Source organism: Lissotriton vulgaris, chromosome 12, assembly GCF_964263255.1.
Source record: "Lissotriton vulgaris chromosome 12, aLisVul1.2, whole genome shotgun sequence".
Lineage (NCBI taxonomy): Eukaryota > Metazoa > Chordata > Amphibia > Caudata > Salamandridae > Lissotriton > Lissotriton vulgaris.
Window position 1 is genome coordinate 62,206,511 of NC_141700.1, and position 119,623 is coordinate 62,326,133.

Here is a 119,623-nt window from a genome sequence, read left to right on the forward strand (position 1 = left end):
CAATGTGGAATCTGAAATTCTTCTGTGTGCATACTAAGACTGCCATCTACTTTTAATTCAATTGATTGTATTGTTGTGTGCGAAACCACCTCTTCAAACTATACTAGCTTTTCAGCCCGAAACAGTTTGCAATTTTCAGCCCCTATAAAAACCATAAGTCCCAGAATGCAGCACCGGAATTCCTGAAAAGCCAGAACTGGCTCACAGCGTCACACAAGGCAATGGGCCACTTGGCAACAAAGTAAAAAGTTTTTAAAAAGCAAGTTTCAGGTTTGTGATTATCGGCTTATCCGTGGAGTGTTGAATGGCTGGGGATTGCATTTCAGGTGCAGATGTAAACATTTTTAAACCGGTGTGTTTGCATTCGCACTTCTTTGAAACAGCGATGCCCTGTGGGGTGGGGGGACCTGTGCCCGGGCACCACGTGCAATCCCCACCCTTCCTGTGGTAGTGCTGTCAGTCCCCGGCTGCCACAGCAAAAACTGGGCATGCCTGAGTTTAGAAGCTGAAAACAAAGCCTCACTGCTGCTGACGCCTCTGTTCCCATGCAGATGTCAGGCCTTGGTGCGCTTCCATGAGCCCCTTTTGTTGAACTACTGCGGTTCCAGTGCCCCACGGGAACTGGAGCCTGTGCTGGGATGTAGAAATGGGTAACCAGTTGGGCATTGTAGTGCTAGCTTCAAGCGTGAAATTAACTGGGCCATTGTGTAGCTGATATAAGAATGTGTACTGATCTGGCACAAGGTGGACCTGGCAAGCAGTCTGTACTTGCATAAGTCTGTGACAAAGCGAGAAACGGGTACCATGCAGTGGCTGCCTGTGCATGTGAAGGAAGCCTGCACTGCTGCTGAACATGTGGGCCCTGTTCTGTGTGTGTGAGGAAGTGTTCATCAGTGCTATCTCTATTCTGCCTTTTCTCAGTGCATTAAATGGGTAGATAGGGCTGGTATTGAGTACCTGCACTTCTTTAATTTGAAAGGGAGAGTACCTGAACTTTGCTGCACTGCTGTAGGGCATTTAATAGGCGACTACCAGTACTTCTCAGTAGCAAACAGGTACTCTAAATAGTGAGCACCTGCATTTCCATATTTCCATTATAAGCACTGCCTGTTCTGTGTGCATAATGGAAACGTGTACTGTTGCTGCCACCATTAGTTAATGTACTTGTTGCTAAGGAACCCTGCACTGCTCCTTCCTAGGATAAGCATCCTTGTTAGAAAAGCTGGGTAAAATCCTTTTCCAGTTACAATAGCCAAATTGATTGGTTTTGCCAATGCTTATGTCTCTCACACTTGTTCACAAGTGTTCATTGGTTTTAAACAAAAAGACCAAAAAGTAAGCCATACTATAATCGACTGGTTAGCAAGCCACATCTGGAATGATACCCTGATGGCATTTCGATTGTGCCCCTTGCTCCCACAAAGAGTGAAATAACTTCAGAGGTTCAGCACAAGGGTGTGCGAGTAGCGTTGTATATACAACTGTTTAACCCCTTCGAAGCTAATGACGAGCTGGGCTCGTCATGGCGCTTACCTGCCGTGCGCGGATGACAAGGCCAGCTCGTCATGAATAATGGTCCTTTTGGTTTTTCAGCGCAGGACGGGAAAACGCCTAGCAGCCATGTGGTTAAGATAGAAAGATATGTATTTTAGAGCGCCATGTTTGAGTACTGTTATTTTCCATAAAGTGTTTATTTCGGATACAAGAATCCATAAAACACAGTACAACAATAATCAGGTAAAAACAAATAAATTGACATGAGTACATTCAAGATCACATAAAATACCAATCTCATAAAACCTCATCCCACAATAAGAGCAGGGAAAATAAGATAAGAAATAAATGGAGAGATAAAAAGTAAGAAGGGGTGATTTCAAGGGAGAAAGAGCAGCATCTCGAAGTAAATAATGTAGGAAGGTTCACTATTAGGCATCATTGCTTCGGGACTTGACATTGTGCATGCTGGTAATCCAGGCAGCGTACAGATATGTTGTCACCCCAACAACAATTCCCTCTCTCTTGTCTGATCGTAAAGCGCGTGAGCATAATGGCGAAATCGCAAAAGGCTGCACAGTGGTCTCTGCCATTGTTTTCTATTGTAGGCTGGACAAAAATGGCAAAGTGATGCAGAGTTTCTTCCACTGACTTGCATACGGGACACACATTAGAGCTACAATACTGTGTGACCCAGTTTACACAGAAGCTGTTCAATGGCAAGATCATGTACCTCCATTTTAAGAAGTGTTGCTGGGGAATGGGACTTGGGCGAATATCCAAAAAAGATTCATATGCGAGGGAGAGCTTGATGTCTAAAATAATACTCAGTGAGACTACCTGCTTTGAAACCTTTCCGATCCCTCAACCTAAAAAACTCTTTCAGGCGTTCTTTGACCGAGGGACAAGAGACTTGTTTTGTAGTGGCAGGGGTTCCCTAGAGCAAAGGCAAGCCTATCTCGTACAATGTGGCTTTTATATAAGTAAACCAACCAATCCTCTCACAACCTGTACTGTTATTTGTAAATGCCTGTTCCTTCAAATAGTGTATCTTTTTTATGTTTGTAATATTGCTTTTACCTTTAGATATGCCTTTTTTGTTTGTTTTAGAACGTCAGGAGCAACTATCATAACATTATGTTCAGACATCTGGGCTTATTGCTATAAATCAACCAGGCTGGCGAGGAAGAAGCTGAGAAGGAGGAGGGAAAAAGGAGGCCTCGCCTTGCCAGACCTGGAATACTGCGCTTGGGCCTTCCACCTGACCCATTCCAGGATGTTACTAAAGTCCCCACTAGACAACTCGAACGGCCATATGTTCAAAGCTATGCTACTGGGCTCTGATCTTCCACTGGACGGATTCCTATTCAAATTTGGGCATCAGAGATTTTTCAAAAAAGTCAGACTAAAGACACTACATTGTCCCATAAAAGAATGGTCTCAAATCAAATCCAAGGCGGGGATTGCATACTTTTCCAACTATGCACCGATCTGGGACTTCCCAGGGCTCTCACCGCATTACACTCAGACGGTTAAAACAGTTCTACAAGAAGCAGGAATTATACGATGGGGAGAACTAGTAGTAGATGGCTCTTTTATCGAATGGGAAATATTCTCAGACAGGGTAACCTCACCTTTATCTTGGTTTGTTTATAGACCGCTTTCTAGTTGGTTGCGCTCTCAAAATGAATTATAAGATCAAATTTGGAGGAGACAGCTCCTTAGAAAGGAATCTAGTCGAAAAGCCCTATAAAGGTAAGGAGGTTGCCTCTCATTATTGGAGCATCATGGAAGAAAGGGAGGGTGAGTTTAATCTTCCGATAAAGCTATGGGGAGGAGAGGGAGAACCCCAGGCAGAAGTGAAATGGATAGAATCCTTTACACTCCTCTATAAGATTATAAAACCAGCTTGGCTGAAGGCGCAATCAACTATTTACATTACACCGGGCGTATTATTCCCCTAAAAGGCTCTCCAAGTTCCAACCAGGGAAGTGTTGCAGTAAATGTTCTTTGCCAGCTGCCTCAGACCTGCATATGTTCTGGGAATGCCCGAATGTTACCACTTTTTGGCAAGAAGTCAATGTGAAGGGGCGACCCTTACCTCCACGGCGCGGCGACCCAGTGTGGACTCCCTTGCCTTCGGAACCACACATGCCGCAACTCAGCCAACCCAGGCTACTCCTCTCTCTTTCTCCCTACAGTGTGGCGATTCAAGAAGGACCGGAAGTGACCCCACCTGACCCCGGAAGTCATTCCCCAGGTTCCCGACCAGATGATAGAAAAGCCGACAAGCCAGAAGATGCGGGGTTCCCAGCAGTGGACTCGTGGCAGGAGTTAGCAACACGCGAAGAACCAGCAGCGGAGAGCCGAGGAGAAAGGAAGAGCCGAGAGAAGGAAGAGGAGGAAGACGTTTGGTGCGAGGATTGGTGGTGACCTCAGGAGGTGGCTGGAGAGCGGCCGTAACTCGGAAGAGAGTTACGGCGGGGCACGTGAGTACCTTGTCACCTTTCTCTGTGTTTCCCCTTGTAGTTAGTGTAAATATTGTATATAGAGTCACGAGCAGCACTCACTGTAAAAATAAACGCACCCCTGGCACTGTATAGTACTGTACACCTATTTTTCCCTCCCCCCCCCCCCCCCCACCTCCAAGCCACACTCTCTCCCCGTTACCCGTCTTTTACTTCCCTTCTCCACCTGCCCTACCGTACCTCCCTCACGCTCGCTTCAAACCCTCTCACTCCCCGGTGCGGGTGAAAGTATTCCTAGGTCCGTTGTCTTCAGGACTAATCGCTCTGTATTTTTCTCTTATACCTCCGAGGGGCACACCGTTACCTATACCGCGGCAAGACGACCTGAGCCCAGCAGCGGACGTCCTACAGACGACCCCCTTGCCGGATCCTCACCGCAACGACCCCACCTGCATCACCTACCTGGACTCCAACCCTGGCAAATGTACTCTAAAGACCTGGTTTCTGTACTCTCAATAAATTCTCGCTAATCATAGCGCACTTCATCCGGCCTCCGCGCCTGTTATTCCGGCCCGCCCCAACCCCCACTCCACAGTCAAGATATCACTTGAGTCAATCCTAAAAATCTCCATCCCTTTTTCTTGGTCGTTAGTAATATTTGGACTGAGTGATAACATCAAGGGATTAGAAAGAGAGTTCCTATACTATGCCATACTACTAGCAAGAAGACCAATCTGCAAAAACTGGGTTAATATCAATCCACCGATCCATGCAGAGTGGTTGTCCTCACTTTATGTAACATCAAAAGTAGATTTGGCCAGAACATGCAGTCCCCGTACAGTGAGATTTTGGAATTTTCTAATTGAGTGGAGTCGGAACAGCTAGGAGCCCGGGGTTTTTTTTTTGGGGGGGGGGTTTTTCTTCTTCTCCCCGGATCCGATGATTAAGCCTGAGTCTCCATGTCCAACGGGAGGCACCCCAAGCCATAGTAACATTGGACTATCAGCCCATATTGAGCTTGTTTTGGAGGCAGCTCGTGTGGGGTTCTCTTTCCCAGCTTTGACACCAGACCAGCCTTCCAGGAAAATTTGACGGTATATTAACGGCACAGAGGCGACTGGGTCTTGCGGTTGGAATGCCCCTGGATCGATTAAGTGGCTAATGAGGACAAAAAAAATTTTTTTTTAAAGAACTTCCGGCCCATCTCTCTGCTCCCGTTCCCGGCAAAGTTCATCGAGAAGACCGTCAACGAACAACTGACCCGCTACTTCGAGGAGAACAACATCCTGGACCCTTCGCAGTCCGGGCTCTGCAGCAACCACAGCACCGAGACTGCCCTCATCGCCACCACTGATGACATCAAGTCACTGCTGGACAACGGAGAAACGGCGGCCCTCATCCTCCTGGACCTGTCAGCCGTCTTCGATACGGTCTGCCACCACACACTACGAACACGCCTCCACAACGCTGGGATCCAAGAGAAGGCCCTGGACTGGACCACCTCCTTCCTCTCCGACAGGACACAGAGCGTCCGCCTTCCCCCCCTTCCGCTCCGAAGCCACCGAGATCATCTGCGGCATACCCCAGGGCTCATCCCTCAGCCCAACTCCGTTTAACATGTACATGGCACCGCTCGCCCACGTCGCCCATCGGCACGACCTCAACATCCTCTCCGACGCCGATGACACCCAGCTGATACTTTCCCTTACCAAGGACCCCCACACCGCCAAAACCAACCTTCACGAAGGAATGAAGGCTGTTGCTGAATGGATGAGGAACTGCCGATTGAAGCTGAACTCGGACAAGACTGAGGTCCTCATCCTCTGATCCAACCCTTTGGCCTGGGACGACTCCTGGTGGCCGACCGCACTGGGAACCGTTCCAACACCCACCGACCACGCACGTTACCTGGGGGTCTTCCTCGACTCCACCCTCTCCATGACTAAACAGGTCAACGCTGTCTCCTCCTCCTGCTTCAACACCCTCTGCATGCTCCGTCGGATCTACAAGTGGATCCTCACTGAAACGATAAGAACAGTCACCCAGGCCCTTGTCTGCAGTAGGTTGGACTATGGAAACGCCCTCTACGCAGGAGCCTCGGCCAAACTCATGAGACGGCTCCAACGCATCCAGAACGCCTCTGCATGCCTGATCCTCGACATCCCTCGCCGCAGCCACATCACACCCCACCTGAGAGACCTGCACTGGCTCCCCATCAACAAGAGGATAACCTTCAAGCTCCTCACCCACGCACACAAGGCACTCCACATCACCGGACCAACGTACCTCAACAGACGACTCAACTTCTACACCCCCACTCGCCAGCTCTGCTCCGCCGGCCTTGCTACAGTCCCCCGCTTCTGAAGAGCGACCTCAGGCAGCAGATCGTTCTCCCACCTCACCGTAAAGACCTGGAACACCCTCCCCATCCACCTACGGCAGACCCAAGACCTGCTTACCTTCAGGAAACTCCTCAAGCCCTGGCTTTTCGAGCAGTAGCAGCATTCCCCACCTCAGCGCCTTGAGACCCTCACAGGTGAATAGTGCGCTTTACAAATGATATGAATGATTGATTGATTGATTGGTAGTATCTGGTATGGGTAGCTAAAATTATGAAACCATATTTCAGTAAAATATTCAAGTCTATTCCTAACTTCCTGCCTCTATGATAGGCAGAAACCCGTTTTAGGGTACGCAACAGTTTCTAATTCACAGCAATAAAAACAGATCTTAAATAAAATAGGAACGAGGAGAGGACGTTCTGGATATCGGCAACTGTTGATGCATTGTTAAATTTACAATTGATTCACATACCATAGTTATTTATTAACTATCTATTTCTAAAGAATTATGCTGCAAACTCATTAACTTCCAATAAAAAAAAAATCAGATGGATTATCAGACCAAGTTTCCTGAACACAAATATTAGGGAAATGGTTCTAAAGATGATTATTATTATTATGACAACACTTGCAAAGTGCATGGCTACCCGGAGGCATACCAGCGCTAGTAGTATTGCACAAGAACAACAGTTAGGATGGCTTATGGTTAATGCACATTATTCTGTCAGACCCAGGTTTTAAGTAGCTTCCGAAAAGAAAGGTGTTGTGTCACAGAGCGCAGTTGAAAAAGGAGGGTATTCCAAAGCCTGGTGACATTGTATGAAAAGGAATGGCCTCCCTAGCTTTCCTTTTTTATATGGGGCACTACAGCCAAAAATAGATTGGCTGATCATAGCCTTTTTCTAGGGTGATAGAATGAGATAAGGGAGGGGTTGATCTGGGGGCGTTTGCCCCAGATTGCCTTATGGGCTAGGCAAAGGGATTTAAACTTTATTATTTTGATTATTGGTAGCCAGTGTAGGGTATTCAATGCTTGGCGGGCCGATTAGGTTCTGGGAATGTTAAGTATCAGCCGGCCAGCACAATTTTGTGTTATTTGCAGTTTTTTTGTGGTTGTCTTAGGGGCACCTAAATAGAGGGAGTTACTGTAGTCCAGGCGGGAAAGGAGCAAGGCCTGGAACATCAATCTCCTGGCGGTGAAAGGAAGCAAAGGCAGCTTTTTCGTAACATTCTAAGCATGCTGTATCATGTGGCTGCTAATTTCACCACTTGATAGTCAAACTTGAAGAATTCGTCAAGCCACATGCCAAGACTTTTCATCCTTGTATATTAGCAGAAGAGCCAATACATGTTGGCCACACTGGTCTCCACTCTTGAGTATGTGTATTGACCTCGCTACTGAATTATCTGACCAGATCTGCAAGGCTACTGGAGAGAGTTTTGAGTGTTAAAGAGAAACTGCATTTTGGACATCATCCAAAAGAGTGTATTTTACTGAAAGACAAATATAAACATACACTTTGAGCATTTTTTGTTCTCAAAATCTGGACTACTATAAAGAGGCCATATTGCTGCAGATCTCCATAAAGACGGTGCAAGGTTGGTAGGTTTGCTGCAAGATTGACTTGAACTCGGATAAATTAGTGTATCTTGTGAGTAAGGCAAGGATTATCAATTGGTAATCTTGAATGGAGGGAGGGGCATAAATATTATGGCAAGGAAAAGTAGAACTATGAGCAATGAAGATTAACTTGAAAGTATCTGGGATTACCAGCATGGTCCCTATTTTGAGCAATACCAAGCCATAAAAAAACGTTTAACAAACCTCTCCGACCAAATTATGCTGTATCCAAAAAGTAAAGTAACATAAAATGACAATGTTTAAAATTACTTTAAAAATGCCCCTCAATGGAAATCTAGAAGAGCCAGTCTTAACAGAAAATGGGAATTCTGTATCAAGGTATGAGTTGTTTGAAAAGGTCACACCGTAGTACACGCTGAGCCACTGCTGATCTTAAGAGCTCAGTTACAGAGAGCCAAGAAAAATTCCCAAGGCACAATGGGTTAATAGGGCTATCATATGAGCTTGGGATGGTGGGTGTGGCAAACATATATTTCATCAGCACCTGCATGCGTTCATTGCTTGCAAGAGATATTGTATCCAACTGGGGCTTGAAGCCTGTCCATTATTTAACATTTGTTGTCACTCTTATTTGCTGTCTTTTAATTGACTAGCGCATGCTGGCCTCACTTCCTCTTCTTTTGACTGGAGCATGGACCAAGTACTGATAGCTGTCCTTCTGCAGATCGCATTATGATTGAGGTACTACATTTATTTTACAACAAGGCCCGGAGGCCAATATTATGCACTACACCTTTATTACCACTCAGGCAGCAGCAACAAAGAACATAGAATTAGAACCCCGAACACATTCTAGAACTCCTGAACATGCATAAACCCATAGAACCTGCAGCCATCTTCCTCTTTTGTTGCTGCTCAGGCATGAGATAAGTCGTTTTTTTGTTTGGGTTTATTTGTTATTTGTAATTATTATAAATCAATGTTTTTATGAATCATATACATAGGAAGCTTAAGTAGATTAGATAAAGCTTAAGTTGCTTAAATAGTTACCTTATAACGTAACGTTTAAAATGTATTTTAACTTTTATTCAAATTAGGATGTTTAGGAATAAGGTCTTTTGATCGATGTACTGGGGTAATGGGCAGAGTTGTAAACGCTGTAGTAGGAATTTGTTAAGAAATCAAGGTTGTTTATTTTACCGTCTGTCGCTCTTGACGGTTAGATTGCATCGGAGGGTGACGGTTGGTGTTGCGCGTTGGCTCGCGGAATTCAGGCCGTCTGTAAGCGCGGGCTGTGAGCGCGAGCTTTCCCGGCGTTCTGTGCGCCGAATGAGGAGGCGAGCGTGCGCAGTACGGTGTGAAGATAGTTTTTGATCTGGTGGGGCCGCCGTACTTACGTTACGTGCGGCGGCCATTTTGTGAGATTGGGAGATGGCATTAGAGGTCTATTGAGTTTCAGGCCCCCATATTTTGGGATCTGCCTCTTTATCGAAGGCTCTGTTGCCGGTTTGTTTTTTCCTGTCAGTTGTCGGGAGTCGGTGACAGGAGAGGTTAGGTTTAGTTTTTTGGCTGAAAAACGTTAGTGAGTAAGCGAATTATTCACTCTATCAGTGGTTCAGTTTGGTTGTCTGTGGGTCCAGTTTAGCTGGGACTTTTATAAGTTTAAAAGAAAATATATAAATAAATATGGAAGGGTCTGAAGGAAATTTTGAGGAGAGAATGAAGGTGTACATGGAAAAGATGTTTGGCGAGATGGCAGCGTCAATAGACAAAAAGATAGAAAGTACATTAGAGAAAGGTGTACAGAGAAAACAGAGAGTTGGTGATGAGGAGAATTTTTGGACAACAGAGGAGTTAGAGATGGGCATTGGTACTTCTGGCCAAGGAAAGAAGGGTCAAAAAAGGAAAAGTTTGGATGGTAATAAAAAGAGAATTGAACATAAGGTTCAAAGAGAGGATGCTATAAAGGCAAGAAAGAGCGCCAAGAGGGCGCAGAAATTAAAACACACGGTGGTTGCGTGTGATTCGAGCTCAAGTGGAGATGTAGAATTAACTTGCAGCTCAAATTTAGAGGAATCTGATTATGAGGTTCCTCAGAAGAAGAGGAGAGTAAATGAGAAAGAGATTAAATTGGAGGAAAATGAAATTTTTGACCCGCAGGGCGAGGAGATGTTTGATCCTTTGTTGATTCAACATCCACTATCACCCCAATGGACTCCTGTGGAACATGTTGCGAAGTATGTTCGCTATTGGATTAGGAGGGAGATTCCTAAGGAGGTGAGGACACGTATGCGCAGCGAGTGTCCAAGACCATGCCTCGATAGTAAGGTGGCATATACGCCTGAGCTAGATCAGAGGATGCTAGCCTTTATTAACAAGACGGGAAAGGACCCTAGAAGGGGTTTGGAAAAAGGTTTAAAAGGCTGTCAAGACAGATTGTTGGACATTCTTGGCCCTTTGACCAAGATTTTTGATCTATGCGAAGAGGCGCATACCCATAATGTGGGTGTTGACGTGGTAGAGTTACGTCAATGGATTCAAAGAGCTATTTGCCTTTTGGGGAACGCTAATACTTCTCTAAATATAGAGAGAAGGAAGTCGATCCTTTTTAAGGTTGACCCAAAGTTAGTTGATTTGGCTACTAAGGAACCAGGAGAGAATTCAGAGGGATTACTCTTTGGGGACGATTTCGTGAAAGAAATGTCCCGCTATGTTAATACTTTCAGTTCGCTAGAGAAAGCGCAGAAAGATATAAGACGTGTTTTTGGAGTGGCCGGGAGAATGCGGGGTCGCTTTCCCGGCCGTGGCCAAGGGTTGTCGAGAGGCAACTTTGGTAGAGGAAGACCCTTCTATTCTAATTATGGATCAGGCTTCTATGGAGGATCTGGCTTTGGCTCCAGAGGTGGTCAAGGAAACTTTTTCCCCCAGCGACAGAGGGGCAGAGGAAGAGGCATGCGCTCGGAGCGGAGATCTAGAGGGGCCTCAGGTAAGCAGTTTTCAAGACCCTACTTCTATCCGAATAAAGGTGGGCGGCAGACTAGCCCTTTTTGTTTCGAGATGGGAGGAAATAACAAGGGATCCATGGGTTTTGGAAACTGTTGCTGGTTTCAGGATAGATTTTGTAGAAGTTCCTGTCCAAAAGAGGGTCCCGGGAATTTTACGTTTTTCAGGAGAGATGGAAGATTTGGTGTCAAAAGAGATAGATGCTCTCTTGGAGAAAGGGGCTATAGAGGAAGCAAGTGTGGTAAAAGGAGGATTTATAAGCAATATATTTTTGGTGGAGAAGAAGGACAAGAAGATGCGTCCAGTGATAAATCTGAAAGAATTGAACGATTGGGTTGTGTACAATCACTTCAAAATGGAGGGGATCCACATGTTGAGGGATCTTTTAAGGAAGGGAGATTGGCTGACGAGGTTAGATCTAAAGGATGCTTATTTGACGATTCCGATGTGCAGGGATCAAAGGGATTATTTGCAATTCAGATGGAAAGGGAAGTTGTGGAGGTTCAGGAGTCTCCCGTTTGGTCTGACGTCGGCTCCTTGGTGTTTCACGAAGGTAATGCGTCCGGTGGCAGCTTGGCTGAGGTCGAGAGGAATTCGTCTGATTGTGTACTTGGACGATTTTCTGATTTTAGCAGAGGGAAAGGAGCTTGCGAGGGAACAGACAGACTTTGCAATCAGGGTATTGGAGGACTTAGGTTTTGTGGTGAACAGAGAGAAGTCTTGTGTGGTTCCCCAGCAGGAGATTCAGTTTTTAGGTTTTCAGATTCGGACATTGGAATGTGTGTTGAAATTGCCAATGTTGAAGGTAAAGACTATCAAGAAGGAGGTGAAGAGAGTCTTGCAGGCGGATTGGTTTACCTTGAGACAGTTAGCTCGTCTATTGGGTCTGTTGTCTGCATCGATTCAAGCAATATTTCCAGCTCCTCTTCATTACAGAGCCTTGCAGAGATTGAAAGGTTTTCACCTGAGGAAGGGGGCGAGGTATTCACAGAGAGTGTGGTTGAATCAGGAATCCAGAGAGGAGTTGGATTGGTGGTTGATGAATTTAGATGCATGGAATGGCAGGGCAATCTTTGGAGAGGCTCCGGAAGTGGAGATAGAGTCGGATGCGAGTCTTCATGGTTGGGGTGCGAGATGCGGATCGGTGTCGACAGGGGGGAGATGGTCGATGGAGGAGTCTCAGATGCATATAAATTGTCTGGAACTGCTGGCGGGGTCATTTGCAGTGAAAAGTTTCATGAAGAACCGTTTGAAATGTTGTGTTCTTCTAAAGATGGACAATCTGTCAGCAGTGAGGTATGTGAACAAGTTGGGCGGTCCTCGCTCAAGGGGTCTGGCAAATCTGGCGAAGGATTTTTGGAATTTTTGTCTGGAGAAGGAGGTGGTTGTTCAAGCTCAGTATATTCCAGGTCTGAGCAACGTAGAAGCGGATTGGTTTTCAAGGTATATGAGGGATGTAAGCAATTGGAAGTTGAACAGGGAAGTTTTCAAGAGTTTGGAAAGAAAATGGGGTCCGTTTCGGATAGACTTATTTGCGGACAGATTGAATTGTCAGATAGATCGGTTTTTCAGTTGGAAGCCGGATCCGGAGGCGAAAGGGGTAGATGCTTTTCTGCAAGTTTGGAATCCAGGAAGGAATTATGCTTTTCCCCCTTTTTCTCTGATTCAGAGAGTGATAATGAAGGTCAGGAGGGAAAAGGCAGAGTTGTTGTTGATAACCCCTTTTTGGAGGTCCCAAGTGTGGTTTCCAGATGTGATGGAGTTGCTGGTAGAGGATCCGGTGTTGCTTCCGGATCTGGAGGAAATTATTCTGGATCCTTTGGGGAATGTTCACGACTTGGTGGCAAACGGTCAGCTAAGGTTAATGGCTTGGTTGATTTCAGGAGAGTTTGGCAAGTGCATGGATTATCGGAGGAGGCTGAGAGTCTCATCGCTAAGTCTTGGTCTAGAGGGACAACAAAAGTGTATAAGTCGGCTTGGAGAAGATGGGCTGGTTGGTGTTTTGAGAGGGATTTGGATCCCCTATCAGCTTCTGTGGTAGATGTTGTGAATTTTTTGTCCTCTTTGTTTGAGAAAGGCTTGTCTTATAATTCTGTGAATGTTAGTAGGTCCGCTATTTCGGCAGGTCACGTTTTGGTTGATGGCCTTCCTATTGGTCAGCATGCTCTGGTTAGGAGGTTGGTTAAGAGTGTGAGGTTAATTTTACCCCCTAAAGCGAAATATGCTTTTCTTTGGGATGTGTCTTTGGTTCTTAAGGAGTTAGAGAGTTGGGGTGAGAATGAGTTGATGGAGGTTAAGTTTTTGACATGGAAGCTTGCTTGTTTACTGTGCTTGGTCTCTTGTAAGAGGGTTTCGGATATTAGAGCTTTAGAGATTGATTCTAGGTTTTTTCAACCGGAGGGTGTGTGTTTTGAGTTGCGTAAGAGGACGAAGACTATGACAAGGACTGTTTTTTATCCTCAGTTTAATGAGAATAAGAGGTTATGTGTGGTCTGCTGTTTAAAGGAATATGAGAAAAGGACACTTGGTTTGAGACCTTCTGGTTGTTCACAGTTGTTGATTTCTTTGAGGAAGCCTTTTAGGGGTGTCTCGTCTGCTACTCTGGCTAGGTGGGTGAGAGAGGTTATGTTTAAGGCTGGGATTGATATAAGTGTGTTTGGTGCTCATTCAGTGAGGGGTGCTATGGCGAGTAAGGCTTTTATGAGAGGTTTTAGTTTAAGTGGAATTATGAAAGCAGCGGATTGGAGTTGTGAATCCACTTTTAAGAGATTCTATTTTAAACCAGTGGAGAATGTTTTGAATAGTGTTATTGATGAACTTTGAACATGCATAATATTGGCCTCCGGGCCTTGTTGTAAAATGCAGATTTTCAACATTTGGTAATGAGTAGAAAATCATGATTTTAATAAAGGCACGGAGGCTAATATTATCCCTCCGCTTTTACCCTCCCTTGTTTTGATGTTTTTCTTTGATTTGTTTTGTTTTCTGCTTAGGTTAAAGAAAAGAATCTGCTCCTTGAGAAGGTGAAGAGTTGCGGGAGTGTTTTTCCTTTAAGAAGATTCGCTTGGTTCAAGATAAGAGACTTTTTAAGATAATCGCAGCGCTTGGTTCAAGATAAGAGACTTTTTAATATGATCGCAGCGCCCAAAAGAGGAAGATGGCTGCAGGTTCTATGGGTTTATGCATGTTCAGGAGTTCTAGAATGTGTTCGGGGTTCTAATTCTATGTTCTTTGTTGCTGCTGCCTGAGTGGTAATAAAGGTGTAGTGCATAATATTAGCCTCCGTGCCTTTATTAAAATCATGATTTTCTACTCATTACCAAATGTTGAAAATCTGCATTTTCCCTGTCCATGTTGAACCTCTTGCAGCTACATTTGACTATGCCATACACAATTAAAAAGGCCCTTCTCTTCTTTTAAATGGATGTTTGTGACAACAAATGGTATCTGCTTTTGTTATGACAACTGATGTTATCTGCTACCAAATGTATTTTCACAAAGTCATGGACGCAATTGTTTTTTTAAGTAATACTATTTTTTGCCAAATGCCTTTTTTTGTTGCTTTTTCACGCAAGGGGAGAGTGATTTGCTAAGAATCACAGGGGTGTTGTGGCGAAGACCTAACATACATTGGCAAAGCCAATAGAGACCTTTGAGATTATTGTTTCTGCAATTGTCTTTTTTCATGTTGTGCAGCATGACAATTGCTGATTTTGGCTTTATAGCAGTGTGGCTAAAACTAATAATAAAAGTGCATTATCCCGCGCTGCATCATATTGTTTTTGATATAAAAAAGTTTGAGCCACACACTGCAAAGCATCCGCACTGCTGTACAGCATGACTACTAAACTGGCAAAGTTTGATGAGAAAATGTCACTCCTAGGCTAAGATATGGAAATGTTACGAATAGGCAAACTGAATTAGTTGTTAGAACTTTACCTTCAGCATATTACTTTTCACCTATACTTTCCTGATTAAATTGGGCTTGTTTTGGAAGCTCGGGCACTTGATTTGGGCTCCTTTTCACGGGGAGTTGCGCTTGTTTCTTGGGTTCAGACCTGGCAACTTTTTCCACCAGTGGGCGGGCTCCAGCGAGATGCTGACTCTTTGCCGAGTGACAGAGTGTTCTGTGTTGAAACCCGTGCCCCCGGGGCGGCAGTGCGTCTGTCGGAGCGAGCCAGGGCCCGAGGCCAGCGGGAGGCACCGGTGACAGCGAAGAGGACCCGTGCTGGTGAGTAGACGCTTCAGCGAGGCTCTCCGTGGCGGAGTTTTGCGGCAGCGCGACCTGTCAACCGAGAGCCACCCGGCCCGTACCGCATGCGGAAGCTGCGGGTCTCGCGCCTCGGAATGTTGTGGATGGGAGTGTTCTGGGGCGACCGTTGGGATTCGGTCTTTGTCCGCTTTATGCCGCTGACGCCGAGCTGTGTAATAAAACAACTTGTGACCTCGTACCTGGCTTTTTGTATTTGTGCGGGGATTGTTCAAGGGGGTTCGGGCTCCCTCCGGTGCCACATACACTTGACTACGAGTCCTAGTTTGGTCCTTTCCAGCTCGGGGTCTCTCCCCACCTTGTTGCCTTCATGACACCAGTGCGTGGAGGGTATAGGTCGCCTTCCGGCCCGGGCTGCCTGTCAGACTGTCTCCCCTACCCTCACTTCACCTGTCTGCTGCCTACTTATTTTCACAACTATGGGGATTGGCCCCTCCGGCTGCTCCCTCATTCCCTAGGGATTATCTCCTCCTGCAGCCCCCTCTTTCCCATACTATAGTAGGGTGACCAGGCGTCCCGGCTTTTCAACAGCTGTCCCGGCAGATTTAGAGAAATTTAGCTCATGTTCTCAATGTTAAAGAAGGTCCAAAGAAAACGGAGCGAGGTGTATTTGTATGTTTTCCAAAGCAGGGATAGTTAGAAGCTATCATAAGAAAGCATTTTAAAATTTTAATTAACAAGCATGCTACTGGCTCTAAAAATTGCATTTTATTTATGTTTTTACTGCCTCTTCAGAAATTCTTTGAGGTGCGCTGTCATTATGTGCGCTCGGTTGAAGCAATATTTTAGACCTTCTATTTTTTTGTATAATGTGCCTGCTTTTGGCTTTAAAATTCTGGCCATTCGACACTATAGGGATTGTCCTCTCCGGCCCACCCCCCTTTCTTACATTGTAGGTATTGTCCCCTCCTGTGGTCCCCCTCTTTACTACACTGTAGGGCTTGTCCCATCCTGCTGCCTGCTTTGTCTCTAGTGGGAGATGTTTTGGGTGAAGGGACTTTGGTCTGACGCAACTTCTGGGTGTTGCCACTCCCTCAAAGACACTCATTTTGAAGCTGGATCTCCAACGGCAGTGCTTAGTGGCAGGTGTTGCTGAAGCACCCACACCTCTCCCTCCTAGACGTTTAGCTCAATGATATATCTCGCTTATCTAGCTGCGGTGTATGCCGCCGATACAAATTGGCTACAAAGGTTTCTTCAACTATCCAAATTTAAATGGAGCCGTCAGCTCGGAGTGTATTGTATGAAATGCCCTTGACCCTGCGACATAATGCCTCCCATCCAAACAATGGAGACATTAGCTATAGCATTTTGGTCTAACCAACATCACTAGTGTCTTGCTTCATGGCAGGTGTTGGCACTCTAATACAGGTTCTAGAGCCCTCCAACAGTTCTGTACAACCTCGTTCAAGAGGGGCAATCGGAACCCGACAAACTTATATATGCTGCATTTATGCCGACTGAAACGGCTCCTCGCCTACTAACGCTGTCCAAACTGCATCCACCATCCAAACTGTATCTATCCTCTTTCACTAAGCACAGAAGCAGCCTAGCTCGCCGGGCAGTGTGTTTCTCAGCTGCCAGGTTTCACGGAGTTGGTGAAAAACACCAGTGTACTTTTCTTTTTGTCTGACTCAAGTTGTTACATATGTGTGCACATTTCTAGCACCTGGAATCTACTACCATGAATAAAGCGTGTTGGAGGTTCATTAGGTGTTCTGTGTTTATCTTCAGGAAAAGGTATGTGTGCCAGTGCGCCTTTCACTAATTTTCTGCATCCAACGGTGACCACGGCATTGCGTAAAGGCCGGTCATCCCACTTCTGCCACATGAGTTACGGTCTGAATGGTACCGCAACAGGTATATTCATGAATGCACCTTGTGCCCCCCCCCAACCCCCACACGATGTTTTCAAAGTGGAGTTTCTGTAGGGGATGATTGCACAATTCCAAGTTTCATATAGGAAAACAAACAGTTTTTCTTCTGTCTGCATTCCAAGGTGCCATAGTCAGAGTGGTGCAGTTAGACCGCAGATGATAATACCAAGAGTATCCATATTTACAGGGACTGGTATTACCTCACCAAAATAACAGCCTGTTTTAATGAAGGCCTGCGTTTTTGGTGGGAGGCTTGGTTTTACCACACAATTAACTCAGTATGTTGAAACGTGCAGCAGAGGTCTGTGTTATTAACTCTGGTGTAAATCTCCACAAGATCAACTCAGATTGTCACTCCTTTGACGTTGAGTACCGTTGAGTTAAGTAATTACAATGCACGCTGTGTAACAACCAAGAGTCAATGTAATTCGTTTTTTACATGCTGCATACTTAGCCTGAAGAAGTCAAAGTTTTCATTGCTTTCTTTTCACTTTTTCAAACTGGTGCTGTTAAATTTAGGTTATTCGTTGCTTATCCCTTTGTGAACCCAGATACACATTGATCTAACTCAAATTTTTTGACTATAGAACATGTAGTGAGAAGGGTAAAATTATGTCTTGTAACAAAGTTTATAACGTCCCAGAAGTGGGACGGTCTGTACTATTTATCACATGATAGTGTTTTAAAGCGGAATATGCCTGACCCAATTAAATGTACATTTTTCATTTAAATTCATTATAAGTGGCGGAGAACCAAGAAAGAACGTTTGTTGTGGTATATGAGAACCAACAATCAAAATACTGTTCTGCCTGGGTTAACCACGAAGAACCCATATCAAAGACGCTGAGAGCCCATAGAAAGCTATCAGAATTTTTACTTAAGGTATGTCATTTTCCGTTGCTTTGCTTTCTCGCATGTTTTTGTGTCCGATTTTAGATTTATTGCCGATTAGTGTGTTTTGCTTACCTGTGGAAAGGCAGTGTGTCAAGCCTGGACACCATGTTGGTGGAATAGAAGAAGTAGAATCCACAGCAGTTTGCAGGAAATGTACAATGTGTGGCTTTTTGTACTAGGGTGTTATTTCCTATTAAATCCAGGCTAAGAAGTGTATGTGATTTGTGCAGGATTTAATTTAGTAAATTAACGCCATGTGTATCCAGCACTACTTTGTAGAGCTATATCAGACTAGATTTCGTCTGTTTGTTCATGTTTCTAGATTTTTATTGGCTAATTCTGAAGACAAAGTAGCATGTTCAGCGTTTCATTTCTATGACTTGGTATCTGTGTTTTAGTCTAGTCTAGTCTGGATATTTGTATTGCGCAGCATATCACTTCCCGAGGGAGTCTCATTGCGCATGCAGACAGTCCCAGAAAAAAAGGTAGGTCTAGAAAGGGAATTTAACTGAAGAGCCATGTTTTCAGTTTTTTTCGAAAACACATGAGTTCAGTGGTCGTACGTATGTCTAAGGGGAGAGGACTGTGTGCAGAGATAAGTGAAGTTTAAAATACCAGTTTTTAGCTCAGATTGAAGCATTTGGTGTTCTTTGCATCTTGAAATCCCTTTGTATGTTTTTACCATAGTCTCCTCCTCACACAAACGCACACTGAAGCCAATTTCTTTGTAAGCAATTAATATAGAGGCAGGTGGCATTGGCATTTGGGACATAGTGACAGCATCACACGTGCCACTGCAATTTTGATTCCACGACAAGTAAAGAATGGCTGTCTGACAGGAACATGTTTCAGTTGGCAGGATCACCGAGTAATTCAAATTTTCTCCTCTTAGATATGCAGTGATCTTCCAGTCACAGGTTTGAGTCTAGGCAAGCCAACTGAACCCTTCCCATTGAGTACCATCAATCTATAGTCACATCACGTTACTTACAATAATTAGAAATGGCAGCAGTGTGTGGTTTGAAGCGCTTTATAAAAAGGGTTATTTATCCTGTGTCTGTATCACTAAAATGTGTTTAAGACTTTTTATGCTTTTATCGAAGTGTCGGAGTAAACACATACAGAAATTAAGAAATACAGGTAACCTGTTAAATTAAGGTGTCAACATAGAATTTACCATGGCTAGTGTTAAACAGAGCAGATGATATATGTATTTTTCCAAGGCAAGCAAACTCAGGGTGAGCCTGAGCCTCGCCTATGGCTGCTTAGGGCACTGGTGTCTGCCATAGTGAGAGGTGTAAATGCCACAAGAGATGGCTGTGGACTCTGGGTAGAAGCAGTGGAATCGGGCATTATGGTTTCAGATACCTGGTTCGTAATTGAGTCTTAGACGTTAAGTAATTTCATCAGGGAAATATTAAACCAGGTAATCATAAAATTATGGTGGAGGATTAAAGGAGCTGTATCTGCTTAAGGGGCAGATAGTTTATTAAAATGTTGAAATACATTTTTAGCAGATTGGATGGATTGTTGATTCTTAATCTTTTTAACTAGAAACAATGTTTGTTTTTTCCTGCACTGTCTTCTCCAGATACTCGTTATCGTTTGAGTTCCCTTAATCAAGTTAGACACTTGTCCACAAGCAGATATTCAGTAAGCCATTAATTCCCAGTACATAATATATTCTTGTGTTACTTTTTTGTGTGGCTAAAAGAATGCGAGTCCTTTTTGGTTCTGTCATGGTAGATGGCAAATTTGATATCACTTGATGTCCACCTTCCTGTTAACCTTTATCAGACATGTTTCCCAAAGGTATACTTTCATGTGTCTTATGCCAAGACCTGCCAGTGATTTTTATCTTCCTTCGCAGGCTGTCTTTGATAGCATAATTTGTGGAAAGTATTTTCAGAATGATTCATCTATTAATTACGCGGTAAGAAGGCTTCCTAACCATTAACACTTTATCTGCAGAGAAGTCAAGGTGATGGCCAGATTTATGTGCTAGTCCTTTCACCTTTCAGAAGAGTTTCCTGGTTAGCATGGCTTAAAGGAGCACGTTCTCTCCCATTGTAGAGTCTGATTGTACCCAGATACTCTGACCACTCTTGTTAAGTCAGTGAATAAAAGCTGACCGGGTTTAATAATGCTAATGGCCAAGTCACAATGTCACCACAAAACCAGAGTCTCAGAATGGTTCTTATAGTCAGTTTTCGTAGTATGTGTCTTGTGCCCACTGTCATTGTGGCAGTATTGAATGCTGATAAACCTAGAAATGGGGCCCTGAGAAGACCGGAGAATATGTAATCACGATGTTACCTAGTGATTCAACTGTTATTGAACTGCAGAGTCCCAAGTGATTCACCCCCAGCATCTAGGAAGTAAGCATTGCCTTCCCTACTTTCAAATCCATGTTCATGGAGAGTAATAATCATTGACATGGTATGGCTGAAGTGTTGTGGTTTGACATGTTGTTTATGTATATAGAATTTGTGTTGTGTAATAAATATTCGACCATAATTTGCAGTGGTATTATCCCTTTCTAGATGGACGGGAGTGAAGGAGGGTTTCCTCCGGGATTTCATGAGCAGACGCAGCGGAGCAGCGTTTCTTCGATTGGGACCAGATGTAGGTAACCTCTTTCATTGTAGGGATGTAGTATAAGCTTTTGCAAACGTGGAGTAACCCATCGTCACTTGAAAACGAATTGATCTTTCTATAAGAGCATTCAGAGCATGCCACCAAAAAGGTGCGGTTCAATGGTTATTTGGGTGCTATAGCTGGTAGTAAAAGCTGTTGTCCTTAGATTTCCTGTTGGCCCTGCCCAAATAACATTGTGGGCCCAGGTTACAGTGGTCAAAAAGACTGCCGAAGGAACAGAAGGTAAACTGAGATGGAAGTGACATGTTTACTTTCTGTAGTTTCCTCTCTGTGCTGTTCCCCTAGACTACCCGGGAAATCAGATGCTGTTGAAAGGTAAGGGGGTCCACCGTGAAAGTTCACAGAGGAAGAAAAGTGAACGAAGTGTTTTGGCGAATCTAAGTACATATACATTTGCACCATTTCCCAGTACTTTTCCATTTTGTATGTTGGTTTCCTATTTCTTTGTTTTAGTAATTTTTACTCCTTGTGTTTTGCTCATAATCATTTTATTTTAGAAATTATGTACATAAGATCTATGCCGTCACATTTGATACATCCCGAAAGAATGCTGTTCAATACAAATCTGGTACAAACAAAAACAGTAATTTTTGGTAATGGAATATTTGAAAAGTACTAATAAGATGCATGATCTAGATGCATTAATAGACCCAGCCTATAAGTTACACTTCTCTTTGATGAACCACTTCAGTGCAGACAGTAATTTCCTAGGCAAAAATATATTAACTTGGATGTGTAGAGAGTGACTAATCACCCGCAAGGGTATCCAGGCACGGGGTTCATGCTGGGATCAGTTGAAGATCCAGGTCTTGTTCCTATCTGAATTCGGTGAGAGAGGGTGATGTTCAGAGGTGCAAGGAAAAGTCATTCCAGGACTTGGAAAGGAAGGAGAAGGCGCGTCCTCCACTGTTGCTTTGGTGAATGCGGGGAGTGTGAGCGAGGGACTGGGAGGTGGAGCGCAGGAGTCTGGAGGATTGGTACCAGTTCAGGCAGTGGTTGATGTGTGTTGCTCCTTGGTTGTGGAGGGAAGGAATTCAGAAGCGGGTGAGTGGACGACTCTCTTGCTGAGTAGTTTGAATTAAGCCCATTGAATGACTGTTTTTTTCAGAGAGGCAGGCCTTGGGCATACATATAAGGTTCTGATTGATGAGAGGAATGTCATGATAAGGCAATCCTTTGCCTTTCCACGCTAAACGTTTCGGGTTAGTTGCGGGCCTTTAAGAGCGAATATTGTCTAAAGAGGAACCAGTAGAAGGTAGTCAGAGCATGATTGGATTGCTGAAAACCAAAAAATGTTATTGGTGGCATTGTAGTCGTAGGCGGTAAATAAATCTTCTTACAGACTAAGCTGTGGAATTAGTTGTAAGGAGTCGTATAATGCAGTTTCTTTATCCTGATATAGTGATGCTTTCTCTCTATTGCTGCTTACTCTTTGTAGCAAGAGCCATCTACCCTGTAGATCTCGGCATCATTTTCATGCACCGAATTATAATAGCCTCTGACAGTGTACAACTAGCAGATGACAACATGCTGGGGTGTTTCTTTGTGACCTATTGCCATAGATTCATTGTTGGCTGGGACTTTGCATTTTGAGTGTGACACTTTTTCCGACTTAGCCTTTGTCCCTAATTAGCAAGGCCCAGAAAACCGTCCCAGAAAATTGATAAGTGCAGACTCTGTGCCATGTTTTCTTTGGTTTGAGGGAGCGAGAAAGAGATGAAGAATTGGTCCATGCTGGCAATTAAGCTTGTTGCTTGTCGCTCTCTCTTGGCCTTAGACTCGATCTACTGCGTGTAAGTGTGTTTTGATATGTGTCTCAATCATGGCACTTGGGTTTGGATGGTGTAGGAAACGCCAGTGATAGATTTAGATGCAGTCTTAGTAACAGAGTGCCACTGAGGAATGTGATAATTTGAAAAGCCAGTGGATTGTAATAGTAATCTAGGAGAAGTAGCTTTATTGCTCTTAGAATTTAGGCTACTTTTAGTGTATGCATGGACGATGACTGACATTAAACTGTGACGTGGTATGTGTGTCTGACTTGAAGTCTAGAAGTTCATTTGTGTTATGATGAATCTTGGCTGGATGGTACTGCCAGCACATTCAATGTGGCTTTCCTCTGTAAGCATATCTTCCCCTTTCACATTTTATCTCTGCAGCGCTCGATGTCTTGGTGTACCTGATCAACGATGCCGTAGTGCCTCTTACCTTGGACGGTCTGACCTCCATGACTTCCCATGAGGTGCACAGCATTGTGCGCGAAGCCCTTCAGCTTCCAGAGATCGCCCAGGATGTCTTCTCACTCTGGCTGGTGTCCCCATTGCTCGGTAGGCATCCACCCTGTAATCATTCAGACTTCTGTAACTCATTTCGAAGCCTTGAGCAAAATATTCTGTAGCACCAGTCCTTTTGCAATTTTGAAACCTTTCTTCTTTGGTTTTTAAACTAAATGTGTGGCTTGATGTTGTAACGTTTTGGGGTTTATTGATATGCATTCATGTCTTTCTCTTGAAATTTCATTCGTTTTGTGCCAATGTTGCAGAATATTCAGGCATTTTGTTCTTTAATTTCCCATATGCCCTGGATTTTACAATTGTTTTAACAGGTGTCCTACTGTAATGGTGAGAAAAGTAATAATGTACCCCAAAATGTCCAGTACAGAAGCGTCATTCATCATAATTTGCTCTTAACATAGAAACCATTTCTTAAACCTTGTTTCAGTGTTTAACCACTACAACCAGAGACTGTATTAAAGCAAAGTTGAAGTGAGAGAGACAACTTTTTGTTGGTTTCAGTAGTTTAAAGTGAAAGCTCGGAAAAGTCTCATAATCTTTTTCATGGTCAATTTTAATGTGATTATCAGTTAAAGAAATATATTTTAAAGACATTGTCACAGTTCATCTGTTTGTAATATGTCAGTGTAATTTTATTTATATGTTTTGATAGTAAAGAAGCTTGAAGGGTAGAAAATAATGCATCATTTTAACCTCATTTGTATATAGGAGGGTGATGGTCCTGTCTTTAGCTCTGGGCTGATGGTGTAACTCCATCTTTTGACACTGAGGTTGGGTGAAACCTTGAAGGCACCACAAGTCCTTGATCTAAATGTTTTATCTGTGGTGTCCGTTTCGGCTTTATCTTAAAGAAGGCACAACCCATGACTTTTCTGCCATCAAATGTTTGAACAAGGGAAAAGACTTAATTTTTTAACATTGCACCTGAAGAACTTGCGGTCTTCCGAGAGTGTGTGGGTGAGGGGAAGGGAGGAAGGGCCGAGTGGGAAGCTAGCCTTATACGTTGATGGCCGCAAGCACTCAAAATCACCTCTAGGCATTTATTTTGAATGACCCAATGGAGCCAAATAAGTTACGTGCTAGGCTTTATGCTAATGACCGTGGAGGTTATACAGCCCAGCTGATGATTTCTTGCTGGCCACTACAATCCTGCCATGAGCAAAGATCACAGGGTGCAAACTAACTGGTGTACATTATTCACCTACGACTCAAATTTGAATCTCTTGTGAACTTTAATGCCGTCAGAATGCAATGCCTCTGAGGAGTGCATTGATGGGATTGGTGCTGCAGAGAAATATTATTACTACTGTATTAGATAACAAAGCACCCTTAGAAAGATTGTCTCATTATTCGCCCTTGCTTGCTCACGGACACAGACTCTCTCACTTATTTCTTATTTTGATGAAGTGTTCTGCACCTCTGCTGTGCATCCTAGTCCACTTTCCCATAAATGTGACCCGCTTTTAATCATGATGTAAGTGTTTTTGAAATATAACTAGCTCCGAGAGCTGATACAATGACTATACAACTTGCACCTGGTGTCTAGTTCAAGTAGTGTCATGGTAGTTAAAGCATTTCCCAAAGGGTTGTTTCATTCTGTCTTTCTTTTCCAGAGGTCCAGCTAAAACCAAAGCACCAGCCGTACAAAGTTTGCCGACAGTGGCAGGAGCTGCTGTTCCGGTTCACAGAGTGCTCTGAGGAGGACATCACCCAAGGTGGGTAGCAGGGGGAGTGGGTGATGATGGAACTATAGCAGTGAAGCGGCACACAGTATCTTTGTTGTTTGGCTTCTTGTTGGGTAACTTCATTCCTCGTACAGAGGATTACCCTCCACATCCAACTAAAAGGTTTCCGGGGCCCAACTGGCATCAGAGGCAGCAGTGCCTTTTTGAATTTGAGATGCTCTACGAAGAACAGCATGGGTTGTAAGATGTTAAGTTCAGAAAACAGGATGTGATGTGGAATAGAAGAGGAAACATTTAATGAAGGCATCTAGAGGTATAGCTCTCTGTGTTTATTTTCATGATGAATATTTACGGTGTGGGTTTGATATGCAGGAAGATTGACTTTCCGCAGATCATACTTTTGGTCTGTAACTAATCCTAAATGAGAAACCAGGACTATTAGTTTCAACTTTTGCAGTTTAGCAAGCAGAACTCTTTTTTGTTTCAATGTGAAGCTGCCTCTATGGATTTGAGGGTGTGCATTTCATAAAGAGCTCACCTTGCATCGTATGGCAGCTCATGGCCACATGAGGACGTGGTTGGATGGCATTACCGTGGCATTTGAGAGTGTGGCTACTAGACAGTGATTTTCCTTTGCATATGAGAATGCACATGGGAATGTAAGTCCGACCCTAACATGGTCCTACATCTAGGATGTCCATGATGTACCTGGGCATGTGCCCTATACCAGGTATATGATTGGTGTATTTGGCGTATGAGGCGCCCTTACTTCTATATGTGCTTGTTGCAACATAATCGCTCAACTGGAGCAGTATAGAAACCAGCATGACACTGTGCCGTTGTTCAGTGCAGTATGGAACTTGACTTGTCTATGTGGACTTTGAGTACTAGGGCAGTGTAAAAACTGCCATCGTAGTGCATGGTTCACTCATTGAGAAATTGTGGAAACTGTCCTGGTGGTGTGTGCCTTGCATATTGTGGCAATTTGGAAACAGGATGTTAAAAGGTGCTTCACATCCTGGGATAATGTGGAGAATGGCATTACAGTGTGTGCTTGCATATTTTCTTCAGTGTGATAGCTAGCTTTGAAATCTGTTTTGTCTATGTGAAGAAAGCAGAATATGGATTATAAATGTTACTTCTCCTGTTTCACAAATTCTGTATTTCAAGTGCTCTGGCAAGATGGACCCCCGGCATATGGTCTGGCCGGAACCTGTTAGATCAATAACCGGAGTGCAATAAGTGTACCGGCCCTATCATCATAAACAAGAAATCTGGCATCCAGAGCACCTCTATAGCATATTTACCCACCTGAAGCTGACCGGCGTTGTGAGCACTTCTTTATTGAGCAGTGGGTATTTTTGAGCAGCAATGCTGGCACCTTAAGAAGCCCTTATAAATACAGCATCCTGGCATATAATAACATCAGTGATCATTTCTTATTTCTACTATTTTCTGATGGGATTTTATTTTCTGGCGCAGGGATTTCAAATTTCTGTTGACAGTCATAGATATGGTATTGGCCACTATATCTTCTGACAAAGTATTTGAACATTTTAAAGTTCAGTTGGGTTCTCTAGGCATAGTATTTATGATGGGTTTACTTTCTGACCGTGAACACTTTATTTTGATTTGCAGGTATGAATATGTAATGCTTTGGTGTACTATGGTGGGTTCTGAAGTTGCAGGCTATTACATGCATTCCTCTTTACGACTATTTAAAAACGAAGCTGTTTTCCATGTGTTTTTATTTTTCAAGATGAGCCTGCGTTGCAGTTCAGGAGAAATGTGTTTTTCCCCAAAAGGCGAGAACTGCAGGTGAGTCTTGAAGCTGCAGGTGGTAAGCCTTATGGCTATTGCTGGTGAGCCTTGGGGTGATGCGGTTGCTCAGTGATTGTGATGGGATCTATCCCAAGGGGGTTCTGCTCGAGACCAAGTGCAAGCACAGCTTAAGACCAGGAATAAACGGTAGGGCTATGTGTTTGGTTAGCAGTTGCCTTCGAGGTGATTGGTATTGAAGTTGCAATGCATTTATATAACGTGTATGTGAGGCATAGCATTACTTTACTCTGGGAAGCACTCTGCTCTGGAACCCAAGAATGTTTTTTGTTAGTTATTGGGATTAGGCTTGTGCTCTCATGAAGATTATTCGATGCATTTGCTCCACTGTCTTTTTTTGGTGGATTTATGATTCGGCGGAGTCACGAGGGATCATTAGTGGGTGTGAGGTATATAGACTAATTGCTTTGCAGCTTCTGGCTATGCATGGTCTCTCCTTTGGGGACAATGGAATATCATCCGACTTCCACTGACTGCAGCGTGGGAGGGGAATAATTGCAAGTGGATCTTTAGTGAACTAATATTCTTCCCAATGGATCTCGCTCTCACCTTGGCAGGCAGCAGCATTTTCAACAAAGGGCAATAGACGTCCTCTGTCTGGGGCACACCAGTCCTGATGAAGTAAAGTCCTGGGATGTGTGTACCGCGCTGCTAGGCTGGAGGGTGCTCAGTATTAGCGTGTCTTTTGAAGGGTGTTTGGGTTGCAACGTTGACTGTTCTGTCTTGCTAAACAACACAGACTATGAGTCTTTTGCAATAACTTGGCTTACTCCTGACCAGGCTGAGTAGGAGGAATTTAGCAGCTTGAAAGGGGTGTATTCTATCAGAGTTTATGGATGGTCCTTCATCTGTATTCTGCAGCAGTTAAAGCATTAAAGGTTGACTGCTTCGTGTAGAGTCAAATTGCAAGGCAAAATTATTGGCTGAGTGAGAGGGTGTAAGTATGTTAAGAGGGAAGACTGCTAGGATAGCAGGAGCTAGAGGATCCAGATAAGTATTTTACTTCAGTCATTGAGTTTAGCATCAAAGCGAGGGTAAACGTCCCTTTCAGGTAGCTATGACACATAAAAGATTTGGGCTTGGAGGTTAATGTTGCGGGAAGAAGAAGAAATAAATTGGTCGTTGGGATAGTGGTGAGTCCAAATGAGAATAACTCGTATGAAATGGGGGAAACTCGCACTGTCAGAGAAGGGACATCAGAGCCCTATCGAACTTTGGTTAGATTCTGGCCTGACTGTGTCTGAAAAGGGACAGCAGAGCCCAGTGTACAGTCCAGAAACAGAGCTCACAAGGTGCCAGATGTACAACATAACCCAACATTGCACTGTGTTAGAGGGAGAGCTGAACTTCACCCATATGACATAACCGCATAATGATCTGTCCTTTTCCAATCTTTAATGTTTTGCAGATTGAAGACGAGCAAACGTTGAGACTTCTGTACGAGGAAGCCAAATACAATGTACTGGAAGGTCGCTATCCATGCGACATTGAGGACTGTGAAAAGCTGGGAGGCCTGGCATGTAGGTTGGAGCTTGGACCTTTTGATGAGGAGCAGCATACAGTTTCTGCCTTAAGGTAGGTTTCTTGCTCTCCCTTGGTGCAATACATATATGGTGCAAGTGGTCGTGTTGTTGTATTTTGTGTGTTTTTTTTGTTTACTTTATAGGATGGAACTTAAATAGTATCTTTTTGTTTTGTTTATAATTTAGAATATCTCTATATTGTATTACTTAATTTTATTTCTGTTATTTTTTGTAAAGCAAAAGCACAGTCCTTTCTGTTATTTATTTTTATTTAGTTTTATATAGGCAAACTTGACCCGAATCGGGTATCAGAGCGCTTTACATGACCACAGTTGCATTACATGAGGACACATTCATTTTTGTTATTTATAGCTTTTTATCCAAAAACACTAGTGTCAAAAATTTCTTTTTCCCCATTAAATATTATGCAGCAGTTAACGCATGGAACCCACATAAACAAGCATTTGCAATGCAATAGGTCTCGCATTAGGAAAGTTTGAGCTATTGGTATTGTAAATGAAAAATTTTGTATTCATGTGTTGGTTTTAAAAATAGCAAAATAAATAGCTTGGTCATTTACCATGCCAATAGTTTTAACTTTTGCAAATGTGACTCCTATAGCATTTGTAATACAATATGTGTTGTATTTACGTGACTTAGCTGTATTGATATTACACATAACAATGGCATTTATTTATTTTTTAATAATTAACACTTAAATAAATGTTATTGTAATTTATAATAGCAATAGCTTAAACTTTTGTGAAGATTATGTTCAGTGCATTTTATTTTGTCGAAAATCCAAGAACAGAAGTGAAATATTAACATCTTTTTGTGACATTTGTAATAAAGCTTGAAACATTGAGAGAACATATTTGAACCAGTTGTTGTTGAATGGTTGCACAGATTGATGCTGTGGTGGTGCTAAGTGATGTGGTGGGGACGAGTGATGCTGTGACGTTCAGTGATGCTGTGGTAGCGCATAGTGATGTTGTGGTACCCCTGAGTGATGCTGTGGTGGTGCTGAGTGATGCTGTGGTGATGCAATAGATAGATGGAGTGAGTGCGATAGATAGATAGAGGGAGGGCTATAGATAGATAGAGGGAGGGTGATAGAGGGAGGGCGATAGAGTGAGAGCGATAGAGGGGGAGAAGGACAGTGACGGACATAGGAGAGAGAGAGCAGGACAGTGAAGGACAGAGAACAAGACAGCGAGGGACAGATGAGGGAGAAGAATGACAGTGAGGGACAGATGAGGGAGAAGAATGACAGTGAGGGACAGAGGAGAAGGGCAGTGAGGGACAGAACACAGGCAGTGAGGGACAGAGGAGGGAGAAGGACAGTGAGGGGCAGAGAACAAGGACAGCGAGTAACAGAGGAGGGAAAACAAAGACAGGGACAGAGGAGAGAGAAGTAGGTCAGTGAGAGGCAGAGGAGGTTGAAGGACAGTGAAGGGTGAAGGACGGTAGGGACTGAGGAGAGGGACAGTGAGTGACAGAGAAGGAGGAGGACAGTGAGGGACAGAGGATGGAGAACAAGGACAGTGAGTGACCGAGGACAGTGAGCGACAGAGGAGGGAGATGAAGGACAGTGGGGGACAAATCGGGGAAAAGGGAGACAGTGAGGGACAGATGAGGGAGAAGAGAGACAGTGAGGGAGAGAGAAGGACAGTGAAGAATAGAGGAGATGAAGGACAGTGAGGGACAGAGAAGGGAGAAGACCGTGTGAGGCGCACACAAAAAACGTGACACGAGGGAAAACTAACGGGAACACGGTGCAGGGGGTATAGTGCACGAGCTTCTAAATCCCAGGAAGAATTACCGTTAGCCTGTTTGTCATACTTAGAATTAAATGAAAGTGCAGCGACATGCAAGGGAAGTCCTGCCAAAAGGGCTGCTAAAGTACTCCTCCTGTGACTGGTATAACGGTCATACTAACATTGTAGTATTCAATCGCTGTGATTCCTTAAACATGCAGTAGGTGCTGATATTGTAATTCTCATTTATAGCAATAAGAAGAGTACAGTAAAACAAAAAATAGTTTCTACGAAAGTTAAAAGGTGAGGGCGGTGGGGTTCCGCTTGCCCTGAGCGAACCTCCGGTGAAGATGAGGCTGGGTGTCTGCGTGGGGCAGATTCTCAGACACAGACTGACACCGGCTCATTCTCTCGGAGTACCGAAACATCCACGTGGGCGCCCCTCCATAGCGCCAAGAGGCAGCTCTGGTGAACAGCCCCCACAGTATGTCGAGCTCCACAGCACGCCTTTGAAATGCACTCACAAGTGTGGTGCCTAACAAAAAAAATTGTGCTCAGAGTTACGGTGTGAGATACTGATGGAGCAAAGGAAATGCAGACAACGGGAGGGGGGGCAGGAGCATAGTAAACACGACCGGAAGGAGGGCAGGAGCAAAGTAGAAAACTGCAAAAGAAAATACAGCGGGAGAGCTGCGGGAGCAAAGGAACTGCAGACAACGGGAGGGGGCGGGAGCATAGTGAACACGGCCGGAAGGGGGGCAGGAGCAAAGTAAAACAGGAAATTAGGAAACCAAGAGTGCACTTAGGTACACCTGTTGTACACTGCACAGCACTTAAAAGCAAACTAGGACGGATATCTAACAGTAGTTTCCACAGCTCCTTTCTGAAACCTGCAGCTCTGCAGAAATAGTGTGAAATGCTCGTGTTATTCTGCACATAATGAGAAAGGAAAGTGACGCTTTAGGTACAAAAAGAGTCAGGGCTACTCCAAGCAGCATTGAATTGCGGAAGTGAGTTCTACAGCTGGAGACTATAGAAAACAGATTTTTTATCGATGGGTGTCCACTTACGGGTATGGGCGTCTGAATGAAAGCTCGCATTCACGTGCATGGTGGGAATCGACTCTGCTATTAATGAAGCCACCTGCAACTGGCAACAAACCTCACAAAATGTAGCGAGTTGGCACCATGCCTACACAAGAAAGTGCTGACGGATTCGTTTTAAATTTTAAAGTGAAAAGGGTCACTATTTCTTTTTAATTGTAAAAGTTTCAAAAAGACGAAAGGAAATGAGAAAGCGACATCAGGTGGGAAGGAGATTAAAAAACAGCGTAGAGGATCACAGTGGCAGATGCGCTGCGCCGCTGCCTGTTTAAAGACCATTAGAGGCCCCTCATGACATGAGTGTCAAGCCACCACCCTGACACAGTACTGCCTGACAGACTCACAGACCATATGTGCGCCTTACATGGCCTTTCTGGTGGCATCAGACAGGCAGCCAGGAACATTACAGAGAGGTTGGGGACTGGCACCCTTGGGACCCTCTTTTAAGAGTCCCTGCCCCCTATTGATGGTGCCATCCACCAGCAAGCCCCAAAACAGATTTTGCCAACATGGCTCTGTGTGTTTCTATTTTTTAGCCAGCACTTGGAGTTTTTAGAAGCAGACTACACGACCTTGAATACAGATACTGTTGGCTGTCTTAGGATAAGTGAAGTATATTGAAACATTTTTTTTAAATGTAAACAGTTTCTCCCTATTTTGCTTTTATTCAACACCTACAAGGCTTCAGACCTGCCAAGTTCCCCAAGTCCATGGTGATGCGCTGCGTTTATTTCCCCTTGAATTCTGGGACTTGTAGTCTTGTGTATTCCATTATAAAACAGGACTACAAGTTACTGAACGCAAAGGGAAAAAAATGGACTGCTGCAGGACATCACCCAAGGGCCTGGGAAACTTTGCAACTGTGACCTCACATGGGTAGTAAGCATTATATAAGTGCAATTACAGCAGATCTGAATTTGTGAACTCTGACTTCTTTCTTTGGAAGCACTGAGGGCATCAGTTAGGGGAAGAGGATGACTGAGGTCGCCTTTCGACAGCAGAAACTCTCATCTCAGTGCAATGATCAGCCATTGTCTGTCCATTAATGCAAGGATGGTTTGTAAAATGCAATTGTGTCAACAGTTAGTTAGTGGACCGGGATATTGTGGATTTCCAGTGATTCCCACTCCCTGGTAAAGTAAGGAATCAGTAACTTGGTGCTGCTTCTGTTGAGCCGTACCGGCTACCGTAAGCCTGCAACTCCCAGCATGCACCATGCTATTGAACTAGCTGGGTGTATCACGCTTGACTCTTGAGCCCTCGGTGGCTTCCATGAATACCGGTGCAATGGTTTCCATTCTTGAAAGTCTTGAATGTAGCACCTCAGCTCGCCTCTGGGCGCTGTATTCACAGCTCCTCTGAAGCCGCCTCGGCCCCCACCTCCTCCCGCAGCTCCGAGCCCCGAGCCCAGCTGAGGCCTATTTTTAGCCAGCATTGGGAGGGACGTTGATGCATCGCTGCCCCAACCCCTGTCATGGGGTTGCAGTAATTACAGCCTCGCTCCGGGGAGGCTTTGTTGGCAGAGCGGCGGCGGCGGCACGGGGAACATCGAACCAGAGAAAGAAGTAATTGGTGGGTTCCCCCCTGGGCGCCAGCGCCACGCGGGAACAGGTTTCGGAGGCAGAGAGGCCAGTGAAGGTAGGGGGGCGATTCGCTTGGCTGTCAGCACGGTGGGACTTATGACTCATTAGTGGACTGGCCCGGGTATACGGTGACTGAGCGTCTCCTTCAGTAAGTGCCTCAGCTACAGAGGGTGCCATGAAATGAATGGTCATTCATAGGATGGTAGTTAACAAGCGTTCTGTTGGGTGCATCTGAAAAACAAGCGTTCTGTTCGGTGCATCTGAAAAACAAGCGCTCTGTTGGGTGCATCGGAAAAACAAGCATGCCAGCATTCACGAGCAGATGGTCCTGTTTATGACCTGCGGAGCGTGAAGTGGCTGGTGGCAAATGGACTCAAAGCGGCCGGGCGCTTTGATGTTCTTGGCTTGTCTTGCTTGGTGGGAGAGCGGATTTCTGTGCACGCGCATTTCTCACATGAACTGCATGGAATCCGCAGTGTTCAAGAGAGTTTGTTTCCCCTGCTATAGGTTCGAGCTATTAATCCCTGCGGGATATAATAGCTCGACCTAAAAATAAGTGGCACTAATTTTGTATGTTAATATTGTATATTGTGTTCCTTTAAAATCCATCTTTCTTGGCACAATAACTATTTTCCCTAGAATTTGGGATCGAATAATCAAAATGTAATCATCATGTTCCCTGTAGCTTTATTAAATGGATTCCATACATACTAAGAGAAAAGAGAGACCAGGACGAGTGGAGAGAAAATTGAAGACCAAAACCATAGATAATTGTGAAGCTAACATTTTGTATAAGATACCTCTAATAATGCCTACTGATATAAACTTAATGGCAAATGGCGTCTTAAGCAGGACCATGAAATCTTGATAATGTAACATGTCACTAGTTGACTTTCAGAGGAAACGTGAAGGATATGCAGCAGTTTATTAGGAGGCTCTTATGAGTCAGATAGGCTCAACATTGGTTTATCACTTTTAAAACAAGCATTTGCCATTCAATAGGTCTCGCATTAGGAAAGTTTGAGCTATTGGTATTGTAAATGACAAATATTTTTTTATGTGTTGGTTTTGAAAATAGCAAAATGAATAGCTTTGTCATTTACAATGCCAATAGTTATAACTTTCGCAAATGTGACACCTATAGCATTTGTAATGCAATATGTGTTGTATTTACGTGACTTAGATGTATTGATATTATAAATAACAATGGCTTTTAAAAAAAAATAACTGTTGTGAAGATTATGTTCAGTGTATTTTATTGTGACGAAAATCCAAGAACAGAAGTGAAATATTAACATCTTTTTGTGACATTTGTAATAAAGCTTGAAACATTGAGAGAACATATTTGAACCAGTTGTTGTTGAATGGTTGCACAGATTGATGTTGTGGTGGCGACGAGTGATGTTGTGGCGTTCAGTGATGTTGCGGTAGCGCATAGTGATGTGGTGGTGCCCCTGAGTGATGTTGTGGCGCCCCGGAGTGATGTTGTGGCGCCCCGGAGTGATGTTGTGGCGCCCCGGAGTGATGTTGTGGCGCCCCGGAGTGATGTTGTGGCGCCCCGGAGTGATGTTGTGGTGCCCCTGAGTGATGTTGTGGTGCCCCTGAGTGATTGGTGCTGAGTGATGCTGTGAGGATGCGATAGAGTGAGTGTGATAGATACATAGATTGAGGGCGATAGAGTGAGGTTGATAGATAGAGTGAGGTTGATAGATAGAGTGAGGTTGATAGATAGAGTGAGGTTGATAGATAGAGTGAGGTTGATAGATAGTGAGGTTGATAGATAGTGAGGTTGATAGATAGTGAGGTTGATAGATAGTGAGGTTGATAGATAGTGAGGTTGATAGATAGAGTGAGGTTGATAGATAGACTGAGGGCGATTGATAGACTGAGGGCGATTGATAGACTGAGGGCGATTGATAGACTGAGGGCGATTGATAGACTGAGGGCGATTGATAGACTGAGGGCGATTGAGTGAGGGCAATAGATAGACGGTTGTGTGTGTGGGGGGGTTTCTGTGTGTGGGGGGTTGAGTGTGTGTGGGGGGGTTGTGTGTGGGGGGGGGGTGTGGGAAGGTGTGTGTGTGTGTGTGTGTGGGAAGGTGGGGGTGTGTGTGTGTGTGGGGGGGTGGGGGTGTCGGGTGTGTGGCTGTGTGTGTGGCTGTGTGTGTGGTTGTGTGTGGGGGGAGGTGTGGGGTTGTGTGTGTGTGGGATTGTGTGTGTGTGTTTGGGGTTGTGTGTGTGGCTGTGTGTGTGGTTGTGTGTGGGGGGGGGGTGTGGGGTTGTGTGTGTTTGGGGTTGTGTGTGTGTGGGATTGTGTGTGTGTGTTTGGGGTCTGTGTGTGGGGTTGTGTGTGTGTGTGGGGGGATGTGTTTGGGGGGTTGTGTGTGGGGGAGGACGATCAACAGATGAGAGAGGGAGGAGAGATAGAGAGAGAAAAATCCATTTGCTTAGCTATACAATACCATTAGCAAAGCAAATCGCTTTAAGTTAATCAGAAGCGAGAACTATTGCATTTTCAATGCTGGTTTTGTTTGGTCTGCAACCACTATCTGCGAAGTTGGTGGCTGGATGATATTTTTAAGGTCATGCTAAAAATATAATAATATATATGATTGAATAGATGGCTTATGCTGATTGAATATTGTATAGTTGTAGGTACTAGTTTTTAAAACAACCTTTATTAAAAAAACAAGGTTTATTATTGTTATTAATAATATTATTATTATAGTGTTTCTCATTGGAAAACTGAACATGTAACTTGTGTGTTTTTTCTTTACTTAACTTGCATTTTTGTGCAACAATTCACCATTGATCTCCATCGAGATTTCTCATCCCTTTTGTAGACTTGAGTTATTTATTGCATGCATATTTGCCTATTAGTAAGTTCAACATGGTAGTTGCGAAGCCTCTGAGTTGGCAATCCGCTTTTCCCTTTTGCACGTGTGTTATTTTTATGCTTATCTACTTTTAAACTGTTGCCCTGTCAAGCTTGATACGAACAAATGGAAGTATTGGAAAAATGCTGCAGTATACGGCATCCACGATCAAAGCCCAGCGGAGCATGTTACATTTGTATTACTGTTTCAACCTTGAAAGTACTCCTTGTCAAGCGTTCGGTCCTGCCACAACTGAGTGAGGCTGCTTGTCACACCTCACAAAGCATATTGCATTGTGTCAGAAAAGCTGCAGGGAGCAAACATGGGGGGTGCCTTTGCTGCCCTGGCTAGTGACTACGGAATGAGCCCTAACATTTATTATATTCACATTGCGGCCAGAATTCGCTGCTCGTTTTCTGTCAGGGCGCATTGCTTGGAATGGCGCACAATGGTCATGATGAAATGTGTAAAACACCGAGCACCGCAACGTAAAACGTATAATCGAACGACAAACGTGATGCAGAGTAAAGCTGTCGTGCTTCAAGAGTGTGGGGGGGAGGGGGTGGGAGCACATTGTTTTGAAGTCTGTTGCGGGGAGCGGCAGCTTTGAAGTGTTACGGGAGGCGGGATTTTGCCTATTAGTAAGTTCAACATGGTATTTGCAAAGCCTCTGGGTTGGCAGTGCGCTTTTCCCTTTTGCACGTGTTATTTTTATGCTTATCTACTTTTAAACTGTTGCCCTGTCAAGCTTGATACGAACAAATGGAAGTATTGGAAAAATGCTGCAGTATACGGCATTCACGAGAAAGAATAGCTCTTTCTGCCTCTGTCCACAATCAAAGCCCAGCGGAGCATGTTACACTTGTATTACTGTTTCAACCTTGAAAGTACTCCTTGTCAAGCGTTCGGGTCCCGCCACAACTGAGCGAGGCTGCCTGTCACACCTCACAAAGCATATCGCATTGTGTTAGATAAGCTGCAGGGAGCACACATAGGGGGTGCCTTTGCTGCCCTGGCTAGTGACCACGGAATGAGCCCTAACATTTATTATATTCACATTGCGGCCAGAATTTGCTGCTCGTTTTCTGTCAGGGCACATTGGTTGGAATGGCGCACAATGGTCATGATGAAACTTGTGGGGAGGGGGAAGGAGAAATGCGAGTCACGGCCGCCAGGCCGTGCAGTGTGAAGCAGTGGGCGGGGAAGCATATCCCTTTGAAGCTGCTGCCTGCTTGTGGGGACTGGGAGGAAGGGTGACGAGACACAGGCCCTGCAGTGAATAATTATGGGAGGAGAGATGCTAACCTTAGGCAGAGCGCACCATATGGAGAGGGAGGGGGGTGGGCCGAGTGCAGGAGAAATGCTGCTGGCAGGGGGAAGGCTCGGGCAAGCTCGTGCATGAGGAGCTTGTCACGTGATTCTATTCTCGTGAACTGTTAGAAATCCGCCTGTTAGGAATTTTCTGGTTTAGCAGTAATAGGTTCGAGTAAACTCTACCTAAAAAGGTACCCCAAATTGCCTGGAATAGTGGTGTACTTTCTGCAAGTCTTGCTATGTATGTGGGGGAGGCAGTTGACATTTTGCGGGGGTTAGGAGGGAAACTATTGCGAGGGGGTAGAAATCGGGCACTAAGTGTCATGATTTCCCCTCCGCACTTGTGCGCTACGCTAAGGTTACCACGATTCAGCATAACGAGGAGCGGAGTTGCCACGGACCAGGAACTACAATGACCAGCATGCTTAGCGAGGCTAAGCGCGGACCGGGAAACGCCTTCAAATAGCGTTCTCGGCAAAGACTCTGCGTCGGATATTAAGATCCTTGCCTGCAGCCATAGGGAGAGGAATCGAGGCGTTCTTTGGCCGCAGCGGACCCGATTGAAGGAGTTAGGAAACTACGAGTGGCTGCTAATGGGTATCGTTGACTTGGGTTATTTCTTTCTTTTCAGTTGTGACTATTATTACCCAATGACTTGCTATTATGGTTTGCTTCATGTATTCTTTCTTCTTATAACATATCTCCAATAAATACAATTGGACAACATTTGCTGATTGGAGTCTGGTCTCTGGTGCTATCTTGTCTTTCCTCCGATCCCGGGTAATCAGGTTGTTGCACTAAGAAGCTCCAACTCACTCCTTCTTATCCCTCCCAAACTGGAAAAAAAATCCCAGAAACCTTGTTTACCCGTAACTTACCATGCATTTGGAACTCACTTCCAAAGGTACCTCAAATTGCCTCAAATAGTGGTGTACTTTCTGCAAGTCTTGCTATTATATGGGGAGGCAGTTGACATTTAGCGGGGGTTAGGAGGGAAACTATTGAGAGAGGGTAGAAATCGGGCACTAAGAAGCTCCAACTCACTCCTTCTCATCCCTCCCAAACTGGGAAAAAAAATCCCAGAAACCTTGTTTACAGGTAACTCGCGATGCATTTGGAACTCGCTTCCTAAAGATCTCAGCTGTAATCTTCCTATACCTTTTTTCAAACGGAACTTCAAATAACTATTACTGAATAATAACTGTAACTCAGCGTTTATTATGTCACTAATGCCTCTGATGGCTAATGTTGTATTTGATATTTTTTGGTAGACTTATATAATGTTTTACTGTTTTATATTCCCTCTGGTTATGCTATGTCAACTTTGAATCCTTGTATTAATGCCATGGTGTCAAGAATTCCTGTCATGCGAGGGGAGGAAAACGGTAACCAGCGAAAACGGACTACATCTCCCAGGATGCTTAGCGGTTGAGAGGTTATGTAAACGGGAGAGCCGTTACATAACTCAAGGAAAACACACCCTTATGTAAACGGGAGAGCCGTTACATGACTCAAGGAAAACACACCCTTATGTAAACGGGAGAGCCGTTACATAACTCAAGGAAAACACGCCCTATAAAGGGAGGAACCTGGAGGTACAACGCTGTCGGATATTGTGTTTACACCGACGTACCTGCTTCGTGAAGAGCAGAGTTCCGGAGTGGTGCTCCAGACAGACAAGAACGGAGGTAGGTTGAGTCGTTACTCCCTGGGCCGTGTCTTGTCCAACGGCAACCTGTTACTGACCCGGAAGCTCTACCGGTCAACCATTGAGCTTCGCTCTGACTCGGCTGAGTCAAGGCGCATTGGCTTTTGAGCTGGTAGGAGTCGTAGCTCCCAGCCCGACCCGAGATACAAGGACTACCAGCTGTAACGCACACCAGGAGGTTTGCCGCGTTACAGGCTAGGACATCCATAGGATCGATCGATCGAGCGGCTGCTCTCGGTTCTGTCCCCTTGTTGTGATTTGGGTATCGGTGACGCATCACCCGGAGGTGACTCCGCGTCCCGGTGCAGTACGAGGAAGAGGTTGAGCGGCTGCTCCCTTCAGGTAGAGACCCCGGCTGGGTGTTTCCCTGTCTCCTCGTTTCGCCCCATCACTCTTCGAGCCCCTCACAGCATACCGAGTGGCATTGCCGGCCATTACGTTTCCTGCCCTCTGTTGGCATACGCCGGGATCGGCGTATTTGCAGAGGACGGTGAGGACCATCCGTGCTGTGGGCTGGTAACGTAGATAGACTGGAGACCTCCAGTGACTATAACTTTTGTTTACTCTTTGTATTATTTGTGTCTTCATTAAAGTATCTAAGCATACACAAGTGGTTACGTCCTCATTATCGTGTTTGTTAAAAGATCCTGAGACGTTCAGGACGTTACAAAATATCCGACCTATAAACCCTAACTGTCTCCTGGTCGATAAACAAACATGGCAACACTTGATGATGTGCTGGCTGCATTGGCGGCCGTGCAAGTTGAATTGGCTGCATCTAGACAAGAAACAGCCGATGTTAAGGCCAGACTGGATGCTATACAGTTGGACCCGCTCACGCCCAGCACCTCCCTCACGAACCAAAACCTTGCGGTAGTAGTGGAAATGCCGGTCGCCATACCCTTGGCAACACCAGAAAGATACAATGGGGACCCCAACACAGTGCAGGTATTCCTCACTCAAGTGGCACTGCATCTGTCGTGCAAACCGAAGGCGTTCCCCACGAGTCAGTCTCGGGTGGCTTTCCTTATTTCTTACTTGGCTGGAAACGCGGCACAGTGGGCCGTACCTCTGGTGAGCAGGGACGACCCCATCTTGTGTGATTGGGGTGCTTTCCGCGAAGAATTCCTGAAGGTTTTTGACCGAAGGGCTGACTCGTACACGGCGGACCGTGAAATGCTTGAGTTAAGACAGGGATCCAACGACCTGGTACAGTATCTCAACGCGTTCCGTAGGTTGGTTGCGGAAACCAAGTGGCCTGTTGCTAAACAAACGGCGCTCTTCCATCAAGGGCTGTGTGATGAGCTCAAGGACGCCGTGGCTCATATTGACCCTCAACCCAAGACATGTGAAGGCCTTATCAATCTGGTCTTACGGTTGGACCATAGGCTAAGCGAAAGAAAGGGGGATCATGGGAGAAAAGGAAAAGCCCTTCCATTGTATGTGACGGTGGGAAGTCCTGAAACTTCCACCACATCCAAGGGGGAACCCATGGACATTGGCGCTATACGAGCGAGTCTCACAGCCACGGAGAAAGAATCACGCCGTAAACAAGGATTGTGCCTATATTGTGGCAAAAAAGGCCACTACGTACGTGAATGCCCTGCCAAGCCGAAGACGTCACGTTATCGGGCCAACCGGTCGGTAACAGCCGTAGTGGACGTACCGGCGGAAAACTAGAGGACTCCCAGACCAACGAAGGGGCATCTCGGAGTCACTCATCCATCCCTTCTCGGTCACCAAAGGGCAACGACACCTGTTTCTCACGGTGCACGTGGGAGTGCAAGACCTGTGGATACCCGTTGTGGCCATGGTGGATTCAGGGGCCACGGGCATGTTTATGGACTACAACGAGGCATGCAGGCTAGGACTAGTGCTTATTCCCAAAGCGGTACCCGAAGACGTCTATGCAGTAGACGGAAGGCGATTGGTGACCGGGCCCATCGGGCAGCACACGGGGGCCATCCCGGTGAAATATGGGAGGAACCATTTGGAAAACATTGATTTTAACATCATCCGAGCACCCCAATACAGTGTCATATTGGGATTGCCGTGGCTACAGAAACACAACCCCTCTGTGGATTGGCCAACGCATCGCATCGAAATGACGTCACCATATTGCACCCTGCATTGTGGCATACGACCGGAACCCATTGACGCAGAAAATAGCGGGAGTCAGACGGTGGCTACAGTGGCAGAGAAAGATGTGGCTCTCCCCCAGGCTTATCACAGTTTTGAGGACGTGTTTGATGAGGTGAAGGCAGAAGTGCTACCGCCACATAGACAGTTTGACTGCCAGATCGACCTGGTGCCGGGAGCCAGCGTTCCCAGTGGCAGGCTGTATGCCCTGACAGAGCCTGAAAACGTGCATCTCCGGGGGTATCTGGATAAACTCCTCAAGCTAGGATTCATCCGTCCGTCCAAATCTCCGGCCGCCTCGCCGCTCTTCTTCATCCCGAAGGCCAATGGGAAGCTGAGGGCCTGTGTGGACTTTAGGGCGTTAAATGCGATAACAATAAAAAACCGGTACCCCTTGCCTCTCATCAGTGTACTTCTGGAACAGGTCAAGAAAGCACGTATCTACACCAAGTTGGATTTGAAAGGGGCATACCATCTGGTGCGCATGAGAGACGGAGACGAGTGGAAGACCGCCTTTAAGACCAGGTTCGGCCTTTTTGAGTACCTCGTCATGCCGTTCGGACTGTGCAACGCCCCGGCTGCCTTTCAGTACTTTCTGAATGAGGTATTTAGAGAGGTGTTGGATATATACGTGGTCGTATATATCGACGACATCCTCATCTATTCGTCCAGTGTGGACGAGCACGTACACCACGTCAAGGCAGTGCTCCAAAAACTCAGGGAGAATATGCTGTTTTGTAAACTCAGCAAGTGTGACTTCCACGTCACATCGGTGGAGTTCCTCGGAGTGATGCTGAGTCCGGAGGGTCAGGAGATGGCGGAACGCAAGATCAAGGCGGTGAAAGAGTGGCCGGTGCCTCAAAGCGTGAAGGACGTCCAAAGTTTCATTGGGTTCGCCAACTTTTACAGGCGGTTTATAGATGGATTTTCGGGATTGGTGGCCCCAATCACACAGCTACTGAGGAAGTCTAAGGAGTTTGTCTGGTCCCCTGAAGCGAACACAGCCTTTGAGGCCCTGAAACGCGCCTTTGGTAAGGCACCGGTGTTGGCTCACCCCGATCCGGATCTCCCCTACGTGGTGGAAGCGGACGCTTCGGATGTGGCACTGGGGGCTATTTTGTCCCAACGCAACCACGACACAGGGGTGCTTCATCCCGTTGCATACATGTCCCGCAAGCTCAACGACGCCGAACGCAATTACCACATTGCAGAGAAGGAGCTTCTCGCAATCAAGGACGCCTTCACCGAATGGAGGCATTGGTTGATGGGGGCATGACGTGTGGTTTCGGTGTATACGGACCATCGGAACCTACAGTTCATGACGGCCGCGAGACACCTGTCTCCCAGGCAGTTGAGGTGGATGATCTTCTTTGCGGGGTTCAACTTCCGCATCACATATCGGCCTGGGACGGAAAACAGGAAGGCAGACCCCCTGTCACGTCAATCGGCAGTTAAGGAACCATTGCCTGCGAACGAGCATTCCATCATTTCCCCGAGAATGGTATTGGGGGTGATCCAGCCGGACACGTTCCTGAGGGGAATAAGGAGAGGGATCAGGTCATTTGCATGGCGGAGGTGGCTCCTCAGTCACAGAGAATGGCAGCTGAAGGACGGGATACCCCTGAAGGGCAGGTGCCTATTGATACCCACGCCTAGGCTAAGGAAACAAGCATTCATCTGGTGCCATGACTCTCCATGCGCAGGTCATTTGGGCTTTGAAAAAACGGTGGCTAGCATGGGACGGCATTTCTGGTGGCCAACCATGAGAGTGGATGTCAAGAGGTGGGGACAGGAGTGTCCTACGTGTGCTACCATGAAGGCCGACCACGGCCGAACCCAAGGGCTCTTACATCCACTTCCAACCCCGGATAGACCATGGGATAGCATATCACTGGACTTCGTGGTGGGCCTACCGGTAGACCAGGGGATGACGGTAATCCTGGTGGTGGTGGACTACTTGACGAAAATGGGGCACTTCATCCCCTGCAAGAGAGTCCCTACGGCCGGGGAATTGGCGTCACTACTCCTAAAGAATGTGGTACGACTGCATGGATTACCTGGGGTGATCGTGTCGGACCGGGGGTCGCAGTTTACTGCGCAATTCTGGAAGACTTGGTGCACTGCGCTGCACGTGAAGACCGCCCTGTCCACCAGCTACCCCCCTCAAACGGACGGCCAAACCGAGCGCCTGAACCAAACGCTCAAACAGTATCTGCGATGTTTTGTGGACCAGGGCAGGGAAGAATGGGTTGACTTGCTATGGGTTGCAGAGAGAGCCTACAACAACGCCACTCACAGCTCCACACAGTCATCTCCGTTCTATAGCAACTATGGCCAACATCCCAGGTTCTTGCCATTTCTACATCCGTTCAGAGAGGACAGGATTCCCGCCACAGCGGACAGGGTGGCACACATTAAAGACACGTTGATGCGCTCAAGGGCTGTCCTGATTGAGGCCAAGAGAAGATACAAGGCTGCGGCAGACAGGAAGAGAAGGCCCGGGCCACTGTACCGCACTGGAGACTACGTCTGGATATCCACAAGAAACATGAGGTTTCGAAAGAACAGTGTGTTCCATCCCAAGTACATGGGCCCCTATCGAATTACCAAGTGTATGGGTCCCGTGAACGTGAAGGTGTGCTTGCCCCAGTCATTGCGGATACACCCTGTCTTTCATGTATCATTGCTCAAACCAGCACCCTCCAAGCCGTCTGGGACACCTAGGCCGGTATGCGTGGAGTCTGAGGTGGAGTATGAAGTGTCGGGCATACTGGCGTCCAAATGGCGCAGGGGGAAGCTGTGGTACCTGGTTGCGTGGAAAGGCTATGGCCCGGAGGAGCAATCATGGGAACCGGCTGAAGGGGTTCATGCTCCGCGCTTGGTCTCCTTGTTCCATCGGCGTTTTCCTGCCAGCGCTGGCCCCGTGGGGAGCCGCTGAGAGGGAGGATGTACTGTCAAGAATTCCTGTCATGCGAGGGGAGGAAAACGGTAACCAGCGAAAACGGACTACATCTCCCAGGATGCTTAGCGGTTGAGAGGTTATGTAAACGGGAGAGCCGTTACATAACTCAAGGAAAACACACCCTTATGTAAACGGGAGAGCCGTTACATAACTCAAGGAAAACACACCCTTATGTAAACGGGAGAGCCGTTACATAACTCAAGGAAAACACGCCCTATAAAGGGAGGAACCTGGAGGTACAACGCTGTCGGATATTGTGTTTACACCGACGTACCTGCTTCGTGAAGAGCAGAGTTCCGGAGTGGTGCTCCAGACAGACAAGAACGGAGGTAGGTTGAGTCGTTACTCCCTGGGCCCTGTCTTGTCCAACGGCAACCTGTTACTGACCCGGAAGCTCTACCGGTCAACCATTGAGCTTCGCTCTGACTCGGCTGAGTCAAGGCGCATTGGCTTTTGAGCTGGTAGGAGTCGTAGCTCCCAGCCCGACCCGAGATACAAGGACTACCAGCTGTAACGCACACCAGGAGGTGTTTGCCGCGTTACAGGCTAGGACATCCATAGGATCGATCGAGCGGCTGCTCTCGGTTCTGTCCCCTTGTTGTGATTTGGGTATCGGTGACGCATCACCCGGAGGTGACTCCGCGTCCCGGTGCAGTACGAGGAAGAGGTTGAGCGGCTGCTCCCTTCAGGTAGAGACCCCGGCTGGGTGTTTCCCTGTCTCCTCGTTTCTCCCCATCACTCTTCGAGCCCCTCACAGCATACCGAGTGGCATTGCCGGCCATTACGTTTCCTGCCCTCTGTTGGCATACGCCGGGATCGGCGTATTTGCAGAGGACGGTGAGGACCATCCGTGCTGTGGGCTGGTAACGTAGATAGACTGGAGACCTCCAGTGACTATAACTTTTGTTTCTGTAGTAGGGGATCTCTGTGTATAGTCATAATCTAGTGAATAGTCCCGCCCATGTGCGTGGACCCCGGAGCAATCAAAAATAATCTCTAAAGTGTCGAAAAAATGCAGAACTGCACAGACACTTAAGAGAGAATTTAAAGACATATAATGCAGCCTATAAAAAGGCTACACTGTCCAGTACTTCAGCTAGAAATTCCACCAAAAATCCACAAAAACAGCAAAGCCTGTCCAGGTTTTCCCTGTCCTCAGTACAGACCCCTCTGGAAGATAGAGAGGAAGGCATGGACAGACAAGCCCCATAGGCTGCCATTATGTGGCTCAGAACAGGATACTGTGCCTTTAAGAGAACTTTCCAGAACTTCACAGTATCCCAGAATGCCTTGCAGGTCTCCCTTACTTTCAGTTCTTTTTTCCGGCTCCTGCAAGCAGGACCCTGGAGCATTGAGCTCTCCCTGTTCAATGGTTTTTGTTGGTGTTTTTGCACTAAAATCGTTTTTTGTGTACTTTATCTGTACCTTAAAGCTTTCTTCTTGGCTTTTGGCACCCCTTGGTCGAAATAATGCCTGCATTATTTGATAAATGCCCGGAGTGCTCCAGGAAGAAGGCCAAGACAGATCCCCATGAGTTCTGTATCCTCTGCCTTCCCTCTTCCCACATCCCTGAGGAGTGTGAGATCTGCCAGGGTTTCTCTGGCAGGACTCTGAAAGACAGAAAGAAAATCAGGCTTCAGGGACTAGAAGAACGGAGAAAGAAGACGCAAGGTGGGCCTGGAGGGGCTTCTTCTGCCCATGCTGAGGCCCCTGGGGGGCTCCCCGGGGGCAGGAAGCCCAGCACACGTCCCCATTCTCCGTCTGGGTCGGTGGCACCCTCCAAGACGTCGAGAGGGAAGTCCAAGGCCAGTTCCCCTTCTCCCCAGGGCTCTGGGTCGAGAAAACGTCGTCCGTCGACGTCGAGGGATCTACATAGGCCGCCGTCGGACGCGGAGACGGTGTCGTCGTCGCTGTCTTCGGCGTCGACGTCGAGCGATCGGCGTCGACAGGAACGGCGTCGACAGGATCGGCGTCGACGCACGCCGCCGAGGCAATACCGCCGATCGCTTTCAAGACACAAGGCTTCATCGTCGTCGAGGGGATCCTCTTCGTCGAGCCCGCCGTCGACGCAGAAGCACTCGCCGGCGAGACGGAGGCGTGCCCCGTCGAGGCGAAGGAGATCGTCGTCAAGGTCGCCGTCGAGACCCCCCAAGACGACGTCGAGGCGGTCGCCGTCGAGACGCAAGCGGTCGCCGTCAAGACACAGGAGATCGTCGTCGAGATGGTCCGGGTCAACGTCGAGACACGCGAGTCGCTCGACGCCGAAGAGAAAGAGACGGTCGACGCCGAAGGGCCGCTCGACGTCGAGGGACCGGCGGTCGACTCCTGAACACCGGTCAACGGTGCCGGATGCCCGTACTAAGCGGCCTGAGGCTGTGGGGGGCTCCCCTCTGCCCAGGAAGGATGTTGGATCACCGGGATCGGTGCACTCGGAGGTTTACACTCCAAAGAAGTCCGTTCCACCTCCTCCTCCGTTGCCTAGAGGCCCGCGTCCGAGGATGCCTACACCTCCTCCGTTGCCTCATCTACCAGAGAAGCCTCCACCGGTTCCACCAAGGTCGGTCTCGTTGCCTCACCTTCCGACCCCTCCCAAGAAGACTCCTAAGTCTAAAGAACCGCGTAAGCACAAGTCGGCCACCCCGGACAGGCCGGTGGACCGGCCGAAGCCCAGGAGGTCGAAGTCTCGCTCCAGACGGAGAGAACGATCAAGGAGCAGGCGCAGGTCCTCCACTCGTTCCAGACGGCGCCATAGGAGGCATAGATCCAGGACGGATACATCTTCCAGGACTCGCTCCTATTCCCCTACTCTGTCCGATTCCCCGGACACTAGGGTGTCTCCTATCGATGACATCGGTACATTCCAGGATGTTCTCCTGAGGGGGGCCGCGAAGTTGGGTATCACGGTGACGGCCCCTACACCTACGACGTCCGTGATATTCGAGACTTTGCACAAAAAGCACCTGTCTCGCCCTCTGTTGCCCTTGGTCCCGAGACTGGTTGAACCGGCACAAGAACTATTTCTTACGCCTGCGGTGGTTAGGGCCGCCCCTTCTAGGCTTTTGAAGAAATACAGGGCACCGGACTCTGACCCTGCCTTCCTGAGTATGGACCCAGTCCCCGACTCAGTGATAGTTACGGCAGCCAGAAAACAACACTCTACCTCCCCGTCCTCCACCGTGCCTCCGGACAAGGAGAGCCGCTGGATTGATTCGGCGGGAAGGAAAGCATGCAGGACTTCTTCCACCACGATGAAGGCTTCCAGCGACTCGGCATTACTGGGACGATATGACCGGGCGCTTTGGGATTCCATGGAACAGTTGGCGGACCTTGTGCCGCGCGACAGGAAGGAGGACTTTATGGAAATCGTCAAGGAGGGGATGCTGGTTTCGACCCTGAGCGGTTACTTCCCCGTCATCCGTTACCCACTCCGGTGGGGGGAAGCGTTCAATTTTTCCTGGCAGAGTGGAGAAAAATTACTCAGGACAAGTGGGTGCTGAATATTGTTTGCAATGGATACAGTCTTCGGTTCATCAGCCCTCCTCCAGCGATCCCTCCGGTCAGCTCGCAGTATCAGCTGCGCGAGCTCCAGGCGGAGGCCGATATCCTGTTGAGGAAAAGGGCGATAGAAGACGTACCTCTGTCTCAAAGAGGAAGAGGTCTGTACTCCCGGTTCTTTCTGGTTCGCAAAAAGGACAAGAACGAGTTCAGGCCCATTCTGGACTTGCGGCAGGCAAACAAGTGGATTCGCAGAGAAAAGTTTCGCATGCTGTCGTTGCATCAGATTTATCCTCAGTTGCAACAGGGGGACTGGCTTTGTGCCATAGACCTACAAGATGCGTACTTCCACGTGCCCATCACGCACAAGCACAGGAAGTTTCTGCGGTTCCAAGTCGGCACCAATCATTACCAATACACGGTGCTGCCTTTCGGACTGAAGTCTGCACCCAGGACATTCTCGAAGTGCATGGCAGTGGTAGCGGCACACCTACGGAAAGGCAAGGTGTTTGTCTACCCGTACCTGGACGATTGGTTGATCAAGGCCTCCTTCTCAGAAGCTCAGGCAGACTTCCAGAAGACGTGCGTTCTCTTGAACAAGCTGGGGTTGCACATCAACATGTCCAAGTCTGTCCCGATCCCGGTCCAGTGCATTCAGTACTTGGGAGCCTCTATCGATACGCTGTCAGCAAGCGTGTCTCCTTCGGAGGAGCGACGGAGATCGATCCTTCGGAAGGCTCAGGCTCTTATGACCGTTCCATCTACAACAGTGAGGACGGTGTCTTCTCTACTGGGGTCGATGGCCTCTTGTATCTTCCTCACTCCTCATGCACGGCTACACATGAGACCTCTGCACGAGTGCTTGGAGGACCAATGGGACCAGAGGAGAGGATCTTGGGACGACAAGATACGACTGTCTCTGCATGCTCTTCAGTCTCTGAAGTGGTGGTGTTCAGCGGAGAATCTCCTCAGAGGGGTTCCCTTCCACAAGGACATTCCTACTCAGACGATCGTGACGGATGCTTCTCTCCAGGGCTGGGGAGCACATTCGGGGGACTTACAGATCCAAGGCACGTGGTCTCAGACGGAGTCCACGTATCACATCAATTTCCTGGAACTCGGAGCTGTTCACTTGGCGCTGAAGGCTTTTCATCCGTCCTTCCGGACCACCTCTCTGCTTGTACAGACGGACAATAAGACCACAATGTATTACCTCAACAAGCAGGGAGGGTCGAGATCGCGCACCCTGTCTCGGGAGGCGCAGACGATCTGGCACTGGCTTCTGGCAAGAGGATTGACGATAACTGCTACCCATCTGCCAGGTGTGCAGAATGTTCAGGCGGACGCACTGAGCAGGCTGATTCAGGAAAACCACGAGTGGGTCATAAACGACGAAGTACTAGGAGAAGTCTTCGCAAGGTGGGGGACTCCAGACATAGATCTGTTCGCCACCGCCGAAAACAGCAAATGCCGAGACTTCGCCTCCAGGTACTACCAGCAAGGGACGCTGGGGAATGCACTCTGGATCAACTGGTCGAACAGCTTTGTTTACGCTTTTCCGCCCATTCCCCTGATTCCAGCGGTGCTCATCAAGCTGTCCCGGTCCAGGGCACGGATGATCCTGATTGCCCCGGAATGGCCCAGACAGTGGTGGTTCACGGACCTTCTACACCGGTCCCTCCTTCCGCACATTCGGTTGCCGTGCAGGCCGGATCTTCTAACGAAGTTCGGGGGGCAGATGGTGCACCCCAACCTCTCGTCCTTGAGTTTGGCGGCATGGCTCCTGAGGTAGTGCAATATGGACATTTGAATCTACCTGAAGATTGTATGGACATACTGAAGGAGTCTAAGAGGCCCTCCACTCGAACGTCCTACGCTTACAAGTGGAAGAGGTTTTGTATCTGGTGTGTGTCCAGGAACTTGGATCCTACGACGCGCAAGGAAGATGTCATACTTCCCTACCTTCTACATTTGGCGCGATCTGGCCTTAATGTTCACTCGATTAGGGTTCATCTCGCTGCACTGACTGCCTACAGGAAAAGCCCTTCACAGACTTCCTTCTTTCAGATCCCTGTGATCAAAGACTTTTTGGAAGGCTTGAAGAAAGTGTTCCCTCCTGTCAGGCTTCCATCGCCTTCCTGGGAATTGAATGTGGTGCTGTCCAGTTTGATGAAGGAGCCTTTTGAACCCATTCATAAGGCTTCGTTGCAGCACCTGTCATGGAAGGCGGCGTTCCTCGTGGCCATTACATCGGCCCGCAGGGTGAGTGAAATTCAGGCGCTGTGTTGTAATGAACCTTATACTGTATTTCATGCTGCTAAGGTTGTTATGCGGACTCACCCTAAATTTCTTCCCAAGGTTGTTTCTGACTTTCATGTCAATCAAACTATAACTTTGCCTACGTTCTTTCAGAATCCCTCATCTCCAGCGGAACGTTCCTTACATTCCCTGGATGTTCGGAGGGTGTTGAAATTTTATCTGGATAAGACCAAAGATGTATGTAGGTCAGACCAATTGTTTATCAATTACGGATCAGTCAGGATGGGTCTTGCGACCTCTAAGCAGTCCATTTCTAGGTGGATTGTGTCCTGCATACAACTATGTTACCAGAAAGCTAATAAGACCTTAGGGGGTAAGCCTAAGGCTCATTCCACCAGGGGCAAAGCTGCCACGACAGCCTTGCTCCGTAATGTGCCGATTGCAGAAATTTGCAAGGCCGCCACTTGGAAGTCTGTTCATACTTTTGCTAAGCATTACTGTCTGGACGCTGATGCCAGGGCAGATGCTCAGGTGGGACAGGCTTCTCTGCGGAATTTGTTCGCACAATAGTGGTGTTGGTTTCTTTTCTCCACCGCCGCTTTGGTGTGGGGATGGGCTTGCCATTCTATTCACTAGATTATGACTATACACAGAGATCCCCTACTACAGAAGGAGTAGTTTCTTTTCTGTAACTCCAGTTCTGTAGTAGGGGTATCTCTGTTATAGTCATAAGCGCCCGCCCTCCTCCCCGGTGGAGAGATGTTCATGTAAGGAATGCTACAGGTCGGGCGTGTTACGTCTTCAAAAAGAACTGAAAGTAAGGGAGACCTGCAAGGCATTCTGGGATACTGTGAAGTTCTGGAAAGTTCTCTTAAAGGCACAGTATCCTGTTCTGAGCCACATAATGGCAGCCTATGGGGCTTGTCTGTCCATGCCTTCCTCTCTATCTTCCAGAGGGGTCTGTACTGAGGACAGGGAAAATCTGGACAGGCTTTGCTGTTTTTGTGGATTTTTGGTGGAATTTCTAGTTGAAGTACTGGACAGTGCAGCCTGGTTTTATAGGCTGCATTATCTGTCTTAAATTCTCTCTTAAGTGTCCGTGCAGTTCTGCATTTTTCGACACTTTAGAGATTATTTTTGATTGCTCCGGGGTCCACGCACATGGGCGGGACTATTCACTAGATTATGACTATAACAGAGATACCCCTACTACAGAACTGGAGTTACAGAAAAGAAACTACTCCTTACTCTTTGTATTATTTGTGCCTTCATTAAAGTATCTAAGCATACACAAGTGGTTGCGTCCTCATTATCGTGTTTGTTAAAAGATCCTGAGACGTTCAGGACGTTACACATGGTCTATGCTCACATGTCTCCAAAGTCCTCTAATACCGTTGGGTCTAGCCAGCGCTACATAAAAGTGTCATAAATATTTAACACCACTTATGCTTCTGGAGTGTTGACTTTGTCTAAGGCTTTGAGGGAACCTGCCTAGAGTAGACTCCTGAATATGGTACATCCGATGAGATTTCCCCAGGCTTGAGATAACTACCTCGCAAGTGGTGGCTAAACAGTGAAAGGTAGATGGGGCCTCCTATTATGAACATTTGACATGTAACCTTACCAATACATTTGTAAGAATGAAAATGCTCCAGAATATATAACCAACAACTGCTATATCAAATGCAAAATTAGTAATGTTGAAGGAGAAGCTGTTAAATTGGAATTGAGGGTAAACAGGACTTAAGACAGCATTCAGAAGAAACAATACAAAGAGAAGCAGATTAAAGAGTACAGAAACAGTCGGTAAAAATGAAGGAAAGCAACATTTGTAAATTGATGGGAAATTTGAACATGTTGAAACTGATCAGATCGCCTGCAATGTAGTGTGTCTGTTTCCACATGTAAGCTTAATATTCCAGCCCCAATCACATTATCCTACATTAGCTGAAATAAAGGGTGCTGATAACGGTGGCTTGCCTACTGATTCAAGTGATCCAGTACAGTGGTACAAAGTTGAAATGATGTGCATCTAAACAACACTAACAAGAAAGGCCTGATTATGCTAGTAAGGCATGTGTTGGTGTGTAAGGGCAAAATTAACCGTCACGCAGAAGAACGAAAAGGCATCATATGAAGACTAGCGAATCTCCATTATTTGATCCAGTGAAGGGGCAGAAAGACGAAGTAACTAATCTTGCAGTCTACAATTGAGGCTTAGCTTGGCACAGTTGAATCACTTGACCTTTGGCTTATCTGGCAAAATGCTACGTCTTCTGGTAGCCTGAATTTTTATGTGAACTTCTTTGATCCTAGAAGAAAGGATCTTAGTCCCAACAGAGAGACATTTTTTTTTTTTTAATTTTTTTTATTGCAGATACACAAGGAATGAATCAGTCTGAGAGTACAGTAATGCATCACAGTCGGGGTAGATCACTGTCAGAAAGATATACACAGCCATTTAGCCCACATCCCTGGGGTTGGGCGGCGTGCAAAATTAGTGCGGTATGATTACCGGAGCTGACCCGGCTGTAATCTTGCTTGGGCAATCCCTGTTTCTGCTTTTTTAATTTTTAGAAACACAAAAACGAACTCCCCCCCCCCCCCTCCCCACCTCCCAACCCCCCCCCCCCCCCCCCCCCCCCCCCACCACCAATGGACAGTAGAAGACACAAGTCAGGAACCTTCAAAGTGTACAAATATTCAAAACTAGAGATGCATCAGTCACGTATCCTCGTCCCTCCCTCTTTTCCCCCCATCCTTCTAGTAGATCCAATCGTTCAAGGCCCTCAGGAGCGGGTGGAACACGGCTCTCTACAGGATCAGCTTTGTTAGTCGTGATCTTAAAGGCATATGCTTTTTGTCCCACAGTTACGTCTCACTTCCCTACTATCGAAACCCTCCTACAGCCCCCCATCTAACCCATGGTAATGCCTCCATTTCGACCAAACTCTACCGAATTTCTTCGGACAACTCCAGGCTTTGTATGTGACCCTCTCCGCCGCCATATATAGGTCTAAACCTCGTTTCCACTCCTCTAGATCTGGTGGTTCCGGTGTTCCCCAGTGTTTTGCGATATCTCGTTTGGCAACCACCAATGCAAGGGCTAGGAAAGTAAGTAGTGGGCGAGTCAGGTCAACCTCGTTCGTCATTCCTAGCAATGCTAACTTGGGGTCCCACGGGATCGGAGCCTCAAGGACCTCCTCCAGTTCCCCAAATATCTGGGTCCAGTATCTCTGTATTACATTACAAGACCACACAGTGTGAAAAAAGTCCCCCTCCCCTTGGAGGCACCGAAGGCAACGTGGTTCCTCTATCTTCCCCATCCTGCACAGACGCACCCAACCGAGAGACTTGAGAAACTGAGAACAGACGGAGACTGGTGGGCCGCATCGAACTCCGTATTATATGAATCTGTGCACGTTTCAATTACATAATTTTGAGTCCTCTGAGTTTTCTTTGTGAAAGGAAGTTTCTGTATAGAATGTTTGTATTAGAAGGCCCAAGAGCCCGAACCCCATCTCTCACAACCGGTAAGAGAACATCTGCTTGATCCTATACAGTACTCCTGTATTCAAACCCGGAAAGTCAAATTCCACTTTTGGTAGAGACACCATTTTGAATGATGGTTTTGGAAAGAAAGTCCTGTACATTCACTTGGTTGGAACTAGAATCTCTCTGCATTTTCTACAGGAAATGTTACCTCTCTAGTGTCAATCCCTATTGTCTTGACTACCTTCTATTTCCAGAAGCAGTAGTGAGGGATAGGAAAGTTGGTAGGCGCTGCCTTCTGATTAAGTGAACCGAGATGATAAGAGGTGTAGCATTGTGCTCTCGGCTGCATCCATTGTCCTAAACCATTTGCACATCTTTCACCTAGCGTCAGAAACATTATTTAAAAATTATGTACTTTAGTATTAATATCAGACTTTTCACATACTGCTTTATACCAGCTGCCTGTTTGCATCAGTAGTTTTTTTTATTGTTGCCAAAAAAAACTAAAATGAAACTGGAGTAGATAAATTCCTAATTTGGTGAAAATAATATAAATTCTAATAATTCTGGGTAAATGTATAGCAATGTTTCACTCTTCACCCAAATCTGAAATATACCACACATCTTTATATGTCACTGTTATTTGTTTAACAAATAAACAGAAGGGACTTTATGAATCTATTTTTGAGTTGGTTATTTTTGTCTGTTGATTTCAAATATGTTTTCCCCTCTTAGAGAGAAGCTGTGTTTATTCCTTCCAAATCACCTTTGTAAGAAGAGAATGGGTAGTTTCCTGACCGCTTTTAAAAGCCGGAGTGGCAAGCAAGCCAGCCATGAGCAGCGATTACTTGCCACTTACAAACAGGTCCAGGAAGATGAAGCATGTGATGTCTCGGAGGCACTGAAAAAACATTACCGGGACTACCTACAGAAATGCCATGAGCTACCATACTATGGGTAAGGTGAATTCAGGGGTACTTGCGAGCAGGGGAGCCAATAGTGTGGGGGATAAAAGATGTACTCTAAAGGCTGTGCTGCAATCACCAATTAAAGCCGAGCCTTGTTTCACATCATCTTGCCATTTCCTACATTTAGCAAGGACTTCCTCACTAAAACTGTAACAGATCAGTTTCTTGCTGAGAGATCCCCTTCCTGTGCATTCATAAGAATCTCCTTAGTCTGGAATCCAGGTTGTCTTCCCTTCCTTCAGGCCAGAACCCCGTTATTCCCCCTAGTTAAGTTGAAGGCTTATCTGTCCGATGGTAGACAGGCTTCCTAACACTATAGTTAATTTGAGGTGCAGTTCAAACAAAGCTGCACTTGTTTCCCAGACCGATTTAAGGACTCTCTCTTTTAGGAAACCTGTGCTCCTTTTGTTCTAGTCAGGCTCCCTTTGATTATGACTCTATTCAAGCAAATAACCCTTCAGTGTGGACAGGTTTTCTGAGCCACCAGGTTTATGTCCGGAAACCCTGAATATATTACTTTTTAACCAAGGAAATTAGACATGCTCGCTTCAGAGTTCATACAGGCAGTCTCTCTAACTTGGTTCAGTTTGAGTCCACCTGATTAGGAAAGGAGCAACATTTAATCCCTAAATGTATTTCTGCCCCATGGACATACGCCCTGCCAAGTAATCTCAAGAATGATTTCAATTGCACCCACCCCTAACAACAAACACATGGTAACTATACTCGCTGACACACGCCCCGAGCCTGATGGTGACATCCCCAAATCAAAACCATCTTCCACCGATTCCCCTGCGGACTCGACCCTCTCTCCTAATGTAGACACTACTCAGCTCGCACAAATTGTTTGCCTGTCCAACCTCCATGACACTTGCCTTGTATAGCGAAGCTCACCTACCCTCTTCAAACTCAAGACCTGCTACTTATCCTCCCACTTTAAGAGATGGAAGCTACTTTGACACACTTACCCAGCTCCTGAACCTAATACAACAAAAACTTGATTTCTTAGCTAAAGACATCTTGCATGAAAAAAGGACCTCTGGATCCAAGCCTAGTTAACCTGCATCACACTTATGGTATGTAGAAGAGCCCTCCTCTTACAGGTTCTCCAAATGTCAGCCGACACTCCCATAGGTCCTAGATTCCTGTCCCACAGACCCCACCAAGCTCTGAGCCCCATATCCGCTCTGGAAGCTGATGCTCCTAGCAAATCTTGCATCACAATGAACCAGAAAATGGTCTACAAGCCTCCTTCCACAATCCCAGTGATTGTGGTCACAAATCGAATCCCTCATATGATCTCCTCTCCTAGACCGCCTGCTCAACACACCACCATTCAGACACAACATACCACAAATAATAGTCCTTGCACTCTAACATGCATGCTCCTCCACTCCAGATCGGCAGTTAAACATGCCACAGATATCGCCGAAGCTATACTTGAGGAAATTGATATCTAATTCCTCACCGAAACCTGGCTTAATGCACTCTCTACCCCCATACTAGACCTGCTCACACCACCTGGCTATGCCATCATTAGACTGGACAGCCCAAGGAGAGTTGGTGGCTGACTAGCAATCATCCACGAAGAAAGTATCCATCTTTCCAACTTAAAAACCTCAAAATACTCAAATTTCCAGTACCTAAGAGTAGAACTTACTGCCAAATGCACCACTCCGATCAAACTTCACACCATCTGCCACCCTCCTGGTGGTCGACTTCAATATACACTGTAACAAAGCAGAAGACAACACAGTCCTTAACCACAAACCTCCTTGAAATAAATGACCTCAAACAACTCTGCAACAAGCGGACTCATATTAAAGGCTTATCTCATTTTGATACACCACACCCATGACCTGGTCAGATCACCATCTCATACTGTTTAATATCAAGATCCACTCCAGATCCCACCCAAGCCCATCCAACAAATATATATGCACTGGACTAGGAACTTCAAACAAACCCAATAGTGAAATTGGAATGTAGGATCTGTGCCCAACTACAATATCAATCCCTCACTCATACCTTTGGTGACTTCACCGCCCACTATAATACAGTGATGACAGATGTTCTTGACCAACTGGCACTGCTCAAATTAAAACCATCTTGAAAAATCCAATCAAAATCCTGGTACAACTCAGTTCTTAACAGTGCGAGGAGACAACTCAGACCGGCAGAAAGGATATGGAAACAGAACCCCTCTACAGTGCATCTGTCACTCAGAACTGCATGACTTTCCTATAAGAAGCACATCTTTCAAGAAAAGCAACTTTCTTTTGCAACCAACTTGACAGCGCTAAGAAGAGATCCAGGGAGCCCCTTAACATCATTAAACAGCAGACCACCCTTACCTCCCCACACAAAATAACAGCCACCAATGAACTCTTTGAAGAAATTGCCAACTTCTTCACTGATAAAGTCGAGAAAATTGAGCAATCATCCTCCAGGTCACAAATCTGACTTCCCGCAACCTCTCCCACTGTCTAGCATCCTTCCACAGTAGCCCTCCCTCCAGATTTCACCAATGTCTGAATGACCCCAAGACAAAATTGTCAACTATGATCTCCTTCAATTGAAAAAGAATGATAATTAGTTTGATTTCAAACCCATGACAGAAAATGAAGTCTCCAATATAATTGCGAACTTGAAACCCACAACCCAAAATACTGACTCCCTCCCATCCACAATAGTTCAAAATCTCAGCCAAATCATCGCCCGTTCTGGACAAAAATCAACACATCTCTCTCCTCAGGCCATGTACCTAGCTCCCTCCAACTTGGCCATCAAACCCATACTCAAAAACTAGGTGCAGACCCTAATGACCTCAATAACCTCAGACCTATCACCAACCTCCTGTTCCTAGCCAAAACAATGGAAAAGTGCGTACTACTATAACTTAGCCAACATATAGACAAATTCAACCTCCAAGACGCCTTAATCAGGATTCAGGAAGGGCTGTAGCACAGAAACTGCTGTGCTCAATATCTCGAATGGCATTCACAGATCCTTAGATAAAGGTGACAGGAAACATCGTTTACAACGCACGTGTTAAAACACGTGTCATTAAAACGCATTTTTACATTGCAAAATCCATTACAACGCATGTCATTACATCGCATAATCCATTACAACGCATTCCCTAAAGTAACGCCCCAGCGAAGTTATAATAGTAATTGCGTTGTAACGGCATGCGTTGTAATGGATTTTGCAATGTAAAAAATGTGTTGTAATGACACGCGTTGTAAAGTGTCATATTCAAAGGTGACACATGCCTCCCAATTCTACTTGACTTATCTGCGGCTTTTGATACCGTAAATCACCCTGCATTTCTCAAGACACTCAAGAACCCAACTGGTATCAATGCCACAGTCCTACGACAGTTCACATCATACCAGCACCATCGCTTGCAACAAATTAAAATAAACTGTCTCCCAAAACCTACACTAGTTCCTCATGGTGTACCCCAAGGCACAATTCTCTCCCTTCTCTTTTCAATCTCTTCATGAAAGCCATTACTGTTATCTAGAATTAAGCAGGGGTCAAATATCACCTATATGCCAATGACACCCAACTCTGCTACATGACACCCAACTCTACTACAAAATTCAATCACCCAGTGATATCCTACATCTGAACACCATACTAAACAAAATACAAACTCGGCTGAAAAACCACTAAAGTTGAACCCCTACAAAACTAAAGTACTACTTTTCTGCCCTGTAAACAAGAACTTGGGTGCCCTAAATTTTTCTCTCACGCACACCAACTCTGTAAGTCCCTGGGCTTCATTCACCCTGGACAAAAACATGTCAATAAAAAACATCATCAACAATTCAGCCAAAGTAGCGCTTTACACACTAAAATACAGCAAGAAAACCAAACCATTCATTTCCCCTGATAATTTTAAGATGGTAGGGCAATCCCTAGTAGTCTCAAAACTGGATTACGGCAACACCATCCTCACAGGTACTCCGAAAAGTCACCTTGCCCCCCTAAAAACAGTTCTCAACATGACAGCCCGGCTCCTAACATGTTTAAAACTGTTAAAACACATTTCACCTGCTCTCAAGGACCTCATTTGGCTTCCCATCGAAGAAAATATATCTACAAGGCCCACAAAGCCCTTCACACTCACAACCCCAACTATCTAGATACCAAATTCTTGAAAGCTGGAAGAGCCAGGACTCTGAGAAGCTTCAACTCACTTCTTATCATATTTCCCAAACTGAAAAAGAAATCCTCCCAGACACGTTCATTCTTTGGAAATGCGCCTGGGATCTGGAACTCGCTCGCTAGAGATCTTGGCTGCAACTCCTCCTTTTCCTGTTTCAAAAGCTACCAAACCCAACTGCTCAACACATTCTTTAAGATGCACACTAACTGAGCTATGCCCCAAAGCTCCTATCCAATCTGACTTGGCCTGTTGCGTCGTTCGATGGATTGTCTCAGATGTCTACTATTTCATTTACCCCCTGAATTTAGGCTGTTCTAATATCCACATATTGTAGCTACCTTGACTGCCTAGCAGTTTTCTTTGTTGGTATATGTGCATGTACTTCAATTCAAACGTTCTCACATTATATGTAAAGCGCTCTGATACCTTTGGGTCTAGCTAGCGCTTTATAAAACCTACTGATAAATAAAACGTCTTGAATTGTGACATTGTAAATAAATTCACTAATCCAAACATGCCATAGGATTTGTTACACAACATGAGAGGTAGTAGTGTTCCCTTATACAAAGATAAGGGATGGAATTGCACATCAAGCAGTTTACAGTGTATATGGAAGTGGTGCTAGTCAATCAAACAATCAATCACTGTTGTCGGGGTGTTAATATAATCCTTCCGGTACCCACTACTTGAATCACAGGAGACATGGCGCGCTGAAGGACAGGATTTCAGTCGCTCCGCCAACATTATTGATTTCAACTTATCAAGGTGTAAATTTCGGCAGCCCACAAATATTAGTGGAGGTTTGTGTACATAGGTTTACCAGATTATTCAGATCCCTTGAGTTGGGCACGTTCTCCATGGCTCCAGGAAACCTAACATTTTACAGTGCATAAAAACATCGAAACTTTATAAATTGGCGGTAGCTGCAAAGACAAGTCGTAGCAACTCACCAAGTTTGAGCCGCGGGGCCTCAATCTACTTTTTCAATTTACTTACACTACATCGTATGCCTTGACAAAGTCTATGGGTAGACGAAACACGTGTTGGCAGTTTTGTCTGAATTGGAAATATTATTTTGTCTGGATTGAATACCAAAAAAAGAAAAACGAGAACAATAAAGGAAAATATATAATTTGAAGATATCCATTGTTGTGGACTCTGCTTTTCTATTTGAACTTTCCAAACATTGGAAAGAAACTGTAATTGAAATGAATACATGAAGAATCGAGGTCAATATCTAAAGTCTTACCATTGACTGTATTTACTAATATAAGGGTGTGCTGCACATTTATTATCCAGTATTTGGGTGTCTTTCATAGATTCACATGCCTGAATCATTCCCCGTCGTCGAGACGGGAGCCTCCGGTATATAAAAAAGTAATGTCCTATAGACATACATAGAGAAAAATAGGCCTAAGGATCCCACCTTAGTGGCCTATCCATGTCCTTTTGTAAAAAGGACCAAAGTAAAGAAACCAACCAATCAGCTACCACCTCCTTCTAGAACCTTCCTGTCAGGAGCCTAGGTCTCTCAGATTTTCTACCGCACGTTGTGCTAGGGAGTCTCCACCTGAGTTCTCCTCAGGATTTTCTTCTTTTTCTTCAAAAAACGAATATACTTATCTTATCTTACTACATTATGGCTGATGCCCAGAAAAAGGGTCTCTTCAGGGCCTGTTCCTCGTGTGGAAAGACAAGGCTCCATGTAGAGGACAAGCATGAAACCTGTTTTTATTGCCTCTACCCTCACCATCAAGCCAAGGACTGTAAAATATGTAGGACCTTCTCAAATAAGACCCTTAAAGACCGTGAAGGACGCCTGCTGCTCTGGCTGGACAGGTTTAAGAAGAGGACAGACGACTTGGAGTCAGAAGAACGTGAGAGTATCTCTGGAACCTCTCATTTTTCCTTGAAGAGGCCAAGGGTTACTTCCCCTAGCCCCTCAGACACCCCCCCTAAGAAGACTCTCAAGAAGTCCTCAGAGGGCAAAACCTCAGTGTCTGGCAAGGACCTTCCTGTCCCCAGGAAGCCACCGCTGACCTTGACAACGACAGCGTCGATTGTCTCTTCAGCGCAAAAAACTGCTTCAACGTCGACGACGACAGTGTCGACGACGACAGCATCGTCGGCCTCCTCATCGACGACTAAGACGATGCCTTCATTGACGGCGAGTAGGCCAGTGTCGTCGACCATTCCATTTTCACCATCGACGACTAAGACCTTATCGTTGACGACGAAGTCGACGACGAAGTCAAAGTCGACGACAATTGTGCCGTCGACGAAGGACACGTCGACGAGAATTCCGTCGACGGGGACACCGTCGACGAGGACGCAGTCGACGGGGACACCGTCGGCGACGGAGAAAACACTGTCGCCGAAGGTAATGTCGACGAAGACGCCGTCGACGACCCCTGGAAATGCACCGTCGTCATCGGCACCACATCTGACAACGCCAACAGGGAAATGGAAAGAGTCTGGGCTGCTATCTCAAGCCATGGATACCTTGCCGCCACAGACAACCCATATTGGCACCAAAAGCTCGAGGAAACCAATTACACCAGACCTGACGTCACCCAGTAAGGTGCAAGAGCTGCCTCCAACCTGCCTGCTTCAAGGAGAAGAGTTGGAGGAAGATTTGTACACACAAGCCACAAGCCTATCAGACCTTGTGGTCAAGTGCCAAAGTACGGATGAGGAAAGGGAGGAGGTGGAACATGTGGAACATACAGTCCACACTCAAGTCCGCACACAAGTTACACCGATGGTGTGCCTACCAGCGGCCATTGTATCAGACCTGCAATTCTTAATACAGGACTATAAACAGCGGTTTCCGGAAAAACCCACTACGCCTGTACCTACATCTGTACACTCACCCACTCCATTGGCCAGACACAAGCCGCCATCGCTGGCAATCAGTGGGGAACAAGAGCCACTGCAGATTATTCAATCGTCTGACGAAGAAGTGGATCAGGAAGAGGGCGAGGTCCGTGACGACGAGTCTGACCCAGACGTAGATCAAGACTATATTGCTCCCTCTCCGGCCTCCCCAGAACCACAGTACTCAGAATCACCACCCGCTGATATTGGTGGATTCCATAACCTTGTAGAGCGCGCAGCCAAACGATTCCACATGACTATGGAATCTCAGGAAACCGAGTGCTTCCTGTATGACTTCAAGGAACAAGCTAAAAAGACAACTAAGTCAATTCCCATCATTGACTTTATATGGAAGCAAGGGAAATTACTGATGCAAACACCAGCTTCAATCCAAGTAGTTGTACCCAGGCTTGAAAAGAAATACAAGGCGACTTCATCAGCGCCAGAATGCCTCACAGGTCACCCCAAGGCAGATTCTGTGGTAACCCAGGCGGCACAGAAAAATTCACATAACCCAGCATCGCCTCTGTCAACACCACCTGACAAGGAAGGTAGAAAACTGGATGCTATTGCCAAGCGTTTTTCCACCACATCGGCCATGACAGTAAAGGTGGCAAATTCCATCGCACTCCTGGGCCGCTACAATCGGCAACTCTGGGCGGATATTGCACCTTACCTATCTCAACTGCCAGAGGATGTTAAGGAGGAAGCTCAATCGCTCCTCTTAGAAGGCCAAACATCTGCCTCTGAGCTCATTGACTGCGCAATGGATGTTGCCATGACCGGTTTCAGGCAACTGGCAGGGGCGGCTGTGCTCAGAAGACAAGGCAGGCTCAAAGCCACCTCTTTCCGCCAGGAGGTGCAGACGAAGATTATTGATATGCCCTATGACAGCCAACATCTCTTCGGGGAAAAGATTGATGAGGCCTTAACTACTATCAAGAAAGACACGGACACTGCCAAAGCCCTTGGAACACTGCAATTCCGGAACCAGTCCTTTCGTGGAAACAAAACTAGAGGACAATCTTCTTATAGAGGCACTTACCAGAACAGGTCCTCTTATTCATACAGCCAAAACAAAACACAATACCAACCGCGACAACAGCAGCAAGGGCGGCAGACTTCCTACGGCAAGTCTAATTACAGAGGGAAGAACCAGAAAAGACCTGCTGGCAACCGCCAATGACTTGTATCAATGGCCAATCCATCCACCATCGAACTTATTCAAAATTGGAGGAAAGCTCACACACTTCCTCCAAAATTGGAAATTGATAACAACAGATCGGTGGGTGCTCCAGCTCATTCAATTCGGACATTCCCTAGAATTTGTCACGATTCCCCCGACAACACCACCTCACAAACGGTCCCACAGGCACCTACGATTGCTTCTGCAGGAAATCTCTTCCATGCTACAGAAGGGAGCGATAGAGAGAGTTCCACCAACCCACAAAGGAAAAGGTTTTTACTCCCACTTCTTCCTGATCCACAAGAAAGGAAAAAAGTGGAGACCAATCCTGGACCTCAGGGCACGCAATGTGTTCCTAAAGAAACAATCGTTCCGTTTGGTGACGCTCCAGGAGATCCTGGGACTATTGGAGGAAGGGGACTATATGACGTCCTTAGACCTGCAGGACGCTTACTACCACGTTCCCATCCTCAAAGGGCACAGGAAATACCTCAGATTTGCTGTAGCGGGGCAGCACTACCAATTTTGTGTCCTCCCGTTTGGCCTCAAATCTGCCCCACGGATATTTACCAAATGCCTCTCACCCGTGGCGGCTTTCCTTCGTCAACAAGGACACCAGATATTCCCATACCTGGACGACTGGCTGGTGAAGGCACCATCCGCGACGGGCGCAGCTAAATCCTCCAGCGCCTGTCTGGATATTGTCCAGCGTTTAGGTTTGACCCTCAACCGCGAGAAGTCTGCACTGGAGCCACACGAGGTCATTACATTTCTTGGGGCGACACTGGACACGGAAAGTGCCAAGGCTTTCCTTCCCAGGAAAGGAAGGACAAACTCCTCTCCCTGGCCGCGTCAGTGGCATCAAGGAAGACTTTACCGGTCCGAACCTTCAAGTCCCTCCTCGGCATGATGTCCTCATGTATCATGCTCATACCCCACTGCCGCCTCAAGATGCGCCCACTCCAGGAGGAGCTGACGAACCAATGGACACAAAGTACAGGATCATTCGAGGACCGCATACGAGTCACTCGAAACATGGTCAACCACTTACAGTGGTGGAGATCGTTCGAACACCTGTCACAGGGACTGCCGTTCCTGCTTCCCGCGGAGCCACATGTGATAACGGACGCATCCCTAGAATGCTGGGGAGCGGTCCTCCAAGAACTCCAGATCAATGGCAACTCCACATCAACCTATTGGAGTTAAGAGCGGTCTTCCTAGCTCTACAAGCCTTCCTGCCACACATTCAAAACTCCCCAGTGCTCGTCAGAACAGACAACACCACGACGATGCACTACCTAAACAAGCAGGGGGGGACCCGATCGCTCTCACTATCTCGAGAATCGCAAAGGGTCTGGAACTGGCTTGTGGAACATGGGATAACGCTAAAAGCAGTGTACGTCCCGGGCAAGGACAACGTCTTGGCGGATGCTCTGAGCAGACAGGGATCTCCATCCCACGAATGGGAACTAGACATGGAAGTGCTGGAACACCTCTTTGCGGAATGGGGAACTCCGCGAATAGACCTCTTTGCCAAGAGAAACCACGCCAAATGCCCAAGCTTCGCAAGCAGGCATCACCAACCAGGAACCCTCGGAAATGCTTTTTCCATCGCATGGTGCAACATCTTTGCATACGCCTTTCCGCCATTCCCACTGATACCCAGGGTTCTCAGGAAGATGAAGTCGGAGCCCTGCACTCTGATTCTGATCGCCCCATTCTGGCCGAGGCAGCACTGGTTCACGGACCTTCACCGCCTCTCTGTCCAGCCACCTATTCGCCTGCGTCAACACCCAGCTCTACTCACAATGTCCCAAGGACAGGTACACCACCCGAATCCGAGCTCTCTAAAATTGTCAGCTTGGCTCCTGAGTACCGGGAATTCAGCCACATAAACATCCCGCAGGAGTGCAGAGACATCCTTGCAAAGGCTAGAGCGGACAGCACTAATAAAATTTACTCATTAAAATGGAAACGCTTTTGCTCCTGGTGTGTGGCCGAAGGCCTGCACCCTTTCCACATCACTCCACAACAGCTGCTACCATACTTACTACATCTGGCACAATCGGGCCTTGCACACACATCCATTAAAGTGCATCTGGCGGCGATCTCAAGATTCACCAGGACTCCTAAGGGTCCATCCCTGTGGGCAGACAGACTTGTAAAGCAATTCCTTAAAGGTCTATACAGATCCTTCCCACGACCAAGGCTGATTCCCCCCCCCCCCCCCCCCCGCCCCCGTCGTGGCACCTCAATGTGGTCCTTCACCAATTAATGAAGCACCCCTTTGAACCCATCCATAGGGGGGCAGACATCAAATTTATCTCATGGAAAACGGCCCTCCTCCTGGCTCTGACTTCTGCTAGAAGGGTCAGCGAGTTGCAGGCTCTCTCAATTCAAGATCCATTTATTCAGTTCAGAGAGGACAGAGTGATCTTAAGAACTAATCCTCGGTTTATTCCGAAAGTCCCTTCGGACTTCCACCTCAACGAACCAGTGGTCCTCAGGTCATTCTTTCCAAATCCTACCACTGTGGCAGAGAGAACTCTACATTCGTTGGATCTGAAGAGATGTCTTAAATTCTACATTGAAAAGACAAAACACTTCCGAAAATCATCTCAACTCTTTGTTGCCTTTAGTAGACCACGGAAAGGCATGCCCCTGTCAAAACAAAGCATTTCAAGGTGGATTTCCTCGGCGATCACCTTTTGCCATGACAAGGCCGGACGACCTTTGGACTCAAGAGTCAAAGCTCATTCGACAAGAGCCATGTCCACGTCTGCGGCACTGTTTGCTGGAGTGCCGGTATTGGACATCTGCAGAGCGGCGACCTGGAAGTCACCGCATACCTTCACCAGGCACTACTGCCTGGATACTGAGCTGATGAAGGATGCAGCAGTGGGCCAAGCAGTGCTTCACCATCTATTCCAGTGAGGTGAGCCTTCCGACATCCCTCCATCCTTTACTGGTATGCACATTCTTTTACTAATATTTATATGACAATGCATTTTGGTGGTTTGCAGTCGCGTGATATGTATTATCTACAGACTCATATATGATGTTCCATCAAAAATGTGCATAATATATTGCTTGCTACTCTGATTCAGGCATGTGAATCTATGAAAGACACCCAAATACTCGATAAGAAATGCGTTACTTACCTGTAACTGCAGTTATCCAGTATTGGTGTCTTTCATAGATTCACATGCACCCTCCCGCCTCCCCTGGAAGGACTCACCTATCTCTCTAACAAGTTTACGCCTACCTAGCTTGGTGCGTACGAAAATCTGAGACCGTGGCTCCTGACAGGAAAGTTCTAGAAGGAGGTGGTAGCTGATTGGTTGGTTTCTTTACTTTGGTCCTTTTTACAAAAGGACATAGATAGGCCACTAAGGTGGGACCCTTGGGCCTACTCTAGTTTGGTCCTTTTTACAAAAGGACGTGGATAGGCCACTAAGGTGGGATCCTTAGGCCTATTTTTCTCTATGTATGTCTATAGGACATTACTTTTTTATATACCGGAGGCTCCCGTCTCGACGACTGGGAATGATTCAGGCATGTGAATCTATGAAAGACACCAATACTGGATAACTGCAGTTACAGGTAAGTAACACATTTCTTCCTAATTGTCTTAATCATGTCATAGGATTTAGCAACAATATTCCAGCTGCAGCATTTAAAACTCAGTGCAAAAATGTATCACAACCTCACTTAAACTACATGTCCTTGTGAACCCTCTAGAACTTCCCGGCTCCTCCACAACTTCTCGCAATACCTCGTCTTTTTCTGGTAATGAGGCATGATGGTCTTCCACGTTCCAACCTTCTCCAACCCTATAGTGATCCTCAGAAATGTGTAGCCCAACTTCATTGGAAGTTACTTATGACCTCCCAAAACACTTGTTCAACGTTTTCTTTTTTACCGTTCATCATTAATGCAGAAGAGGTTGGTTTCAAGAACTGACAAAAGGTCAAGTTGTGGAACATCTGTTTTCCACTGCCCTTTTCTTATACCCCACTTTATTCACCATGACTCTTTTAACGTTTTGTTGACAGTTCATTGAATGGGTAAGGTTTAGTTTGTTTGATATATCAGTGCAGTTTATATATCTGGGCATTCCTATCTGTCTGCTCTATCATACTGTTTCTGTTCAGAGTGCTGGATGTATGTTACTGCGCTTCTTTATTGCAGAAGCCTGTGTAGTTTGTGTTGTGCTAGATTCTAAAGTATTATTTCTTATGTGTGCTCTCTGTCCTTCAGGTGTGCCTTCTTTGTGGGCTCCATTGACAAGCCGTCGCAAGGTTTCCTGCAGAGGGCCGGACGCAGGCCAGTGTCCGTGGCCATCAGCATGGACGGGGTGTATGTGATTGATAGCAAAGAAAAGGTACTGTATCACCATTGGACTGGTCAGGTTCTGTGGGGCAATTATAGGGAGCAGAGAGAGAAGGGAGCTGCACACAATGCATCATCCCTATTCAGCACATCCAGCCCTCTGATGCTTGCCTTTCATCTTACGTGATGTTTAATTTCTCTGTCCTTGACTACCATTACAGTATCCAGTCCTCTTGTTAAATATCATTAAGGCGTAAAAGTGAGTATTCCCTAATAGTTTTTCTCATCCGCTGCTTTATACTTCTATCTCAATTGTGGGGTGAAAATCTTTAATGATGATCTGTGATGTGGACATTTTCATAGAAAATGTCTTTCTTTGGAAGAATATTCTGGCCACAAGCTTTAAATCTGTGCTTGATTAGAGGTTTAGCTGCAGATTCATCAAGACTGAAACCAAACTGGATATCACAGCTGCCCGCTCCTTAGGTGTTAGAAGGAGATCGATTGCTCTTACATGCCTGATATGTATTGTAGAGATGGGCCAGACTCCTTCTGTGTTTCACTTCAACCTACAATGTACCTACTTATTTTAGATTCCAATTTTGCCATCACATTGGGTGTTACAACGATTCTCAATCAAACTCAGTCTTACTGTGTAAAGTACTGCTATACAACCTGAAGTGGCTTTCAGTAGTCTTTACCTAACTGTATTACCTACTGCTTGTTTTCTGTCAATATAGGGCATTTAACTCTTTCTCATAGTTGACCAATTTTCTCAGACGCTCTGTTAGCGAGAGCCAACCAGCTCCCATCTTAGAGCATCAATTCCAGGTGTCCTGTCCTGTGGTGGAGGATTTTTAATCTTCCCCTCAGAAGAGACTGATACCCAATGTTGGCATTCTAACTGTGAGGGCTTACAGCCAAAGTGTGCATCAACATGGCTTGCAGTTTTTTTTTAATCTATCCCACCGGCCAGAATTTATGGAAACCGACCTAACAAATGTCTAATGATCCATGGCATGATACCATAGGGGTTAGGGAAAAACTAGTTGTCCATGGTGGCTCAGGAAAACCAGCATCATGGTGTTAGATGCCTTTTCAAGAAAACATACTGAATGGTATGATATTTTCTGAAGCATCCCTTAGAAGTCAGCCTGGTTTAAACTACAGCCAAGGATCTTTGGGCTAGATGTACTATTGCTCTTTTCAAAACATGGAGGTGCAATTTGCACATCAAATGGTTTGTGAATGGGAATGCAATGTGACCTATGTGTAAGTCTCATGAAAAATTTTACTTTTACATGAGAGGTCCAGAATGACCTTGTTAATGAATATTAATAAGACCGGTTTGAATTTGCGACACCCTCTGATTGGTAGCGAATGTGCGCATTTAAGCATTGAAGGAACAGTAGACCTCCATTCTTCTATTTGCTTTCCCAAAAAAGAAACCTGTTCTTATTGGCAGCCAAGGCCTACTAGAAAAACAGGTGCTAAGTTAAAAAAAAAAAAAGAAATGTTTCCGCTTTGAAAAGACTACTCTGCTCAACCTGTGGCTGCCAGCAGGATTTCCAAATGGTAAGTATCTGCTCAGTGTTTTGAAACCAGAATTGCAGTCACCAGCCACTGATACGTTTTGTTGCAAATCTAAAATTGGGTGGGGACCCCTCTTTCACACATCCCTCCTATGTGCAATTCGTAATGGATCACAAAATTCCTCATACGATTCAGAAAGAATATCCAACCCTCATAAGAGCTTTGATACATTTCCAAAAGGCGTTTTGCAGTCGCAAACCCTGTTTTTCTCGAAAATCAATATTTGCAAATTGCAATACATCTTTGTACATGTGACCCTTTGCTGCCAGCATGCACAACTTAAACGTGTTGAAATTGTAGTGCATTATATTGCTTTAATAGGCTTTGCTTCCATTGATTGATGAGACATGTTGATTACTAAAAACACATTTGAAGCAGTGAGTAGGAATACATTGCTCTCAAATGCGAGGAATGCCCAAACTCTCTGACCCTAGCTTTGAAGCAGTGACTATTCCTGATTGTGACCAATGCCTCAGTGGAAAACACCATAACAGACCCTATAATCTGACTGCTCTGAGCGAAGCAAGAATGTGTTAATTCCATCTTCCAAGAAAGGGAGCTTAGTCCAACACTTCTGCATCATTGTCCCACTTTCCTTAGAGTGACCGCGTTTACCACTAAAGGTTGGGAAGATGACTGACACCTGTTGTCATATATTCGAATTCTAGCGAGGTCACCTCAGCCTTACATAATATTAAGGCCTGTAATTAAAGTAACTTTAAATTAGGTAATAACACCTGCTACTTACGCTGCATAGATACAGTAAAACTACATTGTGAAGCGCTGCACAAACCGAGAGATGTTATTAAAGAGGTGGGCAATTACCAGCTTGCCTGTCTTTCTTGTTACAGTCCTACCTCCATTAGCGTGCTGTCCTGCCCTGACCCTCTAGTGTATCCAGGAGAGCGAAAGACCAGCTGCAATACTGTTGTCGCTTGTTACTGTTCACACAGTAAAAGATCTTTCTTCTTTCTTAGAACAGTTCAGAATACTCAGTCCAAACGTGTCAAAGAATGCAACCACCGCTAGCATCTGGCAGTGGACCACAGGTCTGAAAGCTCCAAAGCCTGCTTCGAAAGGATGGGTTCAGCGCTCTGACTGTGCATAGTTATAACTTGTAGAGTTGTTGGAAAGCTGCTAATGGTGGAAAGGTTTTATTTGACAAAGCTACCCCACCTCAAGCTTCTCCTCAAATGGAAGCCTTGACGTAGTTAAATCACAGACTGCCTTCTAGGAGAAGTGGTTCTAGATCTTGACCACAGGCCCAATAACTGGCTTCAGCTCCTTCTCTTCTGCCACTGGCTTCTCCATTCGTCTAATTGCTGCCAAAAGCTTGTGCCCCAGGGATGGGGAAGCATCACAGTTTTTTCACGAATTGTCCATGTGCCAAGTCCTCATCCATTCACGCCTTTTTACCATAATCCTAGCTCCAGATGCTGAAGCTGCTGGTAATGACCACCAAAGAGGAGCTGGAAGATTGTTGTTTATTGAGGGACTTCCCCATACATGCTCTTTGCCACTGGTGTAACGAAACTTGAAGGGGACCCCCTGCAAGGTACCTGGAGGGCCCGCCTCTGTGCTGAATCGGGAGCTCTCCTGTCAGATTACTATGCTGAGGGCCCCCCTGGAGCTTGGGGCCCCCGCACTGTAGGGGCTGCGAGGACCTGCGTTACGCCACTGCTCTTTGCATGATGTGCCACTTGGGCCTGAAATCTCTGGCCAGGCAATTAAGCATGCATGCTGAAACCTAATGGAGTAGACTCGCTCAGGCGCACTCTGCAGAAAAAAGAAAAAAACAACCCTACCTCTTGGGCCCACACAGATAATCCACAGGTACCAGAGTTAAGGGGGTTATTCTCAGAACAGGTTTATGTTAAATAAGGTTAGAGAGGCTATGTATTGTCCTTCGTACCCTTTGATAATGATTATAGCATGTACCACCGTAAATAGCCTCTTGCCAATGAGAGAGAGAGAGAGAGAGAGACCGAGAGAGAGACCGAGACCCCGCGTTGCGGAACCTCGGGTCTGGGACGGCGCTCTTCATATTGATATTGGGGGGGGGGGTGTATCCCCGTTAGGGCCAAGACGGTCACTCTTTCCTCCTTCTCGCACACTGTATGAATGGTGGAAACGCACTCCCAGGGAATCTGCAGCAATTAATGTTATTGTGCAAAGAGCAGTTACAATGCCAAACGCATTTCAGTGCTCTCCTCGGTCCTTGATCACATCATTCGCCCTCAGTGCTAGAAGGATGAAATATATGTATATGTATATATATATATACATATATATATATATATATATATATATATATATATATACACACACGCACACACACACAAACGCACACATATAAAGTGTTTATGAATCTTATCCCTCCACTTATTTTGATGGCACATTACCATTTCTGTTTTCATGTCAAGACCGCACAGAAAGTGCTAGTAAGCTTGAGATACATGCCTGTTTTTGGAATACATACCAAAGAGCTACCTCTGCATTGATCATGTTAGACATATTGTACCATTGCAGAGTACTAACAGTGGAAAAAATTGAAAATTACTTAATGTATGTCAATGTGTATATTGTCCTCTTTATGTATTTAAAGGGCGCCTTCAGATTGGTTCACATCTTAGACTTTAATGCTGTGGTGTTAAAGCTATTTCCTGCCTCGCTTGGTGACCCGGACGTTGCAATTGCCACCTTACCTTTAATTTCAAAATCTGAATGTCTTTTTTTGCTTCCAGCATGTCCTCCTCGGCCTGCAATACCAGGAGCTGTCATGGGATCACACCTACCCTGATGAGGAGGATCATATTCTTTGGCTGGAGTTTGATGGTGACAACGAGGGAACACCAGTAAACAAGCTGCTTAAAATCTATTCCAAACAGGTAACTCCTTTTTAGTTATGCCCTTCAAAAAAAGCTGCTTTTGTGGAAAGTTCTCTAATCCAAGTATTGAAGTTGGATTAAGATAGCATGCCCCCAGACAGAACCCTCAATAAGTAACGGACTTGGATGGCAATTCGTAAGCAACGCTTTACTTTGGGAATAGGGATGGGCCTCTTTGGGGAGGTTTCCTAGGTTATGATGTTTTGAGTTTGCTAGTGTACCTTTGTCACAAGGCACATTTCTCTGGAACAAACTGGAAGTTTTTTATGAAGCTAACTACCTCGTAGCATTCCCTTTGTCAAGCATCAAATCCTCAAACAAAATCTTCATAAAATGAATAAAGTGGATGAGCTTGTTTTTACTACAGCTCACCTCTTCAAAAAAGTGAATTTGTATCCTCTTCTCCAAAGAATTGCAAGCACCGTCCAAAAGGGCTAGAATCCTTTTTATACTTTAGCATTTTGTCTCTACTTGCACTGGTTTACCTAATCATTAGGTTTCACCATTAACCAAACTCTGACCGTGTTGCCACACACATCCTAACTCCCCCTCCCCCCAAAAAAAGACATCCTTTCCACTGCTCCAGCGAAGAAACCATGCATCCACAATATTTAATACCTGTTATTGAAACTGTGTTGCTTTCACATGTCACGGTGTCTATGAAGTGCATGATGGAGATAGACTGTAGATGAGCCCTGCCATCTGGGAGGTGGAAACATTTGCCAGTAACGCTGGAGAGAAACTAACGTGGACTGTGAAGGTCCTCCCATGAATAAGTGGTAGGCATGCTTCTCCAACCGTGAAACACGGGATGTGATCTATGTGGTAGACACACCTCTCTAACCATGACACACAGGGGCTGTGCCACTCTGTCCGACACTGCTTATATGAAGGTTTGTGTGAACAAGGGGTGGCCATATTGAGTGTGGACAATCGTACTTGTATGGGCTGACCAGCTTCTGTCCTATATCTGAGATGGTAAGAAATGTCCAAACAACATAGTCAGTACTGATCAGTGCTAGGACTACCAAATCTATAATATTGTGTGTCTGTGGACCCCCAACACGGGCTGAGTTATCTTTAATCCCTTATTATCCACCAAGCCACTATTCAGGTTTATTGTCCACATTGGTATCTACGCTGTCTCTATATTTATAAGAAATTGAATTTTTAGAGTATTTGAAGGCAGACTATAATAGTGCGTAGATCTACACAAGAAGTATTTCTTTTGATGGAGATAGTGGAACTGAAACAAAACAAATATGTTTGAAAGACCAAGACTGCTGTTAAAGTAGCTGGATATTTGGAGGCGAGGTCGTAATTCCACTTGTATCGCTTCTAATGGGTGCAAACGACTCTTGATTCTCTCGAGTTATGTAGCATGTTCAGAACTCCTGTATGAATAGCAGAGCAAAAGTGATGATCAGGATTATTAGCAGTGGCGCTCAACATGGACTACACTTTGCTGAAACAAAGGATCCTGCATCCCAACAGCACTTAAATGATGACATAACCAGTGGGGGATGATATGTCTAGACCACAGGTCTTCAAACTATGTCCATGACTTAGGGAGGCACAAATGCCTCAGTAAGTGCTTGTAAATGAAATGGCCTGGAAGACCAATTTTAATTATTTGTCGCGTTTACAGGCTGTCTTTATTTACATGCTATAAGAAAAATGGCCAGCAAGGGGTTTTATTGTATTTCTATTTCTCAGCACTGTTAGGACCTGTTGTAAATAATCAGAGTGCCTAAAACTGAATTTAATCAGTGGCTGTCCTATGTTATTAATTTTTTAAAGAAAGGAGTCCAAAAGGATCAGAACCAACAGTGTTACCACACTAACACAGTATATACAATTAATGATGAATAAAATGCAAAAAAACAGGGTTTTGTATTGTCTGAAAGTTATTATTTGTTTTCAAGACAGAGAAGTATATTTTTATACAAAAAAGATAAACATTCATATAAAATAGGGTACATACATGGATACTATTTAGATATTCAAGGTATCGGTTGTTTCCTCCTTTGATATATCCAAATCATAAGTCCAGACTGCTTAAACACAATGAAACATTGATTTCAACTAAAAATCAGAAGAAAATCAAAGATGACATAAGATCAAAAATGCAGAGTTGGACTAAATAGTCGATGTTTCGGTCTTTTTGGGAGTTTTTCATAAGACCATCATCAGGACAAAATAGTTCTATATACAATAGATGACCCTTTTTACTTAGTTAGAGACACGTCACTTTTATATTCAAGACGGCAGCAGCACTTTCAATTGTAGCGTTGATGCGAGGCAAAGAAATAAATCTTTTTATGCCAAGATTTACTCGTATTATATACAGGAGTGCTGTCTACAATTTCTGTCAGGATGTCCAAATTCAATCAATTCCAGAGCACTTGTATATTTTTCGAATCTCGATCGTGATCGCGCCAAAACTCCAAACGAATCAGGTTAGGGCTTGCAAGCTTTATTTCTTTGCCTCGCATCAACGCTACAATTGAAAGTGCTGCTGCCGTCTTGAATATAAAAGTGACGTGTCTCTAACTAAGTAAAAAGGGTCATCTATTGTATATAGAACTATTTTGTCCTGATGATGGTCTTATGAAAAAATCCCAAAAGACCGAAACGTCGACTATTTAGTCCAACTCTGCATTTTTGATCTTATGTCATCTTTGATTTTCTTCTGATTTTGAGTTGAAATCAATGTTTCATTGTGTTTAAGCAGTCTGGACTTATGATTTGGATATATCAAAGCAGGAAGCAACCGATACCTTGAATATCTAAATAGTATCCATGTATGTACCCTATTTTATATGAATGTTTATCTTTTTTTGTATAAAAATATACTTCTCTGTCTTGAAAACAAATAATAACTTTCAGACAATACAAAACCCTGTTTTTTTTGCATTTTATTCATCATTAATTGTATATACTGTGTTAGTGTGGTAACACTGTTGGTTCTGATCCCTTTGGACTCCTTTCTCTAAAAAATTAATAACATAGGACAGCCACTGATTAAATTCAGTTTTAGGCACTCTGATTATTTACAACAGGTTCTAATAGTGCTGAGAAATAGAAATACAATAAAACCCCTTGCTGGCCATTTTTCTTATAACAAGTTCTGCCCGAGCCCGCAAGGGTATATTGGGTTGCTCACCCACATATCTAGTTTATTTACATGCAGCATTTAAAGTATTTAAAAACGTATGCAAACTGTGATCCAGAGTTCTTTGGTTGCAGTGTCAAAGAGGTGGCTAAAATGAACAAAATATTCTAAAGTATTTCGGGTTTTTCACCTTTAGACGACTGCATATAAAATAATGCACACACATTAGATGAAAAATAAATACATAAACGCAAATTAAACGAGGCACTATTTTATGGTAAGAATCCTCAGTTGATTATTGCAATCTCTCCAGACATCTGTTTGTGGAATTAGAGAATCACAAAATGTGATCCTCCTTCGCGCAGTTCAGAAGAGTGACTGGTGTCTATATAGTGCTGTTAAGTCCCAAGCAGAAGGAAAGTACCATGAATACGTCATTATTCTAAAATTACATACCGCAGTATAAGCAGGATCACTAGAATTATGTGACAGTGTAGGGCTAAATAATGCAGCAGGGTTGACTAAATGCCAAAAGAAAAGGTAAATTACATGGCGTAATGCCCCATATTTTGTGATGGTAATATTATAATTTCTTGTCATTTTTACACATGGTAGCACTGTCTGGGCAAAACTTTCACCCCAATTATTGTGAGTAGTGTTTTCTGTCCGTTTCTGTTTGATGTATTATTTCTTTAAAGATCCCAAATTTTTTGGGATTATGAGCTAAATAAAAAGTACCCCAGAAAATAACCTTATTAGCCATGCCTTACCCGCTCCCCCAAATCGTGCTGTTAAGTTTTGGAGGGGGGCCAAAGTCAAAACATTTTGCTTATGGAGGCTTCGAGCAAACAAGTTTGATGGCCTTTGAACTATACCCTCTCACATGCTCCAGAGTAATACAGCAACAAAGCAGGTTGTGTACTTTATTTTCCTCCGCGTATCTCCAGCTCGGAATGAACCGAAACTTGCTTATATGTAACCTGCAATGGCGTCTGTGCTACTTGTAACATAACTCAACTTTTCTTATTTAAAGAAATTAACTGTTCTTATGGAAAGTGCTCTGACACCTAGTGGCCTTGTCCAAAATCTTGTCTATACATAAAAGCTATTCTTCATGTATCAGAGTGCCTCATGCGTAAATAAGATCACTGCACCAACATTCGGAGAGACCAGTGGGACTGCTTGAATCCAGAATTAGCATCAATATCTTATGCATCATAAAACTATACACTTCAGTCTGTACAGTTAGCTGAAAAACAGACTTTGCGCCGCAGACAGACTGGGAAACGTTTTGAACAAGTTCACCCATTTACACAATACTCATAGCTAAAAACTGGAAAGCCTTGAAGCAACCATTGTAAGATATAGATATATATTTAATGTGCATGTTCTTGTTACATGTCGAGGCATCTGCTCTGCTCGCAGATAGGTCTGTACTACACAAATACTATTAAATACATTAAAAAATATATATTTTCAAGTTCGACAGAATATATTAAATTGTTGAGTTATGTTAGGGTCAGGAGCATAATGCTTCAGAAATAAATATTTTTGTATGTTATTATGATGTGAAATACATGCTCCTCATTTCTCTATAGGCTGCACTAATGAGCGGGCTAATAGAATTTTGCATCGAACTGAACTCCACCATGGAAGCTCCGGGCCAAGAAATTGCTAATGCCTCTACTGTGGCACCTGCACCCCAGTCCCGGGCAGCTGAGAGGCGCTCCAAGCTCCAACGTCAGTGCAGTGCTGTCTGTAACCGTCTTCAACACCTCTCCACCATCGACTACGTCGACGATGGTAAGCTTGGGGCCCCAGTCCGTTCAAACCTCATATGCTCATGGTTCTGATGATCTAAACCTGGCGATGAAGCATTGTGTACCCCGTTCCTCCACCTTTCATTGCTTTACGCAGTGTGTGTGTGGTCTCTGCCCATTCTCATTTGTTTTGTGCTATTATAGCAGTTAACTCCTTCTTTGTTCAGGTTTGATAACATGAAACATGCTGTTAATTACCCAGTCATCTACTGGTTGGATGTGGCATCATGTGAGACTATTTGCTTCTGTACATAGCCTTCCAGATTTTCCCTAAGGGGATTTAAAAATGCAGCTTATAAGACAAAGATGGTCTTCTCCATTGGAGCTGTGCTGCTAGGGGGTACTAATGAGTTGGATTGGTTATGGGTAAAATGTAGCTCCATTCATGAATCACTAAAAACAATTAATGCTGTGAGCCTTCACTGATAGCTGAGAGGACCCCTCTAGTTTTTGCCAAGGATGCCGGAGTTGGTTCGCTGTAAATGAAATGCCCTTATGACTGTATTTCTGTTGAACATGAGGAGCTACTTTGTGTGTTACTTTTATTCCAAAAGTGTTTCAGTTCTAATGGGAAAAATGTTGGGCCCGTGGATAGGAGAAGCCCAAGTCAAGCTCTCTGTATAGTCTGAGCGCTTGCAAATTGAGGAAGTCTTTGAGGAACTGATGTACGCTGCTTGATTCCTAAAGAAAGAGTGGGCACACACTAATTCTATCCATATTAATCACTTCTATCCCCGAGTTGGTGTCTGTTTCTCCCCATCTCGTGGTCCTTGCTTCCCTGCCCTCATATTGATGTCTTTAAAAGTTGCGTACATGTGTCGTCTTGTTCAATTCTCACTTTCTGTCTCTTACTCTGAGTGCTACTTCTCCTCTGTCCCAATTCTTTTACTTCTTTGTGTTGCTGTAGCTGAGTATCCCTGCTCACATGTTTGGAGGGTTCCTTTTTCCTTGTTTCACTGTCCCATTGATTATTTTGTTCAGCTCTGTTTTGTGTCTGTCGCATTGTGTGTTTGTAACTTTCACCCATGCAGTGACCGGCATGGGTGTAAGTATGGCTGTCGAACAGAGTGTCACTGTGTGCAGGTGTTAAGAGGCGAGGCGTGTGTGCTTTGCATGCACACGTAGGTGCAGACCCATGATCCGTTGTATGTGAAGGAGGCTGTTCAGAGAGTGATCCGGGTAGCAGTACTGGTAGGTGCTCCTATGCAGGCGATGACTGCGCCTATGTTGGTGAAGCAGCATTAATGGTGAAGTTGTTACTCCTCACTGAGTGAGAGGAGGTATGGGTTGGCTCAGTAACTGCAGGTGGATGGTATGTATAGCCTAAGTATCTCCTTCCCTGAGCACATATTGCAGCAAGCCTCCTCTCTAAGCGTACCCCACGTTTTGGGTATGTTGAGGCCCATTAGTGATTTGCCTCTGAAGATAGTAAGGGACCCAAGCCCCCGCTGTCTTGATTTCCTATTGCAACAGTGCTTGGGCCCAGATTTCCCAGACGGTGTCCCCTCTTGATGGTTGCCATTGGCATCAGAGCCAGTGGAGAAGGCCTCTGGCGAATCCTTATATGGTGGTTCCAGTGCAGGTGTGAGAGAGTATGGGCTTTGACTGCGGATTAGAAGGGGCTGCTGGAGATAAACGAAGGCGAGCAGTGGAGGAGGGGAGGAGGGGAAATTCGAGGGGAGGGGGAGGTGGTCAGCTTCCTCTTTTCAGGTCTGTCTTTTCCTTTGCTTCTTTTGCCCTTCCCTCCTATTTCTCTAATCTCAATTTGCTGCCTTTTTATCATTTGCACTTTCTTCTACAATAGCTGCAGATTTGCTCTTCTGCCTTCACTATTTTTCAGTGTCCTACGCTTCTCCATTTTTAATCTACCACTCTTCTTTTTTCAATTTCCAATTCCTGCTCTATTTTAATCTCCGTCTCCTCCCCCATTTAATCCGACTCTCACCCCTCTTTAATCTACTCCTGTCTTCCCCATTTAATCTCTTCTCCCCCATTTAATCTCCTCCTCTTCCCCTATTTAATCTCCTCCTCTTCCCCTATTTAATCTCCTCCTCTTCCTCCGTTTAATCTCCTCCTCTTCCTCCGTTTAATACTCTTCTCTTTACCCTTTTTCATCTCCCACCCTTCTCCCTTTCCCACCCTTCTCCCTTTTTAATCTCCCACCCTTCTCCCTTTTTAATCTCCCACCCTTCTCCCTTTTTAATCACCCTTCTCCCTTTTTAATCTCCCACCCTTCTCCCTTTTTAATCTCCCACCCTTCTCCCTTTTTAATCTCCCACCCTTCTCCCTTTTTTAATTCCCACCCATCTCCCTTTTTAATCTCCCACCCTTCTCCCTTTTTAATCTCCCACCCTTTTCCCTTTTTAATCTCCCACCCTTTTCCCTTTTTAATCTCCCACCCTTCTCCCTTTTTAGCCTCCCACCCGTCTCCCTTTTTAGCCTCCCACCCGTCTCCCTTTTTAACCTCCCACCCGTCTCCCTTTTTAACCTCCCACCCGTCTCCCTTTTTAACCTCCCACTGTTCTCCCTTTTTAACCTCCCACTGTTCTCCCTTTTTAACCCTCCCCCTCTTCCTGTTTTCGTCTCCCACTCTTCCTCTGTTTCAGTTGTCCACTCTTCCTCTGTTTCAGTTGTCCACTCCTCCTATTTTAATCTCCTCCTCTTCATACTTTTTCATGTCCCGCACTTCCCCCTTTTTAAGCTCCTTTCTTCCCCCGATGTAATATACTGTTTTTTGTTGTCCACTGCTCTTAAATGCAAGCTGTCCTCCTCCCCTTCAGACAACTCCTCTGTTGTTAATTATTCCCATTCTCTTTACTTGTGTATTTTTTTCTACCTGCATTCCTCTCTTGGTGAAACTCTCAGTTTGTGCCCACCCACCTCATCGCTCGCTCCCCTGTCTGCTTTTCGCTCCACCCTCCACTGGTCCTCCTTGACCCTGCCCAATCTCTTTTCTCTCCATAACTGCATTTCTCCCCTCTTTCACCCTCAGGCACAAAGATCAAGCGTGTGAAGCCTAAGCGCGCAGCATCCTTCTTCTCCCGCCAGGCATCCCATAGTAATGCTTCTTACTCAGAGGTGCAGACGTCCGAGAACCTGGAGCAGGGGTGACTGAGGCACTCAATGTTGACCAAAGACAATCATCTGTGATTTATGGAGCGGACCAATCCAAGACTTTCAACCACGAAGAAACAATATATTGATTGCGCACACCGTTTTAACACCTGCCGAATACCACACAAAAAAAGTCTACTGATGTTTCTTGACCACAACCTCTGATTTATGAGCTGCTCAGTCTCATTAATTGTGCCAGGTGATGTTGGCCAATTTTATTTACAGTGAGGCCTCTCTTCTAGATGGGTCTCCTTCACTTTAAACATCTTGATGTATTTATCTGTTGACAATGGGGTGGTTGTTTCTAATTTTCCTCCCACCATGTAGCTACTACTGCCAAGTCTAACACATTTCCTTCTCTAGGGCGGATTTACTTAAACCAACCTTTATTCATGTTCAAAGTACCAGCGTTGCTGGTGACCAGCTTTGCGGCATGTGAAATTTAAGATTTGTGGCCTTGTCTTGTGAATTTGCCCAGAAAACTGCTGCTAACTGTGTGTGATTGATCTGACGATATGGGGATGTATTTATCAAACAATTTTCAGCACATCAGTGGTACTTGCATGCCATTTTACAAGTAGGTACAAGTATTTGTGTTGGATGCCAATAATCATAATGTATAAATCTGCCATGGTATCCGATTTCTGTGCCTTACAAGTGACCAATTTGTTTTGAAGAAAATGGCACTTTGTTATCCATGTAGGAAATACAGCCATAAGGAAACCATGGTTACTGACGATGTACTGATTAATGATGAATACTGCTGTACGTGCTAGTGCCTCATTTTTTGTAAAACCCATAATTTTGTAAAATTACGGTGCTAAATTTCTTCGATCTCAAATATTCCAAGAGCTCTCCAGCTCGGTTTTCACCTGCTATCGTATTTCATTCACAATTGTTAAACTTTTCCAACTGTTTTAACTTCTGGTGGTGTATATTTTGTTATGGTTTATTTCTAGCCCTGATAAAAATGTTTGAGATTATGTGGTCGAGTACTTCTTTGTATTTCTTGAAGCCCCAAGGCTACTGTAGTGTAGCCTTTGAGAGATGGAGGAGGGATAGCATCTTTGGAAAGGCAACGTGTAAGGGAATTTTGCTTTCCCTGGGTTCCTGACCAGAAAACAGCCAGGCAACCATGTGTGAGCAAGACTGCTGATCTCCCTTCTGGAAGTTTGGGGTGCCCATTCTGCAGGGCTGGGGAACGCAGGTTTTTTCCTATAATGCCAAACGTGAAGGCAATCCAGTGGACCGGCCTCACTGTGTCTAGCTGCTGCCAGGATGTAAATGTAAATGTATAGGCATTTATATAGCACACTACTTACCCGGAGGGTCCCAAGGCGCTTCGACCGCTGCGAAACCCTTCCTGGCTTCCCTGAGAGATGGTCCCTTAATGGGTATCTCCAGGGTGAGACCAGGCATCCCCAGCGGTCTGGTGGGGCCGTTAGTGAAGATGAGGCAAGCTAATGCCCAGAGTTGCCGAGTGTGATCGCTGATCAGAGTGGGCACCGAGGCGAGAGAATTATCGAGTCCGCTGACCATGGTCCAGAAACCTGCCGCGCCGGGAATCGAACCCTGGTCCCGGGCCGTCCTCTGCTCTCGGGTCTGCCCATTGCTTCTACTCGGGAGATGGGGATGTGAGGGGTGATTACATACGGGTGCAGAATGTGCTTCTTTCCGCATGCTCTCCTCCCAACATTTCTGGTCTCTGTTTGGTCCCATCCCTCCAACAAGTCCACTGTTTCTTTGACCGTTATGGGCTTCCGCTTAAACACCGAACTGATTCAAGAGAATGCTGTGTGTACAGCAAAAGCTTACTTGACTAGTCCAGTCACAGAGACAAAAAACAAAATCTTTTCATCATATTTTTCGATATACTTTTTTTTTTTTAATGAGTGTTTGAACCATGTGCCACTTCTGTTTTTCCTCCTTGTGTACAGAACCTGTCCTTGAGTCTACCCCCTTCCTATTTTCCTAGGGCTGAGAACATTCTTGCTTCAGGATTGAGGTGATTAATGTTTCCAGTATTGATCTGAATCTTTGTGGTCTCGCCACTTCCCTTCGCACTCCACTTTGTCTCTCCAAGATGTGTTACCAGGGTTTTCCCAATTAGGCATATTGCATTTCTTTTTGTCTGTCTTTCTGCCATAAACCTTCTAGCATCCCATTCTCCTTCCAAAGCCAACCCTTTTTTGGTTCTGGGTAGAGGATTACCCCTAGTGGGCTACTTTAGTCCCAATTTTCATCCCCGTGCTTTCTCAAACTAGTGATCCTAATATACTTTTAAGGCTGTTTGCATTTTAATTTATTGTAATCTGCGTGGCTTAATGTCGCAGGGGATTAAAAGACCTGGGTTGCGTTGTCGCTGCATTTGTTTTGGACACTATTTTTCCCAGCCCTGAACTTTTCTTTTGTGGTTCTTCATTACCTGGACCTGTATTTTGTAAAACTGCGTGCTGTCTATTGTGCCTGGCGCATAAAGGGACAGCGCACTGTATTACATACAATGCAGTCTCTCGAGCGTAGGTGCTTTTTCGCACCTGCACTGACGAGGCAGAATCGAAAGATCAGCTGGTGTTTTTTTTTTATTACTTGTCTTGTCATTCTGTTCAGAAGAAAGGAAGCAAGACTTTGGGTAGAGGCATGGAATCCACCCCGCGCTGATGCAACGTGTGACTGCACTCATCTGCAGGGTCAATGGGACTTCTGTGCTCTTCTAGAAAATTAGGTCCTCAGGTTTGACTGGCATCCTGCCATGTCATATGTGGTGCGCTGTCAGTGAGCCTCCTGACGCTCTGATTGCCGCTGTAAATTAGGGCACACCTCCTTTTTGATCAATTGTACATAAAACTTTCACTGGTGAGATCCTTATTTCATTGAAGCCCGCATAAGTGTCTGTGGCCATTCGACAGCACCTTGTGTAATACCAAAGTGCCCTTGGTCACTACCTGTAACAAGGTCCAAGGTGCGTTTGACCAGTTGTTCTGCTTGGGAGCAATCCAAGGTTGTTATAACTCCCAGGATGCATTGCGTTGTCAAATGAAAAAAAATCGAGAGGCACAGAGTGACTGTGGCAACCTTGAAGCAGATGTTGAGGTAGAGAAAACTGCATACACATTTCCACTCCACTACCCACAGAGTCCAGAGTGAAAAGGAAACGCAGGAGCAGGCACCAAAAATAAGTAGAGGTGCACAGAAGCAATGCACTTCTGAAGAGACAATAATACAATAGGGCTACATCCTAGAGGCGAAATAGAGAAATGTCTGCCTTTTAAAAGTAAATAAAGTCCATACAGCAAATCAGAAAAGCACAAGTGACACTAAATATCAAAAGTCAAAAACACTAAAAGGTCCTCTTAACTTTTTGCCAAGATGCGCTGAAGGTCAAGTCATCTTGTTTAGTGAGAGGCTCTAATGAACCACAGGGCTGTACTTCTGGTAATCTCCACTCCTCTTCCCTTGACATGAGCTGGGGGTGCAGGAGGATGACGTCAGACACTGGGTGGAGAGAGGGGCCTCGAATATCCAAGTAGGTCTAGAAAGGCTAAGTCCATGGCAGATTTTTAGAACTAAGTATTTAAACTATCCTTGCAGGGTTGGCAAATCTAAATACAACCTATGTGGTTATTCCAAAGCCCTCTTGGTTAACGCCGGAAGTGGCGATCTGTGCTAACCTAAATTCAGGAGGAGGTAGCTGAGTTCAACAGCCCTTCATGAAGCTCTCTCTACACCTGAGAAGGCGCGGCTATGGGTAGAAACTGCCTACTGCTGTGGCGGTACACTGGGGCCTGCCCAAAAAAATGTGCACCCTAAAACTAGTTTGTGGGAGCTGCTATTACTGAGCCTTCATAACCCACCGTCTTTATGTTCCTGTTCATGATGGCTTGGGGCCCCCTCCCTTTAAGTCAAGAATACTGTCACGTTGTATTCAGTTTTACATTGTATATTGGTGTCTGGATATTACAATTGCCAATAAAGTTACATTGAGCGCCAAAGACGCATACAAACAAGCCAGGCATTTTAGTCACTTTATAACTTTGTGCTCCAAGCCATGAGGAGGGAAATGTAGCAAGTTAATTCTGTTGCAGAAACGTTTTCCTCGTGTACTGGAAGTGGATCACGTCGAGTGGAAGCCCCCCGTGTGAATAAAAAAAAGCAGCAACCAGTGGAATTGTTCCAGGAAAATGCCTAGCAGAGGAATTCCAATCACCAAAAAGTACATTTTCATTTTGTTTTATCCTTTGCCTCGCTCCACACCGGTAGTGGTTTGTTCTACTAATCTGTTGCTAGCATTCCAGTGGACTGGGTGCCAAAGTGAAAGATATTCATAAAATGAATCAATCTGGCTCTGATGGATTAATCTTCCATCAAATAAAATTAAGACCAAAGGACTGTGAAGGAGGGACCATCTCCGTGACGTCCTGCTTGCAGATTTTGTTTGAACCCAAAGCTCTGTTAGAAGCACTCAGGGAGCATTTATCTGATTTCGCTTTTGAGAGATCCAGCACTGAACTAGACCAAGCATCACAAAAGCGCTGGAAACTTTTCTAGCCTTTTTTAGCTGACGCTTACATCCACCCTTGTCCACTCTCAAGTGGACCAGGCATGGTTGTACATAGTCAGCTGAAAAAGCCCATTCTGAGACTGGTTTGCTTTTGTGATTCATCAACTTCCTCAGATATGTATGTGCTTCCATAGACGCCCAAGTTAGCAGCTGCCAACATCACCTCTCCTTCAGATTCTTGAAGTTCGCATTTCCCTATTTCGTCCTTTTAATAGTTGTTGTTGACATAAGACCAGTGGCTAGAACTCACTTTGTCTTTGATTTTCTATTCTTGAAGCCAAATAATAATCCAGCTGCAAAAATCAGGTGCAAATTGCGCACCTGTTAATATGAGATTGCGCACACTTTTCAGATTTAGGAGTGTAATTGCCATCCTGTTGCACTGGAAAAGAATAATAATGCACTAAACGTGCTGTAATTCCCCATTTGCAAACAGCTCCTTTGTGCTATGTGTTTCTGTAATGCATGCAGTCACAAATTGCGGAAGTGAACACCTATGAATTGTGCACTCACTTTAATACAATTTTTGGAGATAAACAGGATTACACCGCATATGGGCTAATTCACACCTTATACCTTAATCTTGTAACTTGATGGTGATGCTTATTGATCTGCCCCTCCCGCACCCGCCACGCTTATGGCCGATTTTTAAACCCATGCGTTCAGCCTCCACAGCTGATGGTAAACATTTCAAGCATGACTTGTGACCTTCCTCTGCCTGAATCTCTCTGGAGTATGCGTTGTGGAAATTCTGTTCAAGTATATGAGACCTCTGGCTCCTCATCCACCACAGCTTGCTGGATTTTAGGTCGAGCCTGGGCAGCACATGCGCTGCTCTGCGGCATGCTGTATTGGAGTATGGAATAGAAGCCCCGCCCACTCTCCTCCTATATTTGTGACTGGCTTGTGTCATTGTCCTTTGTAAAAGCTAGTTTCTGATTCGTTAATAGGCTAGTTAGTCCCTCTTTAGTACCGCCTTGTCATCATTTGTAACCTCCCCTGAGTACTGACCCATTTACTTAGGTTGTTACACAGTTCCTCTTTTTTAGTCTATAAGCACTATTTTCTTTGAGTCTCCTACTACAGGCACAGCATGTTTTCCTGCAACATTAAGCACTTTCACTTTCAGAGCAGCCAGGGACATTGGCAGCCACGTCTTGGACTATGTCTCACATTTACAAGAGTTTGAGCTATTGGCATTGTATTATTTGTGTTAATTAGCAAAGCATATAAATAAAAGGCATTGCTATTTACAGTGCCAACAGCTTAAACTCTCACAAATGTGAGACCTATTGCTTTGCAAATGCTTGTTCACATGTGTTTATGTGACCGGTTGCACTGCGGATGGTAATGTGCAATGTCATGTAATGCTGAACCGCTTTATGCCCGATGATGGATATGAGGATGTGCAAGTTTCTCTTTCTCACCCCCTCCACTTAAAGCTGAAGTGCTGCTACCCACGAAATAAGGGTACACTTGTAGGCATCAGACACTGCCCAAAACATTTGTTATGTGGGCCACATAAATCCACACTTTTCTTACTAAGCACAGCCAATGCGCTGCAGTTCTTTGGCCCCTCCCCCCTTGCCACACCCCCGGACTCTCCCCCCCATGTGTCTCTACTTAATGGTTACCCTGTCCCGGCCGCGCAGCGGACGCGCGCAGCGGGCGCGACGAAGGCGCGCCGAAGTTGCGCCTAAGTTAAGCCCGTCTGCGCCCGTCCGCGACGGGCCGGGACCAGGGGCCACACCCCCTGCTCTTTTTCTAGCTTATACCTCAGCACAACTCCTAGCTCTCACTGCTGTTTCCCCACTTTCATCTCCACTCCTGCGACACCTTGACACACTTGGTATTCTTGCCTCTCCTCCCCCTCACCTGACCTCGCTTCCTTCTAGCCCCACTAGCACTACCCCCCCTGCTGCTGATCTCCCCTCCGCCCCTTGTTCCTCCTCCCTCTCTGCCTCTACCGCAGCTTCGGCCATACTGCTCAACACCCGCTCAGCGGCCAAACATCAGACGGCTCTCTTTAATCTCCTTACCTCCGACTCCCCGGATTTCCTCTTTCTGACCGAAACCTGGTTCACTGCTGACTCCCTTCCCGACCTCTTAGCCATTCTTCCCGACACCTTTTATGCCCTCCGGGCTGATCGTCCGGACGGCAAGGTGGGGGGAGGGGTGGCGATGATCATTCGGTCAACCCTCAAATTCCAACTTCTTAATCACTCCCCTATTTCTAATGTGGACTATCTAGTGGCCCGCTCTCTCAATCTACCTGCCCCCCTCACTGTTGTCCTTGTGTACCGTCCTCCTCAATCTATGCCCTCCTTTGTAGCCTCCATTCAGGACCTTATGGCCACCCTCGTGGTTAATAATTCCTCCGTCCTATTGCTCGGCGACTTTAATTATTGGCCGGGCGACCCAGGGAAGACCTCCCTTCGAAAGATTTTTCAGGCACTCTCCAATGCCTAAACTTCACATCTCACATTTCAGCCCCTACCCACGTCCAGGGTCACATCTTGGACCAAATCTGGTCCTCCCGCCCCATTGTTTCATCCCTTCTTATTTCCCCATGCGTCTGGTCGGATCATTTCTCCATCTCTTTCGCCATCCACCTGGGAGTGGTTGACAAGCCTCCCCTCCCTAAGAACATCTCAGCCCGTAATTGGAATCGAACCGACCTTGACTCCCTCTCGCTCACTTTGGTTTCATCTGTTCCAACCCTTACCAACCTTTCTCTTGATTCTCAGGTCAACGCCATTGGCACATGGCTCTCCTCTTCTTGCGACCTTGTCGCTCCGCTCAGAAAGATCAAGGCGATGCGTCCTCATGACGCGCACAAATGGTTCTCTCCAGAACTCAAAACTCTCAAACTCGACCTAAGGCGGTCGGAACGCCACTGGAGACGGAACTATTGCCCCTTGTTGCGCGCCAAATACAAATCACTCCTTGCTGAATATAAAAAAGCGATCTTGGCGGCTAAAACCGCCTATTTCTCTGAGAGAGTAGCTCTCGCGGCTAACAAACCCCGTGAAATCTTCTCTCTGGTTCACAATCTTGCCACCTCTGATCGCTCTACCCCTAGCCCGGTTCCCTCACAGTCCCTCTGTTCCTCACTTAACGATTTTTTTATCGACAAGATCGTAAAGATCAAAGCCAACATTCCCACACTGCCTCAACCCCGCCCCACCTGTCCTCCCATCTGTCCCTCCTCCTCTTTTTCCTCCTTCCCTCCTCTTTCCACTGAACTATTTCTAAAACTCCTGATCAAAATCAAGTCTGGCTCCCCCATGGATTGCGCGCCAGCACGCATTCTTAAAACCCTCTTCACCAATTGCCCTGGACCTCCCCTTGCCCTCCTCAACTCCTCTTTGGCTCTCGGTTCCGTCCCCTCCTCTTTCAAATCTGCCATAGTTCTTCCGATTCTAAAGAAAACTGGTCTAGATCCCTCTCTTCCCTCCAATTTCCGTCCCATCTCTCTCCTTCCCTACCTCGGCAAGATCCTCGAGGCTCATGTCACTTCCTGCCTCTCCTCTTATATTGAGGAGAACGGCCTCCTTGCATCCCACCAGGCAGGATTCCGCCCGGGCCACTCCACGGAGATGGTGGTCCTCGCAGTCTTGGACGAGCTCAAGGGGAAGGCCGACTCCAATCTCCCCCAAGCTCTGGTCCTTCTCGACTTGTCCGCTGCGTTTGACACGGTTGACCATGCCATCCTCCTCGACCGTGTCAGCGCAGCGGGCATTCGGGGCGCAGCCTTTTCCTGGCTGGCGTCCTTCCTTCAGGATAGGTCCCAGGCAGTTCATCTCTCCGGTTTTTCTGCTCCTCCCCGTCCTGTCACTTGTGGGGTTCCCCAAGGCTCTTCTCTCTCCCCTCTCCTTTTCAATCTTTATATTCACCCCCTCATCACTTCTCTCCTTGAGCTGGGGGTCTCTGTGTATAATTACGCAGATGATCTTCAGCTCGTTTTCGATCTTTCTTCCACCCCTGATTCTCTTCCCAAGTTCTGTTCCACCTTAGTTTTCATTTCTGACTGGATGTGCGCTAACCAACTGAAGCTCAATCCAGATAAAACGGAACTTGTTCTTACCGGCGGCCCTTCTAACCCCTGGACCCCCGCACATTGGCCCCTTTCTTTTGGTCCCCCCCCTGTTCCCTCCTCTTCTGTCCGCACTCTCGGCATCAAAGTCAGCCATGACTTATCCATGCACAGTCAGATCAGCTCTGTTGTGTCCTCCTGTTTTCTTTCCCTCCGTTTAATTCGGAAAATCTCCCGTTTCTTCTCCACTGATGCTCTCAAATCCATAGTCATGGCCCTCGTCATCTCTCGCCTTGACTATGGGAATGGCCTGTACGTGGGCATACCTGCTTACGAATCTCGCCGCCTACAGGCCATTCAAAACCAAGCTGCTCGGCTCATCCTCTCCCTCCCTAAATCCTCTCATATCACCCCGGCTCTTAAATCACTTCACTGGCTCCCCGTTCGTTTCAGATCCTTCTTCAAACTGGCCTGTCTAGCATTCCTGGCTCACTCTCGATCTGCACCCTTGTTCATCAACACTCTTGTCTCCTCTCATGCCCCTGTTCGCACCCTTCGTTCTTCCTCTCTCTCTCTTCTTCACACCCCTCGCTTCCGCAAATCCAGAACGGGGGGATCCCGATTCTCAGTCCTTGCCCCCTAGTTCTGGAATAGCCTTCCTCTTTCTATTCGCTCCATTCCCATCTACTCTCACTTCCGTAAAGCCCTTAAAACCTTCCTCTTTCTTCAGGCATTCCCCTCTTAAATCCCCCCTGGGTCCCCTCTGCTGAGTTCTTGATCAGGTCCCTAGCGCCAGGAAGCCGCTTGGCCATCGTGCGCTCTATTAAATATTTTATTCATTCATTCATTCAATGTTGCCCATCCATCAAAATGCACTTTATTTCTCGGGGTACTATACATATGCAAATACAATCCATTGTCAAGACTTCAGCTAGCTGCTATGAGAAATTATGAATCTTGTAGACCTACTGACAGCAGTAATTAGCTGTTGACACTGAAAGCTAATCAGTAAAACAGTTATATTTATCTTTTTATTTTGTATCAAATTTCACTGAATTATTGAAATGTATTATTGAAGTCGGATGAAAAGAATAAATCATCAATGACCAAGACAAAGATGCACTGCACGTGCCATGTGTGTACAGACACTGGCATTTTGTTGAGTTGGTACCTTTTCATTTGTGAGTAACTTTAGAACAAATTATGTTTTTTTTTTTGTTTGTTTTCACTGTACAACAAACCAAGGTATAGTGATTGGACAGAGGAGAGAAACATAGTGAGATTATACATAGTAATTTAACGTACACTTTCGTTAGCTATTTCAGCTGAGGGGATAAGTGTGCTACGTCTCCCCTGTTCGCCAGGGGCAATGATCGTGGCAATAATTGTTTCTTTTAGACAGAAGAGTATTTAATAGGAATGTTTAAAATATTTAATGTTTATTTTTGTTAAAGAGTGGCTTATTGTGGGTGAGCACTGTTATCCAAATCCAATCCACAGATGCTCTTCCCACTCTTTAAAAGGTGCTACCTGCTCAGGATAGAAAAGCCTGAGCCCCAGTTGCATCGCTCGAGTGCGCAGTTCACCTCAGTTCCCACAGAAACCTAGAGCTTCTCTGCTTGTGCCACATCAAAGTTGTCTACGTATCTCCTTTCAAACTGGAGTTTGCACGAGTATTGTTTTCCTTTCGCATCCTTTGCTCTGTCAGTTCCGATGTACTCTGATAAAGGTTTGCAGACTGGCTTGGCAGTCCCAAGCTGAAGAATGAAGAGGGCAAACAGACACATGCCTGTAACTGTTGCCCACACTTTATACCATAATTCTTTCAGGTTTTTTCAGAATTTTAAACTGGTGATGAAGCAGCCTTTACCTGCCTATGATGCAATTCATTAAAAGACACCACTCCCATGGCATGGGGACCTGTAAATCTGATGGTCTGTGTACTCTAGGGCATATATTTATCCGATGAGCAACAGAGGATTTTATTCCTTATGAATCAGGAAATCGCATCAGTGGGAGTTTACACCATGCAGCATATCATGTCTAGTAATGGCCCTGTGCTATGTATGCCCCCAAATTTTACTTTCTAAATCTAGAAACCTTGAGTGCAGACAGAGCTTCTGGGTCAAAAAACTCAACTTCTTTTTGGTAGCAGTGTGCAACGAAGATGAAGAATTCAAAGGTTTGTGAAGCACTTGCGTTCTTGGTATCAGGGACCTTGGCTTTACATTCTAGGATGATAAATCTGACACTGGGCAAATTAAAATTGGAGCCCGCTCCCTTATTTAGTACCCCAATAGGAGGATGAGGAGGATTAAGACGTCGCTCTCTACATGCCATAGAAAAGGTGAGAACACGGAGTCCCGCATAACTAGCCTCACATGTTCACAGAAAGACTGAATTAGATAAATCTGATCGACACATCTTACCACAGATTCCCTACTTTAGAATTTCCCAGGCTGGATCCAGAAAGGTTTTTGCTCGAGTAATACCCTTGCGTCCCGGAAGGTGGAGTCGGTCGGCTCAAAGTGACGTCTGTGCCGAAAGGGACATCCCCGTCACTTACATAATTGCCACCTCGGTGCGCTGACATTAGTTCTTTTCTTTCCGCATGAAGAGAGCTACCCTCAGCCACTTTTTGACAGGCTTTTTTCGACATTTTGCTGAACAGGTTTTAGTCATAGGTTTTTACAACATGTCTAAGAAGACTACTGGATTCAAACTGTGCAGCGCGTGCCACCGGGTCATGTTGGTGACAGATCCACATCTGATTTGTCATTGGTGCCTGGAGCACAACCACAACTCTTAAGTTGTCCTCTGACTGCCAGTCCATGGCCCCAGAAGCTTTGAGGGAGCCGTCCCTAAAGCTGCTTGCGGCCTGGCACTTGACACAATGCCATTTGCCCTGGAGGTCTCGTTCTTGATCCGAGCATCGCTTTGTGAGTCTTAAGTCCTCGTCCTCCCACTTGGAATCATCTGTTCAGGTTGGTCAGGTAAGAAGCATAAGAAACACAAGAAGTCGAAGCATGCTTCAACTTCTCCTCGTCCGTCAACAGACAAGACGGAGGAGTGTCGATGCTCTAGGACTAATTCTGCGGAACCTATGCCTGGGTCGACTTTGCACTTCCCTGCCTTTCCAGGCCCGGAGAAACCCCTGCCCAGCTTAAGGATTTTTATGATCTTATATGCCTCCTATTTGGGCAACCCGACCCTCCTGGTTTGTCTTTGGGCCCTGGGGGCTTGAAGGGGGCTCCATCGGGTTCCGTGGCGGCTGCTCCGGCCTGATGCTGATTTCACCCCCACCCCCAATGAATCTGGTGTGGATCCAGACCAGCACCTGTTTTGCCACTGCGACATTAAACAACGCCAGCCCCCTTGTCAGGAGTCCCGGCCGCGCCAGCCCTATTCTTATCCTCGACTACCCAGAGCTGAATAGGTGCCTACTGATGCCGATTCTGGCGCTCACAGCACCCTTGAGTCCTAGGTTGGTTCCTCAGCCTTATTTTGAAGGACTAGAAATAGAGGAAGATTGTGGGGGGTCGCTGGATCCTTTACAAGACCAGCCTGAGCATGAAATGGAATTGGATGAGGCCAGTGGACATGCTAGCTCTCCAGATTCTGGCCTGCTTTCTCCTCTAACATGGCTACATTGGAGGGTGCTTCATATGCTATGGTGGTGAGAAGGGCAGCTGAGGTCATGGACCTTCACCTCCATTTGGTGGAAATCAAGACTTTACAGAGTTCCTGCATCCGGGTGACCTCAGAACCCCTCCTGCCTTTTAATGAGGCCTGACTGATGTATTTTTGGGAACCAGGTCCAAGCCCAGATCAGGGGCTCCTGTGAATAGGACAATCGACCGCCGCCGCCATCATCCTGCACTGGATGACCTAAAATTCCTTACCAACCACCCTGCCCTGAGAGCTTGGTGGTCAAAGCCTCTCTCTCTCACAAGGCACACACCTGGACAGGGAATCTAAGAGTCTAGATTGTTGGAGCAAGAAAAACGTTCTTCCGCCAGCCTTGCATTGCGATCAATGAACACTGCATGCCTATTAGGCCATTACTCCCACTTCTTATGGGAAACCATTGCCCAAGTGCTGTCACAGGTCCCAGAGGAGGCCCTTCTCTCCCAAGCAGTATCAGACGGGAGAGATGCGGCAAAGTTCACCATTTGTTATGGGCTCGACCGTGGCTGTACGACGCCATGCCTAGCTGAGAATTTTGGGGGTTGTCTAGGCTTCCCCAATGGACATGCCCTTTGATGACACCCCTCTCATCAGATACGAGGCAGACATGGCCCTGGAGTGCTTTAAGGATTCACAGGCTAAGGCCAAGTCCTTGGGCTTCTCAGTGGCCACCCGTCCCTCATCTGCCTTTTGTGGCCACGGAGGGAGCTTCCAGCTGCGCCAGCCATATCCCAGCCACAAGACCGTGCAAGTTCAGCAACCTCTGTTCAGCCGTGGGTGCGGATCCTTTCGATACCCGTGGGTCCGGTGGCCAGCAGTCCGGTCAGTCCACTCCTCCCCCTGCAGCCTTTAAACATTCCCAGTCCAGCACTTCAGGATCATGGGTGGCCAAATGATTGCAGGATCAGCCATCACAACCACTGGCAAACCATTACCTGAAACATGTGAGTGCTTCAGATAGTCCAAAGGGGCTATTCCCTTCCCTTCTAGACTACCCCTCCATCCATGCCTCTGACTTATGGCCGGCTGATGGAGGACCACCTGAGTTTTTGCCCAAGGGAGTCCTAAAGAGGGTTCTGGCGCCAGAAGTAGGTTATAGTTGCTATTCCTGCTACTTTCTGGTCCCGAAAAAGGACAAGGGCCTTCGTCCTATCCTAGATCTGCGAGCCCTTAACTACTTCCTCAAAAAGGAAAAGTTCAAAATGCTTACTCTAGCTCAGGTTTTGCCCGCCCTAGACCCAGGAGACTGGATGGTAGCGTTGGACTTGCAGGATGCCTATTTTCACATTCCCGTCCTACCTGCCCATTAGCGCTACTTGCGGTTTACAGTAGGCCCCTTTCGCCTTACTTGCACCTCTCTGGTGTTCAGCAAGGTCATGGTGTTGGTCGCAGCTCATCTGCACAGATCAGGGGTGGCAGGCTCCCCCTATCTCGATGACTGGCTGTTGAAAACACGATCTCCTACCTCCAGACTATGGCAAACCTTTTGCACTTGCTGGGGTTTACTATCAACGTGCCGAAGTCACACATGACTCCCTCTCAGATGCTTCCTTTCATCTGACTTATGGACACTGTGCAGTTTTGGGCCTAGCCTCCCGAGCAGCGAGTCCAGGATTTTCAAGTTCTGATACAGATGTTTCAGCCTCAATCCTGGATTTCAATGAGAAGGACTCTGAGGCTGCTGAGACTCCTGCATCCTGCTAGTGACACTTGCCTAATGGCATATGTGGGCTCTGCAGTGGGGCCTGAAGTTCCAATGAGCGCAGGATAAGGGCAATCTCTCTGACATGTTCCAGATCTCAGAGAGAACTGCACAGGACCTGCACCAGTAGCTAACAGACCACAATTAGGTTAGAGGCAGACCCCTCTCCCTTCCCCAACCAGGCCACAAGGTAGTGACAGATGCGTCACTCCTGGGATGGGGTGGCCACCTGGGAGAGGTTGAGCTCTGAGGACTCTGGTCTCTGGCAGAATCTAGACTTCACATCACCTTGCTGGCCCTCTGAGAGATTCACTTAGCATTGAAAGCCTTTCTTCCCACAATAAAGAGAAAGATGGTTCAAGTGTTAACAGACAACACCACCACCATATGGTGCTGCAACAAACCGGTCGGGTGGGGTCATGGACCCTTTGTCAAGAGAATCTGCGTCCCTGAACGTAGCTGGAACAGCAGGGCATTTCCTTGGTGGGTTAACACCTGTCATGTTCTCTGAACACCAGCGTGGATGAACTCCCTCGTCGATGCCTATTCGGATCATGAATGGCGTCTCCGTCCAGAGGTGGTGCAAGGTCTCTGTCAGCAGTGTGGAGAGCCTTGGTTAGATCTGTTCACCTCCACCGAGAACCTACAATGTCAACAGTTTGGAATTTCCAAGGCAGCACTCGCTCTGCAACGCTTTTCATCTCGAGTGGCGCTCAGGCTTCCGGTACGCATTTCTTCCAATAACACTCGTGTCTAGAGTGCACAACTGCCTTCTCTGACTGCTTATAATCAAAACAGCCTTTCTAGTGGCTATAACTTCTGCCAGGAGAGTGAGCGAATTGCAGGCTCTATCATACAAGCCTCCTTACCTGACCATCTTCCCTGATAAGTTGGTGCTTTGCACTAGGACCTCTTTCTCACCGAAAGTTATAATTCCATGTGGGGCAATCGGTCACCTTGCCCACTTTATACGCTCCTCCTTATCCCTCTACAGTAGAGGAGCGACTCCACCGTCTGGATCCGAAACGAGCGTTGTCGTTCTACCATGACTGCACAAAGGAGTTCCGGGTGGATGACCAACGCTCTGTGGGGTGCCTTGGATCAAAGAAAGGTTGTGCTGTGCAGAAGAAGACTGTCTCTCAATGGGTCATCCTCTGGATCAAATTTTGCTCCGCTCTGGCCAAAAAGTCACCTCTTGAAGGGCTCCTTCCAAGAGAGCTAAAGATACTACCACAGGATTGCAACGTGGAATTCCAATCCATGACATTTGTCAGGTAGCAATGTGGGCATCCCTGTACACATTTACCTAGCACTACTGCCTGGACAGTCCAGTCCGACGGGAAGGGCTTTTTTTTGCCACTATGTCCTGCAGGACTCCTGGTCTAAACTTGTCCTCAATCCCTCCGGAGATCCTATTGCTTGGAAATCTATTCTACTGTAAGAAATCTGTGGCTAGATGTCTCTATCAGATGAACAAGTTGATTACCTTCAGTAACCCCTTATCTGCTAGAGACATAATCTAGCTGCAGATTCCTTACCGACCTACCCATCCTCTCTGTACTGCGGACAGGTTTTTTGGGGTCAGGGATGTTCCCTTTCAGGGCCCTAGTTGTTCTAACCACACCAATTTCCGTGTACTTCATGGGTCAGTGCTCCTGGTGTGTAGCATTGTGGAAAGTAATGGATGGCCGCACGCTGAGGTGGCGCCTATGTAGGGGACGCTGACAATATCAAGCAGAGCCGACCAACGCCACCGTCCGGTGCCCATGAGCATTGCTTGAGCAAACACCTTTTGGATCCAGCCTGGGAAATTCTAAAATAAGGAATCTGCCGCTAGATTATGTCTACCAAATAAGGCATTACCGAAGATCTGTAACTTGTCCTATGTGTGAGGAGACTCTGAAATCTGTTTGCACAGTGGGGTCAAAGACAGACATGCAGCTTGCCTCAGCATTATGAAACTTGATGTCGTCAAATGCTTTTTAGCAGCTATCGAACCAAAAAGTATGGCTGTCTTCTATGTAAGATGTCCCAGATGAGCACTGAATGATGCAAAGACTTAAATGTGTCTTAACACAGTAGCCAACCATGCCTACCAAACGAAGGGACAATGTTTGTTGCTGCTGGAACAAGCGTGTGCATGTTTGGCAGAATTTGATCAAAAGGAGCACAGCAGTACCTCTACAAACGTGGCCATCGCTGCTAGGCATTTGAAACGAGATTACAATTGATAACTTTGGGCTGATTCCGGGTGGACACTATCTGCTGGTTGTCATAGATGAGGTAGGAGTCTGGCTTAGTATATGATGCACACTTACTTAAGTGATGCACCTTGCACTAATCCAGACAACCCTTATCGTGGTTTGAGTGGTCTTTGACAACCTTTTGAAAGATCTCAAAGGAGAGCAGCCTTCAGCCTAATCTAGAATGAGTGTTAAACAGCTTGTTTTATCAGGTTAATCATGTAGTGTAGGTTAATGAAAAAGAACACCGCGGTGTATATATAGACTATTTATTACACAAACCTCACTAGCACATTGGTATATTTCCTACCCGGAAATATAAACACAAATACACAATAATATTTCAATTGCAATAAGGTAAGTAGCACAAAATACAGTGGTCTCCAGGGAGAGACCAAACCATATATTAAAAAACTGGAATGCGAACTGTGACCGAAGTCGGGACTTGGACCAGGAGGCTCTGAGGAGCTGGGGACAAGGAACCACCCAAGATAAGTACCCGGGAATCCCACGGAGGCTATATGCAGAGTGGAAACACAGCAGCCTATCCAATAGCAGTCAATGGTGAAGTTGGAGTTGCAGTTTTTAAGAAGGACCCTTACCAATGGACACTGAAGAAATCCTGTGGAAGACAAAAGGTTGGAGTCACTCTACCCGCGGATCCCACAGGATCAAGGATGCTTTCACCAGGGAAGCCGGGGCATCGGTGCAAAGTGACATCGGAAACCGCAGACCACAATGGAGGACTTCAGGAACGATGCCGCTGGAGAAGACTATGCACGAGTCTAGTGGAATCCAAGGATGGGTTCTTGAAGAGTAGAACCTGTAAACAGTGAGAAAAGAGTCTATGCCATCGGAGGTGACCAGGAGGCATGGAAGAGCAATGAACACCCATGTTGGACGGTTCTGAAGTGTTGACGGTGACCTTGTCACAGCTGTGAGGACTTGGCAACGCAGAGGAAGACCAGGAGCCATGCACGAGCTTTTGGCGAGTTTCTGCAGAGCACTAGTGAACATGAGGGCCATATCCTGCTTTACAACAGACGGGCTATAGATCCCGTGTGTGAATACATCTTACTGGCCCTCGGCTTCCATAAAGGAATCCCATTTTTAAGATTGAGAGTCCACTTTGATACCTTCATCCGAATTATTATCCTGAACATCAAAATACTTCAAGCACCGTTTACCAACCTAGAAGAATTCCCGTATATATCCTCGTCATCCTCACGAGGACTGTAGATTACGTCCTCTTTATATCCGTGTGTGACTACCTTCTGACATTGGAACACGAGTCTCTGACGATTTACATGTTTTTAAGTTTGAACTCCCTCTCATCTTGAGCTACTTCCGCATTGCCAAAGACGGGTCACCTGATGAAGGCTTCCAAAGCCGAAACGCGCGTAGTGTGTCACCCACCGCTTTGCTTGTGTGCTACCTACCACGTTGCCTCCATCACTCTTTGTTGTATGCTCGTCCATGTGTTTGTTATGTAATTTTTAGATCTATCAACACTATTTGAAACATCAATTGATCATCAAATACATTGAAATCTATCCATGAAATGTTTATTTATCTTCCCTAAAATGTTTTTTAAAAGTGTATAAAAAATATATATATATATGTGAAAAATAAAATAAATCAGAACACATCTAAGCATCTGGTGATTTAGTATTAGTTAGTGGGCTCATACAATAGTAGTATTCATCTATTCAGTTTGTTTTTTCACTAGTTATAGACCTTTTCAAGAAGTATTTCCTCCCTCTGTATAGCTAGTGAATTGATATATAGGGGTCCCCTACTTCCTAAACTACTAGCCATGCACGAGCTGTCCCACGTCTGAAGTTGAGAACCAGGGGGTAGGTGTCTGTCGGGAACACCAACACGCCTTGGTAACTGCAACAGATGTGGAGAGGGAAGAAGAAGCAACTTTGGGACCAGCAAAGTCCAAGGGTCTCGCCACCAGCAGGAGAATCTGAGCATGCCCCAAGCAAACATGGGAGCCCACTGAAGCAGGAGAAGACCCTCAGGAGGACCCACAGGTCAAAGGCATAGGAGTTGCAGGCAGACCTCGAGCTGCTCCCCAAGAAGGAAGACCCACTGTGCAGAGGATGCGGCGAGGACGCTGTACTTGGCAGGAAGAGATGCTGGAGACTGAAGCTTCTTGCAGCCCAAAGATCTCTGGAGTGCAGCGCCAACAAAACTGGGCAACTGCATGTCGACGCGGTGCACAGGGGTTTGGTCTTAGCGGTTCCGACAAGGGATACTGGACTCAAAATTGCAGAAAGGATGGGTCAGGCTCTGAGGGATTTGCAGAACCGCCACCTGTGTTGCTGAGCCTTTCGATGTCCGTGGGATGTCGGGAGCAGCAGACTGGTCAGCTTTGTTGCAGTGCCTGCAGATGCAGGGGAGTGACTCCTTCAAGGACACCCGAAGATTACTTTGGTTGTCCTTTATGCCCACAGGTCGTTGAAGATCCTAGAAGAAGCACCGGACACACACGACGAAGAAGACTTGCAGAATCTGGAGCAGCAGGAGTCTTCCTTGGTGCAGTCTCTGTTCCAGGCAAAGTCCAAGTGTCTAGATGGTCGAAGATGAATGTGGTTTCAGGCTTGAGTCTTGTCCCAAGACGAATCTTAGGACCCACCCACAGGTCAGCCCTTAAATACCCTCGTACCGCCTGCTGTTCCTTCCTCTGACCAAAGGACCTCTTGTAAGTCCACTATGCCTCTGCTAAAAATCTAACCACCTTGTCCAGCCCCCCCCTGAAATCTTGTTAATCCGTGGGTGGGTCTTCTCCAGACACAATTCCCCGGAGGAAGAGGGCCTTGTGCCCGGTGCCCACCTTTAAATACCCCTATCCCCTGCCACATTCCTAACCATAGATTTACAGCTGAGCTGGCCCAGCCCCATTCTCTGGTGGGCCCGCTCTTTCTCCTTCCTTATCTCCAGCCAATCCTCTATTGGTGCTCGGGCTCTTCTTCCCGGGGGAGGCCTCCACTGAGACCCCCGGTCCAGCCACTGTCCCCCTCCCCCTGGGGAGTGGGGGGCTGAACCAAGGGGCACAGCAGAGGCATCCCCCACATGGTCGCACCACCCGAATCCCAATAACTTCATACCACACAAGTTTATGTTTTATGGAAGAATTGAGGCCGCAGTTTATTAGGCATTTCCAACTTACAAGCGATCCTTTACACACCATTATTTTGTCTGGCGAGCCTGTGTCCTTACACCATCCACTCTGCACTGTGCCCTACATCCAGTGCAGCTATCTTCGCCATGGTGAACTATCACCGTCCTTAACCCCTATTTGCTCTGCACGGTGCCCGGGTCCGAAATAATTCCTAGAAGGGTATGGGCTGGTGCGCACTCCCAAAATGGCATGGAGTTGTCAAGGAAGAGGCTGAATAGCCTCATGGCAAAAAATTTTAAAGGTGTAGGTTTAGGTAGCATCAGGCACACCCTGATTAACATGCGGCAGCCGCACTATTACAGAGCATCCCAGTGCACCCCGATGCCCGCAGCATCACGAATGCTCTGTTGAAGTAACTCTAGCACCACCCAGTGGTCGCCCGTGTGCACTGCATCTTGATAGTGATGTGTGAGGAAGTCTGCACAAATCAGACCCCACACAGTTATGCTAATGTAAAGCATGTGTCCATGCCCGTCCTACCTGCCCATTAGCGCTACTTGCGGTTTACAGTAGGCCCCTTTCGCCTTACCTGCGCCCCTCTGGTGTTCAGCAAGGTTATGGTGTAGGTCGCCGCTCATCTGCACAGATCAGGGGTGGCAGGCTCCCCCTATCTCGATGACTGGCTGTTGAAAGCACGATCTCCCGCCTCCAGACAATGGCAAACCTACTGCACTTGCTGGGGTTTACTATCAACGTGCCGAAGTCACACATGATTCCCTCTCAGATGCTTCCTTTCATTTGACTTGTTATGGCCTAGCCTCCCGAGCAGCGAGTCCAGGATTTTCAAGTTCTGATACCGATGTTTCAGCCTCAATCCTGGATTTCAATGAGAAGGACTCTGAAGCTGCTGAGACTCCTGCATCCTGCTAGTGACACTTGCCTAATGGCATATGCGGGCTCTGCAGTGGGGCCTGAAGTTCCAATGAGCGCAGGATAAGGGCAATCTCTCTGACATGTTCCAGATCTCAGAGAGAACTGCACAGGACCTGCACCAGTAGCTAACAGACCACAAGGTTAGAGGCAGACCCCTCTCCCTTCCCCAACCAGACCACAAGGTAGTGACAGATGCGTCACTCCTGGGATGGGTTGGCCACCTGGGAGAGGTGGAGCTCAGAGGACTCTGGTCTCTGGCAGAATCCGCACTTCACATCACCTTGCTGGCCCTCTGAGAGATTCACTTAGCATTGAAAGCCTTTCTTCCATCAATAAAGAGAAAGATGGTTTAAGTGTTAACAGACAACACCACCACCATATGGTGCTGCAACAAACCGGTCGGGTGGATACATGGACCCTTTGTCAAGAGAATCTGCGTCCCTGAACATAGCTGGAACAGCAGGGCATTTCCTTGGTGGGTTAACACCTGTCATGTTCTCTGAACACCAGCGTGGATGAACTCAGTCGTCGATACCTATTCGGATCATGAATGGCGTCTCCGTCCAGAGGTGGTGCAAGGTCTCTGTCAGCAGTGTGGAGAGCCTTGGTTAGATCTGTTCACCTCCACCGAGAACCTACAATGTCAGCAGTTTGGAATTTCCAAGGCAGCACTCGCTCTGCAACGCTTTTCATCTTGAGTGGCGCTCAGGCTTCCTGTGCGCATTTCTTCCAATACCACTCGTGTCTAGAGTGCACAACTGCCTCCTCTGACTGCTTATAATCAAAGCAGCCTTTCTAGTGGCTATAACTTCTGCCAGCAGAGTGAGCATATTGTAGGCTCTATCATCCAAGCCTACTTACCTGACCATCTTCCCTGATAAGTTGGTGCTTTGCACTAGGACCTCTTTCTTACCGAAAGTTATAATTCCATGTGGGGCAATCAGTCACCTTGCCCACTTTATACGCTCCTCCTTATCCCTCTAAAGTAGAGGAGTGACTCCACCGTCTCGATCCAAAACGAGCGTTGTCATTCTACCATGACTGCACAAAGGAGTTCCGGGTGGATGACCAACGCTCTGCGGTGTGCCTTGGATCAAAGAAAGGTTGTGCTGTGCAAAAGAAGGCTGTCTCTCAATGGGTCATCCTCTGGATCAAATTTTAATACGCTCTGGCCAAAAAGTCACCTCTTGAAGGGCTCCTTCCAAGAGAGCTAAAGCTACTACCACAGGTTTGCAACGTGGAATTCCAGTCCTTGACATTTGTCAGGTAGCAACGTGGGCATCCCTGTACACATTTACCTAGCACTACTGCCTGGACAGTCCAGTCCGACGGGAAGGGCTTTTTTTTGCCACGATGTCCTGCAGGACTCCTGGTCTAAATTGTCCTCAATCCCTCCGGAGATCGTATTGCTTAGAAAACTATTCTACTGTAAGAAATCTGTGGCTAGATTTCTCTATCAGATGAACACGTTGATTACCTTCAGTAACCCCTTATCTGCTAGAGACATAATCTAGCTGCAGATTCCTTACCGGCCTACCCATCCTCTCTGTACTGCGGACAGGTTTTTTAGGATCAGGGATGTTCCCTTTCAGGGCCCTAGTTGTTCTAACCACACCAATTTCCGTGCACTTCATGGGTCAGTGCTCCTGGTGTGTAGCATTGTGAAAAGTAATGGATGGCCGCACGCTGAGGTGACTCCTATGTAGGGGACGCTGACAATATCAAGCAGAGCCGACCAACGCCACCGTCCGGTGCCCATGAGCATTGCTTGAGCAAACACCTTTTGGATCCAGCCTGGGAAATTCTAAAATAAGGAATCTGCCGCTAGATTATGTCTACCAAATAAGGCATTACCGAAGATCTGTAACTTGTCCTATGTGTGAAGAGACTCTGAAATCTGTTTGCACAGTGGGGTCAAAGACAGACATGCAGCTTGCCTCAGCACTGTGAAACTTGATGTCGTCAAATGCTTTTTAGCAGCTATCGAACCAAAAAGTATGGCTGTCTTCTATGTAAGATGTCCCAGATGAGCACTGAATGATGCAAAGACTTAAATGTGTCTTAACACAGTAGCCAACCATGCCTACAAAACGAAGGGACAATATGTTTGTTGCTGCTGGAACAAGCGTGTGCATGTTTGGCAGAATTTGATCAAAAGGAGCACAGCAGTACCTCTACAAACGTGGCCATCGCTGCTAGGCATTTGAAACGAGATTACAATTGATAACTTTGGGCACATTCCGGGTGGACACTATCTGCTGGTTGTCATAGATGAGGTAGGAGTCTGGCTTAGTATATGGTGCACACTTACTTAAGTGATGCACCTTGCACTAATCCAGACAACCCTTATCGTGGTTTTAGTGGTCTTTGACATCCTTTTGAAAGATCTCAAAGTGGTAGCTGCGGAGAGCAGCCTTCAGCCTAATCTAGAATGAGTGTTAAACAGCTTGCTTTATCAGGTTAATCATGTAGTGTAGGTTAATGAAAAAGAACACCATGGTGTATATATAGACTATTTATTACACAAAACTCACTAGAACATTGGTATATTTCCTACCCGGAGATATAAACACAAATACACAATAATACTTCAATGGCAATAAGGTAAGTAGCACAAAATACAGTGGTCTCCAGGGAGAGACCAAACCACATATTAAAAAAACTGGAATGCAAACTGTGACCGAAGTCGGGACTTGGACCAGGAGGCTCTGAGGAGCTGGGGACAAGGAACCACCCAAGATAAGTACCCGGGAATCCCACAGAGGCTGTATGCAGAGTGGAAACACAGCAGCCTATCCAATAGCAGTCAATGGTGAAGTTGGAGTTGCAGTTTTTAAGAAGGACCCTTTCCATTGGACACTGAAGAAATCCTGCGGAAGACAAAAGGTTAGAGTCACTCTACCCGCGGATCCCACAGGATCAAGGATGCTTTCACCAGGGAAGCCGGGGCATCGGTGCAAAGTGACATCGGAAACCGCAGACCACAATGGAGGACTTCAGGAACGATGCCGCTGGAAAAGACGATGCACGAGTCTAGTGGAATCCAAGGGTGGGTTCTTGAAGAGTAGAACCTGTAAACAGAGAGAAAAGAGTCTATGCCGTTCGGAGGTGACCAGGAGGCACGGAAGAGCAATGCACACCCATGTCGGACGGTTCCGAAGTGTTGACGGCGACCTTGTCACAGCTGTGAGGACTTGGCAACGCAGAGGAAGACCAGGAGCCATGCACGAACTGTCCCACGTCTGAAGTTGAGAAGCAACTTTGGGACCAGCAAAGTCCAAGGGTCTCGCCACAAGCAGGAGAATCTGAGCATGCCCTAAGCAAACATGGGAGCCCACTGAAGCAGAAGAAGACACTCCGGAGGACCCACAGGTCAAAGGCATAGGAGTTACAGGCAGACCTAGCGCTGCTCCCCAAGAAGGAAGACCCACTGCGCAGAGGATGCGGCGAGGACGCTGTACTTGGCAGGAAGAGATGCTGGAGACTGAAGCTTCTTGCAGCCCGAATATCTCTGGAGTGCAGCGCCAACAAAACTGGGCAACTGCAAGTCGACGCGGTGCACAGGGGTTTGGTCTTAGCGGTTCCGACAAGGTATACTGGACTCAAAATTGCAGAGAGGATGGGTCAGGCTCTGATCGATTTGCAGAACCGCCACCTGTGTTGCTGAGCCTTTCGACGTCCGTGGGATGTCGGGAGCAGCAGACTGGTCAGCTTTGTTGCAGTGCCTGCAGATGCAGGGGAGTGAATCCTTCAAGGACACCCGAAGATTACTTTGGTTGTCCTTTATGCCCACAGGTCTGTTGAAGATCCTGGAAGAAGCACCGGACACACACGACGAAGAAGACTTGCAGAACCTGGAGCAGCAGGAGTCTTCCTTGGTACAGTCTCTGTTCCAGGCAAAGTCCAAGTGTCTCGATGGTCGAAGATGAATGTGGTTTCAGGCTTGAGTCTTGTCCTATGACGAATCTTAGGACCTACCCACCCACCCACCCACCCACAGGTCAGCCCTTAAATACACTCGTACCGCCTGCTGTTCCTTCCTCTGACCAAAGGACCTCTTGTAAGTCCACTATGCCTCTGCGACAAATCTAACCACCTTGTCCAGCCCCCCCTGAAATCTTGTTCCTCTGTGGGTGGGTGGGTCTTCTCCAGACACAATTCCCTGGAGAAAGAGGGCATTGTGCCCGGTGCCCACCTTCAAATACCCCTATCCCCTGCCACATTCCTAACCATAGATTTACAGCTGAGCTGGCCCAGCCCCATTCTCTGGTGGGCCCGCTCTTTCTTATCTCTTATCTCCAGCCAATCCTCTATTGGTGCTCGGGCTCTGCTTCCCGGGGGAGGCCTCCACTGAGACCCCCGGTCCAGCCACTGTCCCTCTCCCCCTGGGGAGTGGGGGGCTGAACCAAGGGGCACAGCAGAGGCATCCCCCACATGGTCGCACCACCCGAATCCCAATAACTTCAGACCACACAAGTTTCTGTTTTATGGAAGAATTGAGGCCGCTGTTTATTAGGCATTTCCAACTTACAAGCGATCCTTTACACACCATTATTTTGTCTGGCGAGCCTTTGTCCTTACACCATCCACTCTGCACTGTGCCCTACATCCAGTGCAGCTATCTTCGCCAAGGTGGCCTATCTCCGTCCTTAACACCTATTTGCTCTGCACGGTGCCCTACATCCAGTGCAGCAATCTTCGCCAAGGTGACCTATCACCGTCCTTAACCCCCATTTGCTCTGCACTGTGACCTACATTCAGCGCAGCTATCTTTGCCCAGGTAACCCATCCTCTGCGGACGCACCCATTCCTTTCACTCCGGGCAAACTTCTTATCCCAGAGGCAACTCAGTGAATGACTGGCTAAGCCAGGATATTTGCACAGTCTCCTATGCAACATTTGATGAAGCCATTGAGTTAATCAGGCAGGCGGGGTCAGGAGCCCTCATGGCAAAAGCTGATATAGAATCAGCTTTCAGGCTGTTACCAGTGCATCCCGACAGCTTTCATTTGCTGGGGTTCCAGTTCAGAGATAAGCTGTACTATGACATGTGTTTGCCCATGGGTTGTTCCGTTTCCTGCGCTTACTTTGAGGCATTTAGTTCCTTTTTGGAGTGGGCAACGAACAAGGTCCAGCCAGTGGGCGGCAAGCTTCATTATCTGGATGACTTCTTGTTTGTAGGCAAGGCTAACTCCCCCGAGTGTGCCCAGGCATTGGCGGCCTTCACGGTCGTGTCGCAGGGCTTGGGGGTTCCATTGGCAGCAGAAAAAAACGGAAGGCCCCACAACTAAGTTAACTTTTTGGGGGATAGAGTTGGACTCAGAGGAAGGGGAGTCACACCTCCCGTTGGAGAAAGTACAGGACTTTGCAGCAGCTATTAAAAAGGTATTAGCGAAAGAGAAGGCAACTTTAAAAGACATCCAGGAGTTAATGGGCAAGCTCAATTTTGCATCCAGGGTCATTCGGGTGGGGAGTGTTTTTTCTAGAAGGCTGGCAGGGGCTATGGCAGGCATAACTCAGAAGCATCACTTTGTCATGTTGAAGAAGGGGCTGAAGTAAAACTTGCGGATGTGGTTGTCCTTTCTCCAAGGGTTCAATGGGGTTAGAATATGGCCGTCACTATGGACAGCTGATGAGAGGTCGCAATGGACACAAATGCCTCCAGGCAAGGGGGTTTTGGTGCAATATTGGGTTCTCTATGGTGTGCCGAAGAGTGGCCACCTGCCTGGCGACGAGAGGGCCTCACCAACAATTTCACAGCGATAGAACTCTTTCCTATTCTGGTGGCATTGTCAATATGGTCGGACACCTTGGCTAACAAGATGTTGTTCATCCGGTCTGACAACATTGCAGCCGTCCATGCAACAAATAATCAGGCGGCAGCGTGTCCCTTAGTATTAGGATTATTAAGGCATTTGGTGAGCAGGTGTCTCCAATATAATATCCAGATAACAGCCAAGCATGTGATGCTCTTTCTCGCTTGCAGAGGGAAAGATTCCAGGCCGAGTGGCCAGAGGCGCAGCAGGAAATGACGCCCTTCAAAGAGGAATATTGGAGACTGATGCATTAGAAGGTCTAATACAGACACTTTTTGGAACTTTACAGCAGATAATTCCGAGCTTCCAAACAATGTTCAGCAACTGGGGATGCGGGTTAAACAGTTTGTGGTGTGGGCCAAGGGAGCTGGCAAATCTAGGTCATGGGTTGGTGAGCACCTAGCAGCAATAGCATAACATTCAAATCTGAAGGGTTTTGACGATCCTACTAAAGGTTTTGTTCTAAGGGCAGCCTTGAAAGGGTGGGCAAAAGAGGAAGGTAAAAAGCAGGATCACAGGTCCCCAATTGATTTTAAAACACTAAAGATTCTAATGGACCACCTCCCATTGGTGTGCTACTCGGAATTTGAGAGTACGCTGTTTAGAGTGACATTTCCCCTGGCCTTCTTCGGGGCATTTCGCATTAGCAAACTAGTAGTCAGGGTGAAAGGGGATAAAAGCAGCAGGGCCTTGTTGGTGAAGGACACATCACTAGGCACACAGCAGGTATCCCTACGGGTGCGGCACTCTAAGACAGATCAAGTGGGAAGGGGACAGTTCATTACACTGAATAGGATGGAAGGACACAGCTCGTATTGCCCAGTTACGCTATTGGCAGGGTACCTCCAGGAACGGGAAGGTGTTAATTGCGACAACTACCTCCTCACCCACAAAGATGGGTCCCCGGTAACATTGTATCAGTTTAAAAGGGTGTTAGCAGCAACGGTCCAAATAGCTGGGCTCCAAGGGTGTCATTACACTACACATTCCTTCTGCATTGGGGCGGCCACTACAGCCTTCCAGGAGGGCATGTCGGCAAATGCAATAAAACAAATAGGAAGATGGCAATCAGACAGGTTTCGGGTGTACATTCGCCCAACATCTGACGGGTAGAGGATGGAAGAAGACATGGGTTACAGCGACTCAGTTGTAGGGGGTCTTGACTAAACTTATGTACAGCAATTTACACGTATAACAAAAGGCTGATGGAAGACTGATACCCAACATTTCTGTGCCTCTGTTCTACTCCACAGAATACAAAACAGTGTGGGTCATCGGGCACTCTTACGTGTCAATGGCCGCTAACAGAGCCCACAGCATTGGGTGGAATGCAACTTTCCTGTTTCAACGGACAAGGGTGCGATGGTTTGGAAAGCCAGGGTTGCACTGGAGGGAATTGGGGAGCATCATTGAAGACTTCCGCACCTGTGCAAAGGACCCGAGTATTTTAGTAATTCATCTAGGGGGAAATGACCTTCCAGTGATGGGGCGGGGAGAACTATTTCACAAGTTAAAGAGGGATCTCACCAATTTAGCCAGGAGCATGGACATCACGGACACCACGGATGTTGTATGGTCCGAAATAATTCCTAGAAGGGTATGGGCTGGTGCGCACTCCCAAAATGGCATGGAGTTGTCAAGGAAGAGGCTGAATAGCCTCATGGCAATTTTTTTTAAAAGGGGTAGGTTTAGGTAGCATCAGGCACACCCTGTTTAACCTGCGGCAGCCGCACTATTACAGAGCAGATGGGGTGTACTTATCGGACACGGAAACAGATGTCCTGCTACGGAATATGCTGGCAGCATTGAATGCAAGGGGCTGTTGGTAGTTTGCAAGACTGGGGCCGCAGTAATGGCATGGGGGGGGGGCCCCTCTCTGGCAGCGATAGCTCCCAGCGAGGCATGGCGGTACTTACAAAGCGATACAAGAGCATTACAAAAGCAGGTTGTGAAGCGGGCACAGACCACAAACGGGGCAATCTGAAAGAAACACGTTAGTGTTAGATTTCTTACCTTAGAATATCCCCAGGCGTCAGTCTGGATCCGGAAACTTTTGCGTAGCAGTACCCCTGCGCGTCGGTAGGCGTCGTCTGCAGGCGTCCCCTGCGGCTCCGCGTCCGTCGTCGGCATCGTGCGCCGTGATGACGTCGCTGGAGTATATAGACGCCGCCTCCGCGCGCTGACGTCAGTTCTTCTTTTTTCCGCGCCAGTAAGCGCAGATCCGAAGAGCAGTACTCCGGTCTTTTGACCAACTTTGTTAAACTTTCTAATCTCTTTTTGGTGCCTGGTAGGATGCCCGGTTTCAAGAATTGTGACGGTTGTGACCGCACGATGTCGGTCACGGACCATCACCGACTCTGTCTCCGGTGCCTGGGCCCCGACCACGACGTGGACGCCTGCGTCGACTGCCGGGCTCTCACTAACAAGGCTAGACGGGAGCGGTCCCGCAAGCTGCTTGAGCTCCGGGTGTCGGCCCCGCGTCGGGAGCGGTCCCGGTCCGGCCGGAGGTCCAGGGAGCGTTCGAGGGAGCGGTCGCGGAGCCGCGCCGAGCGCTCCGGAAGTCGTCACCATTCGTCGGGCTTTTCAGGTAAGAAACACAAGAAGTCGGGGCGTCGTCATCGTACCCCCGACGCTCGCGCGACGCGGCCGGGGGTTCGGGTGACCCCAACCCCGCGGCTCCGCGAGAGTCGCCGGCACGGCCTGCCCCATACCCTCCGGTCCCTGGGCACGGTGCGACGCCTGAGGAGATTGAGGCGTTCCTCATGGCCATGAGGGCGCTCAGTTCTCCGACGGGGCCTACGGCGCCTTCGGGCCCAGTGCTACCGTCTGGGGGCCCTAGCGGGTCGGGTGTCCCTGGCTCGACGCCATCGTGTGCTCCGGCCCCGGTGCCGCCTACGGCTCCGACCCCGGCGCCGCAGGGGCCTTCGGGGTCGACGCCGGCTGGCCTACCGGCCGATCCGGCGCCGATTCCATCGGGGTTACCCCCGACGCCGTCCCCGCGCGGCGCCGGTTCTCCTGTGCCGGCTTCGGCCGGCGCCGGGGCTCCGGCTCCGGGCGGCGCCGTCCCCATACCCTCCCCGAATCCGGACGCGGAGTCGGACCGACGTCGATCGACGCCAGGCTCGACGCCGATGGGGCCTGTGAACCCTGAGGAGCCGGTCTACATCGTTGACTCCGAGTATGGAGATGATGAAGAGTACGGGGAAGGTTGGGAGGGGTCTCAGGACCCTCTGTCACGTGAGTGCCAGTATGACCCGGACTGGACAGGTGATTTGGGGGACGCCAGTGGTCTGGACGACTCTCCTAACCCTGGCTTTGTCTCTCCTCCTTCCGTGGCGTCGGAGGAGGGAGCTGCATATTCAGTGGTGCTGATGAGGGCTGCCAAGGCCTTACACCTTGAGCTCCCCGTCGCGGCCGTGAGGCCTAACATCCTCACTGAGGTCTTCAAACCGCAGTCATGCCCACAGGAGCCACTGCTACCGTTTAACGAAGCCTTGTCAGACGTTCTGTTGGGCACGTGGTCCAGGCCCGCTTCAGGTTCGCCTGTTGATCGGAACGTGGCCAGACGCCACCGTCCTTGTCCGGACGACCCCAAATTCCTGTCCACCCATCCCACCCCCGAGAGTCTGGTGATCCAGGCCTCTACCTCCCAGTCCGCATTCCCGTCGGCCCCGCCCAATCGGGAATCCAAGAGGTATGACCAGTATGGCAAGAAGGTCTTCTCGTCCCTGAGTTTGGGACTGCGGTCTTGCAACACCGCTTGCCTCTTGGGCCGCTACACCCACTCGGTGTGGGATACGGTCGCGGACCTGCTGCCAGAATGCCCCATGGAGGTGAGGGCAAAACTCGGCAAGGCTGTGGCTGAGGGCTGAGACGCAGCTAAATATTCTATACGGTGTGGTCTTGATACGACCGACTCGCTAGGCAGAGCGATGTCCACGACGGTGGCGATTCGTCGCCACGCCTGGCTGAGATCCGCCAACTTTTCGGCTGATGTCCAGAATGCCTTGATGGACATGCCGTTCGATGGCTGTCGCCTGTTTGGTGACAAGGCGGACCACGCGCTGGAATGCTTCAAGGACTCCAGGGTCACGGCCAAGTCCTTGGGTCTCTCGACCCAGCGCCAGCAAACAGGTTCGTTTCGCTCCTTTGTGGCCAAGAAGGGGCGTCCCCACACGTGCTGCCAGCCACGCGCCGCAACAATCCTTTCAGCGCGGTGGCGGCCGTGGAAACCGCCGTGGCAGCGGTCGGGGTCAACGGCGGGGTCAGGCCACACCTCCCCCCGCAGCATCTGCCTCCAAATCCTCCTAGTCCGTGCTTTCGGCCCCATGTGACGCCAGTGGGTGGCAGGGTTTGCCATCACCACGCTCACTGGTGCACAATTACATCGGACAGGTGGGTGCTGCAACTCGTCCGAAGGGGCTACTCCCTCCCCTTCGAGACCACTCCTCCAGCCATGCCACCGCAGAACCACCGTGTGTCGGGGGACCACTTGACGCTTCTGCAGGAGGAAGTTACGGCCCTCTTGGCCAAGGGGGCCATCGAGCGCGTTCCTGGGCCAGAAGTAGGGCGTGGTTGCTATTCCCACTACTTTCTGGTACCCAAGAAGGACAAGGGGGGCCTACGTCCTATCTTGGATCTACGGAACGTCAACGGCTTCCTCCGGAAGGAGAAGTTCAAGATGTTGACATTAGCTCAGGTCTTGGCTGCTCTAGACCCGCAAGACTGGATGGTAGCGTTGGACTTGCAGGATGCGTATTTTCACATCCCCGTCCTGCCGGCCCACCGGCGTTACCTGCGGTTCACGGTAGGCCAGGAGCACTTTCAGTTTATCGTGCTCCCCTTCGGCCTTACCAGCGCCCCACGGGTGTTCACAAAGGTGATGGCGGTGGTCGCAGCCCATCTGCGCAGGTTAGGGGTTTCAGTCTTCCCCTACCTAGACGACTGGTTGTTGAAGGCAGGCTCGCCCCAGACAGTCGTCCACCACCTTCAGATGACGGCAGACCTCTTGCACGACCTGGGGTTCTCCATCAATGTGCCGAAATCACATTCGGGTCCCTCTCAAAAGTTTCTTTTCATCTGAGCGGTTCTGGACTCGGCGCAGTTTCGGGTTTATCCTCCAGAACGGCGGGTCCGGGATATTCAGGCTTTGATTCCCATCTTCAGCCGCTATCCCGGGTTTCGGTCAGGTTGACGCTGCGGCTGCTGGGACTGATGGCTTCCTGCATCCTTCTGGTGCATCACGCCCGGTGGCGGATGCGGGCTCTGCAGTGGGACCTGAAGTTTCAGTAGGCCCAGCATCAGGGCAACTTGTCCGACCACGTCTTGATCTCGGAGGGCACTGCGAGACAACTGCAGTGGTGGCTTACGGACCGCGATTGGGTCAGTGGCAGATCCCTCTCCCTTCCCCAACCGGAGCACGTTGTCGTGACGGACGCGTCCCTCCAGGGCTGGGGTGGCCACTTGGGTGAGGCAGAGATCAGAGGCATCTGGTCTCCGGCGGAGTCCCGGCTCCATATCAACCTGTTGGAGCTACGGGCGATTCGTCTAGCACTGAAGGCATTCCTCCCCTTTGTCAATGGGAGTGTAGTGCAAGTGTTCACCGACAACACCACCGCCATGTGGTACTGCAACAAACAGGGCGGAGTGGGGTCGTGGACCCTTTGCCAGGAGGCTCTGCGCCTCTGGCAGTGGCTGGAACGTCAGGCGTGACTTTGACGGTTCAACACCTGGCAGGTGGTCTGAACGCCAGGGCGGACGAACTCAGCCGTCTGTGCTCGATGGATCACGAATGGCGTCTGAACTCTGACGTGGCGCAAGGCCTCTTTCTGCAATGGGGAGAGCCTTGGTTAGATCTATTCGCCACAGAAGAGAACGCGCAATGTCATCAGTTCTGCGCGTTGGAGTTTCCAAGACGGCACTCGCACGGCGACGCCTTTCGGCGCGAGTGGAGTTGCGGTCTGTTATACGCCTTTCTGCCTATACCACTTCTGCCCAGAGTGCTGAAGAAGATCAGGCGCGACCGGGCCCAAGTTATCCTTGTGGCTCCGGACTGGGCTCGAAGGTACTGGTATCCCGAGCTACTCAGCATGTCAGTCGGTCCCCCGATCCGCCTGCCCCTTCAGGAGGACCTTCTGTCGCAGCAGCAGGGGACGGTCCTCCACCCGAACCTGTCCAGTCTCCACCTCCATGCTTGGAGATTGAGCGGCGGCAGTTGAGGCCATTTGACTTGCCTCCTGAAGTCTGTGATGTAATTCTGGCAGCCAGGCGTCCCTCCACGAAGTCGGTATACGCCTGTCGGTGGAACAGATTTGTGGCATGGTGCACAGCAAAGGCTGTGGATCCTCTTTCTGCCCCTCTTTCCGAGGTTCTTCTTTTTCTTCTCTCTCTTGCCCAGCAGGGCTCTGCTCTGGGCACTATCAAGGGCTACCTTTCGGCCCTTTTGGCCTTTCTAAGGCTTCCTGATCAGCCTTCTTTGTTCAAGTCCCCAATTGTAACGAGATTCTTGAAGGGCATCACACACATGTATCCACCTGTTCCGTTTGTGATGTCTCAGTGGGACTTGAACCTGGTTCTAACCTTTTTGATGTGTGCTCCCTTTGAGCCCCTTCATTCTTGTCCTCTCCGGTGTCCTGACTTTAAAGACGGCTTTCTTGGTTGCCATCACCTCTGCCAGGAGAGTGAGTGAGCTCCAGGCTCTTTCTGTCCAACCCCCTTTCATGTCCATTCATCCTGACAAGGTGGTTCTAAGGACTAGGCCTTCTTTCCTGCCCAAAGTAGTTTCTGCTTTTCACATCGGGCAGTCCATCACCCTCCCCTCCTTCTTCCCGCCTCCGCATCCCTCAAAGGATGAAGAGCGGCTCCATCATCTGGACCCAAAACGTGCGCTTTCATTTTATATGGATCGCACACGCCAGTTCCGGGTGGATGACCAACTGTTTGTTGGCTACGTGGGTGCGAAGAAGGGACGGGCGGTGTGTAAACGAACCATCTCTCGGTGGGTCGTTCTGTGCATCAAAGTGTGCTACTCTTTGGCTCGGAAGGAGCCTCCTGTTGGGCTGAGGGCCCATTCCACTCGGGCCACGGCGGCTACTAATGCCCTGGGCCGGGGAGTCCCTTTGCAGGACATTTGCCAGGTGGCTACGTGGGCCTCGCTGCACACCTTTGCGAGGCACTACTGCCTGGACAGTCAAGTCCGGAGGGATGGCTTCTTTGGCCGTTCTGTCCTCCAGGACTTTCTGGTGTAGGAATGTATTGGTTCGCAGACCCACCACCGGGGTTGGTATTGCTGGGGTATCTATTCTAAGGTAAGGAATCTAACACTAACGTGTTTCTTTCAGATGAACAAGTTACTTACCTTCGGTAACGATATATCTGTAAGAAACATTAGTTAGTGTTAGATTCCTTACCGAACCCACCCATCCTCCCCGTTCTGCGAACTGATACGTAGGGTTAAGGACATCCCTTTCAGGGCCCTAGTTTCAAATGGCACCAGTGTTGGTTCTCACATGGCTCTGCGTTTTCTGGCGCGGAAAAGCTGTGTACAAAGAACTGACGTCAGCGCGCGGAGGCGGCGTCTATATACTCCAGCGACGTCATCACGGCGCACGACGCCGATGACGGACGCGGAGCCGCAGGGGACGCCTGCAGACGACGCCTACCGACGCGCAGGGGTACTGCTACGCAAAAGTTTCCGGATCCAGACTGACGCCTGGGGATATTCTAAGGTAAGGAATCTAACACTAACTAATGTTTCTTACAGATATATCGTTACCGAAGGTAAGTAACTTGTTCGTCAGGACCCAGAGGGTCACCGGCAAGCTCCCCGAGCCCCCCCCCTGGGTTCAGGTGAACCGGAAGTAAACAATTAATTACGCAACAGAGGGCAGAGCCTGTGGCATGGAGGAAGTTGGGATACCGGTTACCGGGTCACCTCACAGAGATGGGTGGGAGAACAGGAAATCAGGTTTGACAGGCGGGAAGCACATCGGCTTGCCCAGATAACAAAGAGAGTACACACCGGAAGTGAAGAGGAACCGGGCGGGGTTGGGAACAAACGCTTACCCGGAAGGAAATGTGTGGACACCGAAAGTGAAAGGTCACCCGGCCGGGTGGGAACCTGATGGTTACCCGGGAGTGAGTGGACACTGGAAGAACAAGCATTGGAAATGCAATAGGTCTCGCAGTAGTAAAGTTTGAGCTATAGGTGTTATTTATTTTTTTGTTTTTTATTTATGTGGTTTTTTTTTCTAAATAGCTAAATTAATAGCTTTCTTCTTTACAAAGCCAATAGTTATAATTTTTGTAAATGTGACACCTCTAGCATTTGTAAAGCAACATGTTTTGTATTAACGGGACTTATATGTGACTTATATGTATTGATATAAAAAAAATCAATGGCTTTAAAAAAAATTTAATAATTAATACGTAAATAAAATGGATTTTATTTTATATTGCCAATAGCTTAAAGTTTATTAAATATATTTAGTGAAGATGCTGTGGTTGCGCTGAGTGAGGGTGAGTGAGGGTGAGGGTGAGTGAGGGTGAGGGTGAGTGAGGGGTTGAGGGTCAGTGAGGGTGAGGGGTTGAGGGTGAGTGAGGGTGGGTGAGGGGTTGAGGGTGAGTGAGGGTGAGTGAGGGTGAGGTGTTGAGGGTGAGTGAGGGTGAGGGTGGGTGAGGGTGAGTGAGGGTGAGGGTGAGGGTGAGGGTGAGTGAGGGATTGAGGGTGAGGGGTTGAGGGTGAGTGAGGGTGAGTGAGGGTGAGTGAGGGTGAGTGAGGGTGAGTGAGGGTGAGGGGTTGAGGGTGAGTGAGGGTGAGGGTGAGTGAGGATGAGGTGTTGAGGGTGGGTGAGGGTGAGGGTGGGTGAGGGTGAGTGAGGGTGGGTGAGGGTGAGTGTGAGTGAGGGTGAGTGAGGGTGAGGGTGAGTGAGGGTGAGGGGTTGAGGGTGAGACCTAAAAATGCCAACCATAAGACTATCAGTACATAAAGAAGTTAGTAGCTATTCCTATTTACGTCTGGAAAACGTAATAAGTTGTATGGTAGAATTACTTTATTAACTCTCGGGAGCTTAAAGAACATAGGGTGTTTCCTTTGAAAAGCAATTTCATGGCAGGAGTTACAAATGACGTCTAGTACATCTTTTATGTCTATAACAGGAAGTGACTATATACGGTCACACCCACTACCCGTTAACCCACCTTCTGTGAATTCCGGTACCAGAAGCTCTTGGCGACGGCTGTCCGCCTCTCTTACGTACTGCAGGACTAGGTCGTTTCGATCTGCCGAAGCTGTAACTTCGAGAAGAGCGGCTTCCAAATCAGCCTGGCGGTAAAGCAGCGAATGAGAAGTGACAGCGGCCGCCATTTTGAATCAGGAATGGAGACTAGGATTGCGCCTGCGCGCCTTACACCCCCTCCCCCCCCGACAGTCCTTCTCTTTATTCAGTACTGACCGGCCGTATGCACGGAGGAAGTAGGGTTCGCTGATGTTGCCCCTGAAGTGGAGTTTATAACGGACTTTAACTGTAACATTTATGGCAAAATACTCTATATTCAAAAAGTAAAACATTTTTGTCACAGCCTTTTGCTACGGTCTCGTTAATTTCCTCCCTAAAATTAATTTCCTGTATTTGAAAAAAACGAATGGCTGCTTTCCATCAATTTCTGAGCACCTGGGCAAAATTTAAACTGTATGAATTGTTAATGCAGCAAAATACTACACAGTTCGTAGACGTTGTTCGAAAAGAAAGAAAAAGTGCGAAATCAAAGAGTCAAAATGCTGCAGAGACCGCACAGTCCTCGAAGACCACCAATATTGCAGAATGTGAATCAAGGAGACGTGGCAGAAAGAACACACAGATCGCAGTTCCATCTATTTTCATTTGTACACGTTTTGATTTGATCAGATGAGCTCAAGAAATTAAGATAAAATATAAATTTGTAGCATGTGTTGGCTGCAGATACTCCTGTCATCTAGTGTTGGGCCTGGACTCTGCAAGTAGTTTTTCCTCGAGAAATTTCTTTGACGGATGTCGTGCATAGTCTTTCCTCCCCCTCGAAGTATTGTGCATGTTCAACAACTCCTTTGTTAGAAAGTTTTTTTCTTTCTGCCTTAAGGCTCGGAGGAACTGCATCAGAGTTCTTGAAGATTTGACACCTATGTGGCCTACGGTACAGAAAAATCAACCGGAGATCGTTAAACCACGCCCAATGAATCCAAGATGCTGGGAAGTGAGTACCCGGCGAATAACATACACTTCTGTTGAATGCCTGCCTCCGTGTGATGGATACGAAGAAAGGCCCTTTCCGATGGTGACCTTGGTGTGGGGCCAAGTACACACACACTGGCACTCACAAAGCGTGTAATTTGTACTTCGCGCTAGAGTAGAAAGATGACTAGTGCGCAGCCTGCGTATTGTTTAAAAACAAAAAGACGCTTCGGTCCCGAAAGACTCAATGTTTGGCTCCCACCATGAAGCTGGCAGCCAAGGCGAAGTTCTCGCAAGATAGCGAAGAAGAATTCGAGGCCAGTGCACACCCAGGTGGTGAGGTGGTCATCACCAACCCCCACGATGTCGCTTCAGGTGATAAACACTCTGATAAACATCGAGGGTCCCACATCGCCGCCACTTATTCCTCTGTTGGGAACGAGGACAAATACGACTCCACATACCGTGAGTACTGTTATCACGTGCCAAGAAAATCTTGCAAACACTTTCCCCACCGTGCCACGGTACGTCACAGCCCTCAGGCTCAGGTCGACAACACAAGCATTCCTTGGAGCTGAAAAGGGACAAGAATGTGCTCGATCCGGCGACAAGGCCACATCAGGAGGATGGCTCCAGCACAAGTCAGCACCAACAAGCACATCGGCACCGAAAGCTACCAAACAAACTTTAACCCCGCATTGGCTCCGAAGAAACACTTGGGATCGAGCATCTCTGAATCGAAGCAGGCCTTGGTTCCGAGGACATAAAAACAACATGGCCAAACTTCTGGACACCTGTGGGTACAAAGACACACAGACGACGTGGCTCCTCCTGTCACAGACATAGACTCACCAGTTTCGACAAATGCGACGCGGCAGGCAGGGGAGGGGGCGGAGCGGGGGTGTGGGAGGAGTGCGGGAACAGACGGCGAGGGGAGGAGAGTAGGAGGAGGAGAGTAGGGGAGGCACGGCCTAGCGGCCGTGCAATCAAGAAGTGAGGGGGCGGGAGAGTAGGCAAGGCAGGCGGCTGGGGGCATGTGCACGCGCTTTAAAGCTCAATGCGCATGCGCATTGAGCTTAAAAGTCACGGGCACTGCAAGGAATCGCCACGATTCCTTGCAAGTTGGACAAAGAGTGGATAAGCCCCCATAGTCTTGCTTGCTCGATGCGCATGCGCATCGACAGGCGAGACCTAAAAAGGGCCGTCCGGTTTGTTTAAAGCAGACGCTTACCCAAGTAGTGCATGGAAACCGGAGGTAAAAGGTTACCCGGTCGGGCTGGAAGCAGAATCTTGCCCGGAGTGAAAGGAAAGGGTGCGTCCACAGAGGATGGGTTACCTGGGCAAAGATAGCTGCACTGAATGTAGGGCACAGTGCAGAGCAAATGGGGGTTAAGGACTGTGATAGGTCACCTTGGCGAAGATAGCTGCACTGGATGTAGGGCACCGTGCAGAGCAAATAGGGGTTAAGGACGGTGATAGGCCACCTTGGCGAAGATAGCTGCACTGGATGTAGGGCACAGTGCAGAGTGGATGATGTAAGGACACAGGCTCGCCAGACAAAATAATGGTGTGCTAAGGATCGCTTGTAAGTTGGAAATGCCTAATAAACTGCGGCCTCAATTCTTCCATAAAACAGAAACTAGTGTGGTCTGAAGTTATTGGGATTCGGGTGGTGCGACCATGTGGGGGGTGCCTCTGCTGAGGCTGACATGTTTTGTTGCCAGTCTACTTGCGGCAACTTCATCAGGGCTCGGGGACCAGTCTTCACCTCACTTGTACTTCAAGCATAGCCAGGTGGTTGCTGTCAGCTTTCATACCCACAACACACCGTTGAGGGGTGCCCACAACTTCTAGCCAGGCATCCCCTGGAGATAATCAAGGCCGCCGCCCATCAACTGCGAACACGGGTGTCTCTATCTTGTGCTCAGTCCCAAAAGCTGCCCTTTCTGCTGACAGCTATCCTGACGAAGAGGTGTCGTGAGTGGAAGCACCCGCAGAGAGGAACCGGCATCCCAGTGCACCCCGAAACCCACAGCATCACGAATGCTCTATTGAAGTAACTCTAGCACCACCCAGTGGTCGCCCGTGTGCACTGCATCTTGCTAGTGATGTGTGAGGCAGTCTGCACAAATCAGACCCCACACAGTTATGCTAATGTAAAGCATGTGTCCATGCTCCGATAGCGCCATCAACCTGGCCTGAAGTGCTCTACGTGGTGTGTTGGATCCGAGGTGGCAACCTAAGGGCAAAACAACTTTGAGAAAGCACAAGCTGCCCAGCAAAAATTTAACAGAGCCTTCTGTAACCCCATTTTCAATGCTGCTGCATCATGTGGACTGCTGTTGCCGGAAAGTATAAGTGGTTGCAGCGTCACCTAGTGCCTGCCCATTGCACTGTGGATACCCCCAGAAAAAGGCCACAGCTCTAAGGGAAGAGACTTCTAACCCCTGCTCAGAGCCCCTGCCAAGAGGGCTGCCAGGAGTACAGCAAAAACCAAGGCTGTGAAGCCACACGCAGCCATGAAAAGTCCAGTGTGAAAACCTCAGCACAGTTCCAAGAGACTGAAAGCCCCAAGCAACCCATCCAAAAGGCAGCAAGCCTCATGAAAAATGTGCACTCTGCACGCACCCCTTAGTGGCTGTCTGAGGCCATTGCAAGAAGAAATTGAGCGACATGCCCCTAGTGGTGAATGTACACGCCACCGCAAGCCAGAAGAACGGACACAAAAAGCACAGGAAGAGGGCGCTTATAAAGAATGACCAAGAGTGCGGAGTCAGAGGTGTGCTGAAGCCTGCACCCGGAAAGGAGCCAGGAGAGAGAGAGCAAAGGAAGGAGCAATGATGAATGGAAGAGGCCGGGTCAGACGGCCGCCTCCGCACCAAATGACTACCCTTGGCCCTGCATTGAACTTTGTCATATGAAGTGACCGAACTCTGCCAAGCATGACTGAATGGAGGCAGAAGCAAGTGCCACGGCGATGCAGGCTCAAGGCGCAAGCACTACCCTTTCGAGAGAAGAAGAGGGAAGAAAGGTGACCCTCCATCTAGAGAGCGACGCACCTAGAAAGATCCCTGAAGAAGGGATGGGGCCTGCAAGAGGTCCACAATGAGGCGAAGTATATCCTACCGACAGGACAAGAGCCAAGTCTTAAGAACCGGATGCGACCCATGTGGCACGAACATGAGACACGTGTCATAGCTCCACACCATGGTGAGGAACCTGGTTGGAAGTAGGAATTAGTATGGCATGATGCCACATCGTGAAGGAGTTAAAGAGGCACAGAGAGTGGCACGATGCCACACTGTGAACGACCACCACAGGTGCATAAGAGAATAGGGTGAAGAGTGATAAGTCTGAGGACTCATGCCACTACCAGAGAGGGCATGAATCAACACAAGCCAGCCACCGGGGTGCAGAGACGTCCCTGGAGACAGCTCTGAGGATGGACCAACCGTAGGTCTCCAGCAAGCACGTACCGCGTCCAGGCCCAATGCTTAACAGTGCGACCATCCAGTCACCTGTCACCGGCTGCTTGGTATAGATGGCATTTTGGCTAGCAATTGCACAGACCGAAGAAGAACTTCAAGTGGATACAAAGTTCCTCCAGTACTTCTCATTCCCAGTAAAACATTGCTACCTGTAGCCTAAGTGTACAATGGTAATCGTCATCATTATCAGGTGCCTCACCAGAACCATCTAAGGGGCATTGCACCACCAGAGTGGATCCAAACACATAAAACATCCAGAGACCAACAAGGCATTCCTGGTACTGTTGGAGTCTGGCCACCCAGAAATCTGTGAATCCCCATGAACCTGGGACCTGCCGGAAAAAGCATACGCTGCCATTGGACCATCCACCTTTGGGGTTGCATGAGGCTTGGCCATGGCCCTGTTGGGGAGTTCCTCAGCAACCCCTTTGTACAGCCTCAGTGAGGCCACGCACAGCCCAGGCAGTCCTGTCACAAGCCAGGGGCAAGGGCCCCTGTGAGAGTGAGAGGGGAATCCCGACACGAGAGATGCATCTGCAGCAGCTCCAGGACAGGCACTAGGAAGCACTGAGGGCACGGACAGAAACTGGTCACCCAAAGACTATCTGATGAAGGCCTGTGCACCTGAGTGCCGACTGCTGGAGCGCACAGACCCTGAGACTTGCGGCTGCAAGTGCGACTTCGTTGTGGTCTTGTTGGCAGTTCCTCAGTGATGCCTTTGTTCAGCCTAAAAGAGGCCCGCACAGTCCACACAGTCCTGTGACAGCCCGGCAAAAAGAGCCTGATGAAAATTTATCTGAGAGGGGAGTCCTGGCATGAGAGGGAAGTCTGAAGCTGCTATACCAGCAGGTACTTGGAAGCATCATGGCCTTCAAGGAAGAGTCCCATTCATCAATGTTGTCCTCTGACTTTGCAGATTTTCCATCCATTGGAGCCTGAGTGCCTTCAAGGAGCTCTCCACAGTGGACTCCAACTCCTGATGCACCCTCAAATTGAACTGTGTAAATAGACTCCAACACTGTGAGACCAGGTGGAACAGAGCAACTGTGCCGTGGTAGACGGTTGCCCCACAGACAGGTGATCCATAGATCCGGACTGTTCACACTGCATTCTTTGCTGACATCCCCTGG

The 119,623-nt window shown here is 47.2% G+C and overlaps 1 protein-coding gene across 2 annotated transcripts; it reads left to right on the forward strand.

Annotated features, from left to right (window-relative positions):
* Positions 1-14,953: 14,953 nt before the first annotated feature.
* On the forward strand, positions 14,954-79,672 carry FRMD8 (FERM domain containing 8). 2 transcript variants are annotated; one of them, XM_086947110.1, is made up of 12 exons: positions 14,954-15,120; positions 17,779-17,918; positions 20,474-20,555; positions 22,748-22,915; positions 24,496-24,597; positions 26,327-26,385; positions 27,815-27,981; positions 53,355-53,576; positions 66,088-66,211; positions 70,497-70,640; positions 75,354-75,558; positions 78,568-79,672. In XM_086947110.1, the coding sequence occupies exons 3-12, from the start codon at positions 20,474-20,476 to the stop codon at positions 78,684-78,686; spliced, it is 1,392 nt and encodes a 463-aa protein (XP_086803236.1). In that variant the 5' UTR covers positions 14,954-15,120; positions 17,779-17,918; the 3' UTR covers positions 78,687-79,672. The 2 variants fall into 2 exon arrangements, with proteins under 2 accessions (XP_086803236.1, XP_086803237.1); XM_086947111.1 differs by lacking the exon at positions 14,954-15,120 and adding an exon at positions 15,220-15,314.
* The last annotated feature ends 39,951 nt before the right edge of the window (positions 79,673-119,623 follow it).

Excerpts from the sequence above, each read along its gene's own strand:
- FRMD8 (XM_086947110.1), top strand. The coding sequence starts at position 20,474 with ATGGACGGGAGTGAAGGAGGGTTTCCTCCGGGATTTCATGAGCAGACG. Across the intron at positions 22,916-24,495 it reads GCTGGTGTCCCCATTGCTCG|AGGTCCAGCTAAAACCAAAG; the intron begins GTAGGCATCCAC and ends TTTCTTTTCCAG. Across the intron at positions 26,386-27,814 it reads CCAAAAGGCGAGAACTGCAG|ATTGAAGACGAGCAAACGTT; the intron begins GTGAGTCTTGAA and ends AATGTTTTGCAG.